Below are 107,667 nucleotides of genomic sequence, written 5' to 3' on the forward strand. Positions count from 1 at the left end.
CTAGAAATATGCAACTGCACGCTCTCGATTTCCCTCTCAAGGCTCCAAAACACATCCTCAAAGGAGCTGTCTATCTGCTTAACACATTTGACACTACGCATACACACACAGCCGAGGCCGAGGCAGTACAAAAGCTTGCGTGGAGACCAGAGCACACAGATCAATGCGTGAAACAATTTGAGCGAGCCCATGAGGAGCATGAACAAGCAGCAGCGGCGCGTCAGATAACGCGCGACAGCACGGCCGGGAAATTTGGGGTCTCGGCAAGTGAGAAGGAGACAGAGCGCGTGTAAAATTGAGTGCGCTTGCTAGCGTTTCCCCTTTGGCGAAGGCATTAACAAGCCGATAATGGACCCTCTTAAAAAGCCAACTAGGATCTCCTCCAAAACTAACTGATGTAGAGTGGCCAAGGCCCCCATGGGCAGTAGCCAAGTCCCCCCTCTGGTCCCTCCCCAGTACAGGCGCACACAGCCTTGGTGGCAGGCGCCACAGACACATTGTGTTTGTCTAGTGAACCACTAGCGATAGCAGTTTATAACACAATAAAACACCATGAGGAGGCATTAATTGGATATAATAGGCAGGGACTAATGTAGATGATTTAACACCTTTTTCTCTAAGACCACTAAATAAAAGTGGGAGGAAAGGAGCAGAAGGATAAAGAAGTATTAGAAGTGGACTCACACCAGATATTTCTGACCCTTACTTTGAATCTAATTAGCCATGCCATGTCCATTTTCTCTCCCTTTGCCTAAGTACAGCAGAAAGTCCTGCTATATTTAATTGAAAAATCAGTGTATCTCCTGTGTCCTTGAATAGAGCGAGAGAATTGATCACTTAATGCAAAAAAAAACATGTCAGTTCAAAGTCCAAAATTATTTTCACATTTGTATGGTGTTGCAATTAAACCTGACAATCAGTGTTGACTGGCTATGTGGCTCTATTTTATGGCCTTGAGATTTGAAGAAAAAAACATCTGGTAAAATCTACTAAAACAGAATATTTTTTTACTTTTGGAAAACGATTCAAAAGCACAAGTCATTTTTCTTACTTCTACCCAAGTGACTGGTTTTGGTGAAATTTAAACATATCTAGTAAAATAAAAATGTTCTGAGTCAGGACTTGGTTCTGTTTTTGACAACATTTGGCACATGTGATTTAGATATAACCATCATATTACTGGAGTTTATATTGAATAGATTTTTGATGAAATCATTTCATTATTGGCACTGAATGCGGGCTGCCTGTCACGATGGATTTAATAGAAACATTCTCAGTTCACATCACTGGGGTGACCTACTTGTGTGGAAAATTGAAATTAATTTACAAATATTAAATAACATTCCTCACGGGACATTTACCGAGCATTCACCAACTGGTGACAATATTTCATATGTGAGGTGTAATTGGAATCAAATAATTTACCTTTAATGCCTTAATACGCTACGATGGATAACGTGTTATTTCAATGCCGCTAAATTAGTATGTTGTCCTTTGCATGACAATGTCAGCAGTTTTGTATCCATGTTTACTGGAATCAGTCCATCACCTGTGATGCTGATAAGATGTGACACGCTAACCGCATCCTTTTATCACATCAACCTTCCGGAGTCCGTGTTTCATTGGAAATTAGAGGTGATGGAAAGCAACAAATTAGACTTTTCTGCCGCCAATTCTCTTTGAGCCCCGCTCTCGAGCCCTTCGACACATTTGGACTCCGTGCGGCCTCTCTTTTGCCGCCTTCTTTGCTACCCATGGTGCGGAAAAGGAGCGGGTGCTCGCACGGGTACACATAATTGGCACTTTACTGTCATATCAAATTGATATCAGTGCAGGGTTTGAGCTTGGGAAGAACAATGAGAGTCATACAAAAGTGTGGCTTGCTGCTCTTACAGCAACCCTGATAACAGTGGCCAGGCCAGTCAATAAAACCAATCGTCTCTAATCTTCTTATGGGGGACTAAACAACTCCCCCAGACACTCCACAATGGCTACTGGTCATCACGTTGTGTAAATATAGAACATTGCAGCAACGTAGAGGGAAAACTATGGTTGACAAGTGACCTCATTGAAGCAACTCCGCCTCCTTATTATTGTTGTCGTTTTTAATCAGGGTTTTCGGGAGTCTAAGGTCAAAAGATGGACAAGTATATAGCAAATAAAGCTATAAAACTACACGGTACAAGTATTTCTCGTGGAATAATCCTTGGATTACATGGAGAGAAAATTTACAAAAAATTGCCTAGGTACTACCATCAAAAATATTGGATCAACAACGCTTAAACCTGTTTTAACTTTCTTTTTTGTTTACTCTAAATGTATCTTAAGATGCAAGTGATTTAAATGGCACAAATTTTCCGGTGCGATAATTGCAAGCTTGCCCGATTCACTGTCTTCAGGTATGAGGAAAATTCGAGATACATTTTATTGGCTGTAATATAAAACTTGGTTTTCCTTGCAGTGAAGAACAAAATCAGTCGGGGGCAGTAAGGCACTGCTCAGTTCACGTAAACACAAGAAAAGAAAAACAAGAGGAGTAAACATTTTAGTAGAATTGCGTTTTTTGTGTGTATTTCCATATTTGCTGTGTCATTTGCTGTGTCAGTTCTCTATGTATATAAAAACATATAGTATATGTTTGAATGCAATTTTCTTGTGATAACAAACGTTTATTCTTTTTCTAATTAGTTTTGTGGGAGCCATTATTTTTCTTATGAGAAAGGATGTCTGTTTAAATATATCTGATTTGTACATCATAACAGAAATGTACATTACATGATTAATTAAAACTTGTTTTTAATGTTTTAGTTGAGTAATATATTACATCAATTTAATGTCCAATATATTTTGTCTGAAATTCTCCTATATTTAAATGCAGTGTGACTATTCCAATAATAAATAATTTTTTCTAAGTAAAGCTTGCCTGTATTTTGATGAATACTCCATTTTAATTTGAGCAATTTCTTTCACAATGTAAATTTAGAACTGCAGATCTGTTTAAAAACTAGTTCATAATTAAATTCTTTATCACCACTCATCTATTTAGTTATTTCCATGACAACATCTGATGATTTTCTAAATTATGTGTGTCTTATAAATTAATGGAGAACAAAAATTTGACCAGTCTGGAGTGCCTGGAAAACAAGTGTAAAGTCAAATGAAATATAAATACTGATTATCATCATTGATGATATATGAAATGAATTATCACAGATATTTGTTCTATATTTCACAGCACAATAAAGAAATATTAATTTTCAAATGGTGTTACAAGTCAAGTCAGGTCTTATTAAGATAGGCACCACAGGTATATGTATTACAATGTTTTGTTTTTTTTAATTTCTATTTTTTTTATTGACATGGATATTCCAAGAGTGCCTTGCTCACCCCAGAGTCTAATTCAGCTGTATGCAAAACCTGTCTGATGCTCCAACGCCCAAACTTCTCGACACCAGCCTTCCGAATCTGCAAAGAAAAAAAAGGCAAAATTGAGGTGGGGGATGGAAGAGGTCACGTGGGTGGTGCAATATGGATTATGTATATTAATCACTCACAATGGTCCATTAAAAAGCTAAATATAATGCACAAAATTGTATATCAAATAATGAATGGAAATTTGCAACAATATGCCCAAACGGTAGCATTTAGATTTTTTTTTTTAAATCAGACCGTGATTCTGAAATATGACATGTTTATTTGTATTTTTAAATGTCAGCCTGACTAAATATTTCTTGGTATTCTTTATCTCTCTTCCCTTATGACGTTGGGGAGAAGTGCAGGTTAATTGCCATGTTAACTGATGGCATAGTGGAGTAGCAAGGGGAGAATATGAGACGAAAGCCTACTTTGGCCACGCTGTGGAGAAAGGTTGCTCACAAGTTGACAATTATTTTGAGATGCAGGCTGTGTGTGTGTGTGTGTGTGTGTGTGTGTGTGTGTGTGTGTGTGTGTGTGTGTGTGTGTGTGTGTGTGTGTGTGTGTGTGTGTGTGTGTGTGTGTGTGTGTGTGTGTGGTGTGTGTGTGTATGTGTGTACGTGTGTATGCATGTGTGAGAGTGTGTGTGTTTGTCTCATGTTTATATATTTATATCAAGAAGGTAGTTCATGATATATGTGTGCTTTGGTCTTTCTGCTACAAGAATAAGATATATAAACAGCTGTACCTCCATGTGGAATCGTATCTTTGATTAAATCTCAGACCATTAGCTCTTTAAGTAACATTTTATTTGTGCTATATTGTTTGGATAAATGTTTTGGGTTGCAACATGATTTAGGTAGGTAGGGCAAGGTATTGCAATTTTGTTTACATGCACCTTCCTGTACTCGGAAAAATATACTCGGCGTTAGGCTTAGTGTTTGATCGTGGTTTACAGATAAAGAAACGTTTAGATTCAGACGTGAATACAGTCGCTATACATAGGCATGAAGGATACTCGGAATCTTGGAATACTGCAGGCACAGACGCATTCTGCCTAATGAGTTGCCAGCAGATCAATGTAGAGAGCTCACGTATATCGGACAGCGTGAAGGACCTCCATATTAGCATTGATGCTTACCTATGGTCAAGTGCCTCAGCATTATTATGAATAAGTGTGCATGTCTGTGTGTACCCTTGGATGCGCCCTTACTTGCATGTTACGAAAAAAGAATCTAAATGTCAAAATAATTATTTTTAAATATATTGAATCTTTTCTTCATAACAAACTAGCATAGATATAATTCTGCCCTATTTTTGCGTCACTTATGCTCCTTACCTGTGAGCATGTGGTCCACGTTCATATTTGCAGTGCTTGCTCACAGGAAACATGGTCCTGTAAACAGAAAAACACAACATTGCATCCAAAACAAAGAAAATATTGCCTCCGCGCCACACGTCTGCAAAGCACATATGATCTCAAAGGTCCGGTTGCAAGCTATCCTATATAAGCCCAGTGCTTTTTGCAATATACATGCATTTCGCCTTGGACGGGCCCCCTGTATTGAAATCAGCAGCCCGCAGCCTGATCGTGGAGGACAGCTTACTAGGCCCCTTGAATTGTTCCCAAGGAACAATAGCTTCCTTTGTCAACGTGTTTCTCTTTCTCTGCTGGCACAATGCTAAAGGGTCCTTCTGGCTCTTTGCACTTAGGAAATGTTTACACCTCGTTGTGTGCCTCTCAAAACAAGTATCAGTGCCAGTATCAACGTGTGGGAGTTTTAGAAGAAAAGCGTCCCTGTGATTTGTTTCTTTTCTTGCCTGTCTCATTTTTAAATCTTCATATTGTTCCAAAAAAATAACAACATGCATTTAAGTGGTTGTTGTTGGGATTTTTTTCTTTGTCATAGCAACTGTTTGTACTGGGTGGAAGTACATGTGCAATCAAATGATGGATATAGGTCAAATTTCCAAAAAGGGAAAACAGGCAAAAGATGCGAAATTAGGCTTACCCTCTCAGGGAGCACAGGTGCCAGCAAGGTGTGTTGGGGTCTCGGTAAAGGGCTCTGTAGCAAGTAGCGTACATTGACAAGTGCATCTGCATAACGAGCTGCGGGGTCGCAGCTCCTCCTGACCTCTCCCTCCTCCCGATGAATGGGACCATAAGCAGATGCCCAGCTGTGCCTACTCGGGCCTTCAACTGCATTTTGGAAATCGGTATGATGTTCCTGGGAAACGAGGGGGAAAGTCCACACTCCAAATAGAGTTTGTGCTTAGGACATAATCATCATCAGTTACAATACATTATTTTATGGTGATAACAATGTATTGTACTGACCATTATTTTCTTACATATTTTACTAGGATTTAAACTATATTAAAAATAAAAATTAAATTCAATACAATGATCAGAATAAATGTATAGACAGTACAAAACATTATTACATATAATATATTGTGCTGTATATTATAATTATTATTGTTGCCCTAACAATGTTAATATTGTTTCTACAATATTGATAAGCAAATCCCTTATATATATATATATATATATATATATATATATATATATATATATATATATATATATATATATATATATATATATATATATATATATATATATATATATATATATATATATATATATATATATATATATATATATATATATATATATATATATATATATATATATATATATATATATATATATATATATATATATATATATATATATATATATATATATATATATATATCTTCATTCAAACGTAAATAATTATAATTTCAATAAACTTTATTTCTATCGAACTACTTCAATGATTAAATAGTGATGATAATAATACTAGTAAGTTAGTCAGATAAAGAACAAATAAAAACCGCTGATGAATCAGTAATATAAACGAATCATCTCGAGGTCGAGTTTTAAAATATATTTTCATGGGTTATGATTTCTTTTTCGTTGTATTTAAATGCATCGCTGGTTGTAAAATGGTTTGCTTGACTTCAGCTCGGATTTTGACGTCACGTTTTTCGTCCATTTCCGAAGAAATATTCTTGCTCTTAACGTTTACGTTCAGTCCGTTTTTGGGCTGTCACATTATTTCTCTCTCGAGTTCCATATATATTGGTCCCCTCGCACGGTGGACTATTTCTGCCATGCAGCACACTTGACGAGTCCAGGGGCCACAGCTCGCACAACTGGGGCCGACTCCCCTCTCTCTTTTGTTGGGGCCATTGTGGGGTTTCGCGTATTGCGAATGGGGGATGTAACGAGGGGGCTGCGACCCCCCGATGGGGGTGCATTTGCTGTCCAAAGACCGTTAGACAGCGGCTGAATGAATGGGGGCCTGCATGTCATTGTAATGCACGGGGACAACTCCCCCTTCATTGAGGAGCGGAGGAAGAGGAGGCCGCTGGAAGTCCTGAAGGGAAAGAAAAGCTGCACTTCAGCTCAGCCGCTCTCACAACTCGCTTTACGTGCACGGCTAGCTCGCAAATGGAAATTGTTTGCCTTCAAAGTGGGCGAGCTGCTGTTGCATGTTGGGAAGAAATGCATTTAAAAAACATAAGAAGAATTAATAATAATATCGGAAGGCGTTTTGGATGAAGATGGAGCTGATAGGAGAATAAGAGCATGGGCAAAAGGATTTTTTTCTTTTCTTTTTTTTTGGATGAAAGCTTCTTTGGACACGGAATTCTCTTTTGGAATGTTGTATCATACTGAGCGTCTTTGAGGCTTGCCAATAGAAAATCAACAGGCCTTGTGCCAAATGGAATTGCAGGTATAGATCGTTTTGAGCTGTAAATGGGACTGTGTCATTTAAAAATGGTGAATAATGACATGCGTCCCAGAAAGCCTATATTTGCCATTGTGAAGACTCGAGAATGGAGTGTAAATAGCAATTCATGCAAGCAACGATGCTGCACTTCTTTGTTCGCACGCCATGGGAGGGAGGTAGACACAATCTGCAAGACAGCAGGGAGAAGTTAAAAAAATACATGTGAAAATCGAATTCTATCTTCTTCCGGGGCATAAATCTACATTCCCGAGATTTTTGTAATTGCAAAAAGCTAAAATGCCACACGTAACATTAAATGCATCTAAAAGCAATTCAAATACAATCCAAAAACGTGTGTGACAAGTGAGCAAAAAAGGTCATTTTTTTCTCAATTGTTACTTAAAAGTTCACAATGACTGTGCACGCCACTGCAAGAAATTTCTAGATATAAAAGTACTTCATGGAGGGGAAATTCTGTTGACGAGTCCAAAATTTGATTCATATTTTTGGGGTTGACGTTCAAAGCAGTTGAAAGTCATTAAAGCTATATGTCGACCCTTTACGACGTGTGCGTATGATCACATCTTCCAGTTTTTGTAACAAGGCACAAGAACGTGCATACACTAGCTCGCGTGCACCGACTCTAGCCTTAGAAGGGATCCACGCCATGTATTGCGGTTACTCGAACCCCAGGCTCGGGTCGTTGGACCATCGGCAGCCAACCGTGGCCGACTCTCTGCAGAATGTCACGGCGATTTCAAGGACATTCTCGGGGCTGATCAGGATTTGCTTTTTAATGGAGGGGAGGCGAGGGGAAAGATGGAAGGGGATGGGAGGGGGAGGGGGAGGCTGGGCAGGCCGGGCTGCATGACGTCACTTTTTGCCCATGTAATCCTTTTGCGCCGAAACCCAATCAGCATGAGACTCGGGCTTGTCTAGGACGGGAAGCGCGGTGCAATCTAATCCGGGGGACAGTGGATCACAGAGCCCGACCGAGAAGAGAAGGAAAACCGCATGGTGTTGGGATGGAGTCTGCAGACGGGGTTCTGGAGGAACCGTTCGAGCTTTGGTCAGAAGAAGACGTGAGCGTGAGGTTTAGGATGAGGGAAAAAAAAGTAAGAGGCTGTAAGAGAAGGCGGCATCTTGTACAGAGGACACTAAACGGAACTGAATGGGACCTACAATACTCTTCGTTCGCAGCAGGACGGATCATGACTTCGAACAGAAAAAACCCAGAAAAAATAACATCGTGTTGTGCCAGCAGCTCTCCATTTTGACTCATTTTTCATTTTCGTGTTTGGTTGATGTGCCTCGAAACTGTCTTGATCTGGATAGCCGTTTTGCGTAAAAGGGTGCAAATGAGAAAGGAAGCTTTGTGCGGTTTTTTTAGATGCGATGTTTGCCTAGTGTGGTGTAATGGGGCTTTGGCACCGAGTGGTGGCGCAGTTCATCTGCACATAAGTTAGCGTTGCATCCAAAGTGGCGCATTATCTATATGCCAGTGCGGGATGGAAATCGGCTTTGGAATTGCTTGCGTGTACACGTTCGTGTGAGCGCGCCAGATTGGAATGGCAAATCGGCTTTAAAATGGGTGCAGGTGCGCGTGCGCGTCTGGAGCTCAAAAAGTCTGCATCTCATTTTGGCGGGCATGCATGCATGCAAGCGGACGCCAAGCGTCCGAGCTCAATTCGACGCTTATGACCAGCCCTTTTTTTTCCCTGCAAGGCTGTTCTATTTTTCTCTCTCCAAAGAATGGGTTGTCACTCTGCGTGTTCACAGCGGACCTTGATTTAATGTCCAAACAATTAAGGCACGCGGTGAATGCCAAGAGAGGAATCGACACGGCTTCGAGCGGGACCACGTCGTCGTATGTCGCACGAGTTGCAGATTTGCCCACTTTGACCCCTTTCAACTTAACGGGGGGAGGGGGGCTTATATGCGCGTGTATCGCAAATAAGATCACTGCGTCGTTCGCCACTGATTGAATTTGTTTAAAGTCATTTGCAAGATTGTTAAACGCAACAAAGGAAAAAAGCTATTCGGGCGAACGGGTTCGCTTTTACTTAATGAACTGGTTCTTTTTTACTTGTTTACAGCTATTGACGGCTATAGACGTCCAATCCCTGTTAATTAGGAAGATAGGCAGAAAATGCACGTTTGCTGCTAGCCCTCCCAGTCCAAATCGATTATTAGGGACTGACTTGATTAAAATCCACGCCAGTAGGAAAATAATGTCTGTCATCGTCATTGGCACTGAAAGTTTTACTTGACTTGTCCTCGTACAATTGCCGTAAAAGTGACGATTTTTCTAATAAGTTTAAATTGAGTCTGGTTTGCAGAAGTCAGGCCTCCTTCCCCCCAACATGAGCCATTGAAGGGATGGATTCTTTAGTGACGACTGCAGTGTTTCAGTGAACATGACGTGTTTAGTCGTCATCTAGCGGCTTCTCTCTGACAGTACACACAGGAATGAAGTTAAACGTGCACGTTTTGTACAGGTTAAAAAGATGGGACTCGTGTAAAGTATAACATTTGCTCATGTTTGAAACTAATGCACTTACCTGCTTTGCTCTTTCGAAATAGCAAGTGGTTGTCTGTCCTTTAGCTTTTAATAGTTAATGTTAACACTCGTGCCTAAAGAAAAGTTATGCATTTTTTTTGTACTGTTCGTGGTAGCAAGAATATACTCCAAGGTGATTCAAATGTAACTTTTTGTTTGTTTGCAATTTGTCAAATGAAAAAAAATAAAACTGAACCGAATCTTCTGTGTCATTTTGTATGTGTTGCTAAGGTAGTGGGGGATCTAGATTTTTAAACAATTTGTAGAATTTGCACAACGTTGACAACAACATTTCGAAAAATGTTTTTAGTATTTGTAATATCTGATTTTTAAATTCTCAAAACTCCAGAATCAGTGTTAATTATTGTTTTAATATTGAGCAATGCAGGGGAAAACAAATTTTGGCGATTAGCTCAACACAGGCCGTATCTTGGTGTTTCAGCACCATGGATAGTTCCTGGCATGGCTCACTTGAAAACTAGTATAATAGCAAAAAATGAACTCTAAAACAAAGGGGTTATATTTGGAGCTCTTAACTAAATTTATTTTTACACAAACTGGATAAAAATACCTACTGGATACAAATCTTACGCATGTAGAGTGCACATCATGAAAGATGCTTTTAAAGACATTGCATTTTTATACATTTTTCCAAAATGCATTTGCGGTAGTAACCCAACGTGACAAGCAAGAGACTGAAAGCTGCTTCACACAACACAAGATCAAGAGCAAATCATTTCTGAATGAACAGTTTATTAAGGCTTGATTTCTTCTACCAAGAAAAAAAATCTGAACAATATTTCCACTACTACTGTGGTCTAGAAGAAAAATTTCATATTTAAACGCCATTAATCTTTGTAATACATCTGTTCATGGCTAGTCCGACTCCTCTGCCATTGCCAATAACACGCAATCCTGTACTATAAGAACACAAGTATCTAATAACCTTAGTGATGGTGCCTAGTGCCCCCTTGCCATTAATGAAGGGGGGGACCCTCTCTCTTCCCACCACTAGAGGACAGAAACAGTGGGGCAAAAGACGTGAAGGGCTTTCATTATAAAGCTCGCTCAAATCTATGTGATGACGGGGAGAGCGAGGGATGCGGTAAAAGAGGTCAGTTCCTGTGGAAAACAGACTTGACAGGCAGATAAAAATATAACGCACCGTCATAAGTTGTCACCCGAGAATAAAGTGACAAAAGATTTTGTTCATCTAAAACCAAACGTCGGCTGAGACGGTGCGAATACGTTAAGATGGACGACTGTTTCTCTGTTTTAAGGCGCGAACCGATTACGAGCAGTTGATGTAGTCACAAAAATGAGCATTAGTCAAAAGCCACACATAACAAAAGTGTTTGTAATTCAATTGAGGTTTGATGGTTGACAGCTTGGAGCGAGTGACCGCTCCGCTTTGTCAGCACACACACACACACACGACTGAATGTTACACTCCACGTTGACATGCACGGGCACACACAAATTTGGTGACTTTGCATTCAGGTTATGTGTCATCAGAATAAATAAGATGCATCTTGTGTAAATAAACCATCCAACAACACACAAACCGCTTTGCATTCTTTTTTTTCTTCTTCTTGTTCAATAGTAAATCAGTTACAGTTATTATTCGGTTATACATTTTTAGGCTTTCTCCATGAATATATACTGTAGGCTCCTAAGTTAAAGCTTAGCATTACGATCGAGAGACTTAGCAAATGCAACTTCAGGGGACAAAATAAAAAGGATTAAGACAAAATGGTGACAGAGTGAGCCCTACTGCCAATTTTGTGGCGCAAAACACAAAGCAATGACAACACTATATTATTTTTCATTGATTAAAAAAAGCGGGTGGGTGCCACATCTCTCTCACACTGTTTGGAGCAAGACGAGCCCCCCTTGAGACGAACATTAAAGGAAAGCAAAGTGGGGGATAGATGAAAGATGTGAAGAGTTTACAGTAAGTTGATGGTTTTTTTTTTTTTGTCATCTTTTGATTGGGAGGACATTGGTCCTAGTTGGCGGAGGACTTTTTAGATTCCTCCTGTTAAATGTCTCAAGTCTCGTGTGATGTCACACCATCCCTGATTTCTCCAGTAGTGTCACTGTGTGTAAGCAGTTCATCAATAGCGGGGAGGGCGGAACCCTAGGCTCCAGAAAGCAAGTTCCCGAAGTTAAAGTTGTCAGTAGTATGCCAAAGAAAAAAAATAGAATTTTGTCAATCTGAAAGAAAATGTCAATCAGGGTACTTGAAGTATCGCACGGTTGGTTCCAAGTAGTAGTACATTGCCTGTAGAATGCTCCAACGGTGTTGGCAGTTAGAACTCATTAACTTGGCAATGCTGCCCCTACGTGGACATAGAGGGGGAGGACATGACCATTGCTCGATTGTAGTGAAAGATAAAGTGGCAGGTTTTTTTCACCTCTGTTGCAGTTGAGGAGAGGCGGTGCAAGACAAAGTAAAATGAATTTGAAGGAAAAATTAAGGTGGAAGGAGATAATTCATAGTACACTGAAGCAACTTAATCCCTGCACAATAGGTGTCAGGTCGGGGCTAAGGAGAAAATGGGGGAAGGGGCAGACAAATTCGTTGATGGCAGAGAATTCCCAGAATTGTTTGCATTTCATATTCTTCTGTCTCTTAAATCAATCGTGTCCTAGTGTAACTTCAAGCCAAAGCTAAACGTCCTCTATTGTTTATTCCTGTTTTGGCGATCCTGTTTCGGGAGGAATGACAAACAACCATAACAAAAATAAAAGTTTCGTTAGTTTCGTGTTTGTATATTTTTGTGTGTGTGTATATGTGTAATATAAATGCCAATGAAAAGAATAAGAATATTTTCTCACCTGATCCAGACGGGAGCGGCTTTGTATCTGTGGAGGTTCAAAAGTCTATGGAGTAAAAAAGGAGAAACTAACTGACATTTTATTTTAATCAGGCAGTATTCAGTATTCAAAACAATAGCAGTACAAGAACAATAACCCATTGGATCACTACTGGTATAAGTGATATATTATGAATCATGGCAAATTACCAGAGATCTATCGTGATATTCATGCTCCTATATCAAACAAATTGAATGGAAATGTGAATTTCAATTAGGTAGGTAATAATTTTGCATTCAGATATAACTCCCACAAATGTACAACTAATTACTGTGTGAAACACTTTTTATGGTATATAATTAGAGTAGCGATGGAGGGTAATGCACTCTCCCTAATTAAGTTATTAAGTACAAGACAAGAACTACTACTCCATCACTTAAACAGCAAGGAAAAGAAAATTGTCATCACTAATGTGGTTCTCGGACAAAGTACCTAGCTTTAACGATGATGTCGGCACACGTCCACGCACTATTAATTACAACTAGTAATGCCTTGAGAACCAAGCTGAATTCTTATGAACCCAGCTCATAACTCAAATCATTAGTACTTCAATTGTATTATTGAAATGAAGGAAAATGTCATTAATCTATTTGAGCCTCTACCACTAGTCAAAAAAAGAAATTGTTGAAGTTATTTTCTCATGTTGGTGTTTACAATGCCAACTTAGAACTCAATAAAAGGGAAAAAAAATAATATGTACCCACATGAAGTCCGGAGAAAACATCGGTCAAGAACAGCTTGAAAAGATTGAGCTTTCTTTGTACCTTGCCAATTCAAGGGGTGTAGTAAAAAGCATCCTAACATAAGAGAGGCTCCTTTAAGGTTAACAGTATGGGCGGTGTGCTTTTCTTCGACCACTGCAAGTTCAATAGAGGGGTATTGATACCTTTGCCCTAAGGCGCACATCTTCTGGGAGAATGTATTTGTTCAGAAAAATTCCAGATGCGCTTTTTTAAAATTATTTTCCTGGATGGTCAAAAGTATTTGTATTAAATCCACAGCGGTTACAGAAAAGTACATCCCTTCTGTGAAAGAGGCTCTGTTATGTTCCAGGGTCTGTTTGGCTGTACGTGGGTGTCTATAAGGCTTTCCTGAATCTGTGCAGGATACAGTAACATTTTAAGACTACAGAGGAGGGGTGCTTAATACACCGATAGCCAAAGTACTATTGATACGTTGCATAAAAGCAAGTAATTTGATCCAGTCTGTTGTTTTCATGTGTAACACTCACATTGCAGGACGTGGAATACTTTTATTTTTCTTAATGCATTCATTTTCCACTACTGATGTCATTGTCAGGGTCACATGGTACTGGGGCCTATCCCTGCAGATTTTGGGCAAAAGGCGGACTACATTCTAGACTGGTCACCAGTCAGTCACGGGGCTACCATTTTATTTATTTGAAGACGCCTATCCATGTCTTTAAACAAGTATATCAAGCTCTCTGGCATAACCATAAATTTCTTGTGTGTGGAGTCAATAGCTTGGCCTAACATAAACGCGCTGTGACAGCAGCTCGTTAAGTGATACATTGATCTTGTACACATTAAAAGCCGTGCCACAATTATAAACTTTAATTCCGCACCCCATGTCGATGATGGGACGGGAACTGTCGCAGCCGCCACCTTTACCACCTGAGCTAATTTGAGTATATTGAGAGCAGCAACACACTGTCTCTATCTTGCGCCAATGTAGTAATGTGCGTACATGCACGCCTACACAAACGCAAAGCTATACAAATAAAGTTGAATTGTACATATGTGCTTTTGCAACATACAACAACATAAGTGGGAAGAATAAATAAATATAAGGGTAGGACTTTTTGACGTGATCATTCTTTGGTAGCTCACGTGCTGAAAAGGTGTGAGCACCATGGCTATAGAGGTATTCCTGGGAAAAACTGACAAGCCCGTGGCAGAAAGCTTGGTCTAAGCCGCAGGTAGCTCATGCAAGGTGTAATGAGATGTAACAGCTGCAAACATCCAGGAATGGCTAAGATGACATTTTTAAACTATGGTGAAGCGGTCTCCCGTGAGCCCTGATCCAAATATCAGTCAAAACTTGTGGAAGAAGCTAAAACATGGAGTCTTGACTGCGTTCTCTGTAAACTTGAGACAACTGGAGCTCTTTGTTCATAAAAACTGGGCCAAAATACCTGGAGCAGAAGACTTATTTGAAGTTATAAAAATCGTTTCAGGGCTCTGGACTGCCGCTAAATCATAATTTTATCATTTTATTGGTTTTTTCATAGTTTGACATAGTGGAATTAAATTGTACTCAGCAATTGAAAAATGTATAGCGGTTTAAGTTGCTCCAGTTGATGGTGGTAATGCAGAAATGAGCTAATGAGTCATGTCTGACTGACTCAGGTTGGGGACTACTGTACACAAAAGTTAGAGGTAAAAAGTGAGTATGGAGGCCCTGTGTTTAAATACACTGTTAGTTCTTCTTTTTTTAATTCTAAATCAATGTTTTGTTTTCATTAAATTTAATTCATAATATATTTCCTAACATGATTTTGTTAGATTGATGGGACCATTGTGAGGTGTCAACCTACATTTAAGCACGTACTTAGCTATCTATAGTAAGTCAAGGCACCACCATATATACTGATTTGTAGGCTATACAGTAACCCGTTGGCATTATTTTTAACAACTGTACATGCAAAAAGGGTCGTATTCTGCAACAAGTGAACCCACCTTGCGCACCTCTTCCTCTTCCTCTTGCCTTTTCTCATAGTGAGAAAAGTCATCAAAGATGGACGTGGTGTGTTTGTAAATGGCGATGATCTTGAGCACCTGCTTGGCCTTCTCCAGGGGTACTTCTTGGGTGTCACGGGAGTTGGTCACTGGCTTGTTGTCGTTGTTCTCCAGGCGGATGTGACGCAGCTGGCTATTAGGCACGTCCTTAACAAACAACCAGTCTACATCAAACTTGCCCTTCCACTTGTCCTGCGCCCAAACTCCGGCGCTGGTGCCATAGTCCACAGGCGAACGCATCTCGGCCACGCCGCAAAAATGACCACTGCCGTTGACGCTAAAAAGCAGGTACACCGGACCTTTGCCGTTCATGGCCCGGAAGGCCGAGTCCAGTCGCTTATTGCCGTGCTCTGTGCTGCACCAGATGGAGTACTTTATGGAGCGATGGATATCATCCTCAGAGTAGCTCTTAATGATGAAAACGCGCCCGTTCTTCAGGTTCCATTCAAAGTCCTTAGGGTTATAACTGTGGGAGGCACGAAGCTTCTCCAGCACTGGGTGGGACTCACCACCAGGTCCTTGGCTGGCACAGGTTTGGGGGCCGCAGTTGCCGCTACCAAGCATACTCATCATCCCGCTGCCGTCGTGACCGGGTCCCTGCCCGTAGGCTTGGTTGCGGTTGCGTGGGGCCACCCAACGGGTTTGGGGTGGCGGGGGCTGGTTGTGATTTTGGTAGGGCTGGGGGGGTTGCGGGTGGTGCTGGTGATGAGGCGGTTGGTGCTGTAAGGCCATGGGTTGCATCTGAGGCTGCACCATAGACTGAGGCGGAGGAGGCTGCATGGCGCCTTGATGGGACATGGCGTGCGGCATGCCGAGAGGCTGCGGCGGCGGCTGGTGCTGCGGCTGCATGGTGGCCGTGGCCACTTTGTTAACTGGTCCCTTTTCCCAAGTGCCAATGTTCATGTTGTGTTTGATGGGCGGTGGGGGCAGACCTCCACCCGGGTTGGCCATACCAGGCTTCACCTTTGCCTTCAGCTGTTGCGGTTTGGCGGGCTTGCTGGCAATAGCTGCCCAAGAGGTGGGTTTGGGTGGCGGCATCCCAATAGGCGTGGCGCCATTCCCCGTGGCCGCTCCGCCAATCATTGAGCCGACAGCTTTCACGGCGGAAGCCTGGCCGGTGACATCCCCCCCAATCTTCAAACCAACCATGCCCTGATCCAGGCTGTTCATACCAGGGGCTTTGTTCAGCGTGTCGCTGTGAAAGCCCGTCTGACCATCGGGGACCAGAGTGCCTCCGAGGGAGCTGGGGGGGTAGCTGTAGCTGCCACCGTAGGCTGAGCTTTGAGTCTGCTGACCCTGGGAGCCGCTTGTCCCCCAAGCAGAGAAGGCAGGGTTTTCGGGGAAAAAATTAAACCTGTGGGGATAAATACTGCTTCCCAGGCCACCTGGCTGGCCGAACACTGTTTCCGGCATGAAATGATGGTCTCCATTGCTCAAGGGTCCGTAGGGGGTGAGGTAAGGAATGGGAGGGTCGCCGCCCGTGGACCAAGGTGCCTCACTGAGAGGGTATGGAAAGCCGATGGAGGGAGCGTAGTAACTAGACAAGTAGGGGTCGGTTATGGACTGGTAGCTGTTGTTCTTGAGGCACGAGAGGAGCAAAGAGAGGACTTTAGTATCAAAATGTTGGATTGGTTTTACTTTTAAGAAATAGCATTTACCTGAGTTGATTGACCAGTGAGGTATGGCTCAAAGTCATTGTCATGAACCGTCTCCTTTTGATGCAGTGAACCATTTTGCACTGGAACAAAGCAAATTACTTTGTGGTTACATTAGATTCTCAACATACTCATTTGAATCCCAGCCGGTGAGAGAATAAGCACAGTTATGTACTTGAATAATGTTAGTAGTAACAGTCCCAAAAACTTACCCAGAAAGTCATCGGTTATAAGTTTTTGTTTCATGAATTCTGAGCTTTGCATTAATAGTGTCAAATCAAGACAGAGATGTAAGAAAAAGAACAGTCTAAGCTTTCTACTCTAGATCAATAAAGAAGCAAAAAAAAGATTACAACAGTGTAAGGCCTAAATATAAGCTTGTTTACACGGGGATTTTTTTAAAATGTTGTTTTATGCCTGAAAGCTCTTTCCAAATCATTTTTGATTGCAGTATCCAAAACAGGCCTCAGTTTTTATTTAGAACGCCATTTTGATTCTATACAGTTCTATACCAAAACAAAGTGGACAACAAAACAGAAAACACCAATAAATATAGTGAAGCTAATGCAGGTCTTTTAGTTTTGCATGCATATTTTTGAATTAAATTTATTTCATTAGGTATGGGTGTATTTTTCCAAATCTCATTTGAAATGGTGCATATATTTCATGTCTAGGTTTGGCTTGATCAGTATTTATTCTAAAAGCAAGCTCCCTTGTCAAACAATCTAGTGGTGAACTCATTTGTGTAGATCTCTAATGTCTATTTTATATACCAAAGACTAATTTAAAGTACCTCACCTTTAGATGCTTGTCCTTTTGATCGCTGGATTCACATACAAAAGAGAAGGGGAGGGGTGAAGAAAGGTAGAAAATTTATCTTAGTATGAGATTGTGTCTTTTAACCCTAAACCTGTCATTTTCAAATCCCGACCACCATGCTGTGCCCCATTAATGTGCCGTGAGGTCTGCCAAAGGAAATTATCCAATTCTATTGCGGCACAGAGAAAATAAGTCACTTGCAATGCCCTTACATATGCATAATTAAAATAAAACAAATTGCTTTAATGGCTGCAATGAAGTGAAGTCTGACAAGAGGAAAAACGTGCAATTGAATGTTTAAATGCCTGTGATAACTTGTGACTTTGAAAATAAAATGTACCAGTGAAACTTCTGTCATGTCCAAGGACAAGGTTTGTCTGTTTGAATAAAATTGACTTAAAAAACATGACAACTACAAGACATATTGGCATGATCAAGTATTGGTACACTTGGCATCATTCCTGCTTCTTAATAGTGAAACTGATTTGATGCCCAGTAGCCAAAGCGTGACTTACTGGTCATAGTGATGGATGTGCGCTACTCTTGTGACAACCGTTTCGTTTCTTCCAAAGCATTACTTTTAGCCGACGCATATTGGTATGGGAACGAGCAACTTTGGCTATTTCTGTAATCTGCACACGTAAAAGCGTTCGTTCACGGACTGCTCGGCTAGCTTAGAACCATTCAAAATGGCTTTCGCAGCTTGCTACAAGCAAATTAGTGCACCACGCAATTTGAGTTGCCAAAACAAACTTGAAAAATATGTGTGTTGATTTCATCACTTATGTGCGACATCATTGCCGAAACGCTACGATTAGGCGATGTTTTACTATTAGCTTTTGCCAAGTCGCTTGCGTGTGTGTATGTATATATGTGTGCGTGTGCGTGCGTTGGTGGCATCCAGCGGGGTTCGGGAATATTTATTCCGCTGCACGTAAACGCGAAGGAATCGTTTTCTCTTTCGGTGTACAGCGACGAAATTTTCCTGGAATGCAAGTTAACTGAATGTATTCAAGTTGCTCGCGATGTCCGGCGACCACCGCACTCGCCATAGCCCGCAGGACGCTAAAGTTAGCAGGCGGCTAGCTCGCGAGCTGTGTACAGCCGAGGCTATTTCGCGTGTCCTACCTGAGGGTCAATGCTTGTGGCAGACATAATTCATCAAGCAAGTCCCTAGATTTTCACAGAGCCTCGGTGTCCGGCCCGTTGACTGGATTTCAAGCTCCGTGGTGCGAACAAGCAAGTTGCCAGGCGCCGAGCTGTAGTTCACAGCTCTGGTTAGCAGTGTGACTTAGCGCGGTGCTAGTAGCTCAGCTGTGCTGTTCCTTTTCCGCCGTGCGTCTTTCCACAACTTGCGCGTCCCTCCCAACAAACACCACAAAATAGAAGTCTTTCTGGGAGTTGTCAAGTTACGACAATGAGCCACAGTATGGATCTTGTGGAAAGGGAATGCCTTTCCTGTTGGCTTTTTACTTTCACGGTTTGATCCCAGGGAGAGTGAGCCCTCTTGTGTTAGGTTAAAGCCCAGCCTGGTGCACTTCCCCAATGGCTGCTCCATCCGGGCTTTACGCCGCCGCAGCACTACTCCTTGTTTTCGCTAGGGGGCGAAAGTGTCCTCATTATGTTGCGATGCACGCGCATTTCTTGGCCTAGTTCTCTAATTCTCATCCTTTATCGATCCAAGGCCATACTGTACTACATTTACATCAATCTTTCTATTGCAATTCTGAGCCTAGCGCCATTAATGCCGCAAAGAATTGCGACATACATTTTTGTCGATGTTTTTATTCATTGGGCTCCTGGGTTCAAATCCTGGTCAGTCCACCCGTGTGGAGTTTGCATGTTCTCCTTGAGCCTGCGTGGGTCTCCTCCAGGTACTCCAGTTTCCTTCCACATTCCAAAAACATGCATGGTAGGCTGATTGGATGCTCTAAATTGCATGGGTGTGAATGGTTGTCTGTCTCCTTGGTATCGTCAGTAATTATTTTTTTTAAATAATAATCACTACACCTAAATGTTTAAATACAGAACTAAATATTTAATTTTAAAATCTAAATAATAAAACTGAATTTTTGTCAATGTGGACACCAGACCTTGATGATGTGTGTGCGTGGTTAATGGAGAAACAAGCTCTTAATTGTTCACGGCAGGAAATAAAGTCTTCTTTTGCCCTGCGCAGCGTTGCCAGAATGGCATATTTAGATTTGAAAAAAATCAAGTTTTACATGATGGTCATTAATTATAGCTTCCCATTCACTTCATTTTTTTCCTTTAATTGTTATTGACTCTGGAGAACACTTGGGCCAAATTTGGTTGATCTTAATGGATGCTACTTACATCCAAAAACGCAGGTTCTCCAGAAATAAATTACCGACAGTAGCCACTTTCCTTATTACGGGTTAATTAACCTTACAACCAGAGGTAGCAAAAGTACTCTCACAATCCTTGAGCAAAAGTCTAGAGGTAGATACTTGTATAAAACAAGTGCTGCCAGTCTTTATGTTTATGAGTATTTTCTTCTTATCCGTGTTTCCCTTCGGTGGATTAAAAATGTGAAAATTCCTTATTTTAAATGTTTGCCATGATTTGTAATTGTTGGGGGAGGGGGGTTACGTTGTTATGTTTTGACAGCCAATCAGTGAGTGACCAATGAGAATACATTCTAGCGTAGAGTGTTTCTTTTTTGTTTTTGTTCCAGAATGTAGGTTCCCATAGCCCACCATGCAGGTAGGCCCCCATAGAACATCGTATTTGAACTAGCGTGTGCCACTTGCTTTCAGTGTGTGCTCCACTATGGACCGCAGAAGGGGTGCGCGGCACAACACAAACAATAACAGGAATATCCTCATACTCTACAATGACAGATGACAGAAGTACTATGCTGTACATTCTTGAGGAGCCTCAGATGCGCAGAGAAGGCGAGAGGCTTCGAACATTTCAGAGCTGGCCGACGGATGCTCCTGTTACATGCGGAGATCTGGCCAAGGCAGGATTCTTCTTTCTAGGTGCCAGAGATGAAGTCCAGTGTTTCTGCTGTGGTGGTGTTCTAAGATGCTGGGTAGAAGGAGACAGCCCGGCCGCTGAGCATAAGCGACACTTCCCCACATGCAGCTTCATACTGGGCCGAGCCGTGGGAAACATCCCACTGCTGAACGGCTCCCCGGACTCGGTGGATGGACAACTGTTGAGCCAGCTTCAGAGATTGACGATGGATGACCAGGGGACGGCAGGACAAGCGGTGTACCCGGAGATGGAGGGGGAGGATTCCCGACTCAATACCTTCCACAACTGGCCTACAGATGCTTCAGTCCAGTCGGATGTTCTTGCCAGGGCTGGATTTTTCTACACAGGTGATCCATGTCCTTTATCTGTTTCCCTATTATATTATACTCAAAGCAACATTTGCATATCCATATTACTGCTTAAATATTGAGCTATGACCCAGTCGGTACGAGACTGACCTCCCATTGTGAGAGGTCATAATTGTTCTGCTGAGTCATGATGTTGTGAAGAGAACATCCTGGACTAAACGGGGCTGAAAAAGCAGTTGGGACGTTCGGTGCTATTTTTTATTTAGATGATGGTGTAAAATGATCCGCATCCAGTGCCATTGACAAATAAGCATTCTAGCTTACATTCACATGTATGGTCTCTTTAATGAATATAACTCTTGGAAAGTGAAAGGTCATCTATTTGTTTGTATGGAATTGCTTTTTGATCTGATTGTATTTAATTAACAAAGTCTTGTGCAACGGTTCTCTACTGATAGGTCACAGCGACAATGTCAAATGCTACTACTGCGATGGGGGGCTGAGGAACTGGGAACCAGGAGATGACCCCTGGCAGGAACATGCAAAATGGTTCCCACGGTAATAACACAACATCTTCTTAATAACTAATATCTACATAGCACGAAAAATGTATTTTATGCCGTCACAGCAAGTGCAATAATGCGTTCATGTCATTTTTCAGGTGTGAATTTGTCATTCAGTCAAGAGGACAGGAATATGTTAACAACATCCAGGATTCTCATTTCCATCTGGGCGAGACTGTGGTGAGGCCTTTTTTCTGTCCCTATTCAGAATTCTGGACCCATTGTCATGATTAGATACCCTAAGTGATTTACTGAGTTCTTAACCTATTTTAATTCACCAGGGTGGCTCACAGGCATCCACGGGCAGAGAAATTGGCTCCAGAAATGGTATGAAATAATTTCAGGAAAAACAAGAGGGTGTGTTTGTTCTTTTGCATACGTGCCAACAGTCATCTGTATATGTGGACAAAGCAAAAACAAAAAACCTAAAAAAAAAAAATAATAATACATGCTGCCTTTTTGTTCACATGGAAGGAGAGAAGTAGGGCTTCACCGTAACATCAAACTAGTCAAGAGTAAATAATGGCTGCAGGCAGTTGATTGAATGATTTGGATCACAGCCTGGTGCCACTTTTCTTTGGATTGTACAACGGCCCCAAATAGAGTGAATTGTGTGCAGACTGTTGAGGGTAAAAAAACAACAACCTGTGAACTACTGCACACAAAATGACCTGAGATGTTTACAGTAAATCGGTAGATGCATGTGGATCATCAGACAACAAAAATATTCAAATCTATATCAGAGCTAGCATGGAAATGTGTGAAAAAGAAAAAAAACATATATACTACTATGAATATGACTGTAATAACACTGACCTATGGGAGGCAGCGTATCCTGATAGAGAAAGTAATAGAAGAAGATATCAAAGAAGTCACAAAGACTTATGTTTTTTGGTAACGACATTGCAGTTTGAAACTTTCCTCAACATAGTCATTTGCCCCTCTGCATCCATGGCTTTCTGATTCTCTTTCACTTTATGACAACGGAGTCTCAACTACATCTGACCTCGGTATTGACTGAAAACGGTGGCCGTGAAACGTGAAAACGGTATAGAACAGGTTTCATTTTTACAACTGCCAATCCTCAACAGATTTTTCTAAAGATTTTGAGAAGACAATTCACTCTAACAAACCCCTCAATAATATTTTAGAGAAAAGTGAGAATCAAACATGTTTACCACTGTACGCAAGGAAGGAAAAATTGTCAAATGTGAGCCGATTGTGAGTATGTGTCTAACCGGTTTCAGCCATTTTGTCTCACTACACTTTACAATGTCAAAGTCAGTTATCAGTTATAATTTGTACCCGTCTGGTCACTGTTATTCTCATCCCCAGAAGTGGTCAGTGGTTTGGCAGCGTCGTCTGTCATGCTCTCCCCAGTGGTGCAGACGGTACTTCAGATGGGATTTGAAGCCAGCCTAGTAGAGAGTTTGGTCCAGACCAAATACCTTTTGACAGGCCAACATTACTCGCACGTGTCTAATCTGGTCAGTGATGTGCTACGGGCCGAAGAGGAGGACGAGCAAAGAAGGCCACAGAGCAGAGGTAAAATTTTGGGACCGTAGGAACATGACTAGAAAAGCATGGTCTTGGTTAGACCAACTTAATGAAGGATAGCCTTAACTGTCGCTAAGGTGACCGAGTACCACACTGCGTATGTTCACTGTAGAAGTGAATGAATAGTTTTCCCTCTGTGTCAATTGTTTGATTGAAACACAATTCAATTGCAACATTGAAAGGTCAAAGTTGGACCTGAATAGTCTCTTTAAGACATCACGTAAAGAGATAAAACTCAATTTTCTGTTTTGTCGTTATTATTATTCGTTATCATGTTTGGACCAATGCATTCTTGTAGTGTGTGGCACCCCAGATTATCCTAATCCTGTATCGAGAAGAATGATTAGAGATCTGGCACAATCTGGAGTGATTCTCATATAGTCTATGCCCAGATAATCGTGTAGTGATTCAAGGAGCATAAACAAAACGGTAGCCCACAGAAATGGGGAAAACAAAGAGCCTTTAAACAGGAATACTGAAACGTTAGAACTCTTTTTGGCCAAAATCTTAACTGCCTGTCCAATATGGTGTTAGGAAGCAATGAGCCCCACATTTTTTCTGACTTTATAACATCAGACCCTGACGGGAGGCAACGTACTAGTGTCGGGGACGTGAGGACGCTGACATCACTGGGAGAGAAAGGTTCAATGCGTCTTTTCCCTAACTTTTGGGCAATACTGGATTTGTCTTCTTACATGCTCTATCTTGTTTGAACAGATAGAGATCCCAGTCCCGAAGAGCTTTTGCGGCAGCTTCAAGAGGAGAGGACGTGCAAGGTTTGCATGGACAAGCTGGTATCTATTGTGTTCATCCCCTGTGGTCATCTGGTGGTGTGTGGTGATTGCGCCGCTAGCCTGCGTCATTGCCCCATATGCAGAGCCGTCATCAGAGGCAGCGTTCGTGCTTTCATGTCCTGAGAAAGTGCCGTGATGCAATCAACAGCCTGCGTGTCAAATTGCGCTTCACTCTCATGTTACTGGTTTAGTTAGCGGTTACTAAATATCATCTACAATAAACATTTCAAGCTCCGTAGAAAAGGTGTGCTGAGTTTAATGTCGTTTTGCAAAGATTTTTAGATCATGACAGGAGACAACTTGCAGGAACAAATTCTTTAATCATCCAACTTATTTACATGAACACAAAGGCTAGTCGTTGAAAAAGAATACAAAATCTTGGGCAATATTGGCCACTAAATGGAAAAACAAAACAAAAAATGCCAACAAAGATGGAATATCTTTTCAGTGGAAATTTAGGACACAAATACTTTAAGTAGTTTTAAGAAGCTATATTGCACTGAGACAAAGTAGTACATTTCATCTATCTCATCTCATTTTCTGAACCGCTTTATCCTCATTAGGATCGTGGGGGGTGCTGGAGCCTATCCCAGCTGATTCGGGCCAGAGGCAGGGGACATTTATTTCTAATACTGATTGACCACCTATCACCAAAAAAAAAAAAAAAAAAGATTTACACACACTATATTTGAGCAGTGAATCCCAACCACGGTGTAGTGGCCTATCATGGGACATTTGTAAATTGGTTGGAAGTATATATTCCCTCTTTACATGAAAATAAAACACTTCCTGCTGATGTACTATTGAACAGCCAGATTTCACAAAGTTAATTCATTTGTGAGTAAATTGAGACAAGATTGTTAACATTTAACTGTTCATATGTGTTTATTCCAATGTTAAACATGTCTCTGCTAAAAAATAATCATAAAAAAGGTTGGGAAAACAGACAAAAATGTTCATTCACATAAATACAGACATTATTTGCAATTCATTGCCTGGCCAGTAAGTAAGCATTGGGATAAGATGGTTTGGAGACCCTTAGGAATGAGAATATTTCCCCAAATCTGAAAATCAGCTGCCAAGAGTAGAAAACAATTGTATCTGAACGGATAAAAATGCATACGGTTAAAATCCTTGTTCCTAACTCTGCAATGCAGACGTCAACAGAGACCAAATCTCAAATGATAAACAGAGGATTTGGACATAAAAAAAAGGTCAGTTTAAAATAACATTACCTATGCGATTGCATCTGACTTCAAAATGAATTTTAACGCCCCTACCCTCCATTAAAACACAAAAACAATACTTATGACCATATACTTGGAAAAATACTGAAACATTTCTGCTCTTGCACATAGTCACAGAAAACACCAGAGGGCAGTAAGGCAACAATGGATTCGTCTCCCACGACAGCGTATTAATTAATCATGGGCAAAGAAAAGTGCTTTTCAAGAGTGAAACGTCTTAGTCAAAACTACTACAAACTGACGAATGGTCTGATTCCATTGTTATTTTCGTACAAACAAAATGAAGTATACACGTTAGATAGAAATATCGGTATCTTTAACATTGACAACGACCAACTGAGCATGGCAAGGACACCATGGCTCAATAACAACTATGGATTTCCCCTCCTAATTATTTCTATCTCTAACATGTGTTGAAGTTTCATTAACAATAGGTCGTCTATCTAGGAATTTAATTGACATATTCCAGTATGTTATCCCCTGTAAACACAAAAACTCTAACAGCCACTTTGCTGGGCAAGAGAATAACTTCAGCAATATTAAATTAAATTCATTTCTCTGCCAGCATTGAGGTATTTACATTTTCTAATTTGATGCTTGTCCCTGTGATTGGGTTCTTTCTATCTGTTTGTGTGTAAAACAAAGAAAATGGGGACTGCACAATGGTTTGTTGATTCCACTGTCGTTCAGCACCACAAACATTATCTGACAAAACTAAAACAGCAATGCCACCCAAAAGGAACACAGCCTTCAGACCCAATGCCATGAACTGGATAATCTCAGACTGTTAGATGCATTGCTCACCTATATAGTTGTATTGATGGGACGGCCACAGCATAGTAGCCCATGATGTAATATAATAAAAACATTAATCAAGTTGTTTCACTGGAGACTGACAAAAAGTTGTTTTTCCCATGCAGTCGATCAGTCAATTTCATGTTTGAAGTACTTAAAACAGCAATGTGAAAGAAGTTCATTCTGGCACATCCCAAAATCTTGGAACTAACAGTTATAGGTCAAACTGCAGCAAACAATGTCAGTGACGCTTCCCAGCAGGATGGTCTTCTATTTACGTAGACCTGTTGAGAATACATGGAAACAAGTTGAAATGAAGGAGTCTGCAGTAGTCTACATTCTGTCAAGCTTCACTAGCAAAGTGCCTATGGCTTTTTAAGAAAACAAAAGTAATGTAACGATTGGCTGCTCAGGTATTCCATGACTAGGTCATATTTGCTCATGTTCAGTCAAAATTAGTCATTGTGGGTAGTGAGGCAAGGCATATTGCAAAAACAACTACATTTTCAAAGTGTGTGTTTACTTTTTTTTTTTACTATATTGTGTACATTCTTTTCATTTTTTTATTTTAAAATAGTGTTATATGACTGCATATAGTATCCAATAAATAATCATTACACTGTAGGCCAAAATCCTGATTCTGTGTGAGGAACTATTTATAATTTTCTCTTAAAAGTGAACGAGACAATATTTTTCGCAGATTGATGAGTATTTCGGGGAAGATGGAATGTGTAACCCTGAGGTATGGATGGGACCTTGATGTTAAGGTGACGTATGTATGCAACCACTAATAGCAAGGAGAACAATCACATGCGCCTGCTCATTGTTCCTTTTCAAAATCCTTCACGCACGCATATACACATATGGATGGCTGACAGCATATCTGTACTTACAAGGAGACTGGCATTAGGAGGAGATGAGATGTTTTCTCATTGACATGGTAGAGTGGGAATGGCTCAAATCCACCAATAAAATCAACTGAAAAAATCAAAATAATGAATGAATGATTTAAAAACACAAATAAAAGGAGATGATAAATCATAAAATGACATGAAAACAGCAAAAACAGACAAAAAATAGGAGAGGATTTGGAGCATAATTCAGTGGCGCTTTGAAATATGAGTGACTTGGCTCATGACATTTTTGACATGCAAGCATACATGCATGGTCATGCAACAAATTAATCTTGTCTGCAGTGAGATATTTTTAGTGTCACAAATCCTTCTTCTCAGACTAAAAAAAGATGGCAAACACATCACATTTTCCTCAGTTAGTGGATTTGCATTGAGTGAGAGTGAGTATGGAAAGAGTTGCAAAACATTCATCTGTCAAAACAACCCACATTTTTATCGCTAACGCGCCGAGGTGACCTTCGGCCACATGGCAAAAGCTCAACCCATTCCGTTTATTTGCTCACTTAAAAGGTCAGGCTAGAGGTGAGGTGCTGATTCGTCAGCCATGGCTTTGTCAGAAGGGAGCAAAAATTGCCGCTGATTGTCCAGTTGAGATGGGAGACATCTCAGAGATTAAAGAACCGCCTCTGTGATGTTCGGTAGACACAAAGGCGGAAGCAGGATAGAGAAGTGTGTGGGTTTAAACACTGTGGTTTGACTGACAGGAGAGCAGAGATATTAGGCTGAAGGGGCACATGTAAAAGAGCTTTGAAACTAGAATTGCAAACACCACATGGAAAAGAACAATGGATACTGACGATAGTGATTCGTGAAAGTGCAATTCAAACAGTTCTCCGAGATAAAATAGGCAGATGTATCCTGCAAACCCAACCAATGGGGGAAAACAGACATGACCATCACGGAAACTATAGTCAGGCCAGATCAGGTCCATCCTGATAAGAAGAGGCTGTGGTGATCTGCTGAATACTGATAGGTTTCCAGGATGAGGGCCAGAAGCCAAAGGGAGCTACAAGAAGTGCCTGGCCCTTTCCTGTGTGATTGTTTAATCAGTCCATCACACACTCACATTTGGCTTGTTTCTGTAACCATCATGCCCTCTTTGAAGCAGCCCAGTGCTTTGCTAAAATTGTTATGAAAAGGCAGTGACATAATTTAGTATTACTTCAAACTTTGAACAACTCTAAGATTACTTTCCAATTTGAAATATTTGAAATATTTAAAAATACATTTGAAAATGTTGTATTGTTAAATAGTATCTTCATGGCCAATATGATACATAGTTGTTTTAAATACATATGACCGATGTTATAATGAGTGTGGAATGAGGCAGTGGCGATCCACGAGATGGAAATGTCAATACCGACCTGTATTGTGAACTCAATCTACCACCCAAATTGTGGCTGAGGTCTCAAGCAACCATTTTAGAATTACTATGACTCGGTGAATTCTCTAATATGTACTCAATACAAATAAGATGTACCAATATATTATTTCAAAATGAATATATAGAGTAATCCATTACAAAGGGTCAGTACACCCTGTTCTGGTTACCTGCTAATCAGAGGGCATAAATCGACAAAAAAATCACTTAAAAAAAGTTCATAGCCTCCAGTTGAAGAGATGGGCATGGCTATTGAATGTGAGGAAAGGAAAACCTAAGCATACCCAGAACCCCCAAACTCACCTACAAGGTATTGGTGCTAATCACTGGGCCACAGTGCTATTCTAAAAGCATTACAGTAAAATGCCCATAGGCACCTTAATGACCTAGGGACAACGGGCCACATGCCAATCTTTTTAGTTTCATACTTGTGCTTTGGAGGATTTTTTGGAGACGTGACTCAGCACATAGGGCAGCAAATATAATTAGCAGACAAGCTAAGGTGAGCTTATCTTGTACTCGGCGGTGCCACTCCGTGACCTACTTTACAAAGAGGATTTTCCCCATCACTTGCGCTGACGGTGTGTCTGCCTGTCGCTGATAAGTGTGTAAAGATTCATGTGCAACACAAACACGGTGTCAGCCACATGCTGAGATTAACACCCACACACACATATACATGTCATTGCTCTTTGATTCGCTGGTCACCAATTCGGGTTTCCCTCGTCTTAGTTGGATGGGATAGGCTCCAGCACCCCCGTGATCTTTGTGAGGATAAGCGGTATAGAAAATGTATATTCATGTATATTTATACATTCATTTTCCATCCCGCTTATTCTCACAAGGGTTAAGGGAGGTGCTGCAGCGTATCCCAACTAACTATGGGCAGTAAGTATGCAGGGGACAACCTGAATTAGTGACCAGCCAATCGCAGGGCACTATGAGAAGAACAACCAACAAAACAAAAAACAAAGATAAAAACAAAGCAAGAACCAAATACTGATTTTCCTATAAAGGTTAAGCCATTTACTAGCAGTCCGGGCTAAACAAATGGTCATAAACATATAGCAACTGCAACATTTACAATCATCTAGTGTCCAGTAAACTGATAATATACTGCAGATTTGTTCTTGTAAAATTATACAGAGATATTGTAAAGTTTATGGGTTCAGCATTATTTCTAAGCACACTATGTCCAATGCTTTATGAGGTACTAGTGACCTTGACTATTGAGTAGTAAAAATGATCTAATTTTCACTTTCATACGAACCACAAGACAATCCATCAAACAGTCATTTAATAAGTGACAAAATGATTGTGTGTGAATTTATTGATAAGATTCCAATTCTGAATTTTAGAGCTCCAAATCCAAGCTAACTCTCCTATTTAGACAATACTGTACTGTAGACCATGTTGCAAAGAGAACATCCTTGTAGTTAAAACATGAAAGTCCTCAGAGAAGGAGGACGTTAAAAGAAGGGGAAGGAGGAGAAATGCTGAGCAGAAAAAAGTGTTCACTGCAGAGAAGCGCTTTAATCTGCACATCAAATGAGAATGGAAAATGAGAGCACCTTTTTTGGTCCAAACGCACAAGAGCACCAGGACAAGGGATGTGTGTGTGTGTGTATTTGTGTGTGTATTTGTGTGTGTGTGTGTGCGCACAGACATGATTACAATAACAAAGAGCTTGCAGTTCGAAGTGATGCAGCTGCAATTTATTGCATTTCAGTCTAGATCACAGACCAACTATATGTTAATTATATTCAGAGTGCAGTCTCAATTAAGCAACTGCAGATGAAAACATGTCACATTGTTGGTGCTGCATTTCTAGAATACAGTGGGATCCATAAACTTTGCAAATCCAATGCGTAATTATGGAATATAAAAACACAGCAGAACTAAAGGAAGGATGACCATTACTTTTTTTAGCAGAGCCCTTGTCGTGTAAACATGCTTCGAAAGCATCTTTAGGTTTTGGCCAGACTGAAATGACACAGTCAGCCGAGGTTGATTAGGGAGTCTGTAGTGCTTAATTGGTACCGTCAAATGATGGGGGGGATCAGTCGCGTAAAATGTGAACAGCTCACAGCCAACAGATCTCTGGTATGTCACTATACAAATAAACATTTGAGTTGCTCTCCATTGGTCTTCCACGAACATACACGACCGCACCAAATTACAAGAGACCCATTCTTAACGTGCAATTAGCTTGCGTTGTGTATTTCGAAATCACATCAGACTTTGTGGGTGTCTGAAAAAGACATTATTACTGCAGCCAGCCATCAATCTTCTAAAACCTCTGAAAAGCCTTTAAACGTTTATAATGCAGTACTCCAGCAATGAGCCCTCCCTACCTGAAAAACTTCATACCATTCCGCCTAATCCTTGCAGAATCATTCAGCCACTAAAAGTAGGTCATAAAGACTTGTTAAAATGAACAAGGCATACTTTCGTGCATAAGGACAAAGCTATTAGTCCTGACTTACTGCTAATCAGATATTTATGACTTTCGCTGACCCTTTGATCAAATTCTTCCTGTTCTGATTGGCTCTCTCCAAATATGGCCTTTGACCCGTTGTCTCACAGCAGCTGGGTCATTCATTACAAGTGTCCTTCTCCTCTTTCTTCCTGTGCTTCCATTGATGAGCCCATATACTGTTTTTTTCCCCACCTTCTTTTGCACCACTTCCTTCCACGTGGAGTATAAAAGCCAACTCGTGATGTTCCATCATTGTGTGAAGGTGGTGTACACATTTAGGTGATGAAGTTCCTTCCTTTAACACTAAGGATTTGCCAAAAGCGTGGTATTATTTGAAATGGGGCATGTGCAATTTCGAATGGATATGTAATTCTGTCATAAACACCCCTATCAGTGAAATTTAGACTTAAAGGTACATGATGAAAATCAGAATTCTACACAAGCAAGAAGGAAAAATGGGAAAAAATATGGACAAATGGTCTGAACATGAGGCTAGGTTTTGGAAGAGAATGGACAAATGAAAGGGGAAAGTGTTAAGTGGGTAAAGGGGTTTGGCTACTTACAGCTGTCCTCCTCGTCTGTGATGACGCTGACAACGTAACAGGCATACACAAAGCCCACCAGCTGTGAACACATAAGCGGAAGAACCTGGTTAAACAACAGTAGAACATGCAACAACTTTGTGATTTAGAGAAGAAAAAAAATCTAAATGTAATACTTTTTCATGCAAGGTTTTGAACATTTTATAACCTCTAAAACTCAATCTCCATCTTATATCCGAGATCTCGATGTTGACTAATTAAGGTAAAACTCACGATAATGGAAGTCAAACCTCTCATTAATTCACTAAACTTTTCTAGTATGCTTTCCTCGACATTTTTTTGCCTTCTAGCAGAATTTTGTGCCAACACTGATTGCTCTATTCTTTTTCTCTTTTGAAATGTTTAGTTGACTACCAACCCACTTCCATAAAATTAAAGACAGACATCTGTAAAGCTTCACTGGAGGCATAGTGCTCTTCACTTTGTGATTGACACTGTTGTGTTAGTTTCAAACATACCTTTAGGATTTTTGGCCAAAAAGTCTACTTTTACATGCATAGTTGAATCTTTTGTCCATAATTAGAAATGGTATTTGTGGTATAAACAGAGCATTGCTGATTAAAACCAACAACAAGCTTTTAAAGTATTACAAGGGCTCCAATGTGTATAAACAGTTGAAAGTTACAAACTTAAAACTGGGAAAACTAAACAAAGAAACAAAAACAGGGAAACAAATGCACACCAACGAGGGATTCAAACATAACACCACACAAAACAAAAAATTTTCCCATGCCCGACAGACTCAGGGTTTCAATACACAGACAGGGGTTGATGACAATTACATACACCCAGGACACACACCGAGCCAGAAATGACACACCAGGTGACACTCATGAACAATCCCGCGGACTGGACACGAGGATAAAACACCCAACCACCACACAGTCCTGATATTACAGATAGGGGGGGGTTCTTTTTGCTTGCGCAGAGAACAAAAGAGACAGAGAGAGAGTGAGAGAGCGAAAGAGAAAAGGACGAGCTGCTGAGATGGGTTGAAAAAAAAAGGCTACTAAGTGTATACACATGGGGGTAATGAGGGTCACAGTATAGGCCAGCTCAGAATGGCTTATTGCATTTTCACACAGCACATTCACTCATCAGAATGTGTCTATGAGGAATTAATAATTTAATCGCTTAGAAAAGCATTTTCAGTGTTAAGTTACAAAATTCTTAATAATCAGGGGTTAAAACCACCATTCTGACTTTCTTCAGAAAAAAAAGACATTCATAAAATGCTATGCTTGTGTTGCATTATGACTCCGGCTAAGTACAAATCTGTTTTTATTTTCTGCAAGCGCGATGGCAGGATGTTTTGGCTGTATCTAGTTATCACATATGCATGATGTGAGTGAACAGTTTATAAAGAAAATATGTGCCATTGTAAGGAGTGTTAATTTTCCAACAAATATTGGCATTGAATTGAAAATGTGTGGCATAAAAAAAATTATAATAAAAAATATACACATTAAATGTGGAGAAAACGTTGAAGAGCCGAAGCAAATAATGTTTTTGACTTAGCTTAAGTTTGTAATTATATTTTTTTTCTCAAAAACATATAATTAATGAACAATTAAAAATATGAGGCTGTTATTAAGATAAATAACTGAGCATTGTATATGAATATTATAGAGTTGTCTTTAATTCTTCCTCAAGTAAACACTCCAAATTTAAAATTAAATAAATGAAACAATTCTATCAAGGTAAGATTGTAACATGGAATTTATTGTATATGCTACTTCATAAAGACTCTTTTGGTATGGTGTGAAAATCTATAAGCAAATGGCACACTGTTGATTATGGCTCAACGGTAGAAATAAAATCCATATTACAATAGAGCGATAGAGGTTAAAAGACCAAAGAGAGAGAGCAAGTGAAAGATTTCTCAAGATGTCTTGTAGGTTAATTACACAGCACTCCCTGCCTGACAATGAGGCATAAGCCTCCCTCTAGGAAATGAGCTGTCCATGTGTGCGTAGCTGAGAATTTAATGACAAAACATGATGAGATGGTGTCTGCAGGGTCCACATCCACCTGTTCTTTTCTATCACCTCCTCCCCCATTAAAACTCAAGCACAGGCGTGCGCACCGTGTACATATACACACATTATCTCCGTTGTGGATTTAACATCCAATAACAGCATGGTATTCTATTATGAGACACACCTCATAAAACACCAGAGGGTGCACTGCACTCCATGAATGAAAGATGCCCAGGCAAACAAAACATGGCTTTGCCTTCAAATGCAACATAATTAAAATATTTTAGGAAAGGTCCTAGTAGGTGAAAGGCCACAGGAAAAGGGGACTTTTTAACCAGGAGATGAAAGGTAGACCAGGTGTGTCAAAGATACGGCCCAGAGGCAGGAACCGGCCTGCTAGGGGGTCTGATCTGGCCTAAGGGGTATTTTGCCTGACTTTGTAGCTTATCAAACTTGACATACAGAATTAATTTTCTTATTTTTATCTATTTTTTCAAAACCGCTGCTGTAAAATTAGAGTCCATTTCTTATTTCTTAGTCAAAACTGCACTGTCAATGGCAGTGAATGAATGATTGAAGATGGAACATTAAATGCCCCAAAACTAACAAGAAGCAAAATTACAGAGTGAATTGTGAATGTTTTATTGAAAAAAAAAAGTTATTCATCTAATTTGAAAAAATCCAAGTGATGAATGACATTAAAACGGAAGTATAAAGCGTTATTTTGAGATGAACCCTGACTTGTCGGACGGAGTAGATTGGTGGATTTTGGGGGTGAGTGTTTGAGGGGAAATGCTATTTCATGAAGTTGAATGGAGTGATTTAACCCAAAAAGACAGGCAAAACCAGTCTTAACAAATAGTAGATGGCAAGGCTCATGGGGGACATTAAACTAGCCCGACTTTCACACAAATTTGAAAGTGCCTCTGCAGCCCGAGAGAAATGAAGACGACAGGGGGAGGAGGGGGAGTGAAGCAGGCTAGCAGAGAGTTCCTTCCTTCCTTTTTCTCATAGGCAGGCTTTGACAAACGTGAAGGTCAAATGATTTGACATCCGGGAGGGAGAATGAGAAAGGAAAGGAAGAAAGGTTGTGCTGATACACTGTGTTGGGTGAGGCAAGGGGAAAAAGAATAAACAAGCGATTGAGGCAGACATGACATTGGTATTTTGTATGATCAGCTGTCATTTCTGCCCCTGATTAGATATTGATTTGAATGTGGTTTGCCTAAATTTCCCAAGGTCACATTTGTGTGCATGATACATGTTTAAAGGAGTAATATTCAACCTCTTTCATCCACTGCCATTTGTTTCCAGCACCTTCCAAATTGTAGATTAACAGCTGATTCTGAATGTCAGCAAATTCTCTTCTTGGAACGAGTCAAGATTATATTGTATTATATTGATTATATGATATTGTGTGTTTTCGACAATAGACTCAGTATCTCACAATGCTAGTCAGGAAAGAAATATATGAATCAGCGGCCAGAATCCTGAAGATACAAACAAACTTCTACTTAGTTTTATAAGAATATTATTGAAATGCCTTGTAAAATCCCTACCTCACTTAAGCTCTTAAAGATGTAGTGTTGTTAAAATGGTTCAACTATCGTCTATCATTACCTAATTATGAATGTGGAAACTGCAAACGGATACTTACAGCAGCTAGTATCTGTGTTCCACTGTGCATGACCTCAATGTATTGGTATTCCAAGAGACAGCCCATGACAGTGATATAAGAGTGGCTTTCAGTAGTGTGGACCCCTTCGCGTTGTGGCATTTCTCTTCTCACACATCCAGGCCCGTGTTCGCTCCACCATGAGTGATGAGCGGAGATGTTAAATGTCAGCAGGTTACTGTCCTGGGGAAAAAAAGGTAAAAAGAATAACAAGAGCTCTATTATTTATTCACAGCTGTAGTGAGATGTGTTTTCATTTTTTTACACTGCTACACAATGTTGCATGTGTTCATTTTATCTGATTAATATTGTCATTGCAAAGTAAGATAGAGGTTACAACAACTTAAAATTAAGTTTCTTTCCCATAGCAGTGAACACAAAATGTCTGAGAGCCGGTATGGTTTTCCTAGAAAATACAAAAAATGAAATGCATAAAAAAGTTAGAATCAAGTTACATTAAAAACGTTATTATTAAAAGGAAAACAAAACCCTCCATGCACAATTAATATCATCAACACTAATACAATTGAACCTATTTATGTGTATTTTACACAAAGAATGACAGCTGTCTGGTTTACATGACGCCCCAGAGTTCAAGGATTTAAATTCGGGCTCTTGCATTCCTATGTGGGGTTTGCACATTCTCCCTATCCATTATGAACACACACATACAAACACATTCCAAAAATCCCAAAAATGGTATTAGGACTGAGAACTCAAAAATCACTAGTGTGTGATAGGTAATGTTTGTGTTTTTGGGTGCTCTGACATTAGCTGGCAATGTCTTCAGGGTGTATATACCCTCTCCTGCCCATAGCTAGCATGTATAGGGCCTACACTTTGAGAACTTTGTGGGAATAAGTAGTAAAGATGTGTGGATAAATGTATTACACGCAAACATTCAATAGAGTTAGGCACATGGGTGTCAAATTAGCAAAAGGTTAGTTTCACGGTTCAACGATTCAAAGTCAGCCATCTAAAAACGATGCTCCTAATGCCCTAATGATGTCTAATCAGCAGCTATATAATCCCACAAGTGGAGACACTCACACTAGTCAATACAGCAATTCAAGACCCCATTTGACCTACCGTGACAAGACATGCATTATAAAAAGTGGTTTAGAAGCATCTTATCATTGACACTGATACATCATGCACAGTCAATGCATGTTCTTATTTCATCCATCTCAAAACAAAATAATGCATAATCGTCCAGTCAGCGTGCATTAATGTTGCCATGCAATGTGATAGCATACCAACTACGGACAATATAGGGTTGAGTGTTTTTTTTCTCAAGGGCATTGTTTACTATTCTGGCCCTTGACAAACTGGTCTACCATTTTTTTTTAGATTGTTATTTATTTTTCAAAATAATTGCTATTTTTCTTCAATATAATCCTACATTTTCTTTTGCTTCAGTAAAAAATATTTTCAAATGTTTCCCATTACCTTCACAAATCATAAGAAACATGAATTTAATTAGTTTAGTTCAATATATTTGAGCTGTCATTTTTGATTCTTTGGGCATTTCTTTTACATCTGTTCATTTAAGAATAAACTTGATGACCCATCTCAAAGGATTTAAACCTATTAATTCTCATGCTTGGGGTGAAAATACTCACTTAAGACCTTTGGGTTATAATCACAATAAGTGAACTAGGAAATAAATTCTCTTGTGTGGGTTGACCTCAGATTCAATGGTAACATAATTACTTCCAAAAATGGGAAGAGGATTGTGTTGGTTAAAGGCTTGTTTAGAGAAGCTGGGGCCTGCCTGTCAGTCTGTCTTGCACCATGGGGGATGAGATAAGAGATCAATAGGAGGTGACGGATAATGTGCCATATGACCTACCCCCCGCTTGAAAGGGTCTTGCTTGATTATTAAAACATGCACATACAAACTCTCGAACCATCCTGTCAAGGTTGTGCAAGGCAGCTCTTGCAGAATGAGCCGACTCTGTCTAATGATAAAATGTGTCAAGGTTTTGAAAGAAAGGTGTGTTTCAAGTGTGTGCATGTGTATCCAGGCTCCATTAGCCAATTCTCCCCCTGGCTGCCATATGCAAGGCTGGGAGCCCAAGCTGGCTCCATCTGTTGGGTTAATGCCCAGTCTCAGCCCCGAGCAGCTGGCCCCTACAAGCTTCATTATACAGTGCATACAAACACACACTCATGGGGGGGCGCTGATAGTGGAGTGAAGTGATAGACAAGGCGCACTCGATGGTGCCGAAGTCTGTCACACAAAAGCCGAGAGACCAAAGCTTGAGTACGTTTGAGTTCTTCATTGGTGTGAGATTGGATGTGTAAAATCATTAGAGACAATGATTGGCAGCCAATGGGGCAAAAGAACAATGCTCAGGGCAATAGGTGGAGGTTGCTTAAGAAGTGAAGAATTTAATTGGGGTGTTTTAATATTTAAGAACACCAGTGGAAATATGCAGAGGGGCGACTGTTCATGGTGCCATAAAATGTGAGTGACTCGAGTCACGGGTTTACAAAGATAAAAGCTGTCATTCAGATGACTTTTTCCGCAGCTTTGACCATTAGATAAGTATGGAAAAATTGTGTGTTGCTACGATGAGGCCAAGTAAGAGTCTTAGAGCACATAACCTATGTATGATTATCTTTCTATATTTATGACCTTTAAATTGAAAAAAATAATAATGGACAAATCATTTAAAACGCAATGAAACTTGCTGATCTTCACTGAAAGTAACCACAGCAAAACACCAGGTTTTTATTTTATTTCAGATAAGCAGCAGTCAATCAAAGGCTTCAAATATAATGCATGTCGGAGTTGGCCGTGAGAGTCACCAGTTGGTATTAACTCGCATTTTCAGAAAGACTCCTTTTTCTTGTGCACATACCTATTAAAGTTAAAAGTCTCACCTTAGAAAGGCCGCCAACATCCAGATAAAAGCAAATAATGAAGACGTTCCACGCCACCCAGACTGCCGCCCAAACCGTGTACTGAAAGAAAAATCATCAGTGTGCATCCAAGTGTTAATAGAATAAACAGCTTTTGTCTCTATGGTTAGACAAAACATGAAACAAAGTAGTTACTCAATAATATTTAAATATATAAACATGAGCCTTGCTAGTCATTCTTCCCAGTTTAAATGACTGAATGAGTAGTTTAAATGAATTGCATATTGATTTTTGTCAATGGCAGAGAATGAGTTAAGGAAGTACAGTATTCAGTCATTTCAACATGTTATCTATTTCTGGTGCAGAACGCATACACTTTGAGCATATCCAAGTACCTGACTCCTTTATTCACCCGCTGACAGTTGGGAGTGGTGCTCTGTTCAGTAACATTAAGAGAGATTTATTACATTGTGAAAGTTTTGACTCATGCAGAGGGACGTTTTGACGTGTCTGAGGAAATGCAGGCAGACAAGCATCACTTCAGTGAGACCATACTGCAGATGTTGAAAAATCTTACCTCACAAAGGGAATCAAGATGGAAATTAGCCCTCAGCTACAATCTTACATATTTACCTACATATGTACATTAGCATGAATATAAACATGTTCATTAATGTGTTGGTCCCTTATCAAATAAATCAAACTCAAACAATTATATCTATGTTACCTCCTCTTTTTCTTAATAAAATACATTATTTCGTCAAAATTGCTGGGGGGAAAAAACAAATCATCGCTCGCAAGGCTGCCAGAGCCTGAATTTAGATTAATGGTTTCAAACAAAGTAATCCAACGTTTATTTGAGTAACTAACTACCTTTTGCTTTAAATGACTCAAAGAACAACTATCGTTAATTACAAATTGAGTAAAAGTACAAAACCAGTCTAGGGTGTAGTCTGCCTTTTGCCCATGGACAGCTGGGTTAGGCTCCAGCAACCCCCACACCCCTGGGCGGTATGGAAGATGAATGAATGAATGAATGAATAAAAGTACCAAAAAAAAATAGCAGGGCAAACATGATGGAGTGAAACAGCAGTCATGGAATGATAATTACAGAAATGATTGTGATTTGTCTAGTTGACCTTCACTGTCCACTGTTTTGACAAGCCCCCTGACTCCCTTTTAATTGCATATAATTGCTACTGTTACAAAGATTTAAGAGTGTTTGACAATAGAGGACAACATTTTACGGACAAAAAACGTTTGGCTCTCAACTAATACAAGGTGACAAGAAGTTCTAACCATGAAGGACAAGGACTGTGAGACAGTCTACACCAGTGGTGCTCACTTTCTTTGCGCAAGATATACTTTTCAAGAAGCCAACCTCATGCGATATACCCTTTTTAACATGTCACTGACAAAACTCGCTCGACAGGTGGAGTTTTGAGAGGGGTCAGCTAAGACAGATCGCGACTCATCACCATGCCGGATTGAGGCATTGAAGCATATAATTGCGCCACACGTTTGAAGTGTCCAAGATCCATGTATCACTTGACGAGCAGCTGGCACAGCTCGTTTATGTTAGGTGAGGCTGTACGAAGTAAGCAGAGCCTGTTGTGTTCATTAAATGAGTCATATATGCATGTTCAAAATGGGTCACACGTTTGAATGTGAGTATTGCGCATGCACAGATTGCGATGTCGCTGTAAAACGAGACATCGATCACGCGTAAAGCGCATAGGATCAAATCTTACTGTCAGGCAATCTATGTATGTTGGCAAATGGCTGGTAGATCGTGATCAATGTAATGAGCACCCCTGGTCTAGACATGTGTAAAGGGAAAGAAAATAGTTGGTTTGGCAGAAGAAATAACTAAGACTATGTTGTCATAGGAGGCAATTAGTTTAATTGCTCGCACTTACCACCACAATGTAGCGCGGACGGTACTGAATGGTTCCAAAGAGGCCAAGTATGACAATAATGATGTGGAAGAAGTTGGCTAGGATTGGGGCCCACTGGTAACTCAGGAAATCAAAGACCTGCCGTTCTAGAGCCAAGACCTGCAGAGCAAAAAGGAAAAGGGACAAACTTTATAATCAAAAACCTAATCATTTTCTTCAGGTTTCTGGGAACATTTATTGGTTTGGATGGCACATAGTTTAGAGCCAAAGAACACACTGAAAACCTTATTTTCATCTCACAGGAATTGGCTATCAATTCAATAATGAGCCAAGCTTGTGGAGCAGTTTAATACTTCTTCAACAATGGGAGCACCATGGACTTGACATTTCATGAAATAAACAATGGCAGATGTATTGATTGAACTAATACAGAGCCAAAGACAATCTCACAATTTCCTCTTTCTGCCAACAGCCTTTTGAAGAAAGAGAGCACTTTATCGGAGAAGACTATCTGATATAAATCTTCAAAAATTGTTTTCGCATTGACAAATGATTTGCATGTATGCTGAAGATACACACTTTTACCTTGCAAATTTTATTCCCTTACTTTTGTTCATTTTCAGTGGGGGTAAAAAAAAGGCACTATTAAATTTTCAAGGGAGCTGGGTTGTTTTTTTTCATAAACCAAACTGGCATTTGCTGATAAATGCAAGAAAAGAACACAAATCATTTAATTAAGATTTCATATTTGTGTGAGCGCATGTGAGAGCCTCGAGGAACGACGTGCTTCACTTTGTATTAGAATGTCATTTTAAGATACTACACACTTGAATATGTATGAGGGGAAAGACGGACGGTGCAATTACATTACATGTCAAGAGTATTCCACCTCATACAATGTGTACATAAATGTGCAAGTTCTTTTTAATGAAAAAGAAAATACTGCTACTAGAGCTGGGTGATATGGAACCAAAGTAATATCCTGACAAATAAAGGCTGATATAAATATTTGACATATATATATATTCTTCACTTTTCATTAAATAATCCTGAGTTGCTCAAATGGTAAAATTAAAAAAAATGACCATGGATGAAGTGACGTCCAATAAAACTAAGATGTAAAACAAGGGGAAGAATTAAAAGATGAAAAATATGACAAAGTTGCATTTTTGCTGTAGGGCATAGTGCAGGTCCATCCATACACTACTTAGATAAATTTAAAAAGTAAAATATCAAATTTTGCAAAATCCATTATCAGCTTTTAGCCTGTGTGCAGGATTGCAGATAATGCAAAATAATTTGCGCAGGCATGACATGATAAAGATGTACAGCCGTGAGAGAGGTGCACATGTGTGCCAAATCTCCCCTCTGAGTGCAGTAGTAAAGCTCTCAGATCACCCATAATTCAATAGTCCATCGAAATGACAGCAATCCATCTGAGCGCAAGAAAGATCCCACACATGCAAACACACTATCATTAACTCATATGGCTAAATTACCCAACATCTCTCAGGAAGCACTGGAGAATAAAAATGTGTATGTGTGGCTTCCATTGGCCCCAATGACAATTTGATATATATCAATAGATAGAGAGCCCATAGTCGTGCTTGTTCACACACAAAGCCGATAGAAGGATTAAGAAGCTGAGAGTCATCATAAGGCACTTCACCTCACCCCAGTTTGATAGATGTTCTTTAGGTCAAAGCCACAAGAGTTGATATCTCAGTGTGATTTAGGTGCTTTAATAGCAAAATGTCATGGCGTTATAAATAACAATCCAAATCACAAATACAAAGTATATTTAATCACCAAATTGTTACACAAGGACTTTTATTACAATTTATATCCACTGTGTATCCAGTATTTACAGTATCTAGCGCTGAAGGTCCATTATCCTTCAGTATTCTGTCACATACACGTTTGTCCTAAATGAGAGCAAGGAGGAAATAAACAACCAGGTCAAAAAAGTTTGTATAAGGCCATTTTGAACACACGTCAATATTATCGTTCATATTACTGATTGCAATATTTACATAATAAAGGTCTTGCAGGGTTGACACATAAATAACTACATATCACTACATTTTTTGTTTATTGGTGTCCAGACACTGTAATCCCCTTCATTCATAAATACATTGTTCTTGTAGCGTGGCACCACTTTTGTTTTGCCTTGAGCCAAATTGAGCCTGTGAAGATTAAAAAAAGAAAACATAACTGATCAACAATCTGTTTCCTCTATATAGCATATTCTGAAAAGCAGCGTGTGGCCCGACTGACAGACAACAATTTCAATGGTCCTAGCATAAATTCTCATTAAGACCTGGCACTCACCAACAGCAAATATCTCACAACACCTAAACATTTCCATCCGAGTGAATCAATTGGTCTTTTAATCCACCTCTAAGGAAAAGCAATTACATGGAATATAATATAGTTAATGCTTGTTTGAGACCCAACATAATTAGAGGGAAAAATAGATGACAACTGCTCATTCCACATAATAATCAATTCATTTTGGCAAGAAAGCTCAAGAATGTTATTTGCAGCCCTTCAACAGAGTAAAATCTGTCAAGGTATCTAGTCATTCAGGTTGTCAGTGCTCCCAAAGCAATTCCTGTGATGCCCTCCTATAACAAATGACACTGCTGCAACCACTGAAATGGAAAGAGAGAAATGCGCTCGCCAACAGTTTTAGTTTTATCTCCATTATAAGGTAATATTGCGGTGTCACTGATGTGGAACGCACAGGCACACTTATTCATTCTTGCGCATGGCCAGACACACACAGGATTTCCCTGACCCAGGTTATCTCATCATAATTAATGACTTGGTAACTTGACCCCTTTAAAAGTGTAATTGGTCATAGGAGGGCATGTTGGTACAGTCATAAAGAGATGATATTTCCCTGGAATATACAATATTAAATTTATTCCAAGATCACTCAAAGGCTGATGCTTAAAATATTTCCAAGCAGGAAAGAAACCTGAGGATTAAGAAGGTATTATTCGAACCATCTTTGACTGCACGCGAGCACTGATCAAAGTATGTTTAGAAATAATAAACCCGCCCTTTACAAACGGGTAGCAATCGTTAAGCGAAGATTGAGCAATGAAAAAGGTGTGCTCAGCAAGCGCTTGGCAATCTCATCGTTTCCCTGTGGTCTCTCTGCAGTCTTTCGGTGAACGCCAAGCAGATTGAGGCGATATTGGTGCAGTGATGAAAAAGTGACAAGATCACTTTTTCTTTGTCTCAGTGCCTTTGGCAAATCAGTGTAAACTGAGATCTACCCTAAGCCTTATATGTGTTTGTTTTATATTCACTAAGAAAAACTAATTCATGTTTATTGATCAGCAATATTTTTTAACGAGAGACCAGACTGAAATATGAAAGGAGAAGAGAACCAACCAAAAATGTCTACACAGTTGAGTATATGTATCTGCTGATGAATTTCACTGTAAGCAATAATTCTAAATATTCAAACCTGTGGTACCAGCTGGGAAAGAAAACAGAGAAGAAAGAGAGGGGGCTAAGGTGGTACAGAGAATGTTGCATTTTAACCAAGGTTATATAGTACATGTTGGGGCTCGAGCATGATCTCTCATTCTACAATCATGCAGTGTCGTCTCACACACAGGTTGCATTAGACTCTCCAGTAAAATGATGACACATCAAGGGATTGAGAGTGGCTCATGAATCTCAACTAAAGAAGATTTATTATTCAGTCACCTTGCCATACGGCACCCACACAACAGGCTGTTTAAACAACATTGTTTGGTGGTCTTCCTGTACTGTTAGGACCTTTCTATGTCTTTTCTTGAGTGAATGTTGAGGGTGTAAATTACTACAATCCACAATGCCTGTGTCAAGTCCCCTCACAACCAATCACAACTGATAAATACAAGTAGACATACTCAGAGAAACAGCAAGACGTGTTGAAAGGGATTGGGTTTTCCACAAAAAAATAATACATATATTCAATTACTCAAGTGTTGAGGCCACATTGCTGAGCTATAATTGATGACAACCTGCAGAGACATAAACAGATGGGAAAATAAAGCATTTTTAAAAGAGCCCCAAAGGGAGATACATTTTCTTTTGCAGGTTTTCAAACAACCTAGTCTCTTGAAAAAAAAAAAAAAAAAATTCGAAAATTGTTTTTGGTTTTTAAACTGGCATACGTTCTTCAAAATACTCTTTTACGTGCAAATATACTAAATCCAATGCTATAGTAATTTAAAAGGGATTGTCTTCCAACATGGATTTTCTAACCACAAAACATTTTACACCTGCATGGGTAATGTCAATAGGCATGCTGTGTAGTATCTGCCAACAGCTGAAGTGAATGTAATTGGAACAAAATATTAATCATACCATTCAGAGCACAATGACTCATTGTTCTGAGAAGCTTTGAGTGCTAATGGTGAGTGAACCAATTATTCTATCAATTCTAGTGGCCTACTTACTAAATCCCCTTGACCGTGCCAAACAAATGTGTTTCATGATTATTAAGCAAAAAAAATTCAGCATTAGAGAACACATTCTTGAACCCTTCTTTCTGTTGACAGTACTTGGAAACAAAAGACACAAAGTTTAAAAGTTTGACCTTCATAGTGTCATGGAGTCTAAGAATCTTATTGGTAAACCAGAGAGCTTGGATTGCAGTTTCACATCATTATTTGTGTAATCTATTTAAACAATTAAAACTATTTAAATGGACGGATATCAGTAAGTGAAAGATTGACAGGGCTATTCATGAGTGTAGCTCCAGCACACTTGCATGAAAGCAGAGCAAATGGAGGGACACAATGTTGACAGAAATCCAAAAATCATGATGAATATTCAACAACATTTATAAGCCTTTGTTTTAGCAAAAGAATTAGCAGTATAAGCACGATGCGGCATAGTCGGGGTAAACACAGCCTAAATCGCTTGTAATGTGTGGGAGATGACAATATGCCAAAGGATAACACCCAGGCCTTCAGAGAGAACACTTGTCAGGATCTGCTTCACTCAAGAAAAAAAAAAACTTTTTTAGAATCACTGAACTCGCTCAAAGACTTTCACTACAAAGTTACTGAGTTCGATTGCTGCAGTACATCAGACAAAATTGGTGGAAATATGGAGTCTGAATGTTATTAACAGTTTCTTTGGCTACCTTGGAACCATCAACACCTGCCTGACATATTGAAATATCATGCTTTGAGGTCTTTTTCATTTTCCTGAAGCTTAAGAGGTGCCTAAAGAAGCATTGTCTCTTCCAACACTTTCAGATGACGAAGCCACCAGGCTTGTCCTCAATTTTCAGTGTCATACACACTCAAAGCCAAAAAGACTTCAGTAGAATGGGTGCTTGCCGTTGCAAAATTGACAAAAATATTGTATAGTACAGTGCATATACATTCAATAATTTTACCCAACTGGTTAATCTCAAAGGGTCCCGGGCTGACCAATTTGACTTCAGCCACGGTGTTGGCTACACTTTCAAATGGTTATCACTCAATCCCTTTGCTCACAGAGACACCAATCATCCTGAAATTCACACCTACGGCCAAAAGACAATTTCCCTGACCAAAATGCTGTTAGTTTCCCACTGACATTTAGACTGAAATTAGTGTAGATTAAATCCTTCTTTAATAAAGAAAATGCTTTCATGTTAGGTCATTTTAAAGTCAACCGTTAATACGAGATGGCTCATGTGAGTACAAACAGATCATTTAGCAACCCAAGCTTCCTGTCGGCAATGGCCGCTCACTGGTGTTGATTGGGGTTCTGACAACCATCCAGGCCTGCTGTCTGCAAGAGTTAGTCTTTTGAAAAAGGACAGAACGAGGACAATTCGATCAATACTGCCTCATTATTAGCAACCTTCCGTCAACAGAGAGTAGAATTTGTCCGCACAGTCCTGTGTTGAATAAAAGTGCAGCACAATTCAATTTGGGCGATGGGTAAGATGGCAAAAATGGTTTGATCAAAGCTCTCAGGACAGATAATTAGCATAAGAGGTGCTTCACGGGAGCTATTTTTACATCTGAGCGACCAAATACGTTGTGCTGTTAATGTGACTTTATCCCGCCATGGTCTGGGAATAACATGGTTCATTGTCAATGCATAGGTTTCCATAGAAGAAAAGTGGGGCCCCATTCTGGCATGTATATTCATGAGAGCAGACACATTTGTCCTGCTTAACTATTGAAAGGTCGTTCAAGGTTTACCACAAGTAAACTCATCAGAAATCTACAAGCTTATACATGAGTGTTTGTGTAGACAGGAAGTGACAGGTCATACAGACATAGTGCCGTTGGGAAAATAAAGTGGTTTCCTAGAGACTTAAGGGACTTTTTAGGAAGCTTGCAGACAGCTTTATAAACCTCTTAACAAATGGTCCTTCCCACTAATGAGGTCTGATGTCTGAGAGGAGGGGTGTAATGAAGGGTGTCTGCCTAAAAGTGGCCTACTATTTTGTGTGAGTTAGTGATAGTGTGCTAGGTTTTTACACCAACACAAACAGACTTCAATGGGTATACTACTAACAAAATTAAATATTCAACAAAGTTGTGAGATTTGTGCAAGATCATAAGCTACATCGCAAAAAAAGCTTGATAAGAAATCAAATGCTACAGTAGATGAAAGCATGAACTTGCCCCCAAATCATTTCAGAAGTGAAAAAGAGGTTCAACATGCCTACAAATGCTGACTTGATTGGTCAAGTCTGAGATATTGCTCATCACCAACAACCATCCTAAAACCTGAAAAAATATAGTTCTCCTATACCTAGTTGTTCAGGTTTTAAGAAATCCGGCATATGCAGGTTTCTGTACAAGCAAGAACAAGACACAATGTATCCAGTTAGGTTTTGCTGGTAGAGAAACCACCTTATGCTGAATTTCTTGGCAGGACTCTGTATCCAATCCACCACCATCCATCGAGTTATGGTTTTGGTCAATCTCTAATCTTCACACTGCATCCATAGATTGCAGATGTAGGGTTTATTTGATTTTCTGGTGAGTGTGTTTCATGATATACTGTGCATACAATGTGTCTTCAGAAAACTTCAGTTGTAAATTGTCACTCTACAACCAAAACAATGTTCAACAACATCAAACCAGATAAGCTAAACCTGAATCATAAAGAAAAAATGAACAAAAATCGCATGCAGTTTGTAGTTAAGAATTTTAACTATTTAATGAAGTTTGATTGCCATCTTGAACATAGAAATATTTCTATTGCTACTTTAAATGTAAAAATTACTATCATTATATATGTAGAGGAATGATGCTATTTTCATTCCATCAAAAACAACAAATACTCATCACTTACCAATTGTAAAGTGCAAATAAATATAAGAGTGCACCGGCCGCTACAGCAGCCCATCGTGTCCGCAGTGGCGAACTCTTATCCCGGGAAGAAGCACTTGGAAAACCCGCTTCAGGAACCTCAGCAAATTGACCAGATCAGTCTCGGTAAAGGAAGTGGACTCTCATGCCCCGTCTTCTCTTTCGATTGAACTGTTGTTTGGGTGACTTCTCAGCCTCAGATGAGTTGACTGGCCAAGAAACGGCGAGCTGGTAGGTGGAGGAGGTGGAGGAGGAGCCGGTGTTGTTGGAGCGCTCAACCTGGGGGCTGGAATCGGATTTGGGGGCTGGATTCGGATTTGGGGGCGTCCCAGTGGCTATGACAAGAGCAGGTGTCATATGATTTAAATGGACTCTTCTTGGGCAAGTGTGTATTTGTATTTTTTTTGTGGCTAGATGTTTCATCAAACAAAGAACATGTGACAAGGAGCGGCGAGTGCATTCGGAAAAACGAACTGTTTCGGTTGAGGGATTCGCAAGTAGGGGATAGAAAAGTGGCGCTATCTTGTGGCAGCAACACCATCTTACAATTGTTAGTGAACTGCAATGTAAAACAAGGATGAATAGTATTGTGATTACCATAAGTTCACACATGAATCAAATTTTGACAACACAAATAAAAGATGACTTGATTTTGTATAACTTACTCTTTTGTATACATTTTTGATGATATGATACTGTCACTTGTGATGTGATATACAGGACAATATTAATATCATGCAACCATTTTAAGTATAGTATAACATTTATGTACAATCATATAATTTGACTAAGCTGTCCACTGCCCAAAAAGGTTACTTGTGATGTGATATACAGGACAATATTAATATCATGCAACCATTTTAAGTATAGTATAACATTTATGTACAATCATATAATTTGACTAAGCTGTCCACTGCCCAAAAAGGTTGAGAACTGATTTTTTAAAAAAATGCAACCAAAGAAAAAAGTGTTATTTGCAAATTTTTCCTTTTTCCGTTTCTTTTTTAGAGCTCCCTTTCCCTATATAATGTAAACAATCTTGAAACCATCTCACAATCATCCCATCCCTCTACATGCACTCTATGCATCGCCGAAGGTTCAACCTCGTTCCTCAGCTTGATAAATGTTTTACATCTCCACAGCCTAAGCAAAGGAACACATCACGTTGCATTTCATCACACACTCCCATGTTGAACTGCTGTATGATGCATACAACCCTCACTGCCCTTTCTACCCACATCGATATGGGTCTAAAAGTGGGTCTTGCTCTGTCAGTGGCTAGGCATATTGATGAATAAATGTTTCCCTTCTGTTGCTGTCAATATGCAGACATTCAAGACTTTTAATATGAAAAGTCCAAGCCCTAAGGTGCTGCTTCAAGAAAGCGGGTTGGTGTCCCCCATGAGGCCAATTGCTTGACCACAAGAACAATTCTAAGCCCATGTTCCTTCTCCCAGTTTTTCTTTTACTGTCAAGTCTGTTCAGCCCCACTCCAGTAGTAATTGTTGTTCTTCTTGTGCAAATCTTTTTCCTTCCATCATTCATGAAACAGTCGTCTTGAAATGTGAAACCCACTGTATAGCATGAGCCAATTTTTATTGATCCTTGGAGCCTGATTTTTTTTTCTGTCAGGAATGATGAATCATTTGCAGTACTATAATTGGGAGTAAGCCAGTAGATGGCAACATTCTGCCTGTATGGCACACTAGTGCTTGGTTTCCTACCACGCCAGGCCTTCTCCTCTACTTTACAATCCCTACTTGAACAACTGCATCTTTTTCCAACCGTGAACCAAGCAAACGACTGCATTCGTTACTACTCACTACTTTACTACTGCATATGTTATGAGAGCATATTTTGGGAATGTGTACCGTGTGTGAGAGGATACTGTAGCCAGAAAGGAAGGTTATAGTAAGGTCACTGGTCGAATTGTTTTCAAACATTAATGGAAGCTGTATTTGGGTTCCCATTTTTATGCCAGTTTGGCCACCCCCTCCTCCTGCAATGTGCGTATTAGTATGAAAATGGCTGTTTCTACAGCTCTTCTACCAAGTCTGTCTAAATCCCCTGGGGGGCTGCCGTTCCCAACTAAGACGCTAATGTGAAGCGACAGGAGAGCCAGTGGCGTTCTGCTGTGAGGGGACCCGTATTGTGAAAGAGACCCAGTAGTGTGGCTCTGAGCGGACAACAATAGAAAAAGAGACCTCAAATGGATGAGGATTTTCCTTTCTTCAAGGCATCTAATGCACTCACTTTTATTTGGCATTAGGTCTTAGAACCACTGAAGTGTCTCATCTCTCACTTTGAGGTGTTCACTTATAAATAGGCACATTTTGTCTAAAGAAATAGGGAGATTTTATTTTGCACTTATTAACAAGGTTAGTGTTTGACACAACCAGACCCATAGCAAATTAGGCAATGCACAGAGAAAAAACAAAGTTTACAAATAAAGGCCTTGTTCTATTTGAAATACACTACAATGAAAATGTTACTTTTTTACACAGGCCAATGCTTCTTTCCATCATCCCTCTCATCTCCAAACTGGACAAGCTATATTCAAAACAGAAGTACCAAATTCATTTAGATAAAAAAGGATTATTCTTGTCAAAATCTGCTCCAACATTGCAGATGCGAATATATAAAAGTTAATGCTTGAGTGAATAGAGAAATAGCATATCATCTTGCGAAACCCAGATCAATACTGGTTAAAATCAAGGTTTATTTGCAAATTTGAAATATACAGGCAGCACATTTTTGAAATCCATCTCCATCCTGGTATGTGTGTGTTAAATTTTTGTACAATGCACCATTAGGAATGAACACAAAATCAAAAAATAATTTCAGTTAGGAACATAGCGTCAACTGTTATGTTAAAAGTGCCTAAAAAGTCTTAAACGCCACAATAATCTGTATACAGATAAGTGTGTAAGGCCTGCTCCTCTTCAGTATTTTCAGAGTTGAGAATGACATCATGCTTTTGAGCAGTTCATTCAGCAGGAGTTGTAATGTTCACACTGGCCGCTTGGAGGTTCTCTTGAGAGTGAGCTCGACATTAAGTGAATGGATTCCTCCAGTGCTGTCAAGACAAACCTAAAACGGGACCAATGTAGGTTATGAGTGGAATTCTGTCAAAATAAAAGTTAGGAGTGGAAAACATTTTTACTGTTATCTCAACAAAAGTAGATGTTTTAGGGGTTTGTTCTTTTGTGGAGGACAGACAACAAGTCAGTATGTATATAGAAATAATATTATTTTGTTTTTATTAACACTTTTGGATCAGCTATTGACTAACGTTTTTCAAGCCTCCATGCATAATATTTCCGATCTCATCTCCATTTCAGACTCAATTTGAATTTGCAAACTAACGGTAAACTCATATCTGTCTCATCTCATCTCATTTTCAGAACCACTTTATCCTCATTAAGATCGGGGGTTGCTGGAGCCTATCCCAGCTGATTCCGGGCCAGAGGCCAGCCGCTCGCAGGGCACAAGGAGATATGCACACTCAGATGCATACCCAAATTGGGGCAATTTAGAGTGCCCAATCAGCCTCCCATGCATGTTTTTACAATGTGGGAGGAAACCGGAGTACCCGGAGGAAACCCACGCAGGCCCGGGAGAACATGCAAACTCCACACAGGTTGATTTGGTACATTCTTTCAATGAAGTGTTTTTTGAGAACGTCGTTGAAATTGTAAATGTAAAATATTAACAATCAAATACATAAACTATTGTTCAATTCATTTATGAATACATCTGTCTGTTTTTATATATGTAAAAGATGGACTTGTAGTTTTTCAACAGTGGTAAAAATACATCCATAAAGCAGGTAAGTAAGCTCATGTAGATACTTTCTATTAACTTTAGTAAGTAAAATAAAGTAAATAAAATGCACAATGATCAGTGAAACTAACATCTAAGAGCATTATCACATAAAATGTATGAGTGAGACATTGCACAGTGAACTTACTCCATGTACTATTTGATCCCTCTCTTCCAGCCGTTCCCACACCTTTTATTTTGAAAGATTTGTCCGGAAGCAAAAGCCTACTTTTACTGCTGGTCTTTTCATGGTGCTGCCAGGCTGATTTTATGGAGGCTGAGCAGGGAGGAAGGAGGCGAGCCCCCCATCTTCCGCGTCAGCATCCCTTCAAATAGCTGCTGTCACTTGTCTGCAGCGCGCACAGAATCAGACATTTTTTTGAAGCTCCCATTCAAAAAACCACAAGATTCCCATCAGACCTTTTAATATTAAGGTGGCAGCTCTACAGTTGCGTGGTGACGACACTCACGATGAGAATGGAGAGACAGTAAAGGAGCTTGGAGCCTGGCCAGGAAGGATAGCGATGTTCAAGGCGCCTCGTCCCGGGAGAAGTCATCCCAGAGACACCGAAATGCTCCACTAAAATCACCGGTTGGTGGAGTGAGTGAGTGAGTGAGTACCCTTCACCGTGTTAGCCGCGTGCATTGCTTTTTAAATGTGCCCCCTTGTATCACCCACTCGATCCATTTGGCGTGGTCGATCAATCAATAGCTCGTTGGTTAAAGTGCAGCACGGGCGCTTGGTCAGCCATGTGTGAAAGTTGCCTGACCAATTTTGAAAATGGTGCACCCTCCCCAGGCGCCCTCCACTTTCCGTCTTCACCCCTCCCCTCTTGTGCACACACCCCCGGCGCATTGCACGCATGGCGGCTTTACATCATGCAGAGCCGTGCAGCACTAGATGTGGAGCGAAAACTTTTGATCAAAGTCATCGTTTCGCTGAATATTATACTCAGAGCAAGTGTCAACATGAGCCTAATTAATAAAGCCTTTGTCAGGGGTCTTCCTATCATACATTCTCATCGTTAATCCGCTCATGGCCCACAGGGCGTGGGTTGCCTTACATGGTGAGAAGAGATGAGCACCATCTATACTCATTCTTCACTGCAGTTGCTTATATTGAGGCTAAAGTCAGAAAGCACACATAAATGGTCTTAAAATGAATGACTGTTGTCTTTACAAAAAATAAACTTTTAATGGGTGTGCATGATAAAAAGGATTTCCAGTATATAGATTTTTTTTCGATGAGTTTGGATCAAAATGATTATAATTGAGGGTTGCAAAGGGTTTGGTCTGGCAAATGAGTGGTTAGCGCGTCAGCCTCACACTTCTGGAGTTGTGGGTTCGATCCCAGGTCGTCCCCATTGTGAGAAGTTTTTATGTTCTCCCTGGGTGTGTGTGGGTTTTCTGTAGGTACTCCGATTTCTTCCTGCATCTCAAAAAACATGCTGGGGAGGCTGTGTGAACACTCTAAATTGCCCCTAGGTATGACTATGGGTGTGTATGGTTGTACATCTCTTTGTGTCCTTCGATTGGCCGGCCAGCAAATGAGGGTGTCCCCTGCCTCGTGCCCGTAGTTAACTGGGACACCGTAGAAGCGGTTCAGAAAATGAATGAAGCTCTTCACGATGCCTCATTTACCCACCGCCAACAGTATAGTGCAGGGGCCTGCGCCACAGCCATAAAAAAAGTCTTTTGTTCCCATTTCAGGTCATTACATTCTTTGTGTTGACCGAAGCACAAAGGTTGCCCCGGGGTCCACACCTAGCTCTTTAGCGTTGTCAGGAATGACACTTTCACATTTGCTAGAATATAAAGCTTCTTTCCCTGGATAGAATCCAGTACCTAGCCAATAATGTTCACAGCATGCAGCACATTTTGCACAATTCTGGCTTGTGTTCTTGTATGTTCTACAAAATGTCAACAATTCCTGTCCTCAATATTCTCCCTGCGTGTTAAACATTACTGGGCAAGGGCAGAGTTAACTTTCTGTCCAGGGTTAGGGAACAGTCAGATGCTCCCAACAGGGACGAGTAAAATCCCTGCCACTGTTGCAACAGAAGCGACAAGGACAAGCGTGCCTCTCCTTTCCCTTCCATGTTGCCTTGCTGTCTTCATCTCATACATACAGTATTTCAATGACTGTGAGGTTTTCTTTGTGCATCACATACTGTCATCTTAATATCCCGCCTAAATAAATAAAGTAAATTTAGAAGTGCATATTCGTACGTTTAAATGTACAAGAAATATCTGTCGATTTTTGTGGTCATTCGCAATGTTCCATGTCAATCTATCGATATCTGGGGAATTTGTTTTATGAAGTAATAAAGAAAGTAAATATTAAGAACTGTGTATGATCGTCTGTATACACCTACTTTTGTACATCCCCTGTATATTTTAAAGTCATGTTCATACTCCTTCACCAGCAAAGCATTGCCGTTTTTAATAATCATTAGAAAATGATGCAATTTAAGCACTTCTCAAATACTTATATTTCTAGTTACCATTTATTTTGTCAAGATGTCTGATGATAGGCTGACTTTTCAACACAATTAAAGAACAACTATTTAAAAAAAGTTGGTTTCTCTGCAGGCTACTTTTTTATTTCTGGGTGTGCATTGGTAAAAAAATAAACAGCTGCATGGACATATCAGTATAAATGTGCTGTACATTAGTCAGACAGAGGTATCCGAGCCAGGACTTTTAGTCAGTGCCTAGGCCCGACAGCCAACTTTTAATGCTATAGATGTGAAGACCAACAGAATCACGTTTGCATGAAAAGCACTCAATTATTAATGTTGTGCATATGCCATGGAGGCAATCCAGGGGCCAACTATACCTACTGAATATTCTTTACCGGTTTTATGATCTTAGACAGTCTTGAAAGATCTAATTCTGGTAGCGTTCATTAGCTTTAAACATTGAAAGACTTATTCTGGGAGTTATGCTCTTAACTAACGTCATTGTAATCCTGTTTTCCCAATACTAACATAACTCTAATCCTGTTTCCCCAATAACATGAACAATAATCCCAGGAATTTTGTTTTGGATCATGGTCAGAACTGTAGTGAACGTTGACACATATGTACACTAAATGCTATGAAATGAAAGAAAGTTTTTAAAAATGTTTGGACTTATTTTCAGTAAATATGGGTTGCAACATGTTGCTCAATGTTCAGGCTAACAGAGTAGGCTTGTTGGCCAAACCATGATTAAATTAATCAAAAATACAATACAGTATAAAATCCTTCAATCAATCCAAGACATGCTGATTGAATTGTGTCAATATGTAGAAAAGTAATAATAGTTGAGCAACCCTGCAGTCCTTCATGGCCTGCTGGCAAATGTTTTTGTATCAGCCACCTTTTGAGCCTTGGGAATCGGTCAATTTTTATTAGTTACTATTATTGTAGGCAACTGGGGCTGCTCTTCTCAGAATGATCTTATCATTTGCATCCTGTCTAAACAGTGAACAGCTATGACATCCATTGTCTGTCCACATCAGGCTTTCCTGTTGAAATATGGCCTGCATGCATTTGAGTTGACATGACAACCTCTAATGTTATGCTTAGCTTTCTGTCACCTTGTGAATACCAAATTCTCTATTGATGGCTTATCTGTTACCAGCCCCTGGCTGCCAAAGTGTGACGCCATGCTTCTGCCACATAAAATCCAAACTGTGGAACATCTGGTGGTAAAATGGAAGGGACCATTTCACTGTAAAATAGGGGCTGGCAAGGGGTCTTTGCTGCTTGTATGTCTTTATGTTGCAATTTATATTTCTTGTTGTGTGTGAGGTAGTTCTTTAGACTCATCCTTTTTATTTATTTAATGAGTGATCATGACTTCATGTTTTTCACAGGGGGGAAAACAGAGTCATAATTTGTGAGTTTAAGAACGCAAACATGGATGGGATTTAAATATTTGTTTATATAGGGCAACAATGCCTCCTGGCTTCTGTTCAGGAGAGAAGCTTAAATGCACTGTTGTTGTTTTTTGTTTGTTAGGCTTTTCATAGCTGGTGAGTTTGTGCCAAAAAAACTTCCACACTCACTACATTATCATGTCTAATTTGCCAATGTCTGAGAGAGGGTTGCTATATGTGTCACTTAATTAATATCTTTTCAGACCGCCTGGATGGAAGTCTAGAGTTCTTGCTCAGGTTTTGTTTATGTTCTTTTTCTTCTTTGTGTAAAAGTGCATTAGATTAGATTAGAACATTATTTCATCCCGTATTTGGGAAATTTCTTGATTGCAGTAGCAAGACAGACACAAGACACACAAGACATTGTAGACCTAGGTAAAAAACTGGAGCCACACACTGGAAGACCACAAGGTGGAGTCTTGTGGTCTTTGAAGCATAGATGATTCAATGTTATTTCAAGTGATTGAATGTGAGGACTTAAAAATATAAAGTCTCCTGTTTTATTTGGTCCACGCTGGATGCTTGTGCTAACAACGCTATGATATTCCTCTAGCACAGGTGACACCCCAAATCCAATCATCAACAAGTGGTCTTTTTTTTCAGGTTGCGTAACTCTGAATTTTGTATCAAATAGCCAAATAATTTAATCTGCTGTTTCAGCTGCATTTACTTTTCATACATGCCCCAGCAGTTATTTTTCTGACATTTGTTAGACGCGTGTGAGTCTTCTGGATGCAATATGTTTCAGCAGCAGTTAGGCAAGCCCACCTTTGAGAATAGTGATGCTAATCGATTCTTCTGACGGTAACAGAGGTGTATGGGATGAAGAGGAGGACAGTGGGGTGGTCACACTAACTGCTGTGTTTATTTATTCATTAACTGGCAGTTTTTTCGAGAGGACTGTGCTAACAATCCACTCATGGCGTGATGAAGTGCATTCACTTCCAACAAGACCGTGAGGAAGCAAGAGTACATGGATGCCGGAAGTCGAAGGAAGACCACAGTTAGGTGCAGTCGACGTTTCCCTTCAGAGGGGGAAGTCCGGTATTGATTGGTTTAGTAAGAGAATCTGCTGGCTTTTAGATGGGCTGCTTGATGAGAGTGCCTCACTGAAAGTGGGATCCCATCAAATGAACTCCACCCCAGAGGGTGCCTTGACTTTAAGGACTAATAAGTACACAACGTATCAAAACATCCGCTTGAGGAAAGTTTATACTGTTTCACTTCTACTTCCCATGAGGACTTTCTACACACGCTATTGCTTCTCTGTATGGTATGAATGAATTTTTCAAGCAGCCAGAATTAAGGTTCAAGTTAAATTAAAGATACAATTATGTATCCTGAAAGGTATTTCTAAAAGAGGGTTGAATAGTGGATGATTGGATTGGAGTTAATCGAACAGTGTTCTCTTTTCCAAATACAGAAATAAACAGTCGTTAGAATACGTAATTCTAGAGATTGTCCAAATCCCAGCCATCCAGGTTTTACAATTTTTCTTTCTAGTTCTTTTTTAAACAGTTTCAAGATCTTCCATTAATGGATTAGTGGAACAATTCTTGGATTTGGGAAACAAGCGTCACATGTGATCTGTTAAATTACGTATCTTATGCATCCATCACGTGTGATCTTTGAACCCCCTCAGCCTGATTTGTTTGTTTAGCTTTCAGCACGCAGCACAGCAGCAACGTCAGACAAAATGAAACTCTAGATCCTCTCGCGAGTTTAGACTCTTGACACAGTGTAGATAATGTGGCCCGTTTTTTTCATCCTGCCCGCTACCATAACTGTCAATCACAGTAGTCAGCCAACTGCCTGCTTCTGAACAGCAGTAAGCTATTTTAGGAGGAAGCAGATTGTGTTTTATCAGAAAGTAAAGTGACACAACTGGGTGGAGATTTCTTGGTGCCCGAAAACTTTGAAAAAAAATATCCTGTTCCTCATCCCCATTGCATTCTAACAGATTACACGTCACACGGAAACAAACATCATAAAATCAATCCAAGAATTTATACTTGAAGCATTTTTGCATGGCATAGTCTATTAACTCAAGCATAATTGAATGTTGCAGAAAGAAATGCGCAGTGGTGTCATCAAAAAATATCTTAGGCTATTTTTATCTGGTTTTGATATTATTTTCTTTTGTATTTTGCAATTCACAAAATACTTAGATCCCAGGTTGCCTTGTTTTTTTTTACACACACTTGTTCAGAGGAGCACCTCCTGTATTTGTCACTGCATTAAGTCATTTGATCAATAGCAAGTGGGGCTCTGTCAGCATGGTAGCTGTCACCAAATCTTTGCTAATATAATTGCACAATTCTGTGCTAAACTAAATAGCAGGCTCCTGCACTGTAAAGTAATAACACCCTTAAACAAACTTAAATGTAATTTCGGATGATGATAGTCAGCAAGTCTACCCATAAAATATTGTTCAACTGCAAAATTTTATTCTGCCTCTTGTCTGCTGTTTCACATCAAATATTTTTAACAAATTAGTATGTTGAATATTTAAAAGAGAATTAGTTTTTTAATTAATAATCCAGTTCATAGTCCATATATATATATATATATATATATATATATATATATATATATATATATATATATATATATATATATATATATATATATATATATATATATATATATATATATATATATATATATATATATATATATATATATATATATATATATATATATATATATATATATATATATATATATATATATATATATATATATATATATATATATATATATATATATATATATATAAATTACATTGGACTATGTAGATATATATAGATTCTAAATTGTGAATGTATTTCATATATCACACACGTACCTTTTTGTTAGTTGACTACCATACAAAATGTGCTATGTACCTGACTGAGGTTATACTCTTTTCCCCGGCAGTTTGTTTAAAGGCATCAGTTGAAGTAGAGGCATGTACCTGATTTAACAAGTCCTGTTACCTGGATAGCGACTCTCAGTAGTTATCATTTGTAATCTGGTGATGGCCTGACAACGTAAATAAATCATTGCACATTTTTCTAAAATATATGGCTTTGAGTTTGACTGCAACATTTATTATTGTGACTGCCAATTTCTTAACTGTGACAGAGTTGTGTGCTATGAGTGGTATAATGTATGAGGAACTGCAGCTCTGTTCAAACTTTGCCTGAGTTGAATTGTAAGTACAGACACACACACATACCTGTTTAAATGTAAGGTTTTTTTAATAGTTAAAAAAGTGACTAACAACTCATTTTAAAGCATAGTCTTAATTCCAACATGAATATGACTTATTCATCATTCTTTACAAATCTATTTTTAAAAAAGATCTATTTTAGGGGCAAAGTGGATTATTCTTTTTAATTCCCCTCTCATGGAAATATATTTTTGTAATTTTTGTCACATAGCCTGGCATAAGAACAGAGCGGTGTAGACTTTTCAAAAACTGTAGGTGGCCTTGGTCACGACACGCAAAAAATAAAGACGGTATGACTCACCCGACAAGGAACGCATATAGTGTTTTGAAGTGAAACCTGCAGATGCAGTGCTCATTCTTCTGTGTCTATGTATCTGCATGTGTATTGCAGTCGGAGAGAATCTGAGCTTCAGCTTAAACCTGCATGCAAGTTAACATTTGAGAATTCAGCCGAGGTAATTCTTTTTTTGTAAGCTGCCATTGTTGAGCCTGTCCGGCCTTTTAAGGCTGTATCAAATCGATGGTGTCCCCCACCGGGACTAGGCGGAACAGGTGAGCGTCATAGTGTCTGCTTAGCTATGATAAGGATCCCCCTTTCACACGAAATAGTACATTTTAGACCACTGTGAAAATGGTAGCCTGGCAGTATACTACAGTATTTCCCAATTTTCGTGGTGTACCAGAGAAACCACCAAACGCAAAAACCGCAAACCGCGAAAAAACAAGTTTAATACTGTTGGCTGTGTCCCACTTATGCTTTGTTGAGGTTCGTGCCATCCAGAGATGTACAGACCTACACATGGATTTGTTTTACAGTGAATCCCGGACCCGAAAGCAAGCTTCCAAGTAAATGGAGGGACCATCCAAAACCATAAGATTTGTGTTGTACGAGTATGACAACCTACAGTACCTCTGTTCAGTATTCAGACATAGGCTTTATCATCATCATTGAATCATCAAAAGCCTATTGTCATCATACACAGAAACTGCATATGACGAAATTGGTGATTATTAATATTGATTTCATTTCTCAAAGTCCACGTTCCCAAAAAAATGAATTTGGAGAATACCTCTGTGTGCCACTTTGTTTGCTAATGAATGTATGAATAGATTGGAATACTACGTATGTTTTGATGAGCGAGAGAGACTGAGAGCAAGAGTCACAAACCCTATGGGTGATGGAAAAGAGCGTTCTGGAAAAAATGGTTGCACTATAGTGTCGACATATGTAACTGCGACAATTGGCTCACTGCAATTTTCCTTGGGGAAATATGGCCAGCAGCACACACTGATAGAAGCATCAGTGTGTTAGTCATGGATATGTAGATTTTGGCTCGTTTTGAGATCTGTAGAAAGAGTTCTAAAAAGTGTAAAATAGGCACAAATCAAAACAATCCCCAGGAAGTGTGAACAAGATAAATTATATGATTAAGGCAGTTGTCATATAAAGCGGAATAAGGACCTTGAAGTAAATCCATTCCACCACATGCTTCCTATAATTTGACTTTTTTTTTGTGATGTCATCAGATTGATGTTAATGTAGAAATGCTCCTACTAGTTTTGGAGAAAGACAGATGTGGAATTAGAATTAGTCTTGGGAGCTTCATCTGCAAATGTCAAATGAACAGTTAGAAGCAAATTGATTGGGAATTGTACCCGTTGTTTGCTGTGCAGCGCAAAATCCGCGAAAACCCAAAAAGATTTTAAAAATTACCATTCTGGGTTAATTTATCAACCCATCCATCAGTATCCTAATATGAATAATTTTTTGAGTTAGTCTTTTCTTTTCCATCACAGTGGACTGAGCAGTAGAGAATGCACAGCTGGCTCAGAGAGACGATAAGGGAGACAGATTCTTCCTATTTCCCCCTCTACTGTTTGATCCTCACCTCCCACTTGATATCACTTTGACTGCATGTTTATGACAGCTCCATGTCTCCCCTTGCCTGCCTCCTTTTCTACTGCACACTGTGGAATTACACCGCTTCTTCTTCTGTGATGTTCTGTTGCATTGGAAAAACATGGAAGACATGCAGGACACACCCTGCTCTCTCTTAAAGAGGTAAAGTGAGTGTGCCAGCATTCACAATGAATAATTGAGTCATATGGCTGTGTGCAGAAATAGCAATCTTCCACACAAGTGTGAAAACATAACTTGTCAACCGAGACCTGGAACGGCGCAACCACAACGGCCTTCGTGTCTGCCTCGTTTTACATTTTGGTATATTTGAAACACAATCTGTTTGTCATGATTTCATCTATGAGTTTTGAGGATTGTTCAATTGCTTTACAAATTTAAGTTTCTAGTGTATTACATGGGTGGTATCTGCAAAATTGGCCAGGCATTTCGTTTTCTGATTGATTAGAAAAAAGATGGTGCTCTGGCTGCAATTGGACTGAGGTCTACTTTATAACTGCAATGACCCTACTTTAAAGTTAAATTACTGCACTGTGCCACAACCCATAGTCCAGCACAGTTTTACACCATTTTGCTGTTGCCCAGAAACTAAAGTATACTTATGTTAGATGCTTGTAGACTAGCTGCTGCAGTTAACAATGATGTTATGGATCTGTGTGAGTCTTGATAATTCCTTTCTGAATACTATTCCATCATTTAATTAGTGTGTAAAATCCATAATAGCTGGCTTTAATATCCATACTTTTGTTGTTGTTGTTGTAATTATTCGTTATTGGAGAAAATTTGAGACTTTAGATAGCGTTTTATAGTGCAGAAAATACGGTAATCATTGTTGTTGGACTGCCTAATATTTACTCCTTTTGAATCAATCATTTAAAGTTCCATCACTACAACGCCATGGAGCCCCTGGATGTAAAGTCTAAAAACCTATTTTTCTGCAAAGTGATAAGTTCCATATTTTCCACAAGGGTTCCACCATTTTTTAAGTATACTTAGACACCTACAATGAGGAATGGCAGCTATTCTGATTTTGTCAATGGCTGCTGACAACCAACCCGTGAAACTAAAATTATTAGTAGCACTGAAACAATCTGTCTGTTTCAGTCGTGTCATCTCCTGACGTGTGTGAACATCTCTTGCATCTGAGTGTCTCTCTGAAGATGAATTCGTATTTGTGACACAACCAAGCTGCCTGAGCGAAAGATCACAGAAAACTGACACGTACAGTCAAATTCCCCGAGCTGCTCCACGTTAACAGATCAGCAGAATGCCTGAGAGCCACCACCCTTGCTGACATTGACATTCAATGCATCCCTTTACTGAAGCTAAACTCTTCTTGAAACAAAAGAACTTGCAGTCCTTTCTAGTTAGCAAACTACTTTCTGATTAGTAGAGGATGAAATTATTGGCCCCAACTAGATGGATTGGGACATTTGATCACGTTTTATCCATAGTTGTAAACAAATACAGAAGTACTTACCACTTGTGTAAATTTCATAACATTTCTTAGTATTTTGAACTTCCGTATATGATAATATCATGCGTAAAAGATGCATTTCGAGCACTCATTTTTGTTCATGGGCCACACCTAATGCAGTATGATCTCAGCTTGGACAGACCAGTATAATTTTGCCTAATAAGTTATGAATAACAATTCCCTTTTCCCACCATTTTCTGTATAAATGAATACACATACTGCAATTCAGGCGATATTTACTTCAATAAATATTCACGTTTACTGAGGACTTTCTTGTTGCAGATTTTTTTTAAAGCCCTAACAAAACAAACCTGAAACAAATGAATGCTTTCATGCTGTGAAATTTAGCGTCTGTTTTGTGTGCATTTGGGTTCGTGTGATGGCTATTTGCATTCACATCGTAGCTATTTGCATTTGTGCTGTGGATAAATTTCACTGTTTTTTTGTTTCTCTTGTAAAGCATTGATTGTGCAGTTTGCCTGAGACTCCTCAGATCACTGCAACATAGACAAAGGTAGGGCGTTATTAAAGTGACATGTAGCTCAACATTCCCTTTTGCAGAAACATTTCATAAAGCACATATTGGTTTGTAATTACTCCTGAAATTGCTTTGCAGACAGTATTATGTGTTGTTTACAAGTGTTGCTTCTGCAGGAACACACTCACTTTATGTCCGACGCATACGTGAGGTAATCAACCCTACGGTGCTAGATTTATGCAACAATTCTATGTGCATAATTCGAGATACAGCATCCCTAAAACGTTGAAGCACACAAGGATGTGATTCAAAACATGTTTTGTTTTGAATCCATCATTATATTCTATGTATGCTTTTATGTTCTGTGCTTGCGTCTCTCTTCTCGCTCGAGTCTAACCAAGTTTTTCCCCTTTGTGTAATATGCCGTTCTCTCGCACTTGTGATCCTTTTCTTATTACAAATCTACTGTTATTCTCAACTAATAATCAATATGGATGCAGTTTGTGCCAGGCTTTAAACGGGCTCAAACTGGGTGTTTTCTATTGGGAGGTTTTGGAAGCTCTATTCTCGCTTGCAGTTTCAGATGTATTGTGAATTCTGTGAATGAATTGTTGCAGTGTATGCAGAAAGCAGATTTAACTGTGATGTTTGCGGCAAAAGTGGCTAAATAGCGCGTGACCTGTTACTATGTGGCAGCAGCAGCAGCAGTAGTCGGGGACACTGGGTGGGAGGAGTTGGATTGGATGTGATGCAGTCACATCCAGCTGTTGGGTCGAAATTATGAGAACTATGCTACGGGAGGGAAACAGTGGCAGATTAATCGGCAATCCTACTCATTCAGCCCACACACCGTAACCGTCCCCTCTCCCCTCACACCAAGCACTCTGTGTACTCCAGCCTGGGATGTTGAAGGTTGCTGCCATAATAGGTAACAAACCTGGCTTTAGATTCCAATATGGGCAGTGTCGAGGCTGACAGTAAGGGGGTGGAGGTTTGGAAACCATTTGATGGCTAAATTGTCCTGACAATGTGAAAACAAATCTATGGTAAAAGATTGTGGCAGAGCATGAAACTGAGCAGAAATTGTCTTTGCAAGAATTCAAAGTGTGTTTGTTAGTGTGTGTGTGTGTGTGTGTGTGTGTGTGTTTGAGTTCCTTTTGGACCATTTGCATGCAGCAGCCCATGTGACTTGGATTTAGCAATAGTTCAGGATAAACGAAGTGATTCCAACCTTTTGGCGTGCGTGCACTGTTTTTAGCTCCGTTTTAAGAGGTTTCCTAGGAAATGAACATTAATCTGCAAGTCAGGCTGCAGTGGGTGGGTTTTTAAAACACGTAACAGAGAGAGGTTTCTGTGGTTCATTTCAAATCCTGTTTTAATGTTTTACTAATTTGTTGCTAGCAGATTGGGTTGTTGCCTCTTCCCTGTGTCTGGCTTCCTTTTTCTTTTGTGTCACTGCTTTTCTCTCCCCCTTTTTTTCTCATGTCTTCTGTTATCGCAGTGTGACTTTTTCTCTCCCCCTCGTTTCTCTTCTTTTTGGAGCTACTTGAGGGATAGCGAGGGTTTCTCCAAATTGGCACACAGATGAATAATGCATCTAAAGCAAAGGCGGAGGGCCGGGGTTTGATGTATCTGTCAGATTTTCCCTCTGTATTACAGTTAATGGTAGGAGTTTGCCTGACATTTGAGATGCCAAAACAGATGTTTGTTGCTTTTTAATCTTCATGTTGTTGTTGTTGCTTTAGTCCAGGGGTGGGCAAACTATTCCAACCCATAAAGAGGACACCTTTTCACCAATTTGTTGTCCCACAAGTGCAATCAGAGGATTGCAGTCGGGTCCTTCTTGTTTCCTGCAAAAATCTCATTGGTTAAAGTGCATTTGCTGGATCAGTTGCAACAAAAACCTGCACCCATAGCGGCCCCCGAGGACCGGTTTGCCGCCCTTGCTTTAGTCTGAAACATTTTTGATACTATGACCAATTCTGCAAGGCAACAATGTTTAAAAAATTGATCGGCAACTATTTTTACAATTAATGAAACCATTGTTTAACTTGAAATTGACCAAATCGTCTGATTTCAGCTTGGATCGATTTTTCTTTTTTTTTTAATTCACCCAAAAATGTATTTACTGAAAAATACATGTTTATCCCTTCATACAATAAAATGATAGAATAATTGATTCTAGACACATTCGATAGCTCTTCTGCAACCTTTACATCCCCACGCTGTTATGAATGCACACAGATACACATGCCCTTTTGTATTCTTCACTATACACCCAAACACTGGTGTGAAAAAATAAACTGCATTCGTGAGCATAAGCTCGCAGTTGCACCATCATTAGAGTAATGAGAAGAAAGTTAATGTTAAAAAAGTAGCATAAACAGCGCGGGAAGGAGAGAAAGAGAGCTCCCCATTCCCATAAGAATAAATCTTAAATCCTCAGAGTTGCCACTGACTCATTCTGCTTAATTAAGCCGAGTTAAGTGAGAGGAAAATGGGGTCTTGGCTCATCTAAATCGCTAAGAGCTGTACTATACTGTATCTGTAGATCAGAAAATTCCTCAACGGAGCTGTCCCCTTTGCAATCAAAGAAAGAAAGCAAGAACAAATTGTATCCAGTCCCTTTCTTCTATTTGTTCAAGCATGGGCAATACTTCCTTTTGATCCCCAAATTTACGGTACACATACTACTCCTCCCTTTCGGTAGCAAATTGACACCAAAACCAGTGTACATCCCCCCACACTTCTCCTCATAAGGGTAGGTTTCCTCATCATTATCATGCAGCTTCATTTGTAATTGATGTTATTAGTCTACTCCACATTTTCCTCTAGTGAAATTATGCGTGCAGACACACCAAAATCTAAAAGAAATCTGTCAGGCAACCTTTTGGGATTTTCTTTGCGGTTTGCAATGTAGGATGAGGCAAACGAGCGAAATGTCAAAATTCAGTGTGGCTCTAAAAATAGAACAACACAAGAGGCTGCCTTTGGAGGATGTTGCTGGCACATGATTGGGTTTTGAGACAGATAAGACAAACAATTGTTTATACCCAACAGCAACCAGTGGAATTGCCATATGTCCTCTTCTGAGATTTGCAATCTGTGGATTTTACTAATGTTCATGTCAAATTTATTACCAAGCCCCTTGTGCTTGGATTTGATTTTTTTTTTTAACTTTTAATTCTTCCTATATGTGCCAGAGGGAAAAAAGCTCTTTAAATGAGCAGGAATCGAATCTGGATTGCTTAATGCAGTCTTATGTAACATACAGTATAGCCTAATAATTTATTCATATACACACTCATGGCATAAGAGTTGCAAGTTAGCATAATTTATATTCGAATACGGTCATATGACAATATACTGTATACATATTGTATGTGTGTGTATATATAAATGTGTACATAGATGTGTGTGTGTGTGTATACCATATCAAACTGTATCAAAATACATCTGTCAGTCAGTAGGACCATTTAACAAATGTGGTTCTTTTCCCAGTGAAAGACTATGTTTTTAATAATATTACCACTTGTGATCCTGTAAAACAGCATTTGTTTGCTTCTATTTTCAGCATGTGACAAAAAAACGCATTCATTTGCATTTGCTGTTCAAGAGAGTGTTTACAGCAGCAAGCCAGTGAAAATGGGATTGTAATAAAATATTGAAACCTCAGTATCCACTACAATGAAGGATATGCCATTCACATAGGGATGCATTTGTGAAATGTTTTGTTGTGGGGTTTTGTGTGAAAGTGTGAAAATCAGCTATGAATATTGAAGCCATACATCTTTTAGTAGTTCCTCTTGGATTTGGTGAAAAGAAACTTAATTGGATTGTGCAACGTTATGTGCTAAATGAAACCATGAGTTGTCCATAAAGATAGGCATTGCTAATTCCTAAAGAAAATGCCACAGGGTTGAGTTGCAGAGCACTTCTTCTCTCTTTGTTTGCTTACTAGATGCAAAAATGAGCAGCCTCCAAACCTTGAACGAGAATTCCAATAACTCCATTCTTTGTGATTTGTGTTACTATAGAATTGTCACTTTCTGAGTGAAAACCAATTATTTCTTGAAATTGTCAATTTCATATATTTCACCCAAAAAATCATTTAAAAAATAAGGGTCTTTCATAATATAATTTGTTAATTTACGCATATATTATTAATCCGTGACCGTCTAAGACCAAATCAAATTTAATCAAGTAACAATAAGAAGTCAAAATAGTCTCATGTTTAAGTCAGCTTCTTTTTTATATATAAATGGATGGGCCACTTTTGAGAAAACCCTGAATTAACCACCACATGTTTTGTGAATGTGAGAGGAAATTATAGTTAGTGGAGAAAATCCACACAGGCATAAAGAGAACTTAAAAAAATCCTCACGGCAGTACCTCTGGACTGTCAGGTAGATTTTAAAACCAATCATCCATGGAACATTTCTCTGGGTCCGCGCAATTAGGAAAATTGCATGGACATTTGCTTTAGTAATCCCGGGGTGGAAAGAGGCTTTGTTTGGGAGCAGTCTTTATGTCATCGTTTAAAGCATCCAAGTTTGCTTAGCGCTTGATTATTTCTGTAAAGTCTGTGGTATTGCATTTTTTTATGTTTGAAAGGTGTGCAATAGACTGCTTTTATCGGATTTAGAATTACCAGATGCTTTACAGTAAATTGCTGTAAGTCACCCTCAATAAATCACTATGAAAATAATGGCATTTTATCAATGGAACATGGTTATCTTTGAAATGGCTGAATTATTGATACAAATTGTGCAATGGATAGATTGAATTGAATTGAAAAACATTGCATTAATACAAACACTTCAAAATTTAGAGTTTTTCAATTTGTGGTGCAATGCAAATTTATTGCAATGAGATTTTTTTAACACGTTTGCCGGCTGTGAGGAAATACGCCACATCTTACACGTTTGAAAACTATTTTTAGGCATCCATCTTGTACTAAAAAGAGGATCAGAGTCTTACAGAGGCCGGCTGTACCTGAGAGATAAGCAATATGTCTATTTCAATAATTTCAAGATTTTCAACCTGAAATGTAACACTTAACGCAAGTGTGGATGTGTTGCAAAACATAGGAAACTCTCTACCCGGTACCCTTTGCATTCTCATGTTTGCCGTTCTCACACTTCTGTTCCTTGCATTCACCCATCATTATACCTCTTTGACTCTCAATTTAACCTCATTACCATCGTCACCATCAGTCTTCATCAGCACTGTTGGCAGCATTATTATTCTCTACGCCATCGTCATTGTGCTCAGGAATATGAGTGCAGCCGTCATTTCGCTCATCTGATGTTGTGAAATAAAGACAGATGCTGAAAAAAGAATTGTGCCACCTTAGATGGCACTGTGCTGCAGGGGCGTCATGCAGATATTTCGCTTCTCCTCCTCCGCGCTGGTCTCACCACACGCTGTTGACTTGGCTGTCAGATGAGTTCGGCGATCCTGCTTCGTGCTCGCTGGCGTTCTGTTCCTCACGTCTTGTGTATTTTTCGTCTGAATTTTTCAAAGGGCGCTGACAAAGTGCAGGCAGAGACGGACCACTGGTGACCTCCTTCTTATTGCCGCATCCTTTTTTTTTCTTTTAAATCCCTCCCATCCCCTCCCTGCCCTCGCTAAAGGCGTCTCTACTCTTTCCTTCGCTGTCTTCATCCAGTTATCGCCATCCTCGCAATCTGTCATCAACCCCAACCCTACTGTGTGTTTTAGTTAAGCCTCCTCCCTGTTTTCAGGTGTTCACCTTCGACCTGGCCTTTTTCCACCTGTCAGCCCTTCATTTGTTTCGCCATCTCGTCGCCTCCTTTCCCACCACCCTTTCACAAATTCTCTGATCTCGCTGTGCCTGCTCGCTTGCCTTTCTGATCTATAAAGAGCGGTCTGAGGCCCCAGCACTGCTAATTCATTCTCCGTGCATCACCACACATTTCTGCCGGGTCAGGCAGACACACTGAAAGAGAGGCGAGGAGATCCAGAAGAAGAAGGGGATAAAAAGATAGAAAATAGGACATACGGAGTGGAGAGAGTGGAGAGGGGAGGTGTAGTTTTATCTCCAGGAAACAGAAAGAAAGAATCTTTCACATATTTTTACACATTTTCTTTTTGTAGTTCCTTGTTTTCCTTTCCATATTCCACATCACAGCAAGGCCTTTGTCTGTGTGCATAAAGGACTGTACAATGGATACAAAAATGCAAGAGAATACATATGGAATAATGATGTTGACTGCATTGGCTGTGTACATTTTAGGTCCTTTTTATAACCCATATGAAGAACCATATATGGTATGCACATTATGGGCTACATTTTGCTTCAAGTAAATATTAGTCAAATACAAAAAAATCTTACTTGGGTAAATGCAACCACTCAAGTTCTAACAAAGTGATGGAGTACGTATTCAATGGAAGATCAAAGTGTGTCACCAAATACTGTAAATCAATAAAACTACAATAAAGTGGGTTTACTGCAGTACATTTGAGTACTACGTAGTTTTAGGTCATGCATGCTTACAGCAATTCGGGTTCAAGGGAGTACTGGAGCCTGTCCCAGCCAATTTTGGGCAATTGGCGGAACACCGTGAACTGGTTGCCAGCCAATGGCAGGGCACAAGGAGACAAAGAACCATTTGGTCCCACACTAAAACCAAAGAACAATTGAGGGTGTTTAAGCAGCCTACCATGCATATTTTGGGGATCCAGGAACAGACCAATTTACCTGAAGAAAATGTACACAGGCAAATTCCAAACAATTATATTCATTTGAATAATAGTCCATATTTGAAAATTAATCTTTGATTTTTTTTCTGTGTCTAGGCTTAATAACAGATAACAGATTTTGCCAGAATCTTTCGAGATTGGTGATAGAATCAGGAGCGCACATTTTTTTTCTTGTTTAGAAAATATTACAATTTAAAAAATAATCATAAAAGAAAGAGACAAAGTTGACATATTTCAGTTCCACCTAAGCAGTGAGATAGTTTGCTGACAGTGGGAGAGAAAGAAAAACTAAATTATTGACCATTGTAAATGTTGAACGCTAAGTCGTTACAGTAACTATCATGTGTCTTTAATCGTATTAAAAATGATCTGTTTCGTAATATCATTTGTATTCCAATAAGACTAATACAATAAATGAAACGTCAAAAACGAAGTTGGCGACTTAAAGCTATTTTTCTTTTAAAGCTGTAAATAGTGGAGGTGGTCCTTACTCTGGCGAGACACTAAACTCTAGGGAGCTCAGTTAGTTTTGCTGCAAAACTAACATGAAAAATCTCTGACGACTCAAACGAACACTACAACACCAATTGATCTTTTTTTAACAACAGTGTATAAAAAAGGTGTTGGTTAAACCTTTTTTTTCTCTTCAGCGGGCGCATCCTGGGTGCCTTGTTAGGCGTTCTATTTCCTGTGAATTATTCTCAGTGAGAGTCAAAAATAGCAACCGAAATGTCAGAAAGAGACGGTGACAGAAAGCCAGAGGCACGCCAAGCACATAAAGCATTTCTCGCTCTCTGCTGCATTTTGTCTTATCTCTCATTTCTTTAAACCAATGCATCTTTCTACCTCCCCCTATCTCTGCAGGTTTTCCTGAGTCGAGAGTTTGCCTGGCGGAGTTTGAGGCGAGAGCTGAGTTGAGTGGGTGTCAGAAAGCAGGTGTGTGTCATGGCCGACAGCGAAGGGACGAACCTGGAGGACCCTCCCTACAAAAACCTGCTTCTCCTGGGGGCTATCGCGGCAGCGTCGGCCTTCGTGGTCACCATTCTGATCGTTCTGGTGTGCGTGGGCTGCCAAAGGTGAAAGCACAATCACACCATGATAAACTCCACCCACTTCTGCACATGCTTTCCATAACGCTATTAACTCATTGACCTCCATTAACGTAGCCATAGATATCCAAAATGTTTTAACTGCGAGAGCTAGCATTGAAAAGCATCCCAGCCATGAAGAAATGCTGAGGATCACGAGAACACACTTTTGGAAATCAATAGAGATTAATGGAATGTATAAATGTATTTATTCAAGTCATTAATGCGGGTCAGGGATGTCTATTTGCTGTGCTTGGCTAGCAGAAAAGACTAGTAAAAGCTATACAGTGTATGGGGTCATCGAGAAAACATGCCTCAATACAGCAAAACTCACACTAAGTGAGATGAGGGGGTGGGGTTCAATATTCACACCTGTACCACAGCGCCTTGTTGTTTTCCTGCTTCATCTCATTGTTGCATATGTTCCATAGCTACTGTTTCCAGTAGCAACAGTCAACGAATGACTTTATTGCCCTCTTTTACAGCAAGTTGATATGCACAAACAGTTGGGGTGGGCACAAAAATACAATCATACTGTGAGAAGACAGTCACTGATGACAGGGCTCTTATATATCGGGCAGCGTGATGCTGATCCTTTCTTCTGTATCTGTCAACAGTGCATGTATGTAAACTCTGTCCAGTGTCTCCCTTTCACCATCCTTATTTTGATCTTTATCAGAAAAAGCAAGAGCAAGCACCCTTCAGCCGGAGAAAAGGGGACATCAGTAAATATGGTTAGACACACTTTCACTTCTCCTTTTTGTCTGTTTTCCCCTGAACGGCTTGTATAAACATACCTTGGAATAAATTCCGCCATTTGTTTTTGACAGCAAGGTACCCTTCGACATCCAAAACTAAACTCCATGAGCAAATCGGACACCAGGCTGCATGAGATCAATCGCTTTCCCTGCAATGGAAACTGTAAGTGATTTACAATCATTGGGACAATTCACGGTGCAGGAAACGTTGCGAGGCAGACAGACGAGTGCATGGCGAGCTCTTTTTACGATTTATCACCTTAGCGCTCTTCCTCTATCTCCTCCACTCCCTCTCTTGTGCAGCTGTTAGTAAGAGCCGCCCGGCCAGTATGGACCTCCTTCTCCTCCACAGTCGGCGCTCCCAGACGGACCTGAGGCCCTCCCAGGGGCGCCAGCTACCACAGATTCCCACCAGCCCTCAAGGATCCAGTCAAGGAGGAGAAGGGGACATGGTAGGAGATGGAGGAGGAGGGGAGGCAAGAGACCACACTTACACCGAGGTGGGCCTGCGAAATAATCCCACTCCGACGACACACGCTTTGGACGATGGCCTGTATGAAAGCGTCAGTGTCCGGGAAGGGAATGCGGGCACCAAAGCGACTGCTGTGCCACCGCCGGCATCAGCTATCACTCCAGCTCCAGCAGCCAGAGTCAGCCAAAGCTCACCTGCTAAACCCAACGGGGCTCGCAATGGCAATACCAATGTACGTAAACGCAAATACAGGCGGTTATAGCCTGTAGACATTTCTTATCAATTAAAGCAGAAGTGAGTAACCCTTGGAAGTAATTCCCTCTATTTGGTGATGCACATTTATCCGAAGTTACACAAAGAGGGCATAGGGCAGGGGTAGAGAACCTTTCCATGGTTGCATATGGCTCTCCACTCACCTGTGAGATGAAATATGGAAATCACTGGTGAGAGAGCTGAGTCCTGAACGCACCAATAGGAGCGTCACGTCGACACTGTGGCGTTGACACTACCTTTAGCACCACTTTAATCATAATTTTGTTTTTCATTACTCTTCAGCATGCACAATTTCGTTGATACTGATTGATTAGCATCAGCATAACAATGTTGTCAAAAGAATTCAGAGACTTTGTACTTTAAAAGTGGTGAAATGATAAAAAAATCCTAAATTTTCATATAGTTTTACTTTTCAATTCTTAGAATGGCTCTCAAGAAATAACATTAGAAAAAATGAATTGTTCATGGGCTGGAATAGAGTGTTAAAGTCAGTGAACTCATTTTTCAACTGGCCTGGCTATTTCACAATTCTCCCCACAATTTATCATTAATGATGAACAGGTCTTTTTTTAAATTTAAATTGTTGTGTTTGTCTTTTCTTTGCAGGGTGGCAAAGGCAATGCCACCATTAACGGAACAACAGCAGGGAAAAATAATGGGGTTAACATGTCCCCACTGTCTTCATGCAACCCCCTGGCTGCCCAAGAACCTACTGCAGCTGACTATGCTTCAGTTCGCAAGTTCAGAAAGGTAAAAAGCTCATGGGTACTTGTTTTTGTTTAATCTCATGATTGATTTGTGGATTGAAATTTGGTCGGTTTGATTGCGGAGCCCTCCACATATTTAAAATACTTTTTGTGTAAAGTCTTCAATAGTTCTCCAACATATGGTGGAAATTGTAGTCATTTAAATCCAATTTCATCTCAAATGAAAAAAATTTGTAATAATAAATGGGCCATTGATTTTATGTAGTTAACAGTGCAAAAAAACTTTGTGTTCTTTCCAAATATTTGAATTCGAAAACTGACCGCAATGGTGGGGAAGTCTTAAAATGCATGATTGATTGACCTGCATGAGACACAAGTTTATTTAAGATTGATGTTGTTTTTCTTAAGCTTTGTCCAAAATTCTTTTCCCCAAGGTTGACAAGACAAACAGGAAGGAAAATAACGGAGCTGACAGCCAGTCAGACCAATCGAGCGTGAGCGATTCACCCTCAACTGCGCCTCCGCAACTCCATCGCAGTCAGGAGTTTCCTCGCAAAACCCTGGAGCCCTTTCACCTGCACTCATTCCCAAAGGTAACTACGAATAAACAATAAAATTGGGGTTATTCACAGACAGGGGTAAGTAGTTCAATTAACCACTAGAGGACACTGTTCACAAACTAAATATACTAACTACAGTTCATTCTTTAATTTGAGCACTAACCCATTGGGCATTTTTATTGGTTAGCTAAAGTTCAAGCACCCTCCTCCCCACACTTGTGAAGATAAAAGGTAACATTATAGAACAGACCTGACTTACTTTCATCAAATAGTGCCCTTTAGTTGTAGAAAACAATGGCTATCCATCCTTTTAAAATTCTACTTTTGTAGCAGCATTTAATAGCAGATGGAGTCCTATTCATCTATAAAATCCCAAGAGTTATCGATATATATGTCTGTAGTAGCTGAGTGCCTTAGTATGGCACAATTTGGATTTTCATCCATTCTTTTACATGCCTAATCATCCGTGTTTAGACTTCGTTTGTAGTGGCAAAAGAAAAAATATTCTCTGGTCAACAAACCAGCTTAAATAGCATTTAAATAGTTTCCTCATAAATGGGGCCAGTGGTGCTATCACTACTGGCTAAGGGTGCGCTTGGAGAGTTGAATGCACATTGAGTTCACGTAGATACCCATGGGAATTTCAGTGTCTTTTTATAATGGAGCACAGGCCATAGTCGTTAGGGACTAAAGCTACATCTGATTTTAGGCGCAGCACCAAGCAAATTCTCTATTGGAAGGGAGTATGTCACAGAATCGCACCATGTGCTGCTTCAATTCATTAAATACGGAAGGGTATTTCACTCATGCACTCTTCTCACATACTTCTTGTCAACTATTTTGCTATGATATGGAAGAGTACCTCTGACCAAACTTTTCTCAGTTCTTGTGGCTAACCCTATCCAGAATGAGTTGTGTGCTGCTTCGGTTGAAAATAATGTGCGAACCCTTAATCAAAACACAGCTTTTGAACACACAAACACAAAGTGGCAACATCATGCTGCAATTAAATGTTTTTTTCGCTCATCTTTTAAAGAGGAAACATGAAGCTTGTTTGTCAAAAACAAATATCCCAAAATGCATTGTCGGGTTATTAAAGCCAATAGGCTACAAATGGAGAGGGAAAAAAAGTGACTTGGATTCTTACAAATGAATATAATATGTGTACTTAAATAAAATCTTAAATGCAAATACTTCTTAACAGATTAAGTGCAAATGTATTTTTCTAAAATGTCGGATACAACTAAACTACCTCTATCCAGATTCCAATTTCTGCTAAATAGATACGACATATTAACTGGTACTTCTAGCATTTACATAGTTCTGTAGTTGTGATTGCCTGCATGTGTTAGTATGCAGATGTTGGTCCTCTGCCACTTTGCTTTTAGCTGCACCACATTACTAGCTTGAAAAGAGTGGAAAGCTACATTACGTAAGAACTTGGCCAGCTCCCCAACTGCCGCTGTGTGTGTTGGGGGGTGGGAGGGTGAGGAGTGTTATGTGTGCATGCGTGTAGACGTGTGAATGTGTTTGTGTACTCCCATGGAGTCTATCAGCAAGTCAGTCTAAAAATGGCACCCAGCCTGGTTGAACCAGGTAGCCAGCTGACGATAAATAAGGCTCACTCCTTGAAGCTATTTCAATCTGGCTCTAATTTCATTGTACTTCACAATGGAGGATTGAGTACATATACTTTCAATATTGTTCATGTCACACACTTGGAATAGATTTCTATTTGTTTTAATTGCCTGATGTTGTAAAACATTCATACAGTTAGAACTACAATACAGAAAGGTGTTTACAAAGTCAGAATTAAAGAGAAATTTGTGTTTGGTTAGAATAAAATAATCCTATTTAAAATTTTGTAATAGTTGCCCCTTTTGCCCTCTCTGTGTGCTAATGTCAGTGATACACTTTTCAAGTATTGATTTGCATGAAACTTTTGGACATGTTGCTCTACCGACATGCACCAACAACTTGATTCTAAAGCCACATTCTAGCAAATCATACTACCGAAGAGACCTAAAATTAGTTTAATGGGTTACTTAGAAAAACAGACTCTCTACATGATAAAACAAGAAAATTACAAGGAAAACACCTAATGATTTTGTACAATGGAACAGGGGTTATGTTACAATTATTTAGATAGGCATCGTTCTGTAAAATTGATGTAGTATTTCATTTAGACAAAGTATAAAAATAGCATCATGCAGGTTTTATTTGTTCATTTTACCAAATATTAAAATGTCTTACTGTGATTTAACTGATTTTAGTTTAAACTAGGCTTTATAATACTGCCCTCAGGTGGTCAAGGTATGCAAAGAAACCACATAGTTACTACAATGAACATAACACGATGTAAAATTTAGTTTTTATTTATATATATTATTCATGTTGCAATCAATGACTGATCATTCAGCGTCAGCTCGCACTGTAAAATCATGTCGGACCTCTATTGTTGTTAGTAAATTGGATAAGTAATCTCAAACCACAAATTATAATACTATATGGAGTGTTGTGTTAGTTTTATAAAATAAAACAATCATTTTTGTTTTGTATTTGTGTGGGTATACTGAAACTAATTGATAGAGATATTATTTGAGAGCCGGTTATTTTGAGTAAGAAGTGCAGTCAATGAATTAATTAAAACTTTATGTCAGGGAACAATTGTAATAAGAAAGATCTTGTCAATATTATATATAAAAACCATCCTAGACGGAATTAAAAGGAACTAGTGTACAAAAGGCTACTAAATAAGAAGTGAATATCACGACTTTAGTATGGTATTTGGGATTGCAAAATAAAAGACACTTTTACTTTTCACATTGACCCAAATTTATTGCCAAATCATAACTACATTTACTTGCCTTTGATTGATGCCCACTAGGAGCCCGTGTTCATGGGCAACGGCGAGCAGTACATTTGGAAGCCACCAGAGGACGATGATATCATCACTTTGCACCCACCTCCTCATCGTATTGAGAATGGACAGGGGCATCCATTGCCCCCAACTGCAAAAGAGGTAGTGTATCCTCCTTGGTATTTTACTGGGGGAAGGGGTATTCCCGCAGAGAACTGGTAGGAAAGAAACGCAGACAGACAGAGCCATCTGATTTGTGGCCGCGATGTTTATAGATGGGGGCGCCCCTTCGATTGGGCATGCCGTCATAACACCGTTGGCCTGTTGACCCGCCTGTCATACTTTGCTCGCAGCCAGAGGTTAGGTTACATGCATCGCGCAGACCCAACCCCCCTGCTTGAACCCTGGCCGCAGTTCCCAGGCACTCCCCTTCAGCGTAAGCATAATCATCACTTGCTGCCAAACACCTAATCTCTGCTTCTCCTCTATAGAGATTTTTTTTGCCTCCATGTTTTTTTTATTTTCATTTTTTTTTATTTCCGAGCTTGAGTTATTCCAAGTCTGAATGGGATGTGCCCCTGGCCGGGGACTGGGTGGCCGAAGGGCATATTCTTCATATTTATGTATGGAGGAGATGTCTGGTGTTGAGAGCAGGAAGTCTGCGTTGCCCAATCATGTCTCAATGTCACATATCCTACCACATCTGCTTCCACAAAGAGCAGCTCCTCCCCCATTAATCCAGTCTCAATCCGCTCGTTCTTTTTCCCTGCGCTCGTGCGGCACGCTAAGTAAGAGTCACGAGCCGTTAGGAACACGTCATACATGGTGGTCCTGTGGTAGTTCTAACCTGATGGACAACTCTCTGTTATAGTCTGCTTGAACAAATGCCAGTAGCCTGGGGTGTTTTTCTCTCTTTAAAACTTGTAAATCAAGAATCAGATGAGTTGAGCTATGGGTAAAGCTTTTACAGCCCACATACGGCAAAGCCACTCGACCCCTTGCCTACAGAGCCGCTGGCCTTGACTGCATGTGGTGCTGTATCAATTTCATTGTCTGTTTTCATTTCTTTCTCCGAGTTTTTAACTTGCATGCTACCAAATTTGTAGCCTGTAGATTCCTGTAGAAATTGTGTCTTTTGAAGGAGAGAAAAACTGAAAGAACAGACCGGCAGAGGGGAAGGTAAAAGACAACATACAATGTGCAGGCTTCCTCAACAGCTGCGTCCCAGTTCTGAAATCCCCACCGTCTTGTGACTTCCTTCCTCTGTTGTGCGATGTTGCAAACTTGGTGTGCACAAACAGCACATGTGTGTGCTCAGGCATGTGCGCTGCACCGTTTGTGTAAACACGCATGCCTTAGCCTTTGTGGATCCAAAAAGGTGACAAAAGAGATTTGTAGTTGTAGCTTGCAGGACCAGTTTCAGGTAGAGGCAAGGAGAGGTAATAGCATTCATACTCAAATTCAGCGGAATCTCAAGATATACATTTATTTGTTCTCTTTCCTTGTTTGCAAGATGAAGAAATTGTCATATTTTTGATCAAGTGCATCTATCAGAAATAATCTTATTTTAGAAATTAAAAAATAACAGAACTATTTTTTTCTGCTTTTCAATAGTGGAGGAAAATCAAGAGCCACTCTCACATTCAATACAAAGAGATGTGAGATGTGTGTTTAAGAAAGTTCTTCAAACGTATCCTAACCTACATGGTCTGCATGTGGCTCCAGAACTTCTGGTTGCCTGATTGGTCACTCAAAATTGTCCCTAAGGGTGCATGCATGGTTGTTAGTTTCCTTGTGCCTTGCGATTGGCTGGCAAATGAGATGCCCCGACCAAAAGTGCTTGTTGTTGGTCGGAATAAGATCGATGACCCCCTTGACCTCCGTGAGGAGAGATGGCTCAGGAATTGAATAACTGAATATTGAATAATATGATAATCCAATTTAATATTTGAATACAAATTATGTGTTTGATGCATTTAGGAATTCCCTTCACATATTTAACTACCAGAATACATTAGGCACGCACTTGCAAACATGGGAAATGTCTGGCATGCACGCACCCACATCTAAAATGGCAATGCCTGGTACGTATAAGCAAATAAAATGGGAGCAAAGTCCATTGGCGAACACCACTGAGCAGTTTTTTTTTTTCTATCAGCGGGTTGGACGGCGCCCAGATCGTTCACACCAAAGCTCACTGCTCTGCTGCAAAAGCACTTGTGAAACTTTAACAGGTCTGTCTATCCACTGCTAGACCGATGCTGATTCTCCGTCTAAACCTCGCTAGTGCGATAACACAGTTTACTTTGTCTTATCCGACCCTGTCAAAATAGGTCAGGTTAAAGCACAGAGCAAACACAGTGCCACTCTCACATCCACACTATCAAACTAACAACACTTTCTGTACACCTTCAATTAGCACTCTTGAAGTGTTTTGGTTATTGCACCTCATTTTCTGGCATTCACTGGCCACAGTTATTGGTTTTGATATTGGTTCTTTATGAATGACAAATAGCCCTGGGAACATGAACAGAAACCAATGTGCATTATTGACACAAACCAAAAATATCTATAAATACCTTTATTTACTTTCAATTTAATGTATTTGTTTTAAATTGTATATAAATATACCAATTATACATGTAAATATGAATTTACAATTGGATGAACCACCAGACGTGACCGGACGTTTGGTAACACGGACGTTTGGTAACCCGGACGTTTGGTCGACCGGGTGAATATAGTTTTGAGAGCTGGTTTCAACAGTAGATATTTAGATATTAAACTCTCTCATGAATATAATTTTGAGAGCTGGTTTCACCAGTAAACTCTCTGTCATGTTGTCTAATGTCTGGCGACCAAACGTCCGAGTACCGAACCAGAGGGCCTGTAGTGTGTATCATTTGTAGAGAAGGACTCTTACCGAGACATTTGCCTATAGCTGAGTGCAATTAACTGTCATTTTTGTGTTGTCAGATTGCTGAGACCTACTCCATTGTGTGCAAAACCCAGAAGAAAAAGAATCAAATGGATAGCAATGGAGCAAAGACCCTTCCACGCTCATTTGGTGGGGATAGAGCAAAGGGCCGAGCGGTCCAGGTGCAGGCGCGCTCCCAGGAGGAGCCCTGCTACGAGCCCACAGTAGATAGGGCCTGGCTCACGTGTAAGCCGGCCGAGTCCGATCCTGCGTACGCCACCATTGACAGTCACCGTAAACGCGAGCAAGTCGTCTGTAGTAATACCGCAGCGGCTACTACTGCTACTCTTAAGAGGAAGAAGCAACAGGTACCATCAGCTCCACCTCAGGGCTCAGCGTCAAACCCGCTGCCTGTTCGAGGCTTGCCCGGGGGAGATAACTTCTATGAGACCATCAATGATGCAAAAGGAGGCAATAGCTCCAGCACCACCACCATCTTCACATTCAATGATGGAATGGAGATGTATGTCACTGGCCTGTAGCTTGCAAACGTGCGGGAGGATCACAACAGGGACTGTCCTGTTAACTTGCCATGAGGTTTCTGTACATACTAAACATACTACTACTTTGACTACTCAAACAAAGTGACGATCAAAATTGTGTTGAAATCAGGTACAAACAGGGTTTTAATCCAGGTTCAGACTTTCCTTCATTGGTCTGTAGTTCAGAACCAGCCTCAACCCTAAAAAGGACCAAAATATTTCCTCAAAAAGAAAAAAAATGGAATACTCCTCTTCTAACATATTGTATCTGTGACTTCAATCACATCTATGGGCATCGTTTTCCATAATATCTTTATTTTTGTAATGCCAATCTTTAATTTTGTGTGATGTAACTCACAATTTGAGCACATTGTATAAAAAAAAAGGCAAATGCATGCTTTTTGCAAGTGCAGTAGCAATGATGCTGGCTATAATAGGAGAAAGAGGCCACAGTGCAAGCAAGCTGCCATGCTTATACGCACCCGCACGCACGCACGCATGCACGCACACACACCTAAACCTGGGGGCACTTATGTAACATAAGCAGATGGATGTCACAGAGATTTTTGGAGCTCAACTCAACCTAAGCAAACAGTAACAGGTTCCCGGCGCATACTGACCTGTTGCCTGGCAGGGAGAGTTGTGGCCATTTGTACAAACAAAGGCCAGGCATTTGTCGGTCTGCTCAAACTCAAATTTAAGTGAAGGCTGCTCTATTTTACCAAACGCCATCAGTAGCTTTTATCAGAAACAGTCTTCCTGGCCAAGCCCTTTGATCGTTTTAAAAAGTTGTGGCGGTTATATAGTGTAGGTTAAAGATATGTAAAGACACATAGCAACATTTTTATGATTCATAATTGAAATTAGTTCAATTTAATTGAATTATTTTATTGTCATTATACAAGTATAATGAGACATGGCAGATATCTGCATTGTTCATTCAACATTCAATACATTTTTCATCACAGATCTGCAATTTAGTCCCAAATTTCTTCTATCTGAATTGCAATTAGTTGCAGATACATTTTAGATATACATATTTGGTGTATCCACAATAAAATTTCTGACTGGTTATTTCAGTTTGCAGACATTTAACGACACTTTTTATAATAGCAAAAAAGAGTAATTAGTAAAGAAAACTATGCTTAAAATGGAGCTATAACTACCCATACAGACAGTTCTGAATAGTCAAGCTAGCTTTTAAATGTTAGATATCTTTGCCATGGACCTTCTGGCTTTGCTTATGCATTTAGTTTGGTTTACTAATCATCCCCAGGCCAGTTCACAATTGAGACCCAGACTTAGTCAATATCAATGTGTAGCCAGAGGCATGATAACACACACCTCTCTCTCACTATTTTTCTTTCCATCACACCCCATGCGCCCACACATCCATCCATGCATGCTTGGCAGATTTTTACAGGGTAAAATGATCAGGTCCAGGGTTGCTTGTTTGTTGAGCAAGGATAATAATATGGTTGACATATTTCACCGTTCCCCTATCAGTATAAAATAATGATTTGTGCTTTGTCATAGGCAAAGGATTTTTTTATTTCCTTTTAAATGTGATTCTATGGGCGTTGTTCTTTTGCACTCAACAGCTGGAGGAAAGGCTGTCGTTATATGTTTCGTATTAATATGCTGTAAATGTTCTGATTTACTCTCTACGCCCGGTCATTCTCCAGGCGATCATTTGGTGGTCGGAATAGCAAGATTTTACTCCCAAAAAAAACAACCATGGAGTGTCTTTTGGACGGTTGCCCCTCGGCCTCTCCTCAGCCTGTTCTCCGGCCCCCACATCCTTCACTGTAAACAATGTCTTTTTCATGTAGCTTTGGGGGACATTAAAAATATAAACAAAACAGAATGGAGGACGGAACAAAAACTTAAAAAGCTCAATAATGTGACTACATGAGGCAAGCAAAATGAGCAAAATACTAGCAGTCTCACTGTGAGAAAACCATGCAAACGCTTAAAGGTTCAGACTTAGTAGCATACGTTTGAAATGAAAGTGTCGAAGCAAATGCACAAATGTATTTTATTGCACTGTTTTGTTTTTTTTCTCTCTTATTTTGGACAATGAATAGCTCACGCCACTGCCATGAATCGAGTATGTGTTGGTGCGATTTATCCTGCTTGATCCAAAAAGTGCATGCATTGATATATCAATATGAAACCATTATTGTGGTACTTGATTAATCTCTTGTTTGTTAGTGTTTTGTTGTACTTTTTTGCCGCGTAATGCACAGAAGCATTTTTTTTCTCCCACAAAGCAGGGATCAGGAAAAGGGGAAGGAACAAGAAAAGATTGAAGCCACTGGGATTTTAGGCCACAGTGTTTATATTCTAAAATGGGGGAGGGAGATGAAGCCCGAGCATGAAGCTGGATGTGGATCAGTGCAAATGGACACGGACCTGACAGACACGCCTCCTCCTGCGCACAGGAACACGCACACACAAGCGGGGAGACACACACTGCAACATTGAGCCATGTGCTTTTTCAGTTAAGGGGAGGAAGCACTTTTTGCCCCTGCTTGTACTCCCCATCCCAGCTGTTTTCTCTCCCCGATATAGGACACAGAGCTCGCTTTGCTCAGCTTCACCTCACTCACTCTTCTGGCTATGCTAGAGAGGCATTTTTGATGTGTCCACTTCTGAGGGACTCCCAGAGTGTCAATGTCAAGCTCTGCCCATTCGATTGCAACAATTCAGCATTTGCTGGCCCAAACAAATGTCTGAGATGAAAAATGACAAACAGCTGAGAAGCTTCTTTCACACAATACTGGCTTTTCCCTGACTGGAACATTGGGCCCCCATTTTCCATATCTTGGATCAAAACACTGTTTCAAAACACATCTATTTTGTTGAATAATATTGTATTCAGATTAAGAAAGATGTTTGCTGCACAAATATATTATGGATATGTAAATGTGTAAAATAATCTGCTGCTGTTCAGATGTTGTCACAATGTAAAGTATGCAGTATATTTGTTGGGGAGGGATGGGGGGTTAATTGGAGGGAGGTGTTGGGGGTATGGGACTATTGATTATCACCGACACATTGTCATTTGTGGATGCAAATTGTTTTCTGCTGTTCATGCACATACAGATGATATTTGTTAATTGTCTTCGGATATAGTTATGGGCCAATACTGATGTTGGAGCTGTAGCCAATGTTGTATGTTCTAAAAGCACAGGGTTGTTTAGTTGGAAAATTATACTTCTGTGTGTGGTTGTATGCATAAATACACTCACATGCAAAAAAAATACACAGAAATAGATAGTGTGGCAGTGCAGATATGCAAAAGATTGTAATGTTTTATATTATGCTTCATAAAATATTAAAGTGAATTTTTACTTTTCTAATAAAGTGGCACATTATAATAGTTGTGTGTTCTGCCTGAGGAATATCTTATTTGTACCAACAAGGGTAAAGCAGCAATGATCCTGCTAATTAAAACAACACGCTATTAAAGAAAGAACTTAGAGCAAGATGTGGTTGCCTTAAGTTATTCTTTGTATTATCAAAAAAGTATTACAGCAAGCTCAGTATATTCATTAAATATGTAATAATGCTTTTTTTCCAGACCATTTAAGGTTAACCTTCATTGACCAATGCATTATCTTCTGTCTCTTAACGGACTTTTTCTCTCCATGCTATTTCACTACTCAGAGCAGGGTGTCCAAACAATTCCACAAGGGCCGAAAATCTCATCTCATCCGATATCATTTTCTGAACTGCTTTATACTCATTAGGGTTGTGGGGGAGGGGGGTGCTGGAGCCCAGCACAGCCACTCACAGGGCAAAAGGAGATGAACAACCATGCATGCTCACACACATACCTAGGGGCAATTTAGAGTGTCCAATCAGATATAACCATGCATGTTTTTGGAATGTGGGAGGAAACCGGAGTACCCGGAGGAAACCCACACAGGCCTGGGGAGAACATGCAAACTCCACACAAGTGAACGTGACCTGGATATGAACCCCTGGTGAGCTGTTTGGTTCCAACGATCCATTATGAGCAATAATATGAAATCTGAGCAATACAGTTAAGTTCGCAGGTTGTCTCTTTTTACTTTTTTTTCGCTCGCCCTGAGACAGTAAATGTGTCGACATCGACAGACACCGGCCGGTTAACTGTAGGACACGCCCAACTCCCCTTTCTAAACCAATGAGATTACAAAAACAAATGACTGACTCTGAGATATTGACCAATCAACATCCAAGTTGCTTTGGACGCGTGCCAGAGTGTGATGTTTATGTACGAGCGGGACCAATGGGAATCAAGCACAGGGGGCGTGGCATTCTTTTGGAGGAAAGAGGCAAAACAATCTTTTCTATTTTCCGGACCGGGCGGCTTGGATATCCCGGCCGGGTAGCCTAGCGTCGGCCATAGGCTACACGTTCATCTAGACTCAGAAGTAAAATATAGTAACTATCTTGTGGCGACAATCCCGATAAATGTATCTCACTAGAGAATTTTGCACTAAGATCTATAGAAAACGGGGTTTCTTTTAGTCTCCACTTCCTCGGTCGTAAAATGGATTTGAGATCTATTTTGGACAAGCCGCTGCTGGGATCGCGGTTAGCCGGTGCGGACTTTGGCTGCGGGGCGACCCGCTCCGTGCTCCGCGACAGCCGGCAGGAGAAAAGCGACGGCGGCGGCAGCTTGCGGGTAGGGGCGACCACCACCGGGACCGTACTCTTCCAATGTGTGCTCGACGGTCGGCCGGCGGCGACCACGGAGAACGCCCCTTCTAAAGGGAACGGCCGAATCTTGCACGAAGGGGGGAAAGTAAGTATCGTAATGTCGATATTTAAACCTCTATCCACCGATAAGCGTTTTTTCTTCAGTTTAAAAAAAAAAAGTGTAGGCCTGTCGCGGTGCTTATACCAGTGACAAGTTTTACGCCTTAAACGCAATGCATTTCCACTGTCTGACTTTGGCGTATACGGCGTGATCGTGAATTAAACATGTCTTAATCAAGTTTTTACACCGGATTTGCGATTAAGTTTGAGCTCGTGTGTTTGCAAAGTTCACCGGAAAGGGGGTACCGAAGTGATGCCCCTCCCCCTCCATACTTGAGGGCGGAGCTTTGCAAAAGGACTAAAAAACACCAGTTGGCCTCTTGCACAAATGCAAACCACTCGAATGCACGACTTGAGTTCCTCATGGTAACTTAACAAAGTTTTCAATCCTCCTCCCTGATATTGCTTTGTATTTCATCACCCTGTGTGTAAACTGTTCAAATCATCTTGGTCATGACTACCTTTTCTAAAATGAAAAACTAAACTGAACAAAAAGGACTGAGCTCAAGTGTTCACTATTCAGTATACTCAAGTACTGGGTAAAGCCAGCATGAATATGAAATTCTTTTCAAATTGGAACTATTTACTAATTTATACCTTACGACTAATCCATGCACCTGCAATGATTTTATTAATTTCAGTGTCAATGATTGTTTTCTTAAGTACTCTGTAATTGGTTGACATCCTCCATCCAAGTGCACCACGCCTCTTGCTCAAAGTCAACTGGGATCTGTTCCAGATCACTTGTTTACAATCATGAAACGGCACAAAAGGCTCATGCAGAAATTACATAGAACACTAGTCCGGGTTATTGTTAAGAACATTTCAATTTAAATTTTTCCTTTATTTGATTTTGAGTCATTACAGTGTCATTTAATTCTGTTTTGATGCAAATGTAGATCTGCGATATATGCCACGTTACTTTTTTAAGGTCTTTATCATCTGGCAGTTTAATTTTTTGACCTTAATGTGGCCTGTGCCAGAAAATTGATTTGACACCCCTGCCCAATCCCGAACATTCTGACTTCTTCAGTCTAAAGTATATCTAATTGAATTGAGACAAGAGTTAGCGTAGTGAAACCCAGCATACCTCGCGCTCATGGCTTCAAAGTGAAATATTAGCCTGATTTTAATCTCTACATTTCCTAGACTGGCCTTGGCGAACACAGAGACACTGGTTGCACTGCAAGCCTGAAGAGGAACAGTCCCACCCACAGCCCGGGCACAAATGGGCAAACACCAGGCAGCTACATACACTTGGACATCAGGAATCAAGAGAGACAGGTGGTAGTCCCCATCAGCTTCATGCCGGCACAAGGACAGAATGTAACCCAGACAGAAAGACAGCCGCTTCCTTCCTCTCATATCCCTGTCCCCAGAAACAGGTAGATACCTATCACATCTTTGAAAAACATTGGGACACCATATGCAATGAGCTTTTTGTCTTTCATGTACACTGTTTACACACCATATAAACAAGTGTCAAATTAACAAAATAATTTTTGTTCAAACCATTACATTTACCAAAACAAGGCAATAAACCATACGTTGCTGAAATATAAAGACCGGGCCTACAAGGGTTGCGGTCATGCTTAGCAAATAGCAAACAGGCTTTGCATTGTTCTTATTTTTTGTGGCTAATATGTTTAAAAATATTTAAATAAACATGCACGCTAATGTTTGTACTTTTGTTTCCAGCATAATTTACCCTATGCTCAGCTCCCATGCGCGCAGAGTTTTGCACAAAACAAGCAATAAACAAGCCGTGTGTGCTGATAAGTGATTATGTAACAGTGAAGCGTACTGGGAGAGGCTACAGGCTGAGCCTAAGCACTCCTTCTTTTTTTGCCCTATCGTTCCTAGTTTGGTTTCTCTTTAAAATAGTTTTTAAAAATTAACCGAAAAAAATCTTGTGGCTTTCTTAAAAAAGTGAAGATTCTGTTCTGTGTGATGGCAAAGCATTTACTATGGCTCAGTGGTTTTACATGTATTTGTAAATTATGACAGCCTTGATAGAGGGTGCGGTGTACGGCGTTGTTCCTCTCCTTCATCCAAAAAACGTCATGTGCTTCTTCTCTTGTGAGCGTGGCAAGTCTTGACATGTTTTTTTTAGCCTGCTAACCTCCGTGCATATTCATGCCCAGGCTTTCTGATTTTCATTAGATTTAAAGCATTTGGTGAGAGTTTTGTGTTCGTTTCACAGTTGTGGGTAGACAAACGCGACACAGCCGCTCAATGTGGTTGCGTAACAGTGAGGTTGCTTTGGTTGCCCCATTTACCTGGAGCACAAACCCTAGTTTGCTTACTTTTGTACTGGGAGAGAAGCAGTCACCATATAAATACCCTTTCTTACCTTTGTGGTGCCTTCCTTCGACTAGTTACATTTTAGTGTTGAAATGATTTTCTTTTAAGTTTAAATAAGTTTCAATTATTATGTTTATTGCAGTGGCACAGCTGTTGCCGTGTACAAGCTGTTTTTATCAATGTTTTGGTAGTGAATTCAATTCACTTTACAAAAAGCAGTAATTTCACAGATTATGAACAGTTCTTAAAACAAGACTCCAAACTGTTTATTGCTTCTGCCAGTTGAAGATTACAAGTTGAGTGTTAAAAAAAACATGAATTTGCCTTACCCTAGCCTACAGGTAACATTAATTTTGATGGGTAAGTGAATACCGTTGATATTCACAGTGTTGTATACTTTAAAAGAAGAGATATTTGAACATAAACAAATGTTGACAGATATTTGAAGAACAGTCACAATAATTTATTCTTTATTCTCTATCATAACAACTACAGTAATTTTATTTCAGTTTAGTGAATCACTGTGATAGTCTTTATTTTTATTCTTCACCAAAGTATTGTACTGAATTTCAGTGGACATGGCATTTTCATTCAATTCAATGGGCAAAATCGAAACTCGTACTTCACCCCTCTCTATGTAGTTTTTCAAATACAGTACCAATACGGTGTGTGTGCATGTATGCGTGAATGTGTATTTGGGTGTGACTCATTACAGATGAGCTGTTTGGATCATGTCAACAAAACATGCATTTATTGTATTTGTATGCGCAAGTGATTCAACCATTGTGTTTTAGGATTAGAGTTGTTTAAAGACACTTAACATGAAAGCTGCAGCTAACCTTTTACAATGGCTGCTCTTATATCTGCTTAGCTGTTTTCCAAGCGTTCAATTATATGCCTTTGCATAGTTCACTCCATGTCCTGTCAGCTTGCAAATGCTGCAAAGTAGGCCACTGTTTCTTGGACATGCCAAGGCATGGATCCTGAGAGTAAGTAGGAGGAGGAACCAGTGTAGTCATTCATTAATCGAGCTTTACATCCACCACAATAGAATATAATATTTGTTCTGCTTAAACTTTCAAAGATAGGAAAATTCTAAATGGAAAAAATAAAAACAACTACAAAAACTTCCACTCGTGATGAATGAGTGGATGACATAAGGAAACAGTCTTTCAGGTTGATCTTGCTCAGCAAATTCTTCGTGTGCGCATAAGTGTGAAAGGGAAAACGTCCATATTTGCAATTGTGGAATTCTCTGCAAGTTTACATTGAATTTGCACAGAAATGCATCCTGGCAAATGACTTTCACTCCCACCTGTCTTGTCACTCGTGTTTCTATGCCTCTTCCCTATTCTGCTGTCTCCAATTAGAGTTTCAGTCACTCACCATAAGGCACAGCCTGTCAATGTCAAACTTAAGCGTGTGGGCACCAGCTCTGCGATAAAGAAACAAAGCACAGTTTTCTGTGAAGAAAAGAGGAATCAGGCAAAATGAAGCTTGGGATGGGCAGTTTGTTTTGTGTTTAAATGCTTCTCTGTCTTATCTGTCTTTGCTCAGGTACACTGTCACCAAAGCACAGTGCATAGAAGCATAGAAATGGCTGACTTGGCATAAACACAAGTATAGGGCAAGCAGAAATGACAGTGAGGCGTGAGTGATAGATATAAGCGAGGATTACCGTGAGGGTTTTGAGCCAGGCTGGCTGGAGCTTGACACGGCTCAACCCCCTTCGTCCTCCTCTTTTGAATACCCCATATCCACCATTCTTTCCATAAAGGAGATATTACAGCCTGTTGCTCTAGGTCAGAGTCAGAGGAACCTCTACCCACCCCCACACTTATCTTGGATGCCGAACCCACACCCATCGACACGCGTTTCAGCAGACCAGCCTTTCACATAGAATACATATAGTTACAAAGAAAAGAAAATATGACATCTTTATGTATATATATAAAATGAATGTACATACATTTGTGACTACAACAATTCAAACACTGTAATTCTAAATAAGACTTCTACAGATGGGTGTTCTGTCTCTTGTCCAGACGGGAAGGGGTTAAAGCCTCCATTCACCCAGGCAGGGTCAAAAGGTCATTCTTAATGAGTCGAGGGGATGGTCAAATGGGGACACAAATAGGTATCTGGCATGTCCAGCTGGTCAGCCTTAGAATTAGTCTCATGTGCTACACCGACAATTCATAACTGCTGACGATGGTATTCACGAATTATGACTGCTTTTCCATGTTTTTCAAGTAATGACAACCTTTGATTGAGCTGACATTTGGATAGGGAAAATCTCATGCAACTATCATTTGATTTTGACCAATCATGAACAGAATGGCAACCATTTTTAAAACTATGCTGCATTTTTAAATGGTCAGTTTAAAATCGTCAGGCTGGAGTCATTCGTGCAGGCCTCCTACTTATGGTAATGCAATAGCGCAACGTGGGGATGAGTCGTTTATCATCTGCCGCATCACTTTGTGGAGGAGAAATCAATTTGATACGTGAGAAGAAGAGTAGGAGGGGGAAGGAATGTTTCTGCAAACTGTGTGAATTCTAACAAAATATGCATCGATTACACGTCACACTTAAACTCGCCTCAAAGTTGGAGTTTTTGGGCCCATGGCAGAAGGAAAAAAACGATACTGAAAGAAGGAAACCATCTCACCCACACTTATGTAATACTCCTTTTGCCTCAGTAGCATTGCTTTATATACTAATGTATTCCCTGCTTTTCTTTCTCCGGGCTCCTAACATTTTTTTCCATATTTTCTTTGCGAGTATTATTCTTCTCAAAGAATCATTTTGATTTATTTCTTTTACATAAAGGTACAGTTCATAATATTTTCAAAAGGGTATTTGTAAGGTGTAAACATGACATCAAAGATCGTAATTTAACCTAGTCATGCAAAAGATCTCTTTCTTGGCTGTGGTTTAAAAAACCTTTTCTTTGTGCTATGCCTTTTGTCTGTTCCATATGTCCTTTGCCCTATTTCTCTTAGACGTGCGCGTCCTTCTGCTTTGTTTGCAGGCCAAGCTTGTTAAATCCCTCTCAAATCCAATGTAGATGGAGCTTTCTGAACAATGCAAGTGTCATTCAGACAACAGTGCATCCTACTCAAAAGGAAATCAATATATTTCATCATCATCATCTCAATAATTATCCATTTAGAGAGAGATACTCAACATGAGTTTGTTGCTCAAGCTGCTGTGTGGTTTTGTCCTTTTGCACAACAAAGCCTAAATGGAACATGTATGTATATTCATTTTTACATGGCTGCGTTTCGGCCTTAAAATTGCTGCAGTAAACGGACAGAGTAAGAGTAAAGTCACTATTGCTTTGTCTTACGTGTTTATTTTTATTTATTTCGAGCATGCTTGCAACTCAAAACACTTGCGTTTTTAATCATTTTAAATTGATATGCTTGTGTATTGAGGTACCGCTGTATTCCTTTTGCTGGGATTTAATAAGGCTGTCAAAATGTCTGGTGTGCTGGATAATTACTAGTAGGTTGCCTGAAAATGAGATTAGTCACTCAGCAGCAACACAGGTCATTTTCACTTTCTGTCTACACATTTGTTTTTTGACACAATCAGTCTGTCATTCTGCAAACGAGTCATCATTCAACAAGAGCATGCTAAGAACACTCCTTTCCTCAACCCACGGGGTATTCCATCCAAGAATTGGCTCTGTAATGCTGACTCATGTTTGACTCGGATGTACAGTATTTACGTGACTGTCATGTCTCACACACAAGTACCACTTTGCACATGTGCATGATATACACGGTACGTCCTGTGATGTGTGCGCTCTACATTTGTATATATGACTCGTCTGTCTAGAATGACCTACATTTTAGGGGAGGGGTTTGTGTCCTTTAAAACCCCCTTGTTTGCTTTTAAGCCAATAGCGTTGGCTCTGCGGTCTCCTTCCTTTTACTGCATATGCATTTTTAGAGCTTTATAGACTGTACATTAAAGATCAATGCTTCTAGTCACATTTTTTTCTTGCGATATACACCACAAATTTACCGTGTAGTAAGCCACAACAGTTTCACTTTGACTGCTAGATATCTCAGGAAAATAAGATGGTCATTAATTGTTTGGGTGTTTCTAAATCTGCGAAAAATATATCTAGTAACTTCAAAAGTTAGCCTGTCGTCAAAGTGCTGAACTCGAAATTTCAAGGAAATTTGTAAAAATTAAGCAATGCTCGAAGTAGTGAATGTGCTAGAAACCGAGTGCTGAAGACCTTTGTGAGATGTAGCTTTTCTAAGGACTTTTCACAATGTGGTAATTGTCCCTCTCTTGAACCACTTCCACCCACTCTTGGTTTTAATCCAGCGATGCAAATATTCAAAATGTTATTGTCTTTTGTGTACAGTAGTTATGCGCCACCACAGCATACCATGATTCAGGAGGCTTGTATTTTGCAACCCTGGTCTTCTCCATATTTCTTTAGTAAAAACAATAATATTTGAATTTTTTTAGATTTCTGAATTTTCCATTAATTTTGAAGTCCCTTTTCAATAGATTAATGCTAAATAATTAAAGATAATTGATTGGCTCATAATTAACTAATTTGTCATAATTGACTCTAATTTTGATAGATCTGCACAGAAAGTTAAGCCATGAAAGAAATCCACAGGGAAAAAAATGACTGTAGTGATTCATGGCTGGTTTTCACATTTTTTAAAATCAGATTTGACCCCACTCACATATATGTTGAAAATGTGCGGAGAAAATGATGTCAGCAGCAGAACGCAAACCCATTTAGCCTCATTTAGATGATCCCCTCCACTTTGTCTTTTACTTTTACGTACATTTTTAAAGTGAACATAGCTTTTCCTAATTCTTTTCAATACGTGGAGGGAAGATGAGCCGCCTAGGCGTGCGTGCAAATTCACATGCGCCTATATATGCAAGTCTAGTAAGCTTATGGATGTATGCAGGTCTCCCTCGTGGCTTAAAAAAAAATACAAAAGGTTTGCCATTTTTTAAGTTAATGGCTGTTTGCACAAATTAAGAGGCTTATTTTGCGAAAACCTTGTAATGTGGGCGGTTGGCGATCAGCCAACTGTATATTAGTGTATTTTTTTTAACATGGTTTAACATTGTTGTTTTAACAGCATGCACTATTGACTGAGGCTAGAGTCGTGATTGAGGAAAGTTAGAAAATATTATGTAGTAGTTGTAGCTCACAAATCAACACAGCCAATTGTAGCTGTAACTATTAGTAAATATTTTCTCTTACGTGTAATTTTGTTGATACTTATCCAGATTCTCCTTTTTTATGTTCTGTATTTATGTTATGACACATTTTCTCAGCCCAGTAGTGCATTTTAATACCTCTATTATATAAACATTTAAGTGTGAATAACAATGCAGAGCATTCCATTTGGGCATGGGAATCCTATTTTATAATGGAGAGGATCTGCATGAAATGATACAGAAAGACTGAGAGGGATAATTAAAATGTATGAAATGAAATCATGATATGGAGCGACCTGGCCTTCTTTCCATCCAGTCAACCCAACCACCAGACAAATGTGCTATTGCTGTGTATAAAATATTACATAAAATATTTCTATTCAAACACCAAAAAATAAAAGTTCATGAACTGCATTTGGTCAGATGTTATCTTGTCGAACTTGTGATTCACTCTGCCAGTAAGTAAAAGTCTGCTGCTTTTTTCCCCTCTTTTTCTAGCTTTTCTTTTTGAGCTTCGCTCACATTCTCTTCACAAAAAAAAGGGATCCAAATTCTTTGTCTGTCTGGTTGGCATTCATCAGATTTGGCTTGAGTGGTTTTGGAGGTCTGGTTTGCATTCACATAGATCAGGAAAGGCCTGCTCTCTCTTGGGAATTGCAACAGGGCAAACCTCAACCACAAGCAGGAGAGCAAGTGGGAAGAATGAGGAGTAACAAAAGTTTTGAAGATTATGAAGCACTGTGTTTGGGGCTGTGTGCCATTTTAGCTCTTAAAAATGGCAGCAACTTTGTTTTATGATTCACTTTGGTTCCGATCTGTCTATTCTGGCTTGTGAAATTCATAACAAAGTTGTGAAATATCTTTCCTTGCTTGCACCTACTTAGAGTGCTAATTTAACAGCATGATTCCACATTTCAGATCTATCTGCTTACCCATAAATGTAGGGGGATTCATAAGAATGTGACAGAGAAATTCAAGCTAGAGTTTTGTAATGTATTTTTTTCATATCCCCTGATGATTATGGAACATTTTATGGTTCATCCTGTGTACAAGATGCACTTAATCATTCATCCATCTTCACCAACTTATCCTGGTGAGGGTCACATTTTGTCTGAGTTTACACCATTTAACATTGGGGGAAAGGTGGACTACACCCTAAACTGGTCGCCATTCAATCATAGGGCACACACCGAGAAAGACGACAATCATGGCCAACACTGTGCCGAAATCAATCCCACGATTCTTGCACCAAAGTCAGGTGAGACAAACCACTGCCCAGTTAGGTGACTTACAAGATACATAATTAAAAATAAATTCCCCATGACAACCTCAGGCTTGCTTTGGTTTGTCTCTAGTGTATTATTCAACAGGCTTACTTAACGACTTGAACATGACTCCTAAGTTCAATTCTGCCTTCTTACCCCCAGATATGCAAGATACAGATTTGAGAGATGAGCAGTGTCAGTCTTACCTAAAGTTGTCACACAAAAATACATGCTGAAATTCCAGAAACCTTTCTAAGCCAGCATCTTCTCATAGAAGTCCTGAGCATGTCTAACAACTTGGTGCATGTATTAGTCATGTAGATCATCACAAACAATTCAGATAGTGCACACACTAACTAGGAAACCATGCCTTTTCCACGACTAACCTTCTATTATTGTACTTCAACAAAGCCGCCCGTTGTTTGTGCAATGCCCCAAGGCGCAGATTGGGTTTGAGAGAGCAAAAAAGCCGCCTTTTTATCCTTGGAATGAATAGTCATTACCCTCGACAGCGTGCATTAAAAAGACTCTGCCTGCAATAGACTGTCCCTCTCCAGGGCGCTTGCAGACAAGAGACTTGCATAAGGGCCAACCTGTGTTTGGACTACACAACAATGAAGGTTTCATAAATTTGCAAATGAATGGCACGCGTATGCCTCTACAAAACCACCTGATTTTCCACTAGGGGCGATACAAGGAAATGGGATTATTCGAAAACCTGACAGGTCAGAGGACCAGTAATGAACTGGGAGGTGAACTGAGTTGAATGGAGGGAAGGGGTGCTCTTCTGTCATGACCACGTGTCCATTTAAAGAGCATGAAAGGGAGAGGTATACGGAGGACGCAAAAGATTACGTAATATAGTGGCGCTGAAGCAGTAAGAAGGGAACAGAGAGAAGTGTGCTATTAATAGAGGTTGTGTATGTGTTGGGGGCAGGGCAGCTGTCAGCCATCAACACCCCCTGGTTCAGTTGTCACTACATTACCTCATTTTAACCCCTGAACTTCATGGTACCAGCTCGTGCTTTGTTTTTGTCCTTAGTCATGTTTATCTTTTTTTAAACTCCCTATCTGAATTGCTTCAGCCAAGGACACACACTGACTTGCTGAATTTATGTTCTTACATTTAAACAGCCATATTGGTGCCTTTGCAAGACTTAAGAAGGCTGAAAAAAGAGGAAAAGGGGAACACAACACAAGCAAACAGAGCTTTTGTGGTTTTGTAGCTCAAGATTCCTCCACTCTTCCTCCACATTGTACTTTGTTACTTGTAATTGTGCTCGAATGATGTTGATGACATACATATTATTCTGAGGGAAACATTAATGACTGGAAACATTAAAGCTCTATTTTTGTTGTGCTTAGATGTGTTTGTGTACAGCAACATGAAAATGATCCCTGAGTACATGGTGACTAATAAACTGTAGTATGCATGACGGACTAACAGTTGGCAGTGTACCTGTAATAAAAAGACCTCACAATATTAACTTACCAACATTAGTTAGAAGGATGAACATAGAGTTAATGATAGATGTTTTTTTACTTTAGGAGGAATGTTATAATAATGAGGGCTGCACACCAATTGTATCACAGTTGGCCTAAATATAAAATTAAGTGGGTTTAAACAATGAGCCATAAATCCAGCATATCCCAGGGATTTCTACAAGGCTGGTAACATGAGTAGAGAAGTGATGTTAAATATAGAGCAAAGGGCATGTCTTCTCCCCAACAACAGCTAAGTCTTTCTGTATTGCCTGACAGTAGTGACAGGGATACTAAACACCAATACAGAGACATCAGAGAACCATTTACAGTGTCTCTTTTGAGAGAGACAGTGAGTTCATCAAAGCTACAGAGACTTACTAAAACCTAGCTATTATTACTTAATTCCGATACCATTTAAAAAAAGAAAACTTAACACATTCACTAAACAAAAATCAATTTAATGTTAGATATAGCATGGGCATATGTGGAGGCAGATTGAACAGTGAAATGACAAAGATTGAAAAGTCACCATTAGCAACCAATGTTTGAAATGACAAACATACATGCGGAATCACAATTAAGCGGGGCCTCGCACATGAAACATGGCTTATAAAATTGACAGCTTTACCGCAGCACTTTAAACCACACAGTAGGTTTATTTGCAGGAAATGTATGGTAGTATAGTGAATTTAATGTAGTCATTTCATCATGTGTAATACATACCATAAATTCTGCTTCCCTCTATAAACACCCTGAGCTCTAAATTTAACTGCAGATGTACAGTGCACACTGTGCAACTTTGTTGACTGCTTTTTTTGGGATGCTAAATAAAAATGTACCCTGGTCCAAAATAAAGCTTCCTCATCCTCTCATAATAAGAAACAGACAGATTTAGAGCGAGATTGCTCTGCAGAAATCTCCTCATTCATCACGTTTTAATTTGGAAAGTCAATAATTCAGTTTGTCATCCAATTGGAAAGTGGTGGTCACAATGTTCGAGCCGATTTCTTAACCCTATCCAATTCTGTATAAATATATATTTATAAAAATGATTCAAGTTGGTTAATTGGCTGCAAAGCTCTTCTATGATGGTATTATACTGAAGCGAGGGAAACTCAATGTCAGGAAATTGAGGGTGTTTGGGGTAAATGTGTGTGCGAGGTATTTAGAGATGTTTGAATGACCATGAAATGATTTAAGTGTGCATGCGTTTTCGCTACTCTCCTTCACTGAAATACAGTACGTACACCGAGTCACTAGTATTAGTACACAACTTTTCCTTGCCAGCTGCAGTTCAAACAAGACTTTGAGAAGCAACTCAAGGTCTTGATATACATTTTGAAGGATAGAAGGTGCAGGCTGTTACATTCCCGACTCAATATGTCAACATGTTCTTCATGTTGTAAACAAGATTTTGGAAAATACCCCCAAAAAATAAACAGGCATATAAATCAAAAGCGTGTCCTCTTTTGACCCTGTTTGGTAGTGAGAACAAGGCCAACCACTGAAACGGGACACGACTAATCTTGTTATCTCTTTATCTCATGTCCAGACGTGTTTTTTCTGCCTCTGTAGTGAGTGAATATGTACATGTGGCACGGGGACCACTCTCTACTCTTTTGGGTGTTATTCATTCATACGCAGCAGCGTATATGTATAATGTATTTACATCAACAGATGCCATGACACTTTAAGAAACTTTAAGAGACAGAGACAAGTCCCACCAGAAGTGCGCTGAAATGTGCACGTATGCTCGCTTGATTTACAGCGCGTGCTTGTGTGTGAGGAGTGCGTACTGAAGTTTTTGTGTGTTTGCACAGACTCGTAGTGAATCTGGGCCAGGACTTTGGGCTTGGCTGACAGAATGCCTCAAACCAGTTTACTCTGGTTGTGAAGAGCGGCGCGGTCCGTGGGCGGGACGTGCATCTCTTAAAGCTGCAGAACATGTGGAGATTTTGGTGTGTTGTGTTCTTTCTGTCTTGTGGCAGTCTTTGTTCAGACTTAAGGTTGTTTAAGCAGCATACATGCGGTCGGTGTACGTAGTATTGATGCCATTCAGCCCTAATTGAAAAATAATTGTCTCTCTCTCTACACAAGATGACACAAACACATACCAGTGCATGTGTTTTTATGAATACTTTGTACTGCATTTCTCTTATCTACATTTTCTTTTGAGGACAACAGGAAATGGGTTGAAAAGTTCACAAAGGAGTTTTGTGTGATTGTGGAAAAAGTACAAAATATCTGTGGTGGAGCAATTGCATGACCATGTGTAAAATTGAGATTGCGTTCAGTTTGTTGTTATGTTTTGCCCAATAGGCAGTCAAAATGAAAGTGATGGGTTGACTTTTCATCATGTAACTAAGTGAGCCTTTGTTTGGGGACCAGTTGGAATATCTCTTGTAATTTTGTATCACTTTTCTGTCCTTGAGCTATTTGTTTCAAACTCTTTTTCTTTGGTCCATGGAAGTGCTTCTCAAATAGTGGAAGCTAGTGACTCAATAAGTATACTTTTGCCAGACTAGAATAAAGTGCCATTGCCCATTCAATCGGTGGATAGCAATAGCAGGCTCACTGTCAGAATTTTCTCTGGGATTTTTGCAGAGCTGTCCTGAAAAATACTATTTTTGGTTGGGGTGGGGGGCTGAAACATTTGATTCTTCGTTAGTGGTCGCAACAGAAAATAATTGGGAAGCACTGGTCTATGGAATTGGAGACAGCCTCCGTAAGTGTAATAAACCATCCTATCAAAAACGTTTTAACGTGGTTGCCCTTCATGTATGTGTTGCGCAGGAAGCACTCAGGCCATGCTGATAAGGAAGTGATGGCCGCTGCCGTCCTGACATCGTTGTCCACGTCGCCGCTGGTGCTCTGCCCGTCCTCCACACCAACAGGTAACACCACATTCTCCTCTTTCTCAGCAAAATGACGTACTCGTAGCTGAAACTCTCCAACCAAACGCTGAGTAATTCACCGTACTCTGTCGTGACCTTACCACTCACTATTGATGCCTTTTGCTGGGCTTGCCATTGCCATGACAACCCTTTCATACGGTCAAAGTCCCTTTTTCTACCTTTCTTCTTCCTTTTTTTTATTTTTAAGGTTTTGACCTCGACTTAAATGAGCGTCTTTACTCTAATTAGTCAACATGGAGGATGACACATGCGTTGGAAACCTGATTAATGATATAATTCTAGTTAAAAATGTTCTTTTAGATTTCACTTCTGAGAATTGTATTTTAATAAGAAAATCAGCACTTTGCTGACTAATACCATTATTTATAGAGAATGGATTTTTTCATGTCTCATTTTTTGCTTTAATTCTTTTAATTCTTCTGGTGAGCAAGCCTTGGTCACCTAATATTAGTTATCGTTGGTGGAGGATGTATATTATATGCGTTAAATTATCTTCAACAATATCTATAAAAGTTTAAGATACAGTATCTGTCTTGATCTGCAATGTTCATCTCATTTATGCTTTAGCTGCAGTTCCAGAACCAGCAATTCGGGCTTGGAAGGAAGCGCTGTCAGCCAGTTACAGCAGCTCCACCAGCGGCAACTGGAGCTGGGACGCTAGCGACCAATCGGTGCCCTCCACGCCATCCCCACCTCTGTCCAACGACACCAACAAGGGTTTCCTCCTCTCGTCCCAGGGAGATGATGTCACCGAGGACATCGCAGAGATCACGCATTTCATGTTTGAGGACCCCATACCTCGGAAACGGAAGGTCAGGATAAGTTTCGCTGTCAATTGTATTGGGAGTTTTAATTCCAGGCACAAGGATGACTTACATTAGGCGAAATTAATAAAAACAGGTCTCCTTCTGACTTTTTCAACCGGTAAAACAAATAAAAGCTTCACGCATAATTGCTCTTTAGATTTTAGCAGTGGGCTGTGTTTGAAAATGAGCAAGAGAATGGACACAGATGTGGAGCACAAGCAGAACTAGTAGAAGTTCTAAATGATGCATATAAAAGAAGATAGTCAGGATGCAGAGGCGTGTAAGGATTTATGCATAAAGTAATAGCATGTGGCCAAATGAAATTCAATATTTCCTCTGGCAACGCAGTTTCGGAGGAGTGTACATATCCTGAGCAATCTGTGGGAGTAGACTATTCCATCTCATTGGAGCATAGCAGCAGTAAAGAGGGATATAATGGACAAACATGAATAAATGTTTCATTTGAAATGCTTTATTAAGGCATGCAGGCTACAAAGAAATTATTAAGGCATTCACTCTAGAATTATAACTCTTTTATACATTTCTTGACAACAAGTTAAGTCGATTGTGAAGCATGCCTGTCGCTAATCGTACCGCAACTGCGTTAATGCAAGTCAAATCTCCCAGGTGATTTGCGTTTGTTGGATTTAGGAGCTATGCCGCTGACTTTTTATGAGTATGGTTTCAATGTGCTGTTAGAAGCACTCAAGCACCAGTAACAGATTAGAGCCCTGTAGGAGTTAACTCAACACACAAACTGGCCTCGCCCCCTTCCTCATTCTCTCGTCTCCACCGCTTCATTCTCTAAAGGCTGTTGAAAAGTACCAAGAGGACACGCCTTTCGTCTTCCTTTAGCACCAGTACAGGTCCTTGCCTGCTAACGGGACTGTTGCCAGCCCTTCATACTCAAAAGAGGAAATGACCAGATATTAAACGGCCAACCGTTCTCATTTTCCAACGTCGCTAATGCAAACCCCTGATTTTTATGAGGCACTGCATCCAAATGTGATTAGGTACCAGCCACTTGTGTACTTTATCGATAAAGGTTTTAGGACAAGCCACTAACTCAATGCATTAATCAAGGAAAGAGTATAAGTTTCTCATGCATACATCGCATTGGCTTAAGTGAACAGCCATTTAATACACGAGTACTGGGAGATAACCCACGCAGGCCCGGGGAGAACATGCAAACCTCACACAGATGGAGCGACCTGGATTTGAACCCAAGTCTCCCACTGTGAAGGCGACATGCTAACCACTCAGCCGCCGGGCTGGCTTAGAACACTTAGTTCTAATAAAATTGGATAACTGCGGTCCTGATAAAAGTGCATTTGTCTGTCTATAATCATGCACATACTGCACTGACACCTGCACTTTAAAATAGCGATCAAACTCACAGGATAGATTGTCAGGACTTTTTTCAAGGATATCAGCTGGTAATAGGTTCTATTTGATCTTTTAATGTCTAAAGTCTGCTTCAAAATCTGGCTGTTCTAATAGGTATCTAATGGGAACAGTGGGGGTCCTCTGTAGGGGAGCTTGCAACATGCCCGAATGCCCTTTCTGCTGAGGCTGGCAGTAAGAGGCGCCCAGAGGAATCTGGCAGCGTTATGGATCATATCTTTTCATTGGAATCTCATCTGCCGCCTGCTAAAGAGCCAATCCGAAGATTTCTGATGACGTAAATGAACAGTGTTAAAAGGAACCGTGTCATTTTCATGTTGCGCTTAAGTAGTGTCCCAAATTTAAATCATTGTCCAAAGCACAAGAATTTTTTTTAGTTTAAGCTACTCCAATACAAGCCAATATAACAAAGTATACCAACATTGAGGACATAGCACAAAGTAATAACAGGATGAGCAACATTAGGATGCCATTTTTCCAGCAATATTATACAATGCCGGCTGTGAAATGATGCACAGTTTTCAGGCAAATCCCATTAAACCCATCAGCAGTATTTTAATTGAAATACAGCAACAGCAACTACAATTGCTTAAATAAGTAACGCACAATTCCAAAGTTAGACAAGAGAAGATGGTTATACTGTCAGAAACTCTGTAAAAAGTGCTTCTATGTAACTATAAATCAACTGTTTAAGGGATTTTGATGTGTTATTAATAAGCTTCTGGCTACTCTTTGTTGTCCAGAACTCCATGAAAGTGATGTTCAAGTGCTTGTGGAAGAACTGCGAAAAGGTCCTCAGCACCTCCTCAGGAATCCAGCGACACATTCGCACCGTCCACCTGGGGTGAGTTGGTCATCCTTAAGAAATGTATGTGGGATATTTCTTGTTATCAGAAAAAGCTCAGATTCCTTCTTTTTCCTACATTATTTATGCTCGACTTTGCCATTTTCCAGTATCTCGTGATTGGCCCAGTCGGCCATCCTGATCTAAAACCTACCCCAACACATACCTTGCAGCCACCAAAGATTGTAGCTTTAACCCCATGCAACTCCTATAATGGTTATCTGACTGGAAAGAACAAAATTATGTCTAGGTCTGTTCAACTTTGCTGAAGAGTGCAAAGGAAAGGAAGAAACATAGGGAGTACCATTATTTCCTAGAAACACTTTTGGAAGTCCTTTTACGTGGTTTTATTTTTCAGTTAGCACACCACAGACATTCATTGTGGTCATCACCACTTCTTTTACAAAAATAGCAATTTTCCTAAACTCGTTTTGATCCTTGTATCCTGTCCATGGTTCTCTTCTAGACTCTTTGCGGTGTAGTTCTTATATTAACATATATATTTAAAAAATGCATTTAATTGTTTCGTTACAGTCCTCCAGTTAACTGAAATTGTACATAATTTCTTCTCCATGAACACGTAATTTACTACACATGCCGCATAATGATCACTTCACAGGTTCAGGTTACTAGTGTGAAAGGCAGTGATTTAGATATTTTTATATATTTATTCTCCAGATTCTCCATTGTGATTGCGAATGCTTGTACGATGAAATGTGACTTGGCTGGCAACTAGTTCATGGTGGAACCTGCCTACTGCTCATAAATAGCTGGGATGGGCTCCAGCACCACGTGACCATTGTAAGAAAAAGCAGTACTAAAAATGACAATATTCTTGATGTCGTGACTAATAATTATCCTGCTTTCCTCATGACCTTTGTTTAACACTGTCTTCTACTGCCACCTTCTGATGAAAATGATAATAACGCTGGTTGCTGCGTAACCAGGAAAAATGATTACCATTGATACCATCTTACAAATTCTGTCTCAAGACAATAACACATTTTGCTGATGTTTGATTCAACACTATTTTCTGTTGTATTCAAAACTTTGTAATCTAAATATTGTGAGCATGTTAAAAATGTCAGGGCCATTTGTTACTGTGGTACACAATCCTAAAATACAAACACAATATTGTCAAACAAATATATTTCTTGACAGTGTAAATGAAAACTGACCTACCTGTGACGTCATACCATGGGTTATTCTCAAAATGCATCTATGATAAGACGTGACTGGTAGATAAGGGATGTAGAAGGGACAAATCATTTCAAGCTAAAGCTCTACTGTATTGCTTTAAATTGAGAATCCCTTAAATGTTTTCGAGTATTGAGTTTTCCCGTGCCTTCCTTTCAGGCGTAACAGTGACTCGGACTATAGTGATGGAGAGGAAGACTTCTATTACTCTGAGATCGAGGTTAACATGGACAGCCTGACAGAGGGCTTGTCCAGCCTCACACCCACCTCACCCACTACGGCCGGCCCCCCGCCCATCTTCCCGCCGCCGCTCAGCGACGTCCCTCACTCGGAGCACATCAACATGAATGGGACGCAGAGCCATGCTCCGACACTTCTCAGCCAGTCGGCTCCATCCACACTCTGCCACATTCGCACTGACCATGCCTACCAGGTAGATCCATGGACACACTGGTTTTCACCCGTGCATACTCAGACCCACAAAACAAAGTTATCACATTTGGCGATGGATTTGCACCGAGCCGAGGCGGTTTTAGAGATCAGCGTGGGATAAAAAGGTCTTAGGTCAGCTTCAGCTTAGTAGCGTGGGAGGCCCCAGCAGGTTGATTGAGTGAAGAAGGTTTCCATATACTATACACTAAGTTCATGCAGGGAATGTATTTAGATCTATTTTTTTAATAATAATATTCATCATATTCCCTCAACAGTACGGCTAAACTAACGCTGCTTATGTTTTGTGTTGCATTCTAAATCTAATGACACAAATGTGAAGGATTAAGAGTTAAAGTGGTGTACAAACAGTGGGTTGGTGCCTTGCACTAAAGCCAGTAACCAGCAAGCAAAACCTACAAAATTTAGATCTCATTTTTCTAGGAAATTATAAGTTCTGTGTTATAGGCAAAAGTGAGCTTTGGGAGCGTAATGTTTTTACGTCCCTGAAACCTTCATCATCGCCCTTTGACTTGATTTATTTTTGCAGAAACTTTAGAGTCTCCATCTGCTCGCTGTCCTTCATTTTTCTCCCTTTCATCAAAACTTACTAATTAATGAATTTTGATATGCCCTTGGAGGCTGCAATAAAAGACGTTCGACATATTTAAAACACTTTTGGTCAGTCTGTTTGACTCAGTTGCCCTGACAACATCAAATTGACTTACTAGTAGATGTACGGTGTCAGCCTTTACATAGAAGGTGCAAAACGTTTCTTTTGAAATGCAAGATGAATGCCAAACTGAATAAGAAAGTAAGAAATCAAGTCTTGTGCATGGAGGGAATTAAATCTTTGTTTAGTCATCGCAAACTCTTGATATCCAAAGTCATGGTAAATGAAAGTCAGCACATAACTGCCAGTATTCAATGTGCTTCTGATGTTCCTGTCACCCTTTTTAGGACAAATGTTGTTTTTGCAACTAGACCATATCAATCCCAAACAAAATAACACCATCATATTTATGATGTATAGTCTGAATGTCTTGACTATCTTTAATCATGTGTTGTCTTGCATGGACAGGGCCCTGCTGTGACTCATGTGCGCACAGTGTGCATCGGGGAAAAGCGACAACCGGCTTCCAACACAAATGGCACTGTTAACAAGAACCACGCTTTAATAACGCCGACACCTAAATCAACGCCGGGAAACAGGTACACAGCCTTGTGCTGTTTTATTGTGAGTAGACCCAAAATTAGGACACATCACTATTGTTCCTGAAGAAGAAAACAATTTTCACTGTGCAAGCGGAATATTGATTGAATTTGACCATAGATCACATACATAATAAAAGCAGGGTACAGTTAAGCACTAATATTTATTTTCCCCCTAGGAAACCCCGAGGAGAGGCCAAGAAATGCCGAAAAGTCTACGGCATGGAGAAAAAAGAGATGTGGTGCACGGCCTGTCGCTGGAAGAAGGCCTGTCAGAGATTCACCGATTAAGAAGCTACCCCCCCCCCACCACCCCCCACCCCCTCTCTTAGAAAACCACCCCCCCCCTCGCCAACAAGACGCTGCATCAGGCTTTGTGCTCTCTCAGTGCTGCCTCCTGCAAAGAAGCAGGAGGTTTGACTTGCTCTCTAATCTTTCCAAACAGAAAATCATAAACAAAAAAAAATCAAAATCTACTTTCTGACGGTTTTGAAACTTTTTTTTTCTTAAGACTGAGACTTTTTCCACTTGTTCACATTTGATATTGGGGTGGGGACAGAAACTACAGTAATTGGGAACATTCATAAATATTTTTAACTTTCTTGTTTTCCACTCTTCGCATAGACCATAAATATTTTGGTATAGTCAATTAGTGAAAAAAGTTATGTAAGCTATTATGGCACACCTCGGTGGACTGGTTCAAAAGACCTCCGTAGACACCTCCGTGTTTTTTTTTCCTTCCCCATAGCCGTATTGGACAAGGACATGACGTGCATCCTCCGTTTGTCTTTTCAGTCTTTCGTTATCGCCAGCTCGATATTAATCTTCATGTTGTAATGATGCACAAATCCATCACGCCACATGGTACAAAAAATGACTTTGCAAAAATTCGCTCATGAGATCTACACATTATATGGAATATATTTCCGCCCTCTCCTTTAACCAGGAGAATATGCACCTTTAAGAAATGAGTCGACTTTTACAAGTATCACTGTAAGCTTGAGAGAGTGGAAATGTGTTTCTTATACAGAGTTTATTTTTGACACGGATGTGCTAAAGCAACTAGCAGTGTACTGTGCAATCAACAGGATTACCATTTACTCAATATTGTCTTTATTGCTTTCATTTTTCTCATTGTTGTTAAGGTGAATTAGAGAAAAATAGCTGTTTTTCATTATTTTCTTACCCCTATTTGACAGTTGATGGCCAGACATCCTGAAAAAAAATAGTCTATATTGTTTGTCAATCACCATTATTGCCCTTTCGAGCCCCCCTCTGCTTTAAAGCCACCTGACTGAAGTACAGTAGTTATTAAAAGTCTTCACACGCCTGTCTGTACAAATGCCAAAGATTATCATGGTCTGAACAATTAGATTATATCGACTGCCTTAATGGTCCAAAGAGTTTTGAAAGAATTTATCATGGTTTCATCATATAAAAACTTGGCATTTGAACAAGGGTGTAGACTTTTAAAGCTCTGTCGGTGGATAGAAAGCGCCAAATGATTTCTTGGTGGTAGTGCAGGCCTCTTTAATGCAAGCAGACATTAGCATTAGCCGACTTGACTACACGGGAACAATTTTTTTTTCTTATGTTGTTTGAACAGTCGGAAACAAAGCAGTTCTGATGCAGTGTTGAATAGCTTTTAGATGTTTGTTTAATATGCCTGAAATAGTCCTGATCTTTCTTTGGAATGTAGTTGATTAGTTAGTAAAGTGATTTACATTATTTAATCAAGATTATATTTTAATCATCTCTTGGATATTAAAGAGAAACGGGAGAACTAAGGAGAATAAGAGCAAAAGCCAGCGATAATCAGGATCTCTATTCAAGCACCAGGGTTCATTGCCATTGGCTTACAGACGCTGAATGTCTCTCGTGGTAATTTTAGTTATAAAAGTAGAGTAAAACCATTGGTTGTCATTGTAGTTTGGTAGCTTCTTTCCCTAAAGAAAATGCCCATATTCAAGGACCCCAAAAGCGCTTAATGTAACCTCTCTCAAGCAAGTCTTTTACTTGTGATTTGACTTAAGTAATTGTATTTTCTTATTTAAGAGATTGATGTTGTGACAGATCGACTCTATTTTCACACTTTTTTTTCCAGATTAGACCCGTTGTCTCGTCAGCACCACCCTCTATCATAACGGAAACACATGACAACTACACCTTGTTATCAAAATTTGACCTCTGCCCTTTGTTTCCATAGAATCCCCGGCCAGCCCCCTTCAATTTTGGATTCTTGCCCTTAGTCGTGAAACAGCATATATCCCCACCTTTGTTTGTTTTCTTTTGGGGAACAAATACTCCAGTAAAGTGATAAGCTAACTCTCTATCTCGTCCTGTGATTGCCTGGCCTCATAATGGACAGAAACTTCACAAAGTGCCAATAATAACGTAAGAATAAGGAAAGCTATACTGACCTGATCAAATTGCACTACATTGCACTGCGCAACGACACATTTCCCCCCTCCCTCCTTACATTAAACATTCTCTATATACATGCTTTTAGGATGATTGTTGCCCCCCAAATAGTGTTTGTGGGCCTTTGAGTTAACAATGTCAGGGATTATGGTTTAATAGCCTCCTATCATCATCTTCATCGTCCTCACCAGCAGACGTGATCTCGCTTCTCTTTGTCTTTTGTACTCAGCAAAGTGGTGCTGGTTGTGTTAGTGTGATGGTCCAGCATTTGAGTAGCTACGTGCTTTGCTGTCGCCTTTCTTGACAATCCGCCGACCTTCATCTCCACCGTAATCGCGCTTCCTGCACTCGTCTACGTTTCCACCTGTGCGTTGTGTGTATGCTCATACCACTTGTTGATAATAGAGCAAACCTGGAGGTGTCTTTCCAGGCTCCAAAACAAGCACTTTGAAATCCCCTCCATCAACATGCACGTAGACCAGGGGTGTTCAAACACTTTCCTCTGAACTATCCATTTTTTTGCAGTATATCCTGCAACAGCAAAAAAAAAAAAAATGAAGCCGTATGATTTTTGGACACCCCTGATTTTAAGCGTGATTGCACTTGCCACTCACTTCCATGTATCCAGTTGAGCTGAGCATGTGTTTTATGTGTCACCACATGCGCTTTTGGATTAAGAGAGCAGCAACGGCAGAGATGACTTTTCTAAGCACTTTTCAATCTCCGTCACCAGCATGTAAGCAGACGCTTGAATGCTTCACTTAATTCCATCTCTCGTGTTGCACTAATTTGGCCAGTGACGATCAAGTCTATCGCTGTGTCACCTTGACCGCATTAAACGGAGGTTGTTTGTTGCTTGTAGTGACTCATTTACCTACACAAAAACAGATATGAGAGCGCCATTGGTTGGGCAAAGTGGCGCCTGTAACGTACGTTGGCGTTAGTGCGCACAAGGCAGATAGAGTTGCAGCTTCAGGACTTTTTTTTTCTCTTGTACATATGCAGCATTCAGCGAACCATGATGCTTTTTTTTCATATTTTGTTGGTGTTTCGCTCATTTATGAAAAGGAACTTTGTTTTTCTAACAGCACAGATGCTACGAATATTTTTTTCTATATTGATTTGAAAAACTGTTCTGAGCATACATAGGCTAGTTTCTATTGTAGCTTTGAGGACAAGGGGGAAAAGAAAACCGGTTGAATGTAAAACTTACAAAAAATAAAAGTTGTTTTCGTTGTTGTATGTGCCGACTTGTTTGTCCTGCCGCTAAGAAAAGAGTTTGGCATCCAAATCTTTCAACGCCACTGCGGCGGCATCTTAAGCCACAATGCTTCATTATGGAAAGAAAAAATATATATCTATAAATAAAAAAAGGCAGCAACCATGCAGTATTGCTCTACAGACAGCACCCACTAGCAGTGGAAACAAGCACTAACTTGATCTTCTGTTAACTTGCTCTGCTTTTTCTGTTTGTGTGGTGTAAAGTTGTTTGTAAGGCAGGATAACCGAGCGGGAGTCTTCTTCCTGCCTTACGCATTCCAAGAACAGAACTTTTATGGTTTTCCACTTGAAAGCCATTTGAGCATTTATTCCAACTTCTACTCCTCACGAGTAATTCAACTTAATAATGACAATGATATGAAAACGAACACTCCTTCTTGGCCCACCTTTTAGAAAAGCCCATAGAAAAGGTAGAAAAACACTCAGGATTTGTTAGAATTTTTCATTTCACAGATTAAAAATAGTTTGATTGAACTAATATCGTCATTTTTTTTCATTTTCAATTGTGTATTAGTGACCTTGTAGTGAAAGTGTGTAGTTTTAAAGTGAAACTTTTCCATTAAAACGATCTTCAAAAATTGGAATATTTTTCAATTATTTGAGTAATTTAGAAAAGAACTAACATTTCCAGTTTTTTTTTTGTAAGTACATGAAGCTTAAATTTTATATGAACACTGAATAAATGCTTCAATGGCTTTCTGTGACCATTTTTACTGTTGTTTTTTTATGACTTCTTTTCCTCCAGCTTTACTGTGGTCCCTCCCTCCTGCCCCAAAAGCCTTTTAGCCAGCACATTAAGCTAATGGAACCCTTCAAATGTGCATTGATGACGCCTCCTACATATATTTTCCAAATCTGTTAAAATCATGCTGCTTTTTTGTTTTGTTTTTTGAATGTCAGTTTTTGTGAGCATCAGCAGCAAAGCTTTCCAAATCCAATTTATGCATAGCCATGGCAGCTCCACTCGCTTTTTCCTTCTGTTTCTCACCGACCATCGTTTCTTTTCCAGCCTTACTCGGGCTGTGAGATTTTTACTTTGTTTTTGGGTTTCTCATTGATTGATTGTATGTTC

At 39.8% G+C, this 107,667-nt stretch overlaps 5 protein-coding genes and 3 long non-coding RNA genes across 14 annotated transcripts; 3 read left to right on the forward strand and 5 right to left on the reverse strand.

The window, feature by feature from the left end:
- Positions 1-3,039: 3,039 nt before the first annotated feature.
- LOC144207108 (uncharacterized) lies at positions 3,040-5,557 on the reverse strand. Its single transcript, XR_013328566.1, has 3 exons — positions 5,427-5,557; positions 4,754-4,810; positions 3,040-3,465 (listed from the first exon to the last, which is right to left on the reverse strand). It is a non-coding gene; the product is annotated as an uncharacterized LOC144207108 (long non-coding RNA).
- A 4,935-nt stretch (positions 5,558-10,492) lies between these two features.
- On the reverse strand, positions 10,493-19,444 carry ythdf1 (YTH N6-methyladenosine RNA binding protein F1). Its single transcript, XM_077731879.1, has 6 exons — positions 19,001-19,444; positions 17,852-17,876; positions 17,057-17,136; positions 15,339-16,976; positions 12,601-12,645; positions 10,493-12,470 (listed from the first exon to the last, which is right to left on the reverse strand). The coding sequence occupies exons 1-6, from the start codon at positions 19,025-19,027 to the stop codon at positions 12,444-12,446; spliced, it is 1,842 nt and encodes a 613-aa protein (XP_077588005.1). The 5' UTR covers positions 19,028-19,444; the 3' UTR covers positions 10,493-12,443.
- Positions 19,445-20,570: 1,126 nt separating this feature from the next.
- On the forward strand, positions 20,571-24,340 carry birc7 (baculoviral IAP repeat containing 7). Of its 2 annotated transcripts, XM_077731891.1 has the most exons (7): positions 20,583-21,222; positions 21,642-21,741; positions 21,845-21,926; positions 22,028-22,073; positions 23,082-23,291; positions 23,880-23,945; positions 24,021-24,340. In XM_077731891.1, exons 1-7 carry the CDS (start codon positions 20,730-20,732, stop codon positions 24,218-24,220), a joined length of 1,197 nt encoding a protein of 398 aa, XP_077588017.1. In that variant the 5' UTR covers positions 20,583-20,729; the 3' UTR covers positions 24,221-24,340. The 2 variants fall into 2 exon arrangements, with proteins under 2 accessions (XP_077588025.1, XP_077588017.1); XM_077731899.1 differs by lacking the exon at positions 23,880-23,945 and having other exon boundaries at positions 20,571-21,222.
- Positions 24,341-24,397: 57 nt separating this feature from the next.
- LOC144206763 (sodium/potassium-transporting ATPase subunit beta-1-interacting protein 4-like) lies at positions 24,398-47,546 on the reverse strand. 2 transcript variants are annotated; one of them, XM_077731911.1, is made up of 7 exons: positions 47,253-47,542; positions 39,957-40,094; positions 38,059-38,139; positions 35,152-35,352; positions 31,477-31,537; positions 27,033-27,117; positions 24,398-26,423 (listed from the first exon to the last, which is right to left on the reverse strand). In XM_077731911.1, the coding sequence occupies exons 1-7, from the start codon at positions 47,304-47,306 to the stop codon at positions 26,414-26,416; spliced, it is 630 nt and encodes a 209-aa protein (XP_077588037.1). In that variant the 5' UTR covers positions 47,307-47,542; the 3' UTR covers positions 24,398-26,413. The 2 variants fall into 2 exon arrangements, with proteins under 2 accessions (XP_077588037.1, XP_077588045.1); XM_077731919.1 differs by lacking the exon at positions 27,033-27,117 and having other exon boundaries at positions 47,253-47,546.
- A 1,846-nt stretch (positions 47,547-49,392) lies between these two features.
- Positions 49,393-51,901, reverse strand: LOC144197713 (uncharacterized). Its single transcript, XR_013326580.1, has 3 exons — positions 51,512-51,901; positions 51,240-51,441; positions 49,393-50,359 (listed from the first exon to the last, which is right to left on the reverse strand). It is a non-coding gene; the product is annotated as an uncharacterized LOC144197713 (long non-coding RNA).
- Positions 51,335-82,391, forward strand: LOC144197690 (uncharacterized). 5 transcript variants are annotated; one of them, XM_077718249.1, is made up of 9 exons: positions 51,335-51,704; positions 69,694-69,905; positions 70,597-70,651; positions 70,748-70,838; positions 70,979-71,379; positions 72,027-72,170; positions 72,562-72,720; positions 75,575-75,709; positions 78,524-82,391. In XM_077718249.1, exons 2-9 carry the CDS (start codon positions 69,775-69,777, stop codon positions 79,004-79,006), a joined length of 1,599 nt encoding a protein of 532 aa, XP_077574375.1. In that variant the 5' UTR covers positions 51,335-51,704; positions 69,694-69,774; the 3' UTR covers positions 79,007-82,391. The 5 variants fall into 5 exon arrangements, with proteins under 5 accessions (XP_077574375.1, XP_077574384.1, XP_077574393.1 ...); XM_077718258.1 differs by having other exon boundaries at positions 51,335-51,692; XM_077718267.1 differs by having other exon boundaries at positions 51,335-51,683.
- On the reverse strand, positions 70,155-75,966 carry LOC144197719 (uncharacterized). The gene is made up of 4 exons (XR_013326581.1): positions 75,555-75,966; positions 70,935-71,563; positions 70,715-70,824; positions 70,155-70,616 (listed from the first exon to the last, which is right to left on the reverse strand). It is a non-coding gene; the product is annotated as an uncharacterized LOC144197719 (long non-coding RNA).
- A 944-nt stretch (positions 82,392-83,335) lies between the features above and the next one.
- On the forward strand, positions 83,336-103,201 carry slc2a4rg (SLC2A4 regulator). Its single transcript, XM_077717856.1, has 8 exons — positions 83,336-83,804; positions 84,968-85,203; positions 96,880-96,980; positions 97,569-97,813; positions 99,955-100,055; positions 101,412-101,685; positions 102,763-102,893; positions 103,073-103,201. The coding sequence occupies exons 1-8, from the start codon at positions 83,550-83,552 to the stop codon at positions 103,182-103,184; spliced, it is 1,455 nt and encodes a 484-aa protein (XP_077573982.1). The 5' UTR covers positions 83,336-83,549; the 3' UTR covers positions 103,185-103,201.
- Positions 103,202-107,667: the final 4,466 nt, after the last annotated feature.

This window comes from Stigmatopora nigra, chromosome 1 (assembly GCF_051989575.1).
Source record: "Stigmatopora nigra isolate UIUO_SnigA chromosome 1, RoL_Snig_1.1, whole genome shotgun sequence".
NCBI lineage: Eukaryota > Metazoa > Chordata > Actinopteri > Syngnathiformes > Syngnathidae > Stigmatopora > Stigmatopora nigra.

Coding starts and splice junctions, on each gene's coding strand:
- ythdf1 (XM_077731879.1), bottom strand. CDS start 19,027: ATGTCTGCCACAAGCATTGACCCTCAG. Junction 12,646..15,338: donor AAGAGGAAGAGGTGCGCAAG/GTGGGTTCACTT, acceptor TTTACTCCATAG/ACTTTTGAACCTCCACAGAT. Junction 12,471..12,600: donor GCCGCTCCCGTCTGGATCAG/GTGAGAAAATAT, acceptor CTCCCGAAACAG/GATCGCCAAAACAGGAATAA.
- birc7 (XM_077731891.1), top strand. CDS start 20,730: ATGACAGATGACAGAAGTACTATGCTGTACATTCTTGAGGAGCCTCAG. Junction 21,223..21,641: donor GGCTGGATTTTTCTACACAG/GTGATCCATGTC, acceptor CTCTACTGATAG/GTCACAGCGACAATGTCAAA. Junction 21,742..21,844: donor CATGCAAAATGGTTCCCACG/GTAATAACACAA, acceptor GTCATTTTTCAG/GTGTGAATTTGTCATTCAGT.
- LOC144206763 (XM_077731911.1), bottom strand. CDS start 47,306: ATGGGCTGCTGTAGCGGCCGGTGCACTCTTATATTTATTTGCACTTTA. Junction 35,353..38,058: donor ATGTTGGCGGCCTTTCTAAG/GTGAGACTTTTA, acceptor TTTTTTCCCCAG/GACAGTAACCTGCTGACATT. Junction 31,538..35,151: donor GAACACAGATACTAGCTGCT/GTAAGTATCCGT, acceptor ATGTGTTCACAG/CTGGTGGGCTTTGTGTATGC.
- LOC144197690 (XM_077718229.1), top strand. CDS start 70,412: ATGCACAAACAGTTGGGGTGGGCACAAAAATACAATCATACTGTGAGA. Junction 70,839..70,978: donor CTTTCCCTGCAATGGAAACT/GTAAGTGATTTA, acceptor TCTCTTGTGCAG/CTGTTAGTAAGAGCCGCCCG. Junction 72,171..72,561: donor CAGTTCGCAAGTTCAGAAAG/GTAAAAAGCTCA, acceptor CTTTTCCCCAAG/GTTGACAAGACAAACAGGAA.
- slc2a4rg (XM_077717856.1), top strand. CDS start 83,550: ATGGATTTGAGATCTATTTTGGACAAGCCGCTGCTGGGATCGCGGTTA. Junction 101,686..102,762: donor GCACTGACCATGCCTACCAG/GTAGATCCATGG, acceptor TTGCATGGACAG/GGCCCTGCTGTGACTCATGT. Junction 102,894..103,072: donor AAATCAACGCCGGGAAACAG/GTACACAGCCTT, acceptor TTTTCCCCCTAG/GAAACCCCGAGGAGAGGCCA.